The sequence below is a fragment of the Talpa occidentalis genome, unplaced genomic scaffold (assembly GCF_014898055.3).
Source record: "Talpa occidentalis isolate TD23 unplaced genomic scaffold, MPIMG_talOcc4v2.1 talOcc4.3, whole genome shotgun sequence".
NCBI classification, from domain to species: Eukaryota; Metazoa; Chordata; class Mammalia; order Eulipotyphla; family Talpidae; genus Talpa; species Talpa occidentalis.
The window spans coordinates 5,714,913-5,852,275 of NW_023603184.1; the positions used below are offsets into that span (position 1 = coordinate 5,714,913).

At 54.4% G+C, this 137,363-nt stretch overlaps 6 protein-coding genes and 1 long non-coding RNA gene across 9 annotated transcripts; 2 read left to right on the forward strand and 5 right to left on the reverse strand.

The window, feature by feature from the left end:
- Positions 1 to 837: 837 nt before the first annotated feature.
- On the reverse strand, positions 838 to 6,077 carry LARGE2 (LARGE xylosyl- and glucuronyltransferase 2). The gene is made up of 13 exons (XM_037522393.2): positions 5,796 to 6,077; positions 5,418 to 5,500; positions 5,043 to 5,166; positions 4,669 to 4,840; positions 4,439 to 4,543; positions 3,893 to 4,005; positions 3,697 to 3,822; positions 3,446 to 3,601; positions 3,167 to 3,327; positions 2,522 to 2,800; positions 2,049 to 2,198; positions 1,751 to 1,946; positions 838 to 1,513 (listed from the first exon to the last, which is right to left on the reverse strand). Exons 1-13 carry the CDS (start codon positions 6,075 to 6,077, stop codon positions 1,304 to 1,306), a joined length of 2,157 nt encoding a protein of 718 aa, XP_037378290.1. The 3' UTR covers positions 838 to 1,303.
- A 3,687-nt stretch (positions 6,078 to 9,764) lies between these two features.
- Positions 9,765 to 18,275, forward strand: PEX16 (peroxisomal biogenesis factor 16). Of its 2 annotated transcripts, XR_008553451.1 has the most exons (12): positions 9,765 to 10,418; positions 10,625 to 10,660; positions 11,597 to 11,673; positions 12,022 to 12,155; positions 12,288 to 12,388; positions 13,743 to 13,823; positions 13,945 to 14,097; positions 14,192 to 14,264; positions 14,347 to 14,466; positions 16,457 to 16,521; positions 16,970 to 17,407; positions 17,893 to 18,275. XR_008553451.1 is itself a non-coding variant. In XM_037522394.2 (11 exons), the coding sequence occupies exons 1-11, from the start codon at positions 10,307 to 10,309 to the stop codon at positions 17,026 to 17,028; spliced, it is 1,011 nt and encodes a 336-aa protein (XP_037378291.1). In that variant the 5' UTR covers positions 9,765 to 10,306; the 3' UTR covers positions 17,029 to 18,275. The 2 variants fall into 2 exon arrangements, 1 of the variants encoding a protein (XP_037378291.1); XM_037522394.2 differs by having other exon boundaries at positions 16,970 to 18,275.
- A 1,289-nt stretch (positions 18,276 to 19,564) lies between these two features.
- FREY1 (Frey regulator of sperm-oocyte fusion 1) lies at positions 19,565 to 20,706 on the forward strand. Its single transcript, XM_037522395.2, has 3 exons — positions 19,565 to 20,066; positions 20,263 to 20,336; positions 20,524 to 20,706. The coding sequence occupies exons 1-3, from the start codon at positions 19,963 to 19,965 to the stop codon at positions 20,643 to 20,645; spliced, it is 300 nt and encodes a 99-aa protein (XP_037378292.1). The 5' UTR covers positions 19,565 to 19,962; the 3' UTR covers positions 20,646 to 20,706.
- A 589-nt stretch (positions 20,707 to 21,295) lies between these two features.
- On the reverse strand, positions 21,296 to 37,724 carry MAPK8IP1 (mitogen-activated protein kinase 8 interacting protein 1). The gene is made up of 13 exons (XM_037522396.1): positions 37,624 to 37,724; positions 28,144 to 28,249; position 26,690; positions 26,112 to 26,413; positions 24,658 to 24,739; positions 23,563 to 24,375; positions 23,303 to 23,378; positions 22,636 to 22,808; positions 22,372 to 22,481; positions 22,158 to 22,274; positions 21,990 to 22,060; positions 21,761 to 21,859; positions 21,296 to 21,486 (listed from the first exon to the last, which is right to left on the reverse strand). Exons 1-13 carry the CDS (start codon positions 37,722 to 37,724, stop codon positions 21,414 to 21,416), a joined length of 2,124 nt encoding a protein of 707 aa, XP_037378293.1. The 3' UTR covers positions 21,296 to 21,413.
- A 2,637-nt stretch (positions 37,725 to 40,361) lies between these two features.
- On the reverse strand, positions 40,362 to 68,065 carry CRY2 (cryptochrome circadian regulator 2). Its single transcript, XM_037522397.1, has 12 exons — positions 67,793 to 68,065; positions 60,690 to 60,798; positions 58,257 to 58,399; positions 56,261 to 56,445; positions 55,400 to 55,488; positions 52,060 to 52,200; positions 50,651 to 50,962; positions 50,267 to 50,418; positions 49,941 to 50,143; positions 49,502 to 49,594; positions 48,277 to 48,418; positions 40,362 to 42,251 (listed from the first exon to the last, which is right to left on the reverse strand). The coding sequence occupies exons 1-11, from the start codon at positions 67,981 to 67,983 to the stop codon at positions 48,279 to 48,281; spliced, it is 1,758 nt and encodes a 585-aa protein (XP_037378294.1). The 5' UTR covers positions 67,984 to 68,065; the 3' UTR covers positions 40,362 to 42,251; positions 48,277 to 48,278.
- Positions 68,066 to 78,066: 10,001 nt separating this feature from the next.
- SLC35C1 (solute carrier family 35 member C1) lies at positions 78,067 to 86,866 on the reverse strand. 2 transcript variants are annotated; one of them, XM_037522398.2, is made up of 3 exons: positions 86,828 to 86,866; positions 84,919 to 85,445; positions 78,067 to 81,544 (listed from the first exon to the last, which is right to left on the reverse strand). In XM_037522398.2, exons 1-3 carry the CDS (start codon positions 86,857 to 86,859, stop codon positions 80,988 to 80,990), a joined length of 1,116 nt encoding a protein of 371 aa, XP_037378295.1. In that variant the 5' UTR covers positions 86,860 to 86,866; the 3' UTR covers positions 78,067 to 80,987. The 2 variants fall into 2 exon arrangements, with proteins under 2 accessions (XP_037378295.1, XP_037378296.1); XM_037522399.2 differs by lacking the exon at positions 86,828 to 86,866 and adding an exon at positions 86,601 to 86,617.
- A 44,695-nt stretch (positions 86,867 to 131,561) lies between these two features.
- LOC119254525 (uncharacterized) lies at positions 131,562 to 133,693 on the reverse strand. The gene is made up of 3 exons (XR_005127293.2): positions 133,545 to 133,693; positions 132,528 to 132,744; positions 131,562 to 131,961 (listed from the first exon to the last, which is right to left on the reverse strand). It is a non-coding gene; the product is annotated as an uncharacterized LOC119254525 (long non-coding RNA).
- Between the last annotated feature and the right edge of the window lie 3,670 nt (positions 133,694 to 137,363).

The window sequence follows — 137,363 nt, forward strand, 5'->3', positions numbered from 1 at the left end:
CCTCTTTTGGGGCCTTCGGGCCTCCTTGGGCCTTCATTCCCAGCTCAGACAATATGCTCTTAAGTGGGTTCTCCCCCTGACTACCTTTTAGTCTGTGGTCTTTCCTAGGTCTCCAAAGGGCTTCACTTAGGAACAAAAGCTCTTCAGGTAATAGGATGGACGGTAGCCCAAGGACACTTTCTAGGCCCTGGTTCTCCAGACTCCGCAGCTTCAGCTGATCGAGGCGTCTTTGCTCTGTGTGATGACTGGGCCTCACCTCTACCCCTCAGCTGGGCGCCCTTGGCAGGAAACAAGAAACCCCCTCCCACCCTGACGTACAGCCTGCCCTCAGTGTTAGCTCCTTTCCAAGAAAGGAGGGGATAGCCCCCGAGATTCCCCTGGCCCTCCGGCAGGAGTGAAGGGGGGTAGCTGGTGGTTACCCCCTCCGCAGAGCCAGGGCTGGAACTCTGAAAAACAGCCCTTGGAAGAAGAGGGCAGGACTCGCCAACTCCACTTCGCACCCCTCCCACGAGGCCCTTCCTCCCTGAGGACTCCAGTGTCCCCCATCGCAGCCTCTGGCCCCTGCACCTCTCCAGTGTCCCTGGGTGCTGAGGCCAGGGTAAGCTGCAGTCAGGCAGGACAGGACAGGCAGGCCAGAGGTCGGCGAGCTCCGAGCAGGAAAGAGCCAGCCAGCCCCCAGTCCTGTCTCTTGTCCACACCCTTTGTGATTTCAGTCTTGGTAGAACTTGTATTTGGAGTTTTGTGCTTCAAAAGTTTTGTTTTTGTTTGTTTGGTTTTTGTTTTAAGGGGGTGGGGGGGATACAGAGCAGCTGATCAATTTGTATTTATTTATTTTAACATTTTACTAAATAAAGCCAAATAAAGTCTCTCAGCCTCATGGTGTTGGGTTTGAGGCACGGGAGGGTGGGTGAGACACCCCAGTCCCACCTCCAGACGGACCTGCCTTCTTGCGACCCACCCCTGCCCCTGGGCTCACGGACACCCTCACACCCCAAGCCAGGAGGAACAGGAAAAGGAGTTTTTCAACCTTTAATTACGAAAAAGAGACACACAGTTGAGGATGGGTGAACCCGCCCCAACTCAGCTGTGGCAGAGGGAGGCTGAGCCCTAGCTACAGAAGAGCAGCCATGGGAGGTCCCCAGGTCCTCCCCAACCCCCCAGGATCCCCAGCGCAGCCCTTCCCACAGAAATCTTAAATAACTTAAATAGCTGGGTGAGGCTTGGTGGAGGCAGCAAAATTGCTCCAGTGTCTGCAAGGAGTGTGCAAGCCCAAGGTGCAGGCAGGGGAGAGCTGCCTGTGAGGTCAGGCGGGCCCTCGGGGCTGCTGCAGGGCAGTGAGGTATTTGAGGGCAGCAGCCCCATAGTGGCGGGACAAGTCCTGGTGGAATTCGTCCTTGAGGGCCTGGAGGCAGTCCCGATAGGTGGGGCTGGAGCGGAAGCGGGAGATGTCCAGGCTTGGGGTGTGCGGCAGGTGGATGGTGAAGGCCTCGGGCAGCACCAGGAGCTCGTATTCCTGCAGGCGCAGAGACGGAGGAATAGTCAGGCCAGGGAAGATGGAAGCTGGAGGCTGGTGGGAACAGGCAGGCTCGTTCGGCAGCCTCTAAGAGTCCAAGGGTGCATGCTTTCAGCTCCACCGAAGGGCAGAATTTCTAGTGGTGCCACCCAGGGTGCAGGGCCCGCCGGAGGCCTCCCGGGCTCCCTGGGCCTGGAGGTGTTTGAATCAAAGCTGAGGCAGCCAGGCACCCCTCACCTGTGCATCCAGCTCCACGATGTGGGCCACCTTGTTCCAGCCAAAGCCCACAAAACGGGGGTCATAGCGGGGACAGTCCCGTGGCACCACCACGTAGGGCTCGTAGTCGGCTGCCCACTGCACACGGTAGGGGGCCTGCGCCTCCCGCCAGCGGGCATAGTCGGTGGGTGCGTGGCCCCGGGGCCACTCGTGGTACCTGTGGAGCAGGACAAGCCGGGCAGTCAGTCTGCGTGTCGGCGCTGAGGTGGTGGGGGCTGGCGGAGAGATCAGAATGGGGTGGCGCAGTGGCCTCCCCTACCTGAAGGTGCAGAGCGCGCCAGCGTCCAGCAAGGCCAGCAGTTCAGCCTTGGAACTGGGGAAGCTGAAGCGGTAGTGCAAGGTCTCAAAGGCAGGCACCACCAGAGCGGCCTTCCGCCTGCTGCCCAACTCCAGCTGCTCAATGGAGGCCCTGCGGAGGGAGCACCCAGAGAAGGGAAGAGGGCAGGCTCCACCTGCAGCTCTGGAGGCCAGGATCCTCTTGTATTTACTGGTCATGGGGCCCGGCTCCCAAAGGCTAGCTCCCCCTGCCACCCCCCGGGAAGCAGGCCCAGTCTCCCTGATAGCCTAGAGCTGCCGGAAAAATGAAGCGCCCCTGCCCTAATACAATCCCATTTCACAGAGGATTCTGAGGCCCAGAAGGAAGCAGGGACACACCGGCTAAGAGCCCACAGGTGCCCCCCATCCTGTCCACATGCGCCAGCACACATTCCTCTCACGGCCCCACAGCCCCACCTGAGGTAGTCGTAGAGGGAGTAGGCGGGCAGGAAGTCGATGTCGCTGAGAAATACGTAAGGCGTGAGGGCCTGGGCCAAGGCCACGTTGCGAAGCTGGTTGACGGGGTACAGGGGACCCTCACGGTACACCACGTGGTAGGCCACATCCTTCCGGGCAGAGAGCACTGCCGAGGCTTCGACGAAACGCAGGAACTGCTGGGCCTCTGCGTCTGTCAGGTACAAGGCCAGGCTCATGGGGCCCGGCCAGTGCCTGCACAGAGCTTCCAGCATCTGCAGCCTGGGGTGAGGGGGGCGGTCAGCCAGCGGGGGGTGGGGAGGGCTGCAAAACCTCCCCAGCGGAGCTGCTGCAGACACCCCCTCAAGGGGCATTTTGAGCTGGCCTTATTTCCTCTTCACAGCTACCCCCCCAGTGGGCACGTTCTCATTTGCCAGAAGAGAATACGGGGATTAAGACGTGCCCGTGACCCCACACTATGGAGGGTCAGTGCCAGGCATCTCAGTCTCCAGCTTCTGGACTCGTCGGGGGAGGAGCATCAGGCAGCGAGCGCTCGTCTTTGCAGCCAATGAAACCCTCCTCTCGGAAGGTCCTAGTCCCAGCCCGTGCCCTGCTGGGGGTGGGGAGGGGTCCCCTTAGCACCCTCACCGGTCCATGGAGAGCTGGGCCACCAGCGTGACGTCGTGGGGCCCGGGGGGCGGGGGCGCGTGGGGCAGGAAGGTGACGTGCACGCGGTGCACGGTGAGCTGCTGCTGCCGGAACTCAGAGCAGGGGTCCTCCTCGGGGAGCTGCGCCAGGGCCCGCTGCAGCTGCGGGGCGGGAGGGAAGCAGGCGCTGGGGCCGGGGGACGTGTCCTGTCCCCTGGGGCCCCGCCAGAGCAGAGCCGGCGCGGAGCTGCCGTGGCAAGGGAGAGCGGCTCCCTCTCACCTGCTCGGCCCCGGGCGGGGGCGCGCTGGGGCACCCGAAGAGCTCCCTCCGCAGCAGGTTCCCATCATACTCCAGGAAGGTGAGGTGGAGGGTGCGGAAGAATTCCACGTGCTTGTTCTTCACGCGCAGCTTCTTCGGTGAGTTCCAGTGGATCACCTGGGCCCGCGAGGGTGTTGGCCGGGAGCAGGGGTGGGGGCCGGGAGCAGGAGACCCCCTCCTCGCCCCCTCCTCGCCCCCAACCCCTCGCTCACCTTGAGGTCCGAGGCCTCGGAGTAGCAGCGCTCAGCCAGCGTGTGGTCCGACAGCTGCACGTTCCAGACGCAGGGCAGGGGCCGCACCAGCCCCGGGTGCCCCTTGATGACAGCATTGAAGATGTCCTGGGCAGAGACAGCCGTCACCCCTCAGCCCGGGCCTGCGGCTCCCGCTCTCCGCAGGGCTCCCCCAGACCTGGTCGGCCAGCGAGGTGGCAGGCAGGGTGAGCAGCTCCCGGGCAGCCGTCCGCTTCCACATCTGCTCCCAGCCGGCCTGCCGGAGCCGCTCCAGCCACAGGAGGATCACACCTGTGGACGGGGAGCTGCTGCCACGCCCGCCTGGATGCCCAGCTCCCGGGCCCGGGGGTCACAAAGTGTCTTTTGAATGTCTGGGTGTTTCGGGATGTTCCTGACCAGAGCAGGGACTGCCCTTGTCAACAATCCATCCTCCCCGGGGGGCGGTGCCCCCCAGCCCCCCCAGAGTGCCTTCGCTGCTCTCTGCTGGCACTTCGAAGCCCCGGGGCAGGTAAAATCATCCCCATTTGATGGGTGAGGTTCAGTGAGACCCAGTGGTTACACAGCCGAAGCACAGCTGTTTTCTGGTTCTTCTCCCGGTGCTCCTTCCAGAGCCCTATTCTTCCTGGGGCGGGGTGGGGGTGCTGTCTAGTGTCTGTGCCCTGTCCACTCCCTGGGGCCCGAGGACCCGTGGCCACCCCTCCGCCTTCCCCACCCCTCTCCCCACCTGTGTTAAATCCTCGGCCTAGGGCAGGCCAGGGCCTGTGGTTCCTCCAGAGGTTGCCCAGGTACCAGTTGCTCTGATTCTCCACGAGACCGATCACCTGCTTGTCTGGGAGGGGAGGCCACGAGGGAGCTGCCTGAGGCTGCCCCGAACCTTGACTCAGGGCTAGCCCACAGGGGGCGTGGACGGGCCAGGGAGGGGAGCTGGCCGGGGTGGGGCCCCGGGCCTCTCACCAGAAAAGTGGGCAAAGAGCGCCCAGAGCTCTGCGATGTCGGAGGCGAAGGTGACATCTGTGTCCAGGACAATGACACGGGCCAGGTCAGCGGGCAGGACCCGGGGCAACACCAGCTTCATTAACCCGTAGAGGCCAGAGTAGTGCTTGTTGGGAATCCAGGAGACCTGGGGCTGTGGGTGGGAGGGACAGGGCATGAGGCTGGCAGAGAAGGCCCTGTGAGTGCCAGAACATACTCGGGGGGACCCAGGGAAGTAGAGGGGAGGGGTGTCGAGGGGGTTGAGGGATTTGAACTTGAGCAGGCGCGGTGGGACTCTAGGGTCCGGGAGGAAGGAGCGGGCTGGGCGCGGCCGGGGAGAGGCCCAGAGCTCCTGCCTTGAGCTCATCCGCGTCGTAGAAGCTGATCCCGAGCGCGGGCACCATCCACGTGTGGAAGAGCGTCTCCAGGATATTTCTGGCCACAGCATCAGTCACCAAGTGGAGGTGCAGCGGATTTTTCCTGGGCGAGGACAGGAGAGAAGGCGGGTAGGCCTTAGAAGGAGCCCCTGGGGATGAGCCCCACCCCAAGCGGCGCGGAGGCGGAGGCCCCAGCTTCTGCAGAGCTTCCAGGGCAGCCTATTCCTTCCAGCGCCTTCAGGGGAAGAAGGGGCCATGGCCAGAGCAGAAGACAGGTCAAGGCCACAGACAGGGAGGCTGGGCCCCGAGGCTGGGCGCCCCCGCCGGCCCTCCCTCTCTGCCACCTGGCTGTACCTGTAGAAGAGCATGGATTTCACCAGGGTAATGACATCGCGGCTGGAGTTGTGTCCCGCACACACCAGGGCCACATGCAAGAGCTGGGGGGGCGGGGGGGACACTGAGGTCGGCGGCAGCCCCCTCCATCCGCTCGACCTGAGGACCAGGGGCGGGCCGGCCTGGCCTCGGGCTCGGGAAGGGGAGGGGGCGCCGCGGAAGTCCAGCCCCCTCATTTCATGCCCCGGGAAACTGAGGCGGGAGCCAGGAAGTCGCACCCCCGAGGCGCCTCTGGCCGGCCGGCGCCCGAGCCACGCCAGGTGCCGCGCGTCCCACAGGTGCCCAGGTGGCAGGCGCCGCCCGGCCCCAGCAGCCGCCGCCAGGGGCCGCGCCACCTACCTCGCACTTGGGCGGCAGCGGCGGCGGCCGGGCGCAGTCGGGGCGGCTGTGCTCCCCGCGGGCCGCCGGCGGGTCTCCGTCGAGGGCGGCCGCCGCCCGCCACCGGCCGTCTGGGGGGACACGCGGCGTCAGCGGGCGGGGAAGGGCCGCGGCGCCCCCACCCTCGCCTCCCGGCCGGCCGCACTCACACTCCAGGTCCCCGCCGAGCAGGAAGAAGCCGATCAGGAGCAGCAGCAGCAGCGCGGCGGCCCCCAGGGCCCGGGGGCGCCCTCGGGGCAGCATGGCCGCCAAGGGGGGCGCTCAGGGCGGGGCGCGCCCCCGGGCTGCGGGCTCCATCGCGGACCCTGCGGGTCCCGGGCGAGGCGGGCGCGTGGGCCTTGGGCGGCGGGGCCCGACGGCTGCCCGGTCCCTTCCCCGCGCCGAGGGGCCGCCCCACCTGCTCCCGCGGCTCAGGGGCCCCGACCTCGCTCGTCGGGAGCCGGCGCGGGTTGCGGGCAGGGGCGGTGGAGGCCGGGCCGGCCGGGGCCCCGCGGGAGCCAGCCCCGCCCCCAACCTGGGCTCAGGTTTCACCTACGCTTGGCTGAGCTCGAGGGGGCGGGGAGACCCCCGGGAAGCCTGGCCCTGCAGCCGGCCTCGGCACCCGACGACCCGCCTCGCGCAGCCCGGGGGCCCCGGGGAGCCCCTGGAATGGCCGGAGGCGCAGGGCTCAGCCACCCGCGAAGGCCCGGTCTCCGGTACCTGCCCGGGACCCATCCCCCCGCTCCCTGCTTTGGGGCTCCACCTCCTCTTTTAACCTCCCCTTGGGGGAGGGGCCGTGACCCCGGGTCCGGGAGAAAAGGGGCGGCTGGCCTGGGGGACGGGGCTTGGCAGCCTCGCCGCGGGGTCCCAGACACCTGCTCCGGGGACGGGAGGCGGGGCCGGCCCGGACCTGCCCGGGGCCGCTCGGCACCTGGAGCCGCTGCCTCGTTCCGGCCCTCCCGTCCCCTGCACCCCGCGCCCAGGCGGCCCGGGCGGGCTTGGCGGAGGCCCTGACGAAACAGCCTCGTGAAGGCCGCCTCCTTGGCGGGAGCTGGCGAGGGCCCCTGGCCCGCCTGGGCACGATCCGGTGTCCCCACTCGGGCCCAGGTGGCGGAGATGGAGGAGATGCACCCGAGCCGTGCCCGCGCCCTTCCTCCGCACCCCCCTGGCCCCCCACGGCAGGCCCCGGCGCCGCCTGTCCCTGGAGGGAGTGGTGGGTTCTCGGGACGGTGAACGGGACAGCCAGGGTGGGCTGAGCGCATGAGCCCTGTGCTGAGGTTGGCCAGGCCCCATCTCCGTTAGCCCTCACGTCAGTCCTGGGACACCCAGATTCCGCGGCCCCCTGGCTGGACGCGACCTGATAGAACAGCCTCCAGTTCCTTCTCCAGCTTCTACCCCGGGGACAGAGCTTCCTGCCTACTCCTCCCTGAGGGTTTCCAGCCCAGGTCTTGACCCTGGTGTGCCTTCTGCCTGCAAAGCAAATTCTCGCAAGGCAGCTTCTCTCCTCCCACACCCCTCTTATTAGCTCCCGGCACTCCCGGAAGTTGACCTCAGTGACGTGGCCACAGCCTCTCTCCCTGCTAGGAGGCAGCTGCTCAGGTGACGGAGGCCTTGGTTCTCCTTTCCTGCCTTGGATCCCCAGTGCTCAAAATTGGGTGAGAATGACAATATGCGCCCCCATGACTCCCTCGGTGCCTTGAAGGCCTTTCTCTGGGAGAGATGGGGTCTTTCCCTGGTAGGTTGGGCTTTTGAGCCTTTGGAGGCGAGGGGCAGTGGTTGCCACGGAGACTGAGGGTGGTTCCCTGTGCATCAAGGAGTTGAGAGGAGAAGGGGCAATTCAGGGGCCACTCAAGGGTCTGGAGCTTTGAGTCTCCAAATCCCCTGACCCTCTTCTCTGGCGTAGTCTTGGGGTGGGGGTGGGCCATTTCCTTCCCCAACAAGCCCCCACAGACAATTAAGCCCCGCATTTAATCATGGGGTTAAATGTGAGGGTGCAGGTAGGGTACATGTTCAGGGCCTGGCCAGGGAGTTTATGAGCAGAGGCTGGGTCTGCAGGTCTCACATGTCACTGGCAAGGAAGGCTCCACCCTTCATCCTTTCCACTCAGGGGAAACTGAGGTCCTGCTGGGCATCCAAGGGGTTGTTGCTGGGCATGGAGGGGGAGAATGAGACAGGCATGGGCATAGGAAAGGGTGTTGGTCTGGGCCTGAAACTTAGTTTGGTCCAGCTCTGCCTAGGACTCTGCTGTGTGACCTCGGAGCAGTCTGACTCCCTCTCTGGGCTTCATTTGTGTCTGTTGGACATTCTAGCTCTCTCCTCCTGTACTTCAGAGCCGACTGAAGGGGGAAAGCCCAGATCCAACCTGCCCAGAGGCCCTTCCAGCCTAGCCAGGTGACCAAATCCAGGCAGGGGCCCAGCAGGGAGGAGCTGCTTCTGCACACGGCCATTATTTGTCTCTGACACCTAATCAGACCCAAGATCTGAAGAGGAAATTTAGGCACACCTGCTCTAGCCAACTTGGCTGGGTCCGTGCTTCCTACCCAGTCCTGAAGGCAGGGAGGGAGGAGGAAGAGGTTCCAGCCCCGGCACCCTTCATATGCTGTCTGCCCATCAAGGAGACTGCCTGTCTGTCCTCCACCCCTCTCTTTCCTCCTCAGAAGCTCAGGACCAACAGCCTTGGGGCAAAGAAGCCCCATATTCCTCCTCACTGTGGCCACAGCTGCAGAGGGAGGGTTGGAAAAGTGGCCCCTGGTGAGGTTTGGGGAGCAAGTATACTAAGGTGGGCGGGTGCAGGGAGGAACAGAGGCAGTCCCGTGCCCAATACCTAAAGCCCTGGTCCAAATCCAGTTGCTAACTTGACTCATGATAAATGGCCTCGATGTGCCACTGCCCTTGCTGGGCTGTGAGCACTGGAGGAAGGACATTGCCCTGGGAGACCTGCTTTGCAAGCAATTTGGCCAGCGCCTTGGCTCTTGACCTGCGAGCAGTCTTTCCTCCTCTGTGAGCCTCCTATTCCCTCATTTGTGATAATGTGCTCATGCCAATCTGTCTCTGAGCGCGCCTGGCACCCAGGGTGGTGAGGAACGCGGCTGCTGCGCCCACGGCCACCTCCTCCTTCACCAGGACTTTGCTTCTCCCGAGGCCCCTGGACACATATTCCTGGGTCTTCATTCCTTGGCCTGAGCAGGGAGGGCAGCACTAACTCCCCAGCTGACAGAAGAAAACTAAGCTGGGGTGCAGGGTGGGGGGCGGGAGCGCGAGGAGGGGCTGTGGCTTTCAGACGAAGTGCGTCGCTCAAAACGCCTAGACTCCGTGGTCAGACTAGGCCAGGATTCGAATCTTGACTGGACGTTCTTAGCCTGATCCTTTCCTCACCTGAAAAAAGTAACGTCTTGGTGAAATAACGCTTTGGTCTTCTCAGGACACCGCCAGGCCGCGGGCGGGTCCCCGGGCGCAGCCCCCCGCGCCCCGCCCCTGCCCCACAGCCAACCAGCGGCCGCTCCGGGCTCGGGGCCTCCGCCCCCGGCCGCGCCTCTCCCCGCCCCGCCCCGTGCAGGTGGCAGCCCCGTGGAGGGAGTCTCCATCTGGGGAGACTCAGCTGGGGCCCCACTGGGGACACAGAGGGGCATCCGAGGGCCGAAGAGCGCTTTGGGGTTGATCCCGAGGTCGAGGACCAAGTCCGCCCTCGGGCATTTTCACAGACGGGGAAGCCCGAGGTCCAGAGGAGGGACGCTCCCGACCAGGGTCACCCCGAGCAGGGAGCAGAAGCCCGAGCAAGGAAGGGGGTCCTCCGCGGAGGTGGGAGTACGGGTGCGTGTTCTTGGGGGGCCCAGTCCACGCGGGCGCTGGTGCCGACACCCGGGCACCAACGGTTCTGACAGCCTGGGGGGGCGGGCTCCTGCGTTGCCTCAGTTTTACAGCCTCTGGGGGGGTCGGGAGACGAGCAACGGACTAAACGCGCGCCGCCGAGACGCAGCCGGGCTCTCAGATGCTCCCTACGTCTTCCCAAATGTGATGGAGGCTCCTTTTCGCGCGCTGCCTCCCAGCCCTCTCAAAGTTGGTCCTCCCGTTCGAGCCTCTCGGCGTTCCATTGGAATGACTCCTGCCTCCCGGCCCCTTCTCCGGAATGGATTGCTCAGACTGCCGCCGGGGCTGTAACTGCGCAGGCGTGAGAGCAGCCAACCCGGAAGGCGGAAGAGCCGGGTCTGGACGCCATTGGGAGGGCCGGGGGCGGAGGCTGTGTTAACCAATGATCTGACGGGGAAGGGAGGGGCGGGATGAGGCCCGCAGTTGCTAAGCGCTACCGTAGTGGGAGGTGATTTAAGAGATGGGGTGAAGGGTGGTCCAGGGCCCTTACGTCACTGATTCGAGCCCGCGGAAGTTAAGCAGTGGGGAGGCGGGCCTGGGACAGGAAGCAGGAAGGAGGGCGCAGGAAGTGGGGCCCGCAGCCAGGCGTCCTGTCGGTCCGTGGGTCTGTCGGTCCCGAGGGCAGTATGGAGAAGCTGCGGCTCCTCAGTCTTCGCTACCAGGAGTACGTGACTCGTCACCCAGCCGCCACGGCCCAGCTGGAGACGGCAGTGCGGGGCCTCAGTTACCTCCTGGCAGGTGCCACCCTGACCTTTGACCCATTCCTTCGGATCTCTGACCTCTGAACTCATTAGCCCCCTTCCCTGCGGAGTCAGGTGGTGACCGCTGTGTCTCAGAAGTTCCTTCCAGCTTCCCATAGGGCGTAGGGAGGGGAGGTCCAGGGACCTGAAGCCGAAGGGCGAGGCAAACGCTCACCGACGCCTCCTTCTGTGCCTTCTCCCCAGGTCGCTTCGCGGAATCGCATGAGCTGTCAGAGTTGGGTGAGCCGCCCTGTGGGGTGGGTCGGGCCTGCTTGAACCCGGGAGAGCTTCCCCGAGGGCTGACTATCCTGTCTCACAGTCCTGGGCTTCCCGTTAGCTCACCCTCTGCCGAGATTGAGTGGGACAAAGTCCACCGTCCCTGTCCTGGGCCCGCCATGTCCTGATAATTTGGGGATCTTGACTGGCCAGGCGGCTGGGCTGGAGGCCTTTCCTACCTTTGCTCAGTTAATTCTCCCTACAGGTATATGAGGTGGGTACTGTTACTGTCCTAAGTGTCCAGTTAAGGGAGCAGAAGTTCAGTGAAGTTGGGGAACAGCCGCTGATGAGTTCCAGAACCAGAATTCAAATCCACATCTCCCAGGTTGCAGTATCCCCAGATTGTAACTGCTTCAGTAGTGCTTGTCCACTGAGAACAGAGGTGACAGTACTGGGAGGATAAGCTGGCAGAGTGTCAGGGAGTGGCTGCAGAGAGAACAAAAACCAGGATGTGGGACCACACATCTCTTGCTGTTTGGGCACTATGGGCTTCAGTAGTGCTTGTCCACTGAGAACAGAGGTGACAGTACTGGGAGGATAAGCTGGCAGAGTGTCAGGGAGTGGCTGCAGAGAGAACAAAAACCAGGATGTGGGACCACACATCTCTTGCTGTTTGGGCACTATGGGCTGATCTGGGCAGCTGGACAGTTGTACTCCCCAGGGAGGCGGTCGCTACTTTGTCACTGAGATCAAACCATTTTTTCTTGTTCCACCTGCTCACTGGAGCTGATATTCGGGAATGTGGAGCTGAGGGAAAGTGGGCGGGGAGTTGGGCTGGTTCCCACATAATCTGTGGGAGCCTGAGCGCAGAAGGTGACAGGTAATCCCTGCAGCTCTGGGGAGAAGGTGAGGGGTGGAAAATGCAGAGCCAGACTTTCAAGTCTACACTCTACCCTTCAGTGTACTCTGCCTCCAACCTGCTTGTGCTGCTCAATGACGGCATCCTAAGGAAGGAGCTGCGAAAAAAGCTGCCCGTGGTAAGAGTTCTGCCAGGAGCTGAGGGTGGGCGGCCCGGAGGCTGGGAATGAAATAGTAAGAGTCAGCCCACATGTGCAGCCCATGTTACGGCCTTGGAGGATGAAACAGGTCGCATCCACCTGCGCCTCAAGCCGTCTCATTAGGTGAAGTATTACAGTGTTTGTGTCCCCATCTCAGATTAGCTTCAGAGAGGTAGAGGAACCTGTCCCCAGTCACCTTCTTGTAGTGATGGAGTCTCCATTCTTAGCCTTTGAAAGTGGAAAGTCTGCATCTCATCAGAGGTTCCCCCTACGGAAAGGGCCTGAGTCTAGGGGAAACCCTGACCTCTTGGCCTGGGGTTCTTGCAGTCGCTGTCCCAGCAGAAGCTGCTGACATGGCTGAGTGTGCTGGAGTGTGTGGAGGTGTTCATGGAGATGGGGGCCGCCAAGGTGTGGGGCGAAGTGGGCCGTTGGCTCGTTATCGCCCTCATCCAGCTGGCCAAGTATGTGGGGATTGTGGAGGGCAGGCCCTGGGAGGGTTAACTGTGGGCAGCTGTGCTGATGGTATTCAGCAAGGCACTCGACCCACTGCCAGCTGGCCCCACCCCGTTCAGCCCTTCCATACCCCAACCCAGGGCTGTACTGCGGATGTTCCTGCTGATCTGGTTCAAGGCTGGCCTCCAGACCTCACCCCCCATCGTCCCGCTGGACAGGGAGGCCCAGGCACAGCCCCCGGGTAAGCTGCTTCCCTGCTTCAGTGGAGTGGGGCATGGGACTGATTTGTGGATTTCAGCTGACGTAAATATAGTTTGCTTGTTTGTGGAGCACAGCTTTCCTCAGCAACACATTTTGTTCCCATTACCCTATACTTTAATAGAAGAAAGATTAGGTTAGGAACAGGATCAGAATTTGGACTTAAGACTTTTTTTTTTAAAGATTTATTTATTTATGCATACAAGAGCTGGGGTGCAGGCCAGAGATGAGGGGAGGGGTGAGAGGATTCACCAGAGACAGAGTGGGGAGCAGAACAGGCAGACTGATGAAACACACTGCTGAGGGGAGCAACAGGCGAGACAGGAGAGGTCTGCTTCGCCTTGTGGGTTGCTCCCTGGCCGGCTGGGGATCAAATTCGTGCTGCAGGGGCTGCGGATTGCTTCATAGTATGGTGCTTAACCCCTTGTGCCACCAGGGAGGCCCTGGACTTAAGACTTTTGATGACAGAGTCCTGAGGACGAGGGGACAGAGCCGCAGCAGCTGCAGTTCTGCCATTCTCGACTGTGGGCCTGGTTCTGTGTCAGTAGCCAGAGCCTCAGGAGATGGGGCACCTCCAGTCCTTTGGTCTGCCCCTATAGGGCTTTATGCCCACCACCTGTTGGCCCCTGGGCTGCACTCATAGTGCTCTCCTGACCTTGATGGGGGCGGTTCTTTATTTTTCCTCCTAGTCATGTTGAAAGCAAATGACTGAGAAGATGCAGCATCCTCTGGGCTCTTGTCCCCATAAATGTTGCTGGGCTGGTCCCTCTCACCCTGCCTTGCTCCAGTCCCTGAGAAGTTGGAGTCTTTTTTTTTTTTTTAAGACTTATTTTATTTAGTTATGCATACAAGAGCTGGGGTGTAGGTCAGAGGTAAGGAGGGTGAGAGGATTCACCAGAGACAGAGTGGGGAGCAGAACAGGCAGATCTACTGAAATACACTGCTGAGGGAGCAGCGGGTGAGTCAGGAGAGGTCTGCTGTGCCATGTGGGTCACCTCCCTGGCCAGGGATGGAACTCGTGCTGCAGTGGCTGCTGATAGCTTCATAGTGCTGAGACTTAACCCCTTGCGCCACCAGGGAGGCCCAAAGGTGAAGTCTTGGCTGGCTTATCTGTTACAAGTGATGCTGACCTTTCCCTGGGATCAGGGAGGGTTACAGAATGCTCCCCATGGTGGGCAGGGGCTCCACAGACCCTGGCTGCAGTGTCCTTAGCTCAACTGCTACATTAGTACAAACCTATCCATTCACCCCTTAGCCTGTGAGCGTTCTAGGCACGTGTTCTTTGCAGGCTCTACTGGAAGTCTCTCCCTCTGACAGTGTGGCTTTTCCCCTGCTAGATGGTGACAACAGCTCTGGCAGCCAGGAGCAGTCGTATGTGGGAAAGCGGTCTAACCGAGTCCTGCGAACCCTCCAGAATAGTAAGTGTGGGTGTAACTGGGGTCAGTTCTGGGGTCAGCATGGACCTGAGGGTCTAGTTTTGGCCTCCTTCCTCCAATTGGGCCTGATCCTGGCTTGCTCATCTGCTCCCCTGTGTTCTAGCCCCATCCCTGCACTCAAGGCACTGGGGAGCCCCCCAGCAGCGGGAGGGATGGAAGCATCAGCACCAGGAGGAGCTGAGTGTCACCCCCACCCCACTGGGACTGCAGGAGACCATCGCTGAGTCCTTGCATATTGCCCGGCCCCTGCTGCACTGTATCCTTAGCGTGGGCCTGGCGCTACAGGCGGGATGATGGGAGCAGGCGGGTGGGCCACATGTTGGAGATATCCTTGACACCTGGGCCGTCAGTGCTTAGTCTGGGCCTATGGGGTCAGAGGTCGTGGGCACCCTGGCTCCTGTCTGGCGTCGTGGATGTGACCAGGTAAGCTGGGGCCTGCCTGGGGACTGCAGTCCCTCCGCGGCCGCTGTGCTGCTGGCCTGACCTCGTCTCCATCTCCCCCCAGCTTGAGTCTCCTGAGTGACAGGAAGAACCTGAATCGGAGGGAGCAGCTGGAGTTGCGGCGGCGGACCATCCAGCTGCTCTACTACCTGCTGCGCTCCCCGTTCTACGACCGCTTCTCTGAGTAAGGACTCTGCTGGCCCGACGAGTGGCGAGGCCCACCTTCATTGAGGCCAGGGGCAGGGGAAGCAGGGACTTCTTCCACAACCTCAGTTCGGGTCTTCTCTTCTTCACTCCCCCATCTGGGTTCATCAAGCACCCATGTGTGCATTCCTGGGGTGCAGTCACTCCCTCATTTATCAGATGCCAGCCCAGCCCTGCCCTGAGAACTCCTGAGCTGTCATCCTGTGTGGGCAGGAGCCAAAGTAGTTCTCGACAGGAGACGCACCAAGGACGGGGTCACGGGGACCGTGGTGGTGTGGGATTCCACCCAGCTTCCTGTGAAGTAGTTTGGATTATCTCCACCTCTCACAGGTGGCACAGGACAATCAAAGAAGCTGGGTGTTGTTTTTTTTTTTTTTAAGATTTATTTCTTTATGCATATAAGAGCTGGGGTACAGGCCAGAGATGCAGGGGTAGGAGGGTGAGAGGATCCCCCAGAGACAGAGTGGGGAACAGAATAGGCAGACTGAAATACACTGCTGAGGGGAGCAGCGGGTGAGACAGGAGAGGCCTGCTGTGCCATGTGGGTTGCTCCCTGGCCCACCGGGGATTGAAACTCAGGCTAAAGAGGCTGTGGATTGCTTCATAGTGTGGTGCTTAACCCCTCGAGCCACCGGGGAAGCTCCGAAGCCGGGTGGTTTAAACAAAGCCACATGGTGATCAGTGGCAGAGCCAGGTCCCACATGTGTTTGCTCTTGGCCTGTCCCTTCCCAGTCCCCACTATCACCTGTGGAGTCCAGGCTCCCAGCCTCTGCCAGACACAGAGACCTACTGGGGCAAGTGGGGGTGGGCTGGGGGCCATGCCTCCCAAAGGCCTGCCAGGGTGACTGCAGTGATTCTGAGATCTGAGGAGGGGTCCTGTCCAGCGAGTGGAGGTGCACACAGTTTCGAGGCTCCAAGGATCCTCTCTGTCTAGGCCTGAATAAGCACGCTGCCTAAAGACCGCAGTAGTCACTGGAATCACACTTGACACTAGGATCACTCTGCCAGGTGTTTTTTCGAGACGATAGGAAACAAGGTTATAGCATATTTTGCACCACCCTAGTAAAAATACCTTCACCTGGCAGTGCCTATTCCAGGTGCTTTAGAAAGCTCATAGGTACTAAAGCCAAGTCCTCTCCCATGCTCTAGAGCAGCCGTGCTGGAGACTCACGCACCGCGTGACCGCCTGAACGGATCACATGCACTTGGCTGCCAGCCTAGACTTTGGCTCTCCCTCCTGCTCACCTGCCTAGCACCCTCAGAGCCGTGGCCCTGGCTGAGAAGGGTCTAGAAGTCTGTCAGAGAAATTCCTTGTTTCCCCAATGAAAGGGAGTGGGGCTGCCAAGGGGCTCCTGGTGCAGTCTGGGGAGCGGGCAGTCTTTCCTGTTTTTATTGCCAGAACTAGTGGAGCTCCTGGGGCCAGACTGCTCTCAGTTGTGTGGCTTTGGGGCAGTCATTGAACCCCTGTGCGCTCCATGTGCTCATCTATAAAATAGGGACGTCAGAGTACCTACTGCGGGGTTGCTGCAGGCGCTGAATCACTCAGTGCATACAGTGGTGCCTACTATGTAGTAAACGCTTAATGCCCCATCTTCATATTTCCGTTATCATCACCTCAGCCCAGGTTCTGTGGGAAACCCCATTCTCTTAAAAAGCCAGGCCTTGGTCCTTGCCTCTTCCTCTGAGTCAAAAGTATTCTCAGACCGTCCCCTTCTGGGCCCTCAGCTGCTCTTAACATTGGTTATGGGGCTTCTGCCAGTCTGGGGGCTGAGCTCTCCTCCCCTCCGGGCCCTCCAGAAGCTCTCCAGAGCCTGGCCGGGAGCAGCAGGCCCAGGGTGTGCCAGCACGCGTGTCCTGCTGTGCCGTGTCTGTCCTCGCTCCAGTCCCTTTGGGTCTTCCGGGAGGCGCAGCCATTAGTCAGGTGGGCAGAGGAGCCCCACTCAGCCTGCTTCCTGTTTGTTACCTTGCAGAGCCAGAATCCTCTTCCTGCTCCAGCTGCTGGCCAACCACGTCCCGGGCATTGGCCTGGTTGCGAGTAAGCATGGGACTGGGTTATGCTGACCATGGTCTTGTATTTCCCGTGTGGCGACGCCACCTCCCTGTGTGTCTGCTTGCCATGGGGTTCTTGGCACCATGGGGAGGGGGGCTTGGAGGCGAAGCGGGGTGGGCGTGGGCCGAGCTGGCGGAGAGCTTCAGGGGTGGAGGGGTGTCAGCCTTTTTCCTGCCTCACTGGGCTGGGGCTGTCCACATCTGCATCTGGACACGCGTGTGGCTTCTCTGAGCCTGAGCGCCGTTGTCTGCAAATGGGGACAAAGACGGCCACCGCCGCTGCTGCCCCCCCCCCCCGGGCGGGGGCTCGAGAGGCAGCCGGCTCCGGGACCCGTGGTCTTCGGCCAGCAGTAGCCGAGCGGAGCCCTGGGTCGAGCAGAGCGAGCCCAGTCTGGCCCTCGGCCCTGAACTTGGTCCTTTCACTCTCTTTGCAGGACCGCTCATGGATTACTTGCCCACTTGGCAGAAAATTTATTTCTACAGTTGGGGTTGACCGTCGTCCCGGGGGTGGGGCACAGGGAGGGGCAAGGTGGCATGCTCCACTGTGGTGGGCAGGGCGTGTGTCGCCCCTTCAGTCCCCTGGGCCCCTCTCTCTTAATAAAACTGACTTTGGCAGTGTCCATGCCTATGACCTCTCCGTGCTCACGCCCAGGGTGCCGGGCGCTCCTCCCTTGCCAGGCCTGGTGCACAGCCCCGGTCACCAGAGCTCCCCTGACGCCTGCCAGCTGTGACGACACCCTCTGGTGATGGCGCCTCTGCAGCTGTGCCTCGTCACTGGAAGCTCCGCTAGGACTGGGACCCATCTTCCTCAGCACAGAAAGCCGGGGTTGGCCCTCGTGGAGCATGGGGTGCTCCTGCCGTGGCAACAGGGGGTAACTGCTGCTTCATCGGTCCCGTGACTGAACCCAGGCCCTGGGTAGCCGCTGCTCCTCAGCTGGTGACTTGCGGCCGCAGCTGTGCTCTGCTCCTTCTGCAGGGCCTGTTGCTTTGGCCCGGGACTGCCTGCCAGACTCTCTTGGGTAGAGCCTGGTGAATGGAGGGGGAGGTGGGGGTGCTGTGTGCCATGGTACCTCAAGCCCTAAACCTAAGAGTAAAGGCTTTTCTCCCATTGGGAAGGACTCCGGTATCAGCCACCGTGAGGCCAACACCCAGGGGGTGATGAAGGCTGTGGAGCCTGAGGGGCTCTGGGAGAAAACTGGTGCAGGTTTGGGGGGCATAAGGTGAGCTAGCCCCCTTATTCTCTGTGCCAGTTCCTCAGTGGCCAAGTCTGCCGAGAGCCAGGCAGGGGGGTGGGGCCTCACGAGGAGCTCAGACTGGCCACAGGCTGACCTTTCTCCCTGGTCTTCTCCCTCCTCAGCCCCTGCCCTGCACGCTCTGCTCTGAACAGGCCGCGCTCCTGCTGAGCTGCCAGCTTGGCGGCAGACCTAGTGAGTTGTGAGAAGGCACAGTCTACAGCAGCGCCCATTGGGCCTCTCGCCTCCCAGGCTCCCAAGGGCCTCCCTGGTACTGCTTCCCCAGCGTGTCTAAGAAGCCCACCCAGGGCCTTGGCTGGGTGGTGGAGGTTCCGAAAGTTGGGGCGGCCACAGCTTCCGGTGAGTCTAGCACATGCGGGGCACCTGCCCTGCTGCTGTGTTCCGGGTGTTCAGAAAGCGGGGCACCATTGCTTCCCCCAGGCTCTCACTGGTCAGTGGAGGTGTGTGAATCCATGCAGTGCACTGGGCCTGGGAAATAGGGAGTCGTAAGTGGGGGTGGGGGCTGGGCTGCGCTCACTGGCAGCTGGGGAAGGGCTCTATGGGGGGGGGCTTTCGTGCTTTTTTTACTGGGAAAACACCATGTTTCCAATGGGAGAGGGGGCTGTGTGCAAACAACAGCATGCGAGCGTCACGGTGTGACACCACTGCCAGGGCACCTTGTCGCTTGGGCAGAAGGGAGCTGACTCAGGGCAGAGGGAATGAGGTTGGAGGGGAAGGTCAGGGCCAAGACGAACAGGCCATCACACGCCAGCCAGGCAAGAACCCGGGCCTGCCTATGGGGGGGGGGGACCTGCTTCAAACCTCTCCCCCTACCCCCATCGCCTGGTGGAGGGTGTGCTGGTGGGCAGAGATGGAGAACGGGGGCAGCAATGTTGCCAAAGGAGATTGCAGTGGGAAGCAGAGGGGCAAGTAATGGGAATGCAGGGGGCCCAGGGAGGCTCGGGTGTAACCTGACCTGGCCAGGGGCATCTCAGAGGCAAGGAACTTGGAAGGATCAAGTTTGCAGTTTGAGGGGCCAGAACACCCACTCCCCTGCAGGGATGAACCTTGGTGGGGACGGGATGCTAAGGCAGGTTCGTGGGCGATGGGCATGTCTGGGAACTAGCAAGACGGGTGACAGGTGGAGCGTTAGTGTGTGGGCTTAGAGCTCAGCGGACCAGTCAGCCTCAGGTGAGTGGGACCAAGAGCCCAGGTTTGGAGATGAGGGCCATCCCTCTCCGGGCCTTGGGGGCCTGGAGGTAAAGGACAGTTAAAGGACTGGGTAAGGCCAGGTCTGCTGTCCTAGAACAGCCGTATTTCTGAAGGGCAGACTTGGCTGGCACACAAAGCAAGGCCCCTGCAGCTTGCCTCAGGCCTGTGAAGAGACTGTCCCCGGCATACTCTCACATTGCATTTATTCATTCAACAAACATTTCTCAGCACCCACCAGGTCCTCGGGGCTGGAGATCCTGCAGTGAACCAACCAGTCATGCCCTGGGAAGTGTACACTTAGGGCAGCAGGTCCCAGGCTTTGCCACCTCACTTGAAATTCCTCTTTCCATCTTGGGGGTGGCCGGGTCTGTGGAGCCCCTGGGCTAGGTAGGTTATTTTAAGTTTCAGGGAGCAAAATGGGGAAATCCCTGAGACACCGCCCTCCTAGTGGAATCTGAGTGGGCTGGGGCTGTGACTGATCGGGGCTCTTCAGCCAGCAGGTCCTTCCTGGGACTGCTGGAGGAGGGTAGAGGTGGTGGGGGGAGGGTGGAGGAGGCCGAGTGGGAACTGCTGGGGCTCTGGGGATTCGGTGACCAACACTCCTAGGGCTTACTGTGTGCCAGACCTTGTGCACATTATGTATGTACCTTATCGCACAGGTGAGGAAACTGAGGACAGCGTAAGGGACATGTCCGCCTAGCAAGAGTCCAGGTCAGTCAGCATTTCAGCTGAGCCCTGACTCCAGAGGTCTGTGCCCTTAACCCTTGGGTGACACTAAAGAGAGACGAGGTTGGGCACCTGTTGGCCGACTTGAGTAGAACAAACAAAAAACAAACCTCGGGGAGGTTTCTGGCCTAGCCAGGAGCAGGTGTGTGGCTGAGCCCTGGAACTATGCCCTTTGTGAGGTGGCCTGAGAGTTGGCATCAGGTTCCGGTGTTCTGTGAGGGGGAGGGGCAGACAGAAGTCAGGGACTTGAGCAGGAGATGGTTCTCACCATGCTGGGGGCTCTGTGCCCCAGGGCTAGGCTGAACCTCTTTGTTCTCTACATGGTTCTGGCGGCTGCAATCCTCCACCCCCAGCCGTTGAGGTGATTCCTAGGGGACAGAGGGCTGGGGATCCACAAGACTAGGGGGCCTGGAAAGTGGGAGGACTCTGCCGGGCCACCCCTTCTCTCTCCAGAGTAGAGGCTGGCCCTTTACCCTGGGTGTCGGGCCTGGTTCCTCCCTTCACAGGGAGATGGTAGTGGTGGGGCCCATGGCTCAGGACCCCAACATCTCCCACAGGGCTCAACGATCTGTTCCGGAGGAATTTTCAGCCCCCCTGGAACTCTCACAGCCACTTTCTGGCCTGGTGGATGGTAATATCTCCCCTCCCCTCCCCACTCCTGTCGGCCCTGGGCCCTCCCTGTGATGGAGACAGGCCCCAGGGGAGGGTACCCAGCTCCAGCCTCAGGCTTCTCACCCCAAACAGCATTTTCCCAGGGGTGTCTAACAAATTCCAAACCCGTTTCTCCTTCCCACCCACACTCTCTCCTTTCTCTTTAGATTATGGGGTCCGACCCAAGCACCCATGGCCACGAGGGCCTCGGCCCCTCCTCTCCCAGGCCCAGCAGCGCAAGCGGGACGGGCCGGACATGGCTGAGTATTACTACGACACGCAGCTGTGACGGGAACCCCTTATAAAGCTATTCTGTGCAGCAAAGGCCTAGGCTTTGTGGGGTGGGAGCGAGCGGGCGTGGGAGGGGCTCCAAGCAGAGACACCCACTGCGGTCCAGACAGGAAATGGCACTTTAATAGTTGTGGCCAAGGTGGGAGCAGCCCAGAGGCCCCAGCTGGCCCGGAAGATACCTTTTCCTGCCTGGGAGGGCCCCACAGCTCACTCCCCCTCCAGTGAGGCCCCCCATTTGCCAGGGGCCAGCATGCTGGTAAGGCAGGTGTGGAGGTCACCCAAATGACAGCTGAGAACAGGGACGGGGCCTTCACCTGCTGCGGCTCTCTTGCTGCCGAGTCCTCGGAGGTGGCTGGACTTAGCCTGAGCTCAGGACCCAGGGGTTGGGAGTCGGGGGCGAGGGGGTGGGGTGGGCATCCACAGGCGGCGTGGGCTTCAAGGCAGGAGCCGGTAGCCAGAGAGCCAGAGGCCCGGGATGGGGCAGACAACTGCTCCTAGGATGGGTAGCCTTCCCTGTCGGAGGCTCACACCCCACCAGCCCGCCCCTTCCCAATCCCCGGGCAGCCCGCTTTCTCCATAGATGAATCTAATCCCATATATTACAGTAAACTGCATGTGCCTCTCCCCGTAACCCCCACCCCCCCTCGGCCAGTGGCCCCCACTTCCCCATCCTCTGGCGGCGCGTGTCCTCCGCGAGCAGCGCCTCTCCTGTCAGCAGCCAGCTGTCCTGGCACCGGCCCGCGCCCAGGGGCGAAGGCGGCAGCCGCTACTCCAGGTAGATGTCTTCTGTGGGGCAGGTGTACTCCACGAACTGCTTGTAGAACTGCTGGAACGCTCTCCTAGGGGGCAGGTAGGCGCCGGTGACGGGGAGGAATGTGAGCTCCACCCGAGGTTTCCAAATTGGGGTTTGGGAGGGCGCCTGGGGGGGCTCCCAGTTCCCTCTGTCCAAGCTGCTGCTGCCAACTCGCAGCCTCTCTCCAGGGCCCTGCATGGTGGTGTGAGCGCCTTGGGGAGGCCTGGGGGAGACACTGAGCCCGAGGAGTGTGCTCTGAGCCTGAGGTCACTGGGGCTTGCTCGCGGGGGACGCTGGGCAGGATATACACATATACGTACCCCACAGATTCTGCCAGGGCTTTGGTGGATTCTTCAGACACAAAGACATGGCAGGCAAACCGGTGGTCAGCGGGGTGCTTGGTGATGAACCCAAAGTACCTGGGGAAGCCAGCAGCCTGTGAGTGGGACTGGCTCAGACCCTCCAGGCACACTTGAGGACCCACACCCTCCTATCATGGTGCCAGATGACCCCCCACCACCACCTTGACCTCTGTCCCGTCCCGCTTACTTGTTGTTCTTTGGATGGTATCCGCAGAAAGAGATGTTTTTCAACTGGAAAAAGTGGCTACATTTATTCCCCTAGAGGAGGGAGAAGAGAGAAAGAGGGTACCGTCAGCCTGCAGGAGGCGACCCGGGCGGGAGAGCTGGCGGGAGAGCCGGGGGCCAGGGCCGTCACCTTGGCCTCCTGGGAGTCTTCAGCCTTGACGCCTATCTTCACGCCCCGCACGCTGATCTCCAGCACACAGCTGGAGGGCGGGTTAAAGTGCACGGTGAGCCGGCGGGTGGTGGCAATCTGTAGTGAGGGACAGGAGCGTCAGGTGCTGGGAGTCCCTTTTCCGGAGAGACAGCAGGAGCTGGGCCCCGAGCCCAGGGGAGCAGGGAGCAGGTACCTTTTGCATAGCAGCACAGAGGACGTCATTGCCCTTGTGGTAGGGAACCTGGACTGAGCCCAGGAACTTCACCCGGAACTGGTCCACCCAATCACTGTTTTTGGTCAGGGCTGGAAAATAAGTGCGACGTGAGCAGTGGCAGGGCCGGCGGAAGGTGCCACATCTGCACACATCCCAGCCTCCCTCCCCATTCACCTGGCAGCAAGACAGGACGCGACAGAGGTGGGGGCCTGGTGGCACCAGGTAGGGGCAAGGGAGTCCTACCTGCCATGTGATCAGGCTCCTTGGTGACCTCGATGGCATAGTAGGCAGGAAAGATGCCCCGGACACCTGTGCGCATATTGTAGGCCTCATACCAGTAGTCCTCCGCCTGCAGCTCCACCAGCAGGGGATCATCCACTTCCAGCTCCAGTTCATCTTCGTGTCGAGGCACAAACCTGTCCCCGACAAAGAGCACATAAGAAATCCATCGCCAAGGCCGCTCAGCCAGGCCTCACCTGGCCCCCTGCTCTGGGGTCAGAGAGCTACGTCAGCATCACTAGTTGAATAAACATTTGCAAAGCATTCTGTGTGCCTGTTGCATGCTAGTTCCTGGGGGAAGCTGAGCTCGTTCCGACATGGATCTGCCACGAGGAATTCACAGGCCAAGAGAGGGTGATAGAACTGAGTGGTCACGGAAAGTGAGCCCTTGAACGTGGCTGGGGCGCGGGCTCTGTGCTGCTCAGGCAGCATCTGCTGGGAAGCCGCCTGGCTCCTGCAGCACAGCAAAGCCGCGCGGCATGGAAACCAGCCACTCCACCGGCCTCTGAGGTCTCGGAGGGTGGACACTGTCTCTCTGGGGCCGAGTAGATGCATGAACGCCCGAGGTTGGGGGGGCCAGTTTAGGCTGTGAGGCCCAGAGGCCAGGCCCGGCCCGGCCGGGTGTTCTTACCTGAATATGGCCCGGTGGGTCTGCTCCTGCTCCTCCCCATTGATGACACAGGAGAAGAGGCCGAAGGACTCTGCACCTGTAGGGGAGGGGGATGGGCTGGAGAAGGAGGGTCCCAGCTCTGGTTGAGGTTTGGGGGCGGGTGACAGCTCTCGTTCCTAATGCCTTGGGCCAGATGGGCCTGAGGCCACCCCCCCCGCAGAAACACCCTCATTTCGGCACTCCCCAGCCAGGTCTCCCCACGCTCCCTGCTCTGGACTCACTAGAGGAGCGAGAACGGCCACTCATGAAGACGTTCAGGAACTTCTTGGAGAAGTGGACGTCGGGTTCGTCAGGCGTAGAGTCCTCGGACAGGCAGGCGGAGGGCCGAGGTCGGGGGGCCTCCTCATATTCCTCCCCGATGGCCGACTCATAGGGCGAGGAGGCGGAGGCACAGTTGTCGTAGACAGTGGCCGAGTCACTCTCGTCGCTGTAGTCTCCGAAGCAGGGCCGCAGGCTCACCAGCTCCAGCTGTGCGTGCTCATCCACCACCAGCGTGTACTTGACCGAGTCGTAGGACAAGGCGCTGGTGTCCGAGCTCAGTGAAGCCCGTGGAGGTGGCGGCGGCTCCCCCAGGCTCCCCCGCCACCCTCCGCCTGGCGGCTCAACCCGCTCTGGGGACGACAAGCAGTCAAAGCCCTCGTCCTCTTCACTGATGGAGGGGTGGGGCCGCCCCGCCGTTGAGGGGTAGGCAGCAGGGTCTGGATCTGAGCTGACTGACATCCGGCTCTCAGCTGGCGGCAGGAAGGCGGAAGCGGGCTCTGCGGGGTCTGGGGGCCGCTGCACCGGCGTCAGGTAGATCTCCTCAGTGGCCTCTAGCCGCACGTCCGCCTGGTAGTGGATGCGGTCTCGATGCGGGTGACCCCGACCGCCGGGTGGGACAGCAGGGGGGCCGCTGGGAGGTGCCATCTGGGTGGCGGCACTGCGGCGGCAAGGGCTGTCGGTGGAGGTGCCTCGATCCTTGGTGGGGGCGGGGCTGCTCTGGGGTGGCAATTCATCGCTCAGGCAGATGTGTTCATGTGGCGGTGTCTGCTCCCCTGGAGAAGAGGCAGGTCAGTGGGGGAGGCAGGTGCCCTCCCCTGCCTCCCAGGCTACCCTCCACTTAGCATGGTCACATGGAAACTGAGACCAAGCACTCCTGCAGCAGGCCCTTGGAGGCCCTGGGGCCATCCTCTCATGCCACAGTTGCCCATTCATGGGCAGGTTCAAGGCCACAGGCACCTCTAATTGATAAGCTGCAGACTGCTGGGTTTGCTGTCGCAGTAAGGACTGAGTCAGGGCAAGTGGAGATCCAGGTGAGGAAAAGGGTCCTCACTCACCTGTCTTCAGGGGCGAGGACGATCGAGACACCCGATCCTGCCAACTGTGCTTCTTGCCCAGAGAGTTATTATTCAGTGTGTCCTGTGTAAGGAACAAAGGGCTCTTGTGACAAAGGCGGTCAGCAGTGCCCGGCACAGGGAGGTCCTGGCCCTGCCCCCATCAGGCCATCCCTAGGCCATTTGCTGCACCCACCCCACTTGCCAAGGGCCTCACCCCCAGGGCTACTCTGGTGTGGGCGGGGGCGGGGGGGCAGGTCACAGGACTCCCATCTGGGCGCACTGGCCAACTCTCAGGGAGATGCTCTTATCAACCTCAACAAAGGTGGTGGAGACCCGTGTGTGCGGGGGCGAGTGAGGGGAGCAGCAGGAGCTGTCTGGGGACAGACCAGACTCCTGGTCCCAGACACCGAGGGCTGACATGTAAGACGCTCCGTTCCAACCCCAGCCGCATGGAGCTTAGGAAGCTAGGGCCTAGGGAAGGGACAGGGACATTCTGGGAGAGCCTCAGAAGAGCGGAAGGGTCTTCCCAGCAACTGGCCTGGGGGACTGGGATGAATCATCCAAATGACAAATCCACACCGTGCCCCCCACCCCCCGCAGCACATGACTGAGGAATGACAGATGCAACTGTCAGCAGCCCTCCTTCCTGGGCTGCGCGCTCCCCAGTCAGCCCCCCGGACCCCCTCTATAATGCCTCCACACAAGGCTCCTCACGCACAATACAGTCCCCCTCCCCTGGGAACACCCTCACTCTCATGAGTTTGGCAGCCAAAACCCACTCCAGAGGATCCTGGGAAAGGGACCAAACCTTTCCCTGCAGCCCCTGCACCATCCGCCAACAGCCCCACCTCCCGGAGCTGCTCTTCACCTCTCCCGGCTGGGCTGGAAGCCAAAGGGCCCCAGCCGCCTCTCCCCACCCTATTCAACCCTCCTTGGCATCCAGCCACCCAGCCCAGGGGCCCTGAGCCCCCAACCCAGTCGGGCAGCTCCACCTCCCATTTCTGTCCCTGCCTTCTGGGAATTCCCAGCTGCCCGCATTTCCAACTGGCTGCTGCCCCTGAGCTCCCCATCACCACATCGCCACCATTTCCTAAGGCCTGCCCGCGCCGGGACACTTCGATGCTCTTGCACCAGAAACCCCACACCCCGAAGGGAAAGCTGCCAGACGCCCCGGGCGCCACAGCCTTCCGACGCCTTCCAGGGCCTCCGAGACCTCCCCATGCCCTGCTGCTCTCCGCACCCGATCCTGCCTCCGCGCTCCTGAGCCCCTCCCCGCCCCCGGCCCCTCCGCCCAGGCCCCGCTCCCCCGGGACCGACGCCGCCCGACCTCCAGGCCGCCTCCCGCGGGACGCCGCGCCCCCGCCGCACCCCTCCCGCGGGCCTCCGCCCGCGCCGCCCCCCGGCCCTGCCCGGGCGCCGCCCCTTCGGCCGCGCCCCCGCCGCTCGCGCCTCACCTGAGACCGCGGCACCTGCGGGAAGAGGTTGAGGGTGGTCGGCCGCTTGGGGCGGTACGTGTCCCCGCCGCCCTGGCCCTGGCCCTGGCCCTGGCCGCGGGGCGCCGACTCCTGGCGGGGCTCGGCCTCGGGCGGCACGGCTCCCGGCCGGCGCGCCGCGCGCTCCTCCTCGTCGTCCTCCTCGTCGTCCTCGGCGCCGGGAGTGTCCCCGGCCGCGTCGATCAGGTCCATCTGCAGCATCTCGGCCTGCAGCCGGCTGCCCGCGCCGCCGCCGCCCCCAGACAGCAGCCCGGCGCGCGGGGCTGCGCGGCGCAGACGGAGGCGCGTCAGGGGGCGGGGCCGCGCGGCGCGGGGCGGGGCCTCGCAGGGAGGGCGGGGCCTAGCCCGCCGGCACCGCCCCCCGCCCGGGCGAGTCCATTCCGCGGCCGCGTGCGGGGGAGAAGGGAGCGGTCGGGGGGCCGGCGAGACGGGGCCCGCGAGATGGGGCCCGCCCCCTCCCGCCCCCTGCGGGGCAGCGCGCGTCCGCCGCAGCGCTCGCCAGCGGGCGTCCGAGACAGTCCCCACCGCCCCCTGCTCGCGCTCCCCCCCTCTCGGGACTCTGTGTGCCCTCCCGTTCCCTCGGCAACGGGCGATGACCTCACTTGGGCTGTAAGCGGAGTACAGAGTGAGGTCACCGCTGTTGCCATGGGGACGCAGGGTCGCCCAGGAGTTCGGGTCCCACAGGGAGGGAGGCGGGGGCAGTATTTGATGGGAGCCAAGAGGAAAACTAGGAAAACAGCCTCGGCCAGGAGAGGGCTGCGACCTGCGGGAAGGCCGCGGGGCAGAAGACCGGGAAGAGGGGTGCTGGGGGGCGGGGGGGGGCACCTGCACAAGAAAGTGGCACCCCGCCCTCCCCGCCACAGACAGAAGTTCCTCCCTCTGGCCAGCCTCACCTTGACAGGTCCCGCTCTGCCACTAGGCCCTGGCCCCTGGGCAGGGCTGACCCTGTGGCGAAAGTCCCCCACAGCTGGTCTAAGGCCCCCCGCTGCCTCGCCCGGGCGGGAGCAGCGGCCCTAGGGCCTGCGTGCTGCGGGAGAGCGCAGTGTGGGAGCCAGGAACAGGTGTATGACCTTAGAGAAGCTGCGTCAGGATCCAGTCAGTGGCTCCTGGAGCCGACCCTCCCTGGCCTGGCTAGAGGGTGAGGGGTACGAGACATTGGGGGGTTATTTCGCCCCTTGGCGCCCCCTTGCCTGGCAGAGTTTATAGAATCTCCGTGGGGGGCGGGGCAGGGTGTCAACACAGACAGGCGACACCCCAACTCATGGTGCAGCTTTCCTTTGCGAACCCTTCTCCAGTCACCACATCTGCTTGGGCCGCCCACCCCCCTGGGGGAGGGAACTGGCCCCGTGGTTGCCTTCCACTTCCTGGCCAGGGTTTCCTCTCCTCCTGTTCTGAGAACACAAGGGGTGGGGGGACCCTCACCTAGCCCAGGCTTTCCAGATGCCAAGGGCCTCCTGGACGACTCAGAAATCTGGGGCTAGGAGAGTCCAAAGCAGCAGCAATGCTGGGTTAGCCCTTCGGGGCGGTCTTCAGGACTGCGGGCTCAAGGGCCGGGGAGGCTGCGTGGTTTGGTGCAATGGCGGGCGGGAGGCCTTGGCTTTTTCTCCTGCCCCAGAGCACTGCAGAGTCCACTAGACTCCACCCTGCTCTGCCTCAGGCCCTCTGCCAAGGCCGATCCCTCGGATTCAGGGTAGCCCTGAGTCTTCCCTTAACTCTAGCCCCTAATTGCTACTGCCCCAGATCTCAAGACCTCCTGCCCTCGCCCTTCCTGTGGCAGGCTGAAGGAGCTGCCTCCCACCCTAGGCCCTGGCCCAAAAATTTTTTTAATTCCTAATTGAGCACTGAAGATGTGCCAAGTATTATATTGGATGCTTCCTGTACGTTATCTTATTTAATCAGGCCCTGAAAGCCCTTTATAAATAGGAGGACGACCTCACTCTGACCCTACCCATCCTGCCACCCAAGTGGGGGCTCCAGGGGGCTCCCCCCTTACCCGTAAGGACAGGGTATCTTTGCATTGCAGGCTGATGCCACACTCATCGGTGATCTCTGAGAGGTCTTCATCCTCAAACTCCTCCAGGCTGATGTCGTGGGTGAGCCTGGTGGGACAGGAAGCCAAAGTTACAACCCAGGGGGATTGCTTGGCCCACTGATGTCACCTCTTCCAAAGGGCAGCCCCTTGAAGGCAGATCACAGTTCCTAGAGGATGAAACTTGGGGTCCACCAGTACCTACGCAAGGGATAACTAACAGGCAGGGAGAGAATTTTGGGTCCATGCCAAAGGACAGTCCTCCTAAGGTGACAGTGGAACAGGAGGCTCCAGGTTCCTCCAGTGCCACCAGCTGGGAGCTGTCCACCTTGCTGCCAACCAGGAGGCAGTGCCTAGAAGGCCAGCTGGTCAGAGCCTCAGCTCTGCCAGGGAAATGTCTCCCCTGGTCAAGGCAGGTGCCAAGGCTGCTTCACCCCTGGAGAATACAGAGTGGAGAAGAGACTCCAAGGGCTGCCTAGCTTGGGTGGGGTGAGGGGGCTGCCTGTGCAATTCCTGCAGCGAGGAGGAAGAAGGCTGGCAGCAGCCCCTCCCCGGCCTCCAGGGAGGGCTCCCAGTCCCCAAGTCCCACCCACCCAGAAATCCTCCTAAGTCCTGGAAGCAAGTGAAGAGAGAGCTGGTGTCCATGTGGGCAGTTTCAGCAGCTTCAAGCAGAGACTCGCCTCCCTCCCTTCCACGCTCTTGTCTCCTCTCTTCACCCGCAGAGCCTTGCCAGCATGTGCATCGGGGCAGGAGGCTGCACCTGGGGTCAGGGAAGGCCCCGGGCTGGGTGTGGAGGTGTCTGGAACTCTGGAGGGAGGCCAGCGCCTTTAGCGCAGAGCTCGGCGGGCTCTCCTGGAGCCCTGTCCCCCCAGGCCGGTCCTGGGCCCCAGCCCCGCATGCAGGGCTGTGCCAGTCACTGCGGTGCCTGACTGCCCCCTGCACCTGCTCGTCCCCAGCCCCGGGTGCTCGGCCGGGTTTGGTGTGGGTGGGCCATTTGGGAGAATTCTGTGGGAGAAGTTGGGGGGAATTCTGAGCCTTTCCCCAAATAAGACCAGGAGACTGAAGCCCAGAGTAAGACCCATTGGTTCAAGGTCACCCAGGAGAGGTGACCGCCCAGCCCCCAGGGAAACCAAGCAGGCCCACGCCCCTGGCTCGTCCCCTCCATCAGACCCAGCAGACACCCAAAGCTCAATGGCGCTGTCCCCTCCCAAGCTCCCCCCGGCCCCACCAGCCCCCACAGCCCTACCCACCAGCGCTCCCACTGATCCTCCAACCAGCTGTCATTGTCTGGGCTTGAATCCATCTTCAGCACCAGCTGCATGGAGAGCCCTGCCCGGCTGGGGGGCTGCTGGGCCCCAGGGCCGCCCTCTCATGCCCAGAAGAGTGGGGGGGCCAGGGCTCAGGGCAGGGCTGAGGCCTCTGGCCTGCACCTCCTGGGCCTGCCTTTCTGCGTCCTGCCCGCTGCAGGAGCCCGGGCAGCTCATTAAAAATAGATGGTCCAGGAATGGAGGCTGCGACTGCCGACCCAGGCCCCAGCCTCGGCTCCTGCCGGCCCAGCCCTGAGCTGCAGGCAGCTTCCTCCCCCAGCCCGCTCGGCTGCCGCTGCCGCTGTCAGTGCCGCCTCCCACGCGGAATCAGGTTACAGCAATCGATGCCTTGCTCCACCTGCCCTTCCAATGCCCCTGTCGGGGGCCAGGGTGGTCCCTCTCCCCGCCCAGGCTTGTAAACAGATGGCAGAAATCTGGGGTGTTTCCCCCCCCCAAAAGCCAGCCCCTGATCTGCTTTAAAGGGCCAGCAGCATACTCAGGGTGCCTGGTGGCAAGATGTGGGGGGCTTGGGAAATCCTCCACGAAAGGATGCCCCACCTGCACGGCTCCCAGCGGGACCCTGACCCTACATCAGGGGGCCTGGACGGCGCAGGCAGTGCTGCCTTGGTCAGTCTGGCCGCCCCTATCACCTGTCTGGGTGCAGGACAGGACCCTGCCCCTCCCTGGGCTCCATCCTTCAAGACTAGGAAGAGCCTGTGGGTGCAGGAGGTGGCACAGTCCAGCCAAGGGCAGTCCAGTGGGTGGACCCCTCGGGCAGGGCAGGAGGGACAGCCTGGGGGGTGCGAAGCTGCAGACCCCAGCGGGAACTGAAAGAGGGGTTCTGGCCAGGGCAAGGGGCAGGGGAATGAGGTGCTCCTTAGCAGCTCGAGAGGGAGGCGAGGTACCTTTAGGTTTCCAGGGCCGGCGGAGGGTGTAGTGCGGCAGTGGGGGTAGGCTGGGAGGAGGGCAGAGCCCTGATGCCAGAGCAGCCTGCCCAGTCTGGCTAATGTAAGTAGCATCTCCGGTGCTGAGACAACCCCGAGGCTGGCACAGGGTATATGGTCAAGGCACATGCTGCCTGGACAGTCACAGACCAGGCAGTCTGGAGACGCAGCCAGCACTGGGGAGGCCCAGAGGTGCCCGAAGACACCCCCTGCTCTGTTGGTGACCCCCGGGCACATCTGAGACTCCTCTTCCCCACTGCCCAGCCCTGATCCAGCTCCTGTGGTCCTACACCTCCCCCTGGCCTGCTCGCCTCGGTCTCCCCATGCCTGTGTCACTCTACCCACTACCATTACCAGGCAAAGCTGCCCAAAATACCACTATTCCTTTTGCCTCCCCACCTCAAATCCCCCCAAGTTTCTCTGCTAGCAGCCACCTCCTTGGCCTGGCATTCAAGTTCCCCAGTGCCATGTGTGACCCTCCCTCTGTACCTGCCTCCCCAGGCATGGAGGCTTCCCTTGGACGGAGCACTTGTCAGGCTCTCAACCCATGCTGACGCCCTCTCCTCCAGGAAGTCCTCCTGGCAACACCCACTGGTCCTGTCATCCCCTCGCTTGGGGTTGGTGTCACCATCTGTGCAGCTAGAAAGCGGTTCGCTAGGGCAGGCAGGCCCAGGCCTCTGTCAGACACCCCCAGGCTGCTCCAAAGGCGGGTGGAGCTTGCAGCCCCTAGCCGCTCCCAGTGAGTGATGGTTACAGACCCCTCCCTTCCAGGTGGTCTTGCAGCAGGGGCACTGCGTGCCGCATGCGAGATGCTACCCAAAGAGAGAAGCTTGAGCTTCCACCTACTCCCTGGAAAACAGCTGTTGGGGGCAGGCCTGGAGCATCTGGCTGGAGCTGTGCTGGGGGCACCTCAGCATCCCCTGATGTTCCCACTGGGTCAGCAGCTCCGGGGCACGGGTGGGCGAGGAACAGCTGTGTCACTCTTCACAGATGCAGAAACTGAGGTTCGCTGGGCAGTGGTGGAAAGAGCCTGGGCTGGGAGGGGGTCCGAGGCCTGCACTTGATCCCCAGCTCCAACCGGTGGGTTAAGGAATCTCCCTGTCTTACTTCACGGGTGTCTCGAAAGTGCGGCAGGACGGAGAACGGGCACCCGATGAGCCCAGAGGCAGCAGGCCTGAGAACAAATACCGACACCCTCGCCTGGGGAGTGGCCGCTCCCTCCCGAGCTGCTGGGCCCTGGCCACCGACTGCCTCACGTCTCCACGCATCTCCCCTAGTCCTCACCTCCACCCAGGGAGAGGGTTTCCTTTTGCCCCTTCTACAGATGGGGAACACTAAGGCTCGGAGACAAGGCACCGCAGGGCCTCGCATATTAAATGGGGCCACCCTTCCTTGCCCACCCTCCTCAAGGCTGCTGGCTGTGGACCGCGGTGCGGTGCGGAGGCCACCACCAAGGGCCAGTGGGATGGGCTGGCCACGGAGTCCCTCGGCGAGTCACTCCGGACCCTGCCTTGCTTCCTCCCTCCACACCCTGGCTCCTGGCCTCCCAGCCAAAGCCCAGGCCACCCGCCCTGGAGAGAGGCTAGATGGGCTCTGCGGGCCTCCAGGTTCAGGGAAGGGGCGTGAGGAAGGAGGCGGGAGGGAAGTGATGGCCGCAGGAGGGTGGAGAGGGAGGAAGGAAGCCGAGCGCCTGGAACCACCTCAAACTGAAAGGCAACCTGCCACAGCGGCACCCCTGGAGGCCTGGAGGCCGAGCAGCGCCCCTTCAGAAGCCAATCGGATGCACTCCCCAACGGTGAGGTGGCTCCTGAGGTCGCATCCACAGGTCGTTGGACACTCTGGCGTTTGGTCTCTCCAGAACCCCTGGCCTTTGGGGTGCGGAGATCTTTGGGGTCGGTCTATAGACGAGCTTCCTCTCCCTGCACTACCTCCTCTTCTTCAGGGGCCCAGTGGACTCCCCAGTGTCTCTGCAAGTGCCAACTTCCAGGCCCCCACCTGCCCTGGGCTCCTACAAAAACAAACATGCCTCTGGCCTCCTGATGTTTATCTCCGGGCCTTCCCCAGTCACAGCTCCCCATTTTCTCCTTCCCCCTCCAGCAATCCTTTCTCATTGGCTGCTTCGGCCCAGTGGTAGGAGGTTAGAAGTGCACGCAGCAGACTTCCCCAGTCTCGCCCGCTGCTCCCCTCAGCAGTGTATTTCAGGCCACCTGCCTGCTCTGCTTCCCACTCTGTCTCTGGTGAATCCTCTCACCCCCCCCCCGCCCCGCACCTCTGGCCTGCACCCCAGTTCTTGTATGCATAAAAAAAAATCTTAAAAAAAAGTGAATGCAGGGCCTCCCCGGTGGCGCAGCGGTTGAGCGCTGGGTTGCGAAGCTGCCCGCAGCCTCTGCGGTGCCGGTTCGATCCCCGGCTGCTCCCCGGCCACTGGAGGAGGGTCCCACATGGCACGCAGACCTCTCCTGCCGCCCGCTGCTCCCCTCAGCAGTGTACTTCGGTTCTTCTGCCTGCTCTGCTCCCCGCTCTGGCTCTGGTGAATTCTCTCACCCTCCCGCGCTTCTGACTGTACCCAGTGCATGTATAAATAAATAAATAAATCTTAAAAAAAAAAAAGTGAATGCAAAGGAAGGCTTAAATGGTGAAGCGTGGAGGTTTTAGCTGAGCAAGGCCAACTCTGCGCCAGGCGTATGCTGTCCCAGGGCCATTCTTGAATCTTTCCATTCCTGCCTGTGCTGAGGGAGGTTGGGATGCCAGCGGAGTGACCTTGGGTCCTGATCATGCTGCCCCCTGAGGCCCTCTGGCAACAGAGCACCTGTGGTTTCAGGGTCCAGCCTGTCTCTGCCACGCTCTGTGTGCCGAGCAAAGAGCTGGCTCCCTACTTCCGCTCTGGATCCCGCTACAAGCCATTTTCCACTGGGCAACCCAGACCAATGTTTGCGATGCAAATCTGATCTTTCCAGCTTCCACAGCTCAAAATCCATGAATAGCTTCCCCTGGCCCTCAGGGAAAGGAACCAACCCTCTCACCTGTGGCCTGCAGGCTCAGCAGGCCCTCCCCTTCTCCCCAGCCCCTGCTTCCTGCTCACTGCCTTCCCCAGCAGCAGTCTCACCTCTGCAAAGCCTTCACCCATCTCCCCAGCCAGGCCAAACACCCCAGCTATTGGCTCTCTTAGTCCTTCTGCTGGGTAGTTCCCAGATCACTGATTTTACCCTTGGTTCTGGGACCAGTGTGGGCTCCCCTCAGAGGCAGCTGGTCCACCAGGGTGGCATCAAGTCTTTCAACCAACATGTGGATGCTAACAGTAACTTAATAAACGGTACTGAACGAACGAACCACCAGTGTCCCCAGATATTTCTAGATTTCCCCTTGGAAATCTTGAAGTCAGTTCCCCTTTCAAGTCAACTTCCTGGCACCCATCTGTATCAGTCTGGGGTAGAGTGTGGAGGCCTCTGGGAAGGTGGTGCTGGCTGAAACGGGGGGGGGGGGGCGGGGGTGAAGCCCCAGCTTCATTCCTCAGAACCCTCTCTCTGGCCCACTCCCAGTTCCAGGTGGGACAGTTCCAGCCAGTCCCAGGACTAAGGTCAAGTTGGGTTTGTTCTTCTGGTCTGGAATTCTCTTCCCAGCCATGTCCACACTGGGGTGATCTCCAGGGAAAAACTATCCAACCCAAGAAGCAATTTCCCGGGGACCACCCTACCTGGGGTGATAATGTGTCTGAATTTTTTAATGCCTTGGTGCTAATCTGCAGCAAATGGACCTTGGGAGCCAGCGGTTGAGCTGCGGGAAACTCCCCAGAGGAAAGAGTTCCATGTGTGGGAAAACCTTTACACAAGGATGTGTGGGAAAAACCTTTACACACAAGCGTGTGTTCTACTCATAAAAGCAAACAACTCAAAGACAACCAAAGGGCCAGTCTCAGGGGGAGGGTTAGAATGCAGGTGTCCAGCGGCCGGGGTGGCCTGCAGTCTTGTGGGCGAGCACTGTGAAGCCTCAGTATTCATGTGGAAAACGACAACCCATATAATGAGCAAAAAGGCAGAACGCGTGAGCTCGTGGCGTCACACGGTGAATCCTGACATGGACTAGGTGTGGGAGGTGGTGGCATGGGGAGGGCCTTCTACCCTGCTCTCCAGGACAGATTTTGTATACCGGGTCATGAGCTCAGCCCCCTCACAGAGCTACTTCCTGAGGGTATGACTCTTTACACTTGTTCTAATCTATGCACAGATCCTGAATGTTGTTGGTGCTAAATAAAAGCCCATTAGAAGCACCGGCTGAAAGAGGCACTGGAAGCTCCCCGAGAGGACCACCGGCATCACCAGGGCCAGAACCAGTCCAGGGCTCTCCCTTTACAGGGGTGGCTCTGAAATTAGACTGGGTTTGAGCCCCAGCTCTGCCACTCCCCAAGCTCTTTCTGCCTCAGTTGCTTCATCTGCAATGCAGGGAGAACATGAGCCTCTCGCTATGGTTTGGGCGCACCGAGTGCTCCTGCGGGGAGTGCTCAGAGCAGCGCCTGCTTGTTTCCTCTGGCCATACTCACAGGGCTCTGTGACCCAGGAGGTCGGCACCCAACACCACCCTCCAATAACAAGCCAGTAAGGCATCAGAGAGCACCTACTTTGTGCGGGGCATCAGGGACAGCAAAATTTAGGTATTGACTCCTTGTGCCTTCTGGGAGCTGGCAGTGGTACTCCTCTGTTCCCCCAACATCACACCATCCTAACAACAATAAAACCAGCCCTGGGCCTCCCCGGTGGCACAGTGGGTTGAGCGCAGCGCTGTGAAGCTGTCCGCAGCCTCTGAAGCGCAGGTTCGATTCCCGGCAGGCCAGGGAGATTCCCACATGGCGCAGCAGACCTCTCCTGATGCGCCCGCTGCTCCCCTCAGCAGTGCTCTCAGTCCATCTGCCTATTCTGCTCCCCATTCTGTCTCTGGTGAATCTTCTCACCCTCCTGCGCCTCTGGCCTGTACCCCAGCTATTACAGAAATAAAAAATAAATCTTTAAAAATTAAAAACAAAACCAGCCCTGCATGAATGCAGCTCTTGACAGCCCTTGAAACACTCAACTGTATGGCCTCATTGGAGTCTCACGACAGCCCTAGACAGGGGGCACGCCAGCAGCGCGGGGCAGTGACAGGCTCTGGGAGCTAAGTGCGCAGTCTTGGGGCACACAGCTAAGAAGGCCCAGCCAGGATGCAAACCGAGGTCAGTTGGCCCCCCGAGAGCCACAAGAGAGCAGTAACCACCGGGGGTTAAACTGAGGCCGGACAAGGAAAGGGCAGCAGGCACTGCTGGGGTAGGAGGGGCAGTTCAGGCCATGTGGGGCCCAAGACACTGTCCCTCATTATTCCCAGAGTTGGCCTTGTCACCACATGGTGTCCTGGAGGGCCAGCCCACGCTTGGTGTACTGCCACGCTCGCCCACCTGGACGCACTCACTGGCTGGTGTCCACGTCTTAACTCCTCACTACAGCGCCCATGACATGCTGTGTGCCAAGGGGGTGAGTAGGACAGAGAACATGCTTCCTGGGACCAGGAAAGTGGGGGGCGGGGGGCGGGCGGAGGCGAAACTGACCTCTCGCCAGAGGCCCAGCCTGGAGGTAAAGGATTTAACACGACTGGGTTCCAGTCAAGCCTTGGTCTCTGACTTCCTTGGAGTCTTCAGGGGAGCCAACCTGCCTCCCTGAATCTCAGTCTCCTCACCCAGAAAATGGGCAGAGCAATACCCTCTCCCAGGGTGGTTATGAGGCCTGCACTGGGAAAACGCTCTGACCAGTAACCAGCTGCAAAAATGCCCACTCGCATGGAGGGCTGACACACTTGTTGCGTGCCACCTTGATGGGCATAATCTCATTTTCAGGCAGGAATCAATATTAATTAGTTCATTTAACAGACGCGACTCAGGACAAAAACCCAGCCAGGTGGTGCAGCTAGAAAGGGGTGGAGTCTAATTTGAACCCAGGTGTCTGGGGCAGGGGGCCTCATGGGAGGGAGGCTGCGCATGTCATGCCCAGTGAGGAGCTCGGTGTCCAGGTCCTGCAGGCGGTTGGAGGCGCTAATCACTAAGGCCCTGGGCTTCCAGCCTCAGGCTTGGCCTCCTCCAACTGGCCCCCTCCTCTGGTCCTCCTGGCTCAGAGCAGGGCCTCTGGGGAGGTTTCTGGTCCTTATGATGCCATTAGACATCCCCAGGGTCCCGGCCCACCTGAGGGCCAGGGAGCCAGCAACCCCTTGGCCAGAGGGGCTGGCGGCAGAGCCCAGCTGGGGCCTGCTGGGCCGGGGGCCCCGGGAGAGGGGAGGGCCCCGGCTCAAGGGAGGGAAACAATGGGGTATGCCCAGGCCTCCTTCTCTTGGGCTCAGGAGCAACCAACCCCTCCTCTTTCTTCTCCCCAACTGAGGAGAGGATTGTGGGGGAAGGAAATCCTTCTCCCACCCCAACCCCTCCAGCATCCACTGTCCATGTCTTTGAAACCCACTTGCCACCTGCCACCCACCAGACGGGGCAGGGCGCGGGGCGATGGGGGAGCTGGGCCAGGGTCCTGCGCCCCTGCCCTGGCAGGAGCACCCGCTGCCACCGTCCCTGGCGCCGGAACCTAAGCCCCCTCCCACCCCCAGGCCTAGGATTTCCCACTTGAGGCTGCACCTTCTGCACCAGCGCACACCTGACCAGGTCAGTGCTTGGCCAGGTCCTGGCCATGCCCGGTGCGCGAGGGGGTCGGAGCAGGGGGGAGGCGGAATCAGGCCGGGCCGAAGGAGGGGCTCGGACTCCCCGCCAGCTCCAGGCGGCGGCTGCCCCAAGGACTGGGCCCTTCAGGGCCCCCCAGCCTGTTCCCATCTCTACTCCGGCCTCGCGCTGGGCACTGGCAAAGCCCAGCCGCGGCCTCCTCCGGGGTCTCAGCCCAGGTCCCGGGCCCCACCACAGCCCCAAAGTGGGGGAGAAGGCGCTGGAGCCCCCCACCCCCCGCCCATCCCAGCTCAGGTTCCCCAGCCCGGGGCGCGGAATGGGGGGGCCGGCTGCACCCCGAGATGCCGCGGCTCCCGGAGCGGACTCGAGGCCGAGGGGCCCCGGGGACTCTGCGGGGAGAGCCCCCCAGCCCCGCCGCCTCTCGCGACCCCGCCAGGCGCGCGCGGAGCGCGGGGGGGGAGCCCGGGGGCCCCGTCCCGGCCGCAGGGTGGGGCGCTCGGCCGGGGAGTCTCACCTGAAATTGGGCGGCGACGCGATGTGCAGCCCCAGAAACGGGGAGGCGGCGGGCGGGGACGCGGCCCCCCCGCCCAGGCCGCCGCTCTCTCGCTCCGCCATTCCCGGGCGCAGCCCTGGCCATCCGGGCGGAGGCGGCGCGGGCGGCGGGAGGGGGCGGGGGCGCGGCGAGGGGCCGCGGCGGAGCGGGGCGCGGGCGGGCGGGGCGGCGCGGCGGGCGCACCTGCGCAGGGCCGGGCGCGCGGCGGGACTGGCGAGAGCGCCCCGCGCGCCCCCGGCCCGCTCGGGGTCCCGCGCGCCCCGCCCCGCCCCGCCCCGCCGGCCCCGCCCCGCCCCGCCGGCCCCGCCCCGCCCCGCCGGCCCCGCCCCGCCGGCCCCGCCCCGGCTCTCTCCGCGGTGCTGAAGCCGAGGCCCGGGTGGCGACCGGCCCCGCCCTACACCCCACAGGGCCGTCTCCGCCCCTCCCCCTCCGCTGTCCCCCCCCTCCTCACGCCCCCCCACGCCCCCCTCCCTGCCCGCGCGGGCGCGGCCCCGCCGAGGGGGCTCAGCGCGGGCCGTCAGCTCTCCGGTGGCGGGACCCCGGTCCCCAGGGCCCTGGTGGGCCCCCCACCCCGTCCCGGAGGACAAAGAAACAAGCAGACAGGAAAGAAGGTGCTGGAGGAAGGCGGGGGAGGCTGGAGGGTGGGGGAGCGGGTCCCGGGGCTGCCCCGTGGAGTCGGGTGTTGGGGAGGCACAGTCTGGCTCCACGAGCAAATAGGAGCTGTGGCCCTGCTCAGTGACCCCGCAGGCCTAAGGTTTGGGTTCCCAGGCTGAAGTGGGGGTGCTACGGCCTCTCTCCCGTGGCTGTGCAGATGAGTAGTCACTGGGAGCCAGGAACACGCGGCCTCCTGCTGGGAGGCCTCACCCGCCCAGTCCCCTAACCTTAAGGGGACCCGCCCAAGATTCCAGAGGGTCTCCTGGGGACTGACCCAGCCCCACCTCAGCCCCAGCTACTGAAGATGACCTGAGCTCTCCGCCTTGGTTTGTCTCTCAGGCCCTCCCTCGTGTCAGGACTTCCCGGGATTTCTTCCTTTCCTCCCTTTGGCACCGCAGTCAGACACCCCATGGCGGGCTTGGGGCTTATCTCTTGCTCCTGCAGTTGACTTCATGGGGTTCCCATACCCACCGCCAGTTGGGCCCTGGTTCCTTCCTGGCCTTCTGCCCCTCCGATGTTTTAAGCCTGGGCCTCCATGCCTGTAGAGCCCTGGTCCCCCCGGTTGAGTCCTTTCACAGTGTGGGGGGCTGGCCACGGCTAGGCGCCCAGTTTCAGTGGGTCCTAGAGCCTCGGGCCAAGCCTCAGTGACCTTCTCTGGCCACTTCAGAGAACTGCGGAGATTCTGGTCTTCACCTCTCTCTGAAGGAAAGGCAGAGAAGTTTCACGTGTGATGTCCTGTGTGCAGAGCCAGACGCCCACTCTCACGCTGCTCCCTTTTCCTTCACAGAGCGCCCAGCGAGCAGCTACAGGCCTGCCCTGCAGCAAGCAACCCCCCAGGCCCAGCCCAGTACTTAGAACACCCCAATACCTAGAGCCAAAGGCCTTGGTGGCCTCTCTCCTCCCTGCCCCTGGGCTCAGAGGCCAGGGGCCACTTGCCCTTCCGTTGCTGTCTTGGCTGGGGCTCCCTTCACTAGACCCCGTTGCCACCCGCCGCTCTGGGTCACTGTTCCCGCCTGGAAGGCCATCTTGCCGTGGTGGTTAACATTGTTCCTTAGAGTGTGTGCTTATCTCAGCTAGGCGCATCCTCAGGCCAGGAGTGTGTGTGTGTCAGTGTGTGTGTGTTTTCTAGCACCCTTTGCTTGAGAACAAAAGGCATTTCTGAGCCCCGTCACACCAGAGAGAAGTCAGAGGGAGAGAGGGGGAGGCCCGGCTCTTGCAGGGAAGAGGAGAGGAAGGCCAGGGTGTCTCTTCTCTTCCTCTGCAGGACGGCTCATTCCTGGGCCTGGCCTGAGCTCCTCACACAGGAGGTTGGGGTGGGTGTGGGCTAACAAGGCTTCCGTTGCCCAAGCCCACAACCCACCCCAGAAAAGTCCATGCACACTGCCGGGGTCGCCGCCCAAGACCCTGGGCTTGGTTGTGGGCAGATCTTGGCTGCCCACAGCACCCCCTTGGCATCCACACAGCTGCAGCTAAGGGGGTTCATTTGAGATCAAGGACGGACTGAGGGCATGGACAGGGTGCTGCCGCTGACCGATGGCGCCTGGGCTGAGAGGTGCTGGGGTGCCTTACCCTGGGCCGAGTGCTCGGTTATTCTGGCTGTACAAGCCCAGCAACCCCGCAGCTGCTCCAGTCACTCACCTGGGAGCTGCCCCCTTCCCCACCACCTCCAAAGATGAGTGAGCCAGAGGCTTCTGGTCCAGCCGAAGCCAAGAGTCAGGCCTAAGATTCTAACCCAGGCTCAGCTGTGTTGACACTGGGCCCCAGACCTCCCACAAAATGAGGCCAACACAGCTTTGCTCAGAAAGATCAGACATTTATGAGACAAGTGAGCACAAACGCGGTGGGGGAAACACACCTTCTCAGTAACAGAAAATCGCTCTATAAAGTGCATTTTGCCCACGACCATCTCTTCCCCATGCTGGGCCCTGGGCCAGGGCTTGGGCAAAGCTCTGCAGCAGCCCCCAGGACACCCGGGCCAGGAGACGGTGCACGAAACCACTGTGGAGCTCCAGGCCCCTGGTGTGCCCTCCTCACCCCCCCCCCACCCTTTCAGCAGGGACTGGGCCGGTATGTCACGGGTGGTGGAGAAGCTGGGGGAGATGCCGCCCAGGCTGCACCTCAGGGGAGAGCCCTCACCAACGGGCAGGGAGAGGGCACCAGCCCGGATTCGCAGGTGCTGCTGGCGACACATCGACTCTGGCCCTGTGCTCCAGGCTTCGCAGTTCCTCAGACCAGCTCTTCCAGGCTGGCTCCCCTTGTGTGCACAGCCCCGACGCGCCTCCCTGCTGATGGGGGTTAAAGGGGCTGGGAAGCCCTGCCCCGATGCCGCGAGCACACACCGTCACCTGTGCCCTATCATCCCCCCGCCCCCCCTCCCCCCGTGACCGAGGGCGTCTCCGGTGAGAGTCCATGTACACAGCTGGACTCGAACATTAGGCGGCTCCAGGCCGTGGGACCCCGCGGGCATCTCAGGAAGAAGCCTGTCCATGTGCTGGGCAGCCTAGGAGACGGGGTCTGCCCCGGGGCCCTGGTGCCAGGACAAAGGGCAGCTGGGACAGGGCTGGGGCGAAGGGAGTCAACAGCTGTGGGGCTAGGAGAGATCACAGGGGAGGTAGAGAGGAAGAGGCCCGAAGGCCAGCTCGTGGTACATGTGAGGACGCAATTCTAAGAGGAGTTAGTCTCTCAGCTACACGTGCACCTGTACACACACACACACACACACGCACGCACGCACACTTTGTGGCTCAAGTGCAGGCCACAGGGTGGAAGGAAGACTTGCCTGCTGATCACACAGCTCTTATGCTCGTTATGTCTTTCTCAACACAGGCCTTCGACTGTGGGCGGGAGAGGCGGGAGGCATAGGTCACGCCTGGAATGCAAGGCCTCCTGTGTTTGCATTCCTTGGCTTCTCTGGGGCAAACCTCCCACCTGCTGCTTCTGGAAACACTGGTGTGCTGGGACCTTCCCCAAGTGTCCCTGGCAGTGTCCATCTGAGTCCACTTGCCACTGGGAGAGTAACATGGCTTGCACTAAACAGTCCAGGGCTGGTCCTGGAAGCCTCCAGAACATGGACTAGAATGGTTCCCGTGGTTGGGTGTCAGCTGCCCTAGAGTGTGGCCAAGAGGGCCCGGGGTGAAACCACCAAGAACTTGCCCCCTCCGCACCCCCAGTCAGCTCTGATGCTGGCTCACAGCTTCTGGGGAAGGGAGAGTGGGGGCTGGGATTCTATTCCTGACCTTAGGTTTTCAGTCCCCAAAGGAGGACATGCCGCCTGGGCTGTCAGCTTAGCACCGTACACACAACATGCCAATAGGTACCTGGGTATTTTGTAGGGTGGTGGAAACCTTGTGCTCAGCCCCAGACACCCGAGGAAGGAGCTGGCGGAACCGGTGGCAGGGAACTTTAAGAAAGAAGCCAGGCCAGGTGACTGTGTCTGGACAGCGTCGTCCACTCCGGCCTGCCTAGTCTCAGGGTCGTAAGGGGGAACTCAGCAGGGCTCTGCCTGCCTCTAGAATCTCACGTTCCAGACGAGAGTCCAAAATGGCGCCTCCCTGCTCCTCAGTCTGATGTAAGGAGGGAAGGAAGAGATGTTGGGAGGGAGGGGAAGATGCCAGAACCCCAGGAGGATCCTACCATTCCTGAGGTGGCCAGGCAGCTGGCTTGCAGGGACAGGTGGAGCTGGAAGGCACCGCCATAACCTCCAGTCTGGTGTCTGGAGGAGGAGGGGAAGGTGCTGCAGGCGCTCCTCCAGCCCTGGTGGCGTCCGGAGTCACAGTGTAAACAGAAGCACGCACACGAGGTCAGGCCCTGCACTCCCGCACACGCGCACACAGGTCTGCTTGCTCTGTCAGGATCAGCTTTTCGGCAGGTTGCACTCTGCGGCATGGCTGCTGCTTGGGTGTGCCAGCTTTGCTCACGGAGCCATGGTGCTGCAGCTGGAAGAGAAAAACAAGGGAGATGAGGAACATTCAGGAAGGATGCCGATGCCCAGGACGCCAGCTGTGAGTTCAAGACCCTCAGGGTTTAAGATCGGTCTTCTGGGACGTGCAGGTCTTCTAAGACAAATGTCAAATCCAAAGATTTTATCTGGATGATGCCACTGGGTAAATTAAAGATCAAACCTAGGCACAGGTGCCTGTGTGGGCCGGCAATGAACACCTGTACTTTAAAACGTGTTCTTTTCAGTGATTTTTCCTGTTAGGCCTGTATCATCAAAACCTAGCTTTTTTTTTTCCTCTCACTACAAATAATCTGTCTCTAAAGTATATGTATGTTTTACTGAAACACACTGACTGTGATATATGTATTTTAGACACAGGTGGTTCTCTCGACCCAATTGTTACGCCAAAGAGATGACTTCTCCTCCGAAAGCAAAGCTCAAGCTTGGAGAGCATCCCCGAGAGGTCCTCTCACCCGATCCCGCTGTTGTTTCCTTTCTCCGCTTCTCAGGGATGGGAAGGGACAGAGGGCTTGCAAATGCCTTAGGACCGGGCTCTTAATCCAGGTCCTAGACATGGGCCAAGCATGGGCTTAAGGAGCTGTTCACGCACACCCTGAGTTTCTGTGCACACCTGTGTGTGTTTGAACAGATACAGTGTTCTGGGGAGAGGCTCTGCCCTTTATCAGACTCTCCAAAGTATGGGTCACCCAAGGAGGGCCAAAGGGTCAAGAAGACAAGGGGGTGAGGCCCAGGCTATACAATCCAGACCCGTGTTGATTTGGGCACAATTCAGCTGAGGGACAGGCTCATGATGGGAGGTGGCAGCTAAGCCTCAGCTAAGCCCCAGTGACCCGAGTCCTATGATGGGGACACATTCCCCCCCACCCACCCAAGGTTTGGCAGAACCAGTCTGTGCTTCTCTACAGATGCAGCCAAAGGCCCATTCGCTGAGTTACTCAAGCTGCTGACCAGCAGATAGTGGGATGGTCTTGTTCTCGAGCTAGGGCGTCAGTCTGCAGAAAAAGGGGCCCGGGGAGATCAAATGAGGTTGTGCAGGAAAACAATGACAGCAGCATGAAAGGAAAGGGAGGCACAGCCAGGGGAGCAGCACCAAGGGGAAAATCAAGTCATAAAACATGCACCGACAGATCAGTCTCTCGGTTGTCTAACTCCTTCAACCTGTCACTAATACCAGGAACACAGAAGCAGCTGAAACAAAAAGTAAGTTCATGGCTGTTGCCCGCGGTGTGCCCAGTGTTAGGATGGCCTCCCGGGTACCTGTCTTCACACCCCTGCCTATCAATTAGCGGCTGACAAGACACCCAGGTCGTGAGTCCACGCCCTCCCGACGCTGCCCCGGGGGAGAACGGGTAATGTGCACATGTGAGCTGTGTCAACACAAGGTACCCGGCGCTGAAGGTCTGAGGGACTCTGGAGCTGTAACCAACCAAGTCTCAGATGTGCCCTCTTTCCGCCACAGTGCCCCAGAGCCTGAGAGGGGCACCAGGCTCCAGGTTGGCAGCAGTGCAGCTGGGTCTGCTGAGCTCTGAGCTCGGCCTCATGCCTACCCCTCCTGCATCCAACAAATCAACAGCTACTCAGCAAGTGCCAGGGAAAGTGCGAGGGGACAGAGTCCCAACTTCTCCTTTTCAGGCCAGGAAGAACCAGAGAGGTGAGGCAACTGGGGTCTCAGTCTCCCAGCAGCGAGGGGCAGGCCTGGGATACAGACACTGGCATGAGTGTGACGCTGGCTCTTCCTCTGAACCCCACACGCCCCGCACAGCATCCAACAGACTGCCGTGCCTCGTGTGCGCTCAGCCTCACGCAAGGTGGGCACTACACAAGGGTCAAGAAGACAAAGGGGCTGCAGAGAAGTGGATTTTCCACGTGAGGCCCTGTGGCTCACGGAGCTCTGGTGAACTGCAGGCGGGGGAAGGAGGGGTCCTTGGCCGCGAACCTTTGTATTCACTGGCCCGTCTCTCAAAGATCCCTGAGCACCGACAGAAGGGAATGGAACAGGGAAGCTGTCTCCCCAATGGTAAAATAATTGGACCAATGAGAAAATTCTGTATATGGCTCAAGGCTAGCGGAACCCAGAGCAGTCAGCAGCTTTGGGGATTATGGAGAAGCAGGTGAAACAATAGTTTTTTGGGGGTAGCTTGTTTTTCAGTTTAGGGAACACTGTACAATAAAACCAAGGACAGAACAGACACTGCTTTAGGTTGAAGCAAGCATGGAACCTTCTGGCATGAGGGAGTGCTTCCGCACAAGAGCAGTTTAAACTGTAAATGATCACCTGCCCCGGCAGCGCCACAGACCTGGCACTAGAAATAACAGAACTACAAACTACAGCGCTCACAGGTAAAGGGGGGGCCTCAGAAGGTCCAGGATGGAGCCTTCCGGCTGGCAAAGATTCACGCTTAGGGGGCCTCCCCGGTGGCGCAGTGGTTGAGCGCTGGGTTGCAAAGATGCCCGTAGCCTCTGCAGCGCCGGTTCGATCCCCGGCTGCCGGGCGAGGGTCCCACATGGCGCCAGACCTCTCCTGCCGCCCGCTGCTCCCCTCAGCAGTATATTTCATCAGTCTGGCTTTTCTGTACCCTGCTCTGGCTCTGGTGAATTCTCTCACCCTCCCGCGCTTCTGACTGTACCCAGTGCTTGTATTAAAAAAAAAAAAAAAAAAAAAAAAGATTCACGCTTAGGGCTGAAGCGTCTCAGGAAGGTTACGTGCCCCGCCCCATGTCACACCACTAAAATCAGCGGAGGGGAGGGCCAGGGGCACGGCCCCACCCTGTGGTCCTTTGAGCCCAGGGTACTGGTTTCAACTCACCATTAGTGTGATTTTATCTGCCTGGGTCATTTTACTTAGTCAGGCTTTTCACGCATGGTTTGTCGTTTTCTTTCCCTGGCATGTACACTGGGCGGGTCGGGCAGGTGGCGAGTCGCAGTCCCCGCTGTTTCACAGATGAGGCGGCTGAAAGCGCCCAGGTGGCACCACCAGTGCAGTGAGCCAAGTGGCTCTTCTGTCTCAGGGCCTCTACCAAGCACAGGGTGGGGGAGAGGGGTGGGGGCTGTTCCCCACCTTGCCTCAGGAGGTCTCACCCACCTAAGCCCTATGGCCGCCCATGCAGGCAGGCGGCCAGAGTGAGCTGCCCATTCGGTGAGACTAAGGGCAGAGGAAGCCCTGAAGAGCAGTCCTCATGATCCCAACAGGCAGCCACACTCTCCTGCCTGCAAGATAAGAGACAGGTGCTGCCCTTGGGGCCCCTTCTGTCTTCACCTGGAACCACTGCTCCAGCCTATCAGCTAGGTCCCCCACACCCCCCCTTTTCCTTGGCTGGTCCCAGCCTAATGCCTGGTCAATCTTCCAGAAATGCCGGGGTGATCATTTCACATTCCCATTCAAAATGCTTTCAACCCTTGGGGTACACCAGGGGGTACACTTCTCTGCCTCACATTTAAGACCTGCCAGACAGGGTCAGACCCAGCCGTAATAGTCTTCAAAACAATGACGATAACAACGCCCGTAATGATAATTAGAGCTGCCATTTCTTGGGTACCATGAACTCATAAGCCAGCACCGGGCTAATAAGCGCTTTGCATATTACACAGCCCCTGTGAGCCAGACACCAGCAGCCATGCTTCCTGCTAAGAGAATCTAGATTTTGTTAAGAGAGTCATGGGCCTGGTCCAGACAATGGATCACAACTGGTCTGAGTCAGTGATTCTCCAAGTATCTTCTTCTAGGTGATTCTATTGCTCATTCAAGTTGGAAAACCAACAGTCTACAACAACGCTGTCATCAGGATGCCTACTTCCCACCTGGGGGTGGCTTTGAGACTCAGTTTCAGCTCACAGGACCAACATTAAAAGCAGGGGGAGGGGACAGCTTCTATTTCTTCATAAAAGGAGAGTGGCAACCCCTAACAGCCTGAATAGTATAAAACTGCAACCCCCCTACTGTGTCCCAACTTTTACTTTCTATCCTCTACCCAACCTCTATTATCTTTTCTTTGTATACTTAAGGCCTCATGACATATATTTGTTTACTGCCTCCTCCCACAAACACGTACTGAAGGGGGAAGGGACTGTCAGTCTTGTTCACAAGCACATCACAATGCCTAGAATAGTGTGTGGCAAATCTGAGCACTTGATGTTTATGGAAACCCACAAGCAGCTAGCTGTCTCTCTCATGCCTTCTCTTTCCTACTCTGAATGAGGAACTGGTGGCTGGCAGCCATCTTGAGATCACGAAGCAAGAGAATGTCAGACCAACTGGCTCTGATGTTGCTGAGCCACTGACCCAAGACCAGCCACGCCCAGTTCTGGGTCCTTAATTTTAGCCTCAGTCGTCAGGTTTTCTCCTGCCAGGAGCTCTATACACGTATTCATTTAAGTTTTACAACAAGCAGGAGATGGAGTCTGGTTAATAAATTTATGCAAGATCGCGTCACCATTAAGCTGTTTTCTTGTCCAAAATGCTCTCCCTGCTGTCCAAAGCCAACTCATCTCTCAAGCCCCCCACGTGTAAACGTCTGTGTTGTACTTCCCGATCCCTCAGCCCATTAATAACTGTCTCGTGAGAAGCATGTAGTCTGTGTCACATGTCTAGGAATTATAGGTATTTGCTTTTTTCTTTTTTTTTAAATGATTTATTTTTATTTATGCATACAAGAACTGCGGTATAGGCCAGAGGTGCGGGTGGTGAGAAGAGTCACCACAGACAGAGAGGGGAGCAGAACAGGCAGATCTACTGAAACACACTGCTGAGGGGAGCAGCGGGTGAGACAGGAGACTGAACTCCTGCAGTGACTGGCAGAGCGTGACAGCACTGAGACTGTAACCCCTGTGCCACCAGGGGGGCCCTGCTTTCTACTTTCTAAGCAGACTGTTAACTCCCGGTGGACGGGCATCAGATCACATTTTCCATGACTCGTGTCCCCTTCCTTGCCTACCTGCTGGCAACAATTTCATACTAAAGTGATTGCCTTTAGCTTACTGGGCAACCCTGACCCAGACACCTAACCTCTCTAGTCTGGTCTTCTCACCTGGAAAATCAGAGCATCAGCCTGGCAAGCTCCCGACTTGTAAGTCAGAATGAAATTTGCTTAGCGCCACAGAGCTAAGTCACGAAGAGAACAGAATCTAAGGTTGCCGGGGCGCCTAGAGCAAGACCGCCCACGTGTCCCTCAGCGGTGACTGAGACAGAGCCCAGGAAAGGGTGTGAGCAGCAAGCACTGGCCAACTCCCCAGCTGACCCTCACACGACTTGGCCCCACCTGCCCTGAAGTGGAAGGGTTTGGAAAAGGGAATCAAGGAGCTCCACTGAGGAAATCACCCCTCACCCCCGCCCATCTAAAGACACGATGCACAGAAAGAACAGACGGAGACGACTCAAAAAGGACCAGAATTTACATTTTCCCACAAAAGACAGAAAAGGCCTCGCCTGCTTTGGGGAAGGAGGAGCTAGTTTTGTTTCACTGCATCCAGGGGCCTCCTAGAAAGATGAGCGCCGACTGGCAAGCTCAGAGTCAAGGCCGGGAGAAAGGCGGAATGCAAGAGTGGCCAGAAGGCGCAGACAGGATGGGGAGCTGGGGCCTGGGGGGAGGAGGCCTCGGGTGGGGCTGGGCTGAGAGCACTAGCCGACCCGAGGTGAGTGCTGTCCCCCACTGGCCGCCAGCCCACAGCCTGTCTGGGAGCAGGCCCCGGGCACCCTCAGACCCCGGCACAGGGCACTTTCTCTCACAGCTTTACGCAGGCCTCTGCTTTGTTTTTGTTGGGCTTGGCTCACTAGCATAGGTAGAGAAAGGCAAAAAGAAAATTTATTTCCTTAGCTGTCAAAGACAAATTTTAGAACGTGTGGAAGTCAAAGTGGGAGAATTTTTGAGCTGAAATCCTTAAAAGCCATGCGGTCCCGCCCAGGTTTTGTTCGAGCTGACCGGGCCTTCATCGGGCAGGGCAGTGTTTCCCAACCCACTCCCATGCCTCCCGCACCCCTTCTGGAAGCTGGATCTGTGACTCACTCTCAGACGTCCTTGCTAGGCGCCTCTGGGGTGGGCAACCCCGCCACCCTGGCCCGTTTGCTGAGTTCTTCACCAGGGGGCTCCTCAGCTGCTTCCAGCTTGCGCTTGGGGGACGCTGCGCCGCTGGGGAGTGGCCGCGGGCCTGCAGGGAAGCATGTGCAATGGTCACGGTGTGTGTGGCCAAGGCGACCCCGGACCATGCGGGGGAGGCTCTCAAGGCAGAAAGCCTGCTCATTAAGGCAGTGCCGGCATCGTGCTCCTCAGACCTGCCCTTGACCCTCCCCCTGCAGCAGTGACCTTGTCTGGAAATGTCCAAGGGGACCCTACCTAGGCTGTGGGCAGCAGTGCTTGTTTTGGACCCTAAATCCCACAGGCTTCAGGCCAGAGGTTGGTTTGTCTTCTCTGCTATCCTGGGTCTGAGGGTGAGGCATTTATTGCCTCTGAGACCCTGGGTCAGCCCCTGAAAGAGGGTGAGCAGTGCCCTGACCCATGGAGCCAACCTGGCTGGGAAAATTAGAAACCTCTGGAGTGCTTGCCAGCCTGTCACTGATTTTTATCCCAGAAAAGTGGCAGGTCTGTCAGTTTCTCCCTTTCCTGTCACCACCCGCGGTGCTGCTGCTATCTCCTCCCAGACAGCTGCAGTCACCTCCTCTCCAGCCTCCCTGGGGCTCACTCCTGCCCACATTCTCCCCTCCACACAGCAGGCAGAGCGAGCGTCTTAAATCATAAACCACATCCTGACCTGCTGCCACTGTCAGTGCCTTCCCCACGCTCTGGCAACAGAACCCTGCCCCCCGCAATGATGCAATGCCTGCCGTGTCTTGTCCTCGTCCCGGCTCCTCGCTTGGGATGCGCCAATCCTTGGGCCCAGTGGGCTGAGCTCATGCCATCTCTGGGCCTTTTCCAGCTATGCCCTTTGCCTGAGTGCTCTTCCCCTGCTACATGGAAAGGATCCTCCTCACTTTTCAGGTCCCAGCAGAGGCATTTCCTGGCTACTCCGGTGGAAACCCCATCCCCAGTCTCTCTCTTACCAGGTCACTGACTGTATTTCCCCTAGCGCTCTTGTTATCTGCAACAACCCTGCATGGTTTTCTTAGAGTCTCTCTCCCCCAGGTGGGGCATAAGCCCATTTTGGCCTGTGTTCTCAGCCTCGGGGCTGGAGTGGGGGTGGCTGCACAGTGCCCTTGGGATGGGCACTGGACTGGAGAAGCCAGATGCTACCCACCTGCATTGCCTGCGCTCCCAGCCTGGCTCGAGCTGGGCTCTGCCACCGGGTTGCTGAGGTCTTCAACACAGGCGGGGACAGATGCCAGGAGACCTGGGAGGGAGGCAGGGAGTAATCAGAGTACAATCTCCCGGACTGTGGAGGGTAGAGCAGCAGGAGAAAACGAGGCAGGGGCCTGCAGGACCATGACACTGAGGTCCCGTCTTTTCCCAATGGCCACCACTACTCAGAGAGGCCTGATCCAGCCCAGCCTGCAGTGTCCTGTGCCCTGGGAAGTCCAGGCCACATAAAAGCCTGGAAGACAGCACTTGGCCTCCCTTGACAAGTGTCTGGCAATGCCCAGCTATGCCTCTGAGCCCTCAGGTGATGTCCTTCTTCCCTTCAGTGAGCCAGGGGGAGCCGGTGGGCGGGGGGCTGGAGGTGGGTAGTGGCTCCTTACACAGTCCCCGGTAGCGGGACAGCTGCTGGTAAATCTGCTTCATTCGCTCAATGTTGAGCCGGCTGGTCTCAGCATGGTTGACGATGGGCCGTGGGTAGTCCACGCCGATGATGCACTTGGCTGCCTTCTGAATTGACTCTGGGGCATTCCAGGGCTCATAGATGTACCGAGAGGGGAACCCTTTCAATTTGGGCAGGTACCTCCTGAAACACACACACCCAACAGCCTGTCACACACTGGGCCCCTCCTTAAAAGCGCCAAGGGCACCTCTTCTTAGGAGCAGGACACAGTGGTCAGAAGTCAGACAGTCTGGTCTGCACCCTCACCTGACGTAGTCTCCACTGGGGTCCGTGCGGCGGCCGAAGCCCACAGGGCAGTAGCAGTGGAAGAACTGCTGGAAGAAGGCGCTGCAGGACAGCCACATCCAGCTGCCCGCATTCACACTGAAATCTGCGTCCAGGAGCAGCTCATCGAATACCTGCATGGAGGAGGCAGGACAGTCGGCCTCCTTGAGGACCTACTGCCATGGCTCTTCCCAAGTTCACAGTTCCCCTGGAAGGAGAGCCAAGCCTGCTGCCGAGGGCCAGCCAAGGAACGTTTGGAGGGATTCATTCACCCCATCCCCCAGCCCTGAAGGAGGCTGCCCAAGCCTAGAGGGCGGGCCTGACTTGAAAAAATACAGGCCAGCCTCCCGCTGAGCGAGCACTCACCCGGACCCCGCTCTCCCAGCTGACCCAGAGGTCCCCGCGGGTGAGGAAGCAGGCCACAGCGTGCCGAGCCAGGTGGTGGATCCAGCCCTCCTGCCTCAGCTGGGTCATGATGGCGTCAATCCAAGGGAAGCCTGTCTTGCCCTCGGCCCACTTGGCCAGGGCCTCGGGGTTGCGGTCCCAGGGGATCTGGATACAGATGGGGTTCCCCTCCATGCGATCAAACCTGGGGTTGTTGGTAGCTGCCGTGTAGAAAAACTCTCGCCACAGAAGTTGCCCAAACAGGGAGAGGGGGGGCGTGCTGTTCCGCTTCACCTGGGGGTGGGAGCAGCACATGGAATCATACCTGCCCAGCTCTCAGCACCATCTCATCTGCAAACGTGGTGGCTCCAAACCCACACATGTACAGAGGACTATCAGTCCCCAGGAGAAGAGGTGCCCTACACCTGCAGCCTGACGGCCCAGGCCCTGTCGTGCAGTACTGCGGCCTGAGGTGGGCTGTGCAGTCGGGTGGCAGGAGGTTGTCTGCAGGAGGATGCCACACTGCCAACTATACCCCAAAGCCTGGCTCCTGAGCCCTGCCCCCAAGGGTTCCTGTTTGGCTCCAATGGCTAGAGCACCAAAGGGATGTCCCTACCTGCACACATAAATGCCCAGTCTAGGTTCTGGTTCAGTGAATCACATACAGCAGGCTAGATGGGGAGCCCGGAGAAAATGGAGACATCAGACCTCTAAGTAAATAATGATGTTCTTAAAAGTCACAAAATGACCCAACAAACTGGCAAAGCCACCCCATGCCACAAAATCCTGGTACTCGCCAGGCTGGGGAGATGTGACATAACCAGGATGACCTGATGAAACTGGAGGGTTGGGGGTGTGACAGGGGAGGGCAAATTCACACAGGATGGGGGCCTGCTCTATGTCAGGCGGGACCCTGCGTGTAGCCCTCAAGTCATTTGCTTGTCGCCAAGGTGACAGGCCTTGGAGCTCTTTCAGCTGCTCTGGCCCAGCCCCACACAGGGCAGCTGGCTCTCCAGCCAAGGACTGGCTCCACCTCATCCACCTTGCACTCCCCACCCTCCCAGCTGAGTGCTTGCCCAGTCCAGTCTGCCTGCTGCCAAAGGCACTGTCACCTCCCGGGTCATGTCCTGAGGTGGCTTTTCCTCCTGTCCTGCTCTGCTGTGATGTGGATCTTACCCCCCCCCCCCCCCCACCCCGAGCAGTTCACACCATGCTCGGGATCTACCAGCCTGTGGATATGGACTCTGCCCCCACCTTTTCTGGACTATACTCACATTTTGACACCCCCAGGGTCAACAACCCCGTTGGTCCCCAGCCCCTTTTCAGGGTCACTGACTGGCCTAGAACACCCTGTTCTACTTGGCCGCCGTGGGGTGGGTGTGCCCCCTCACCTTTTTGTACAGGTCCCACAGGCGGTAGTAGAAGAGGCGGCAGGAGAGGCAACCGAAGCGCAGGTAGGGGCTGAGGCCTGTGGGGCTGGCCAGCAGGGAGTTGGCATTCATTCGTGGTCTCTCATAGTTGGCAACCCAGGCCTGCAGTGCAAAGAGTAAGTGCAGAGAGGAAAGGCTGGATGTTACAGGGGAAACTCAGGGGCTAGGTGGTAAGGAATTCACTTAAGGTCACAGAAGAGCCCAGGAGCCAGGACTCGGGGGTTGCTCTTGGAGGTTCCACTCTGCACGCCAGCGGTTTTCAATGGAACCACCACCAAGCCAAACAATGTGGCCCACATTCTTTTTTATTTCTTAATGATTTTAAAGAAAGATTTATTTATTTATGCATAAACTAACTGGGGTGCAAGCCACAGGTGCAGGGGGGCGGGGGTGAGAGGATTCACCAGAGACAGAGTGGGGGAGCAGAACAGGTGGATCCACTGAAATATACTGCGAGGGGGAGCAGTGTGTGGCCCACATTCTTGTCCTAATTCTGCTATATAATTTGTGGTAACAATGTAGCTCAAGTACCCTTTATCCACTTACACTCAGGAGTCACTTGGGTTGTTGCAAATGGCAAGTTTTCATTCTTTTTTATGGCTGTGTAATATTCCACAGTACACACACACAGAGAGATATGTGTTGCTTAACAGTGGGAACAGATTCTGAAAAATGCATCATTAGGTGATTTTGTCATTGTGTGAACTTACACAAACCTAGATGGTGTAGCCTACTACACACCTAGGCTGTAGAGAGAGACCACTGTGTATAATGGTTCATTATTGACAGAATGTTATGAAGTACAGGACTATATCCCACGGCTTCTTTATCCATCCATCAATGGACACTTAGATTGTTTCCTTGGTTAATTCTGACTCTTGCTTCAAGTCAACCTAAAGGTAACCTTCTCAGCAGGTAATCTGTGCAGTATTAGGTTAAAGTACCGCTAATGGACACAAAATTTATTTGCCTCCTTACATCTGCGCCCATCTCACTTTGAAAATATTTTTTTAAAGATTTATTTATTTATACATACAAGAACTGGGGTACAGGGCCAGAGCTGTGGGGGGTGAGAGGATTCACCAGAGACAGTGGGGAACAGAACAGGCAGTTTGACTGAAATACACTGCTGAGGGGAGCAGCAGGTAAGTCAGGAGAGGTCTGCTGTGCCATGTGGGGAGCTCCCTGGCCAGGGATGGAACTCACACTGCAGTGGCCGCGCGAGCTTCATAGGTTGTGTCTTAACCCCTTGCGCCACCAGGGAGGTCGACTTTGAAAATATTTTTAAGTGAAACCGATACATAAGTCACAGAGACTGTGGCTTAATGAACTATTCTAAGGTAAACATCAAGGTAGCCCTAAAAAAGCTCAAGAATCAGCACTTTACCAGCTACCCCAGAAGCCCACCCCATGCTCATCCCTGTCAGTCCCCTCTCTGCCCCACAAATAACCACTAACCAGCTTTTACAATCATCATGTCCTTGCATTATAAATGTTTACTTTTTTCTATTTTTGCAAAGCACATCTGGAAGGCATATTTCACAGTTTTTCCTTGCATTTTTAAGTGTCTGTTTTTTTCCCCCATCCAGATGTGCATCCCTAGGTACTATAGATGAGTCTTGGCCATTTAAAAACTTGGGTATGTCATTCGAGTTTCTTTTACTCTAAACATTTCCTGTCATTACTGTCTTTTATGTTTAAAAATGCGGGCCATTTGACTTGACCTAGTCCCCAGAGTCCAGATTTCACCATAGGCACTCCTGGGGCAGTACAATGTGTCACTCCGTCCTGTGACTGCCTGCAAATTGGTGGCTGCAACCAGAGACTGGATTGGATTCAGGCCTGACCTCCCTGACAGCCTGCAGTGGGGTGTAATAACTGTCTTTCTTTATGGGTTAAGAAGCCATTAATGCATTGTACAGCATCAGTGGCAGTACAAAATGATGATATTCAAATTCCTTTGTCACTTAAGAACAGGGATACCTTTATAGAGAATTACTTATCCTCATTAACTATGGGGTCACCTGGTGGTAAAGATGAGAACAGATAGAAAAGGCCCTCCAGGGGTAGGTGGAAAAGATGCTCCCTGCTCCGTGATCTCAGGCCATTCCTCTACAAAAAGCTTTTAAGACATTAACAATCCATGGGCCAGGGCAAGCTCTTTGCATTTTTAAGTCTTATTCTTCTGCTGCCATCACATGTCACTTCTGCCATTCTGGCCCAGTCTCATCTAGAAACTGTGCTCCAAACTCTCTGGGTAAAACTCTTGACATGGACAGTGAGAGCTGGTCCCCGCCTATCCCTTAGACAACAGTTTGCATCCTCTTATGACATGGGGCTTGCTTTTAGCCCAGGCTGATGGTAACACCCAGAGGGCACATCCAGGCACTAGGCCTCAGGAGGATGGGCCTGTGGCATGCCTTCCCTCCTGCAGGGGCACCTCTAGGGAAGGGACAGTGTTCTGCCCTGTCATAGCCTCCTTGTGCCAGTTACCACCTAGATGCTGGGCCCAACGGGTAACAGAAATAGAAAAAGTTGAGGTCTCAGGGGCCCAGTCTCTAAGCCAAGTGCATGGGACAGGAAGCTAGGAGCCGACTGTCCTCAGCCATGAGAACCTTCTCTGCTCCTTTATCCCTGGGGCGTGGGGAACACGTGACACAGTTGAGACATGCCTCTGGGGCCTTGTCCTCTTTCCTTCCCCTGGCCAATTCCCACTTCACTGGGAAGTGAGCCATTTGTGCTCTGTGTCCAAGCAATGGAAATCAATGACTTGGAGGAGATCTGGCAAAAGATGAGGGGGACACATAAGCACAAAACAATTAATTTTCTGGGCTTTACTGATGACCAAATATCCTTTCCATAAGGGAACCTGCCTCTGATTAAAGAAATGCCATCTAGTGTAAGTTTTAGAATCTCACAAAACAAGATTTCATTCTACCCCTTACTAACTGTGTGATCTCAGGCAAGTTACTTAACCTCTCTAATTTCCTAATCTGTAAAATGGAGCGTTTAACACTTACCTTGTAGAGCTATTGGAAAGATGAAAGAAAATTATGGAAAACAATGGAAGCAGGTGCTTATTAACCCAGGGGTGCTCAGCCCAGTGACCAGCAACACATGGAGAGCACTCACTCACTAAACCCATCAGCAGCATTTTCCTCTTTTTTTGCCCTATTTAAGCTAGAGGCACGAAGGGACACAAGCCTAGTCTGGTTCCACCCCAGCTTCCCCCACCCGCCGCCACCACCTGCTGGGAGAGTGTCAGCTATGAAGTTCTGCTTCTCAGAAACAGGGTCCATACCTTCCGTTCCAAGTGTTTATCCAGGCGGGCCAGCGCTTCTGTTTCTCCTCCCTGCCAAACAGCTGGGCCCAGTCCCTCCGTGGGGAACCCTACACGAAAGAGGAGAAACAGGTCACGGGGCTGGAGGTCAGGCCACACCAGTGAGTGCTCAGCAAGTCTTGACACACTGGTCTAATCTTTGAGCTTTGTGGGGACTGAATGGCAGCCAGTCTTTTTTTTTTTTTTTTGAACTCCAATGTTCTGGGGCTGAGATAATCCCTAACTTTTTAGGGTTTTCTAGGTCATCCTTGTTCTCTTCCTTCCTTGTTCTCCTGCTTCCCCGTTCCAGCTACTCATCATTCAGGCATCTGAGCACAACCTTGGCCTTCCCCCTCTCAGGTGAGCTGGCCATGGTTGTGGTTCTCAGATGCGAAAGGCTAATTTTATTTAGATTTTTAAAATGGGGGTGGGGAGAGAAGGGGAGAAGGGGGAAAGGGGGTCCTCGGTGAACTTGAGAGGCTGACAGAGCTTTCCACGGAAGCGATACTAGAAACACTGGCACGCAGAGGCCAGGTGACCAGACTGTGCTTATATATTCAGAGGGGGGAATACAAACATAAAGGCATGGACTGGAAACAGAAAATTCCAGCTCAGAGTATAAACAGAGAAAACAAAACAAAACTGGAAGAACATACTCCAAAGCCAACAGTGATTCCCTCTGGGCGGTGGGGTGATAGTGATTTTTCATGTCCATATTCATTTCTCTGGATTTTTAAACTGCCTACAGTAACATGCATTACTTTGACAAAAAAGAGGACAACAGCAGCGATTTTACAAAGAAGTTGGTGCGGGCCGAAGCAGCTTGGGGCGGGAAGCACACACCCAGCTCCTCCAGGGAGGGCACGCCGTAGGTCTCGTCGTGGTTCTCCTGGATCTCGGCCCTACAGCCCTCCATCTGCTGGCTGGTCACAGAGCCCACGGGCTTCTTGGGCAGCTCCATGCGGCTGATGATGGCCTGGAAGCGCTTATAGGTGAGGGGCGGCTTCTGCCCATTCAGCTCGATGATCCTGGGAATCCCACAGTACAGCTAACGTCATCCATAAGGCCTTTGTTCCGGGTCCCTGCCCACCCAGAAAAGCACCCAGATTCTGAAGGCTTACAAGGTGGCATTCCTCATCCACTCATGGGCCCCACCCTTAAGTGGCAAGGAGGGGCTGAGGGAGCTACATTTCCATTTCATCAGGAGGGAAAAGGAAGTCCAGAGAGCTGGAGCAGGTAATGTAGCGAAGCAGGGCCAAAGCTGGGACTCAATTCCAGGTTCCCTGGTATCCACGTGGCGCTGCCTAGAGACACACTGACCGTCTCTCTTAATCACAGAAAACCCCCCACTACCATGTTGGTACTCAGCCTCTCTGCTGAAGCCAGAGTCCCGTGGACCATCCTTGATCCCAGGTAAGCCTGGAGAAAGTTCCTTGATCAGAACTTCTGCAAACAGGTTCCTGTCTGGGTCTGCAACATGGTTCCTTCATGGTCTCTACTTACTAGAACAGGGAGGAGGAGAACAGCTGATCCTCCCTAAATCAGAGACCAGAGCTGCAGTTAAAGGCAGCAACTAATATTTAAAGGATGCTCAACTTAATTCAGAAAAGTTATAGGAGAGACAGAGGAGTGGAAAGGGGGAATTGAGGCTATTTATTTTTTTAAAAGATTTATTTATTTATGCATACAAGAGCTGGGGTACAGGCCAGAGATGTCGGGGGTAAGAGGATTCACCAGAGACAGAGTGGGGAACAGAACAGGCAGATTTACTGAAATACACTGCTGAGGGGAGCAGCGGGTGAGACAGGAGAGGTCTACTGCGCCATGTGGTTTCTCCCTGGCTGGCTGGGGATCGAACTCGGGCTGCAGAGGCTGTGGATTGCTTCATAGTGCGGTGCTTAACCCCTTGCGCCACCAGGGAGGCCTTGAGGCTGTTTATACAAGACAAATTGGGATAGTCTGGAGCCAGATTCCCAGGGCTCTCAATGACCAAGAAGTAGTTCTTGCAAGGCCAAGTGGAGCGGGCGGGTGAGTTCATTCCTCAGTGGTCTAGTATGCTCCCTCTCTTCCATTAGCATTAGTGCAGATGTCAGGTCCCCTCCCACTGCCGTGTGGCAAGTGGCTGGAGGAGGAGCTCCACACCCAGGATCTCCTCCTGCAACTCCAGCTCACATGTGAGCTGGCCTCCTGTCACGGGAGGAGGAACAGGAGGGAAGTGGTGGCTGCTGACTGGGCAGGGCAGCAGCAGCAGGAGAGTGCCAGCTCTGACTGGGAAGGGAAGGAGTGGGTTTTCTCTAAGACTCTGACAACACAGGGGTCCGTCCTCAGGGAAGGAGGCTACTCTATTTATCTGCTCCTTCCAGGATCTCTAGGACCTCCTAGGCAACATCTAATGTATGGCCTGGAGATCCATATGTCAGGGGAGGCCACAGAACTAGTCCTAGTACAGAAACCGGGTCTGTGAGAACAGAGGTTTCTTGGGAGGGGAAACACACAGGGTCCACTGAGGCCAGAGGAGGCCTTTGAGGTGGGTAGTCTTTGAGGATGGAATTGGGGAGTCAGGGCCTGGAGCAAATGAGGAGTAAATCTCTGGCACCCTGAGTAGGGTTCCTCATTGTTCCAAGCTCTGGGGCCTAATAAGCTTCTTTGCAACCAAAGTGGGTAAGCTCTTTGTGACCTGATTTACAGAGTGGGGACTCTGGTCTACTCTTGTTTCTAGAAAATGCCATCCCTCATCTGCAGGTGGCACTACTGCTGAACCTCCCAGGATTCTGTTCAGCAGGGGCCCAAATCCCCAGTGCCCACAATTAGCAGCTCGACCCCTGGATGCCTCTCTTACCTGTCCAGGTCATAGAGAGTGTGCGAGTTCTCAGTCACCACCTCCACACCAGCCTCCTTGGCCATCTTCATGATGGCTGTATCCCGTTCCTTCCCAAAGGGTTCAGAATCATATTCAAAGGTCAAGCGGGTCACCCCCCATTCCTGTGGGAACAGAATTTGTTATGGTCTGTTCTGTGTCTGGGAAGGAGGGAGAAGCTGGGCATTCGGCTCCTTCCTAGGAGGGATCAGGTTAAGTCCAGAAACGTGTCAGAATGGGCTGCAGAACCAAGCAGGGATGGAGCTCGGACCTAGAAAGCAGGCAGTTCACAGGGTTCGAGGCGGACAGGCCACAGGGCAGCAGGGCCAGGGAGCAGCAGGGTGACAGAGCCTGGCCAGTGGTGTCTCTGTCAGGAGGGAGCTGGGTAGCCCAGTGCACTTGCTGTATCCTTGAGGCAGGAGAATGCAGCAGGAGGCTATAAATACAAAGATCTCAGGGGAGCCCCCATGCTCAGAACGAGGCACTGACTCACTGGTGAGACTGCGGGGACAGGACTGCCACCTCCTGCCCGTTCAGCAAGCCTTTCCCAGATTTCTCACAGCCCTGCAAATTTCTGCCCTAGTTTTCTTGGCAGACTTGTGCTATGTGAAGTGTCCTCATGGTTTCCCTGGCAACACTCCTGAGGCCAGTAGCAAGCAGAGCTCATAGGCTCCAGTTCTCAGAGCTTGGGAAGGAAAAACAGTCCTTAGTCCAGAAGTCAGAGGAATCAGATGAGAGGGGCATGTGTTGGAAAAAGAAGGGAGTTCTTTTCCAAGGCTTTAGTCATTTCCAACAGAAATTTCCATATTTCTTAGGAATGCTGGCCCAGTGAAAGGTTGTACACAGCCTACGGACAGCCCGAGAGCATGCAACCAGCAAGCAGAAAACATTCTAACCAAAGACTGGTCATAGTTCCTTAGAACTCTGAACCCCACGGGCAAATGGCCGTGCCTGGGCTGATCTTGCTCAGCGCTGCCTGGGGTCCTGGGCAGGCCTGGTTATTCCTTGGCACTAAACATTCATGGAACTCTGACTCAGAGTCAAGTACCATGCTTAGCTGTTCATAGAAATTACACTGGTAAATACTCATAGCCTTGAAAGTAGTTAAAAAAAAAAAAAAAAACCATTAAATGATTCCTCCAAGAAGCCTTCCTTGATCTTCTTCAGTATGATTCTCCTGCACCTTGCTTTTCCATCACACCACTGATCATATGCAGTGAAGTCGCCCACTGCTTGCCTATTTGCTCCATCCGAGTGTAACTCTCAGAGCAGAAACCAAGCCGTGTCATGCAGCATTACCCCAGTACCTAGTGTGGGGCCTGGTACACAGTGGAGGCTTGGTAAATACATACTGAGTGACTGAATGGCTGATCTAGCTGCATCTCTGGGCTACTACTGGGTTGGCCTCTGATGGGGGTGTGGGAGACACTGCAGGGGGAGGCAAGCATATGTAAAGGCCTGGTGACAAGAACCCAACCCTGCGGTCGGAGAGCCTGTGCCTGAACCCTGGCCCGTCACTTCCTAGCTTCATGACCTAGGCAAGCGACCACTTCCTCATCTGGGGACCAGGGACAGCAGTACCCATCCCTCCAGTCTACAGACACCAAGGGCCACACTAGGGCCAGGCCTCTAGGGCTGCTGTGAGGAATATGCACGCTCAGGTGCATGTTGCACTGGGCCCTCAACGAACACCACATCATGAGGTTTTCACTCTGGGTATGTGGTGGGGAAGGGGGGCGGATGATGGAAGTATTTAGTAGCTGCTTGCCTCAAGTGGGACCCACCTCCTATTTTGCCCCCAAGGAAGAGTACGGGAAGAAGCTGCAGGGGAGGGACATACAAATAGTTGTGTGCTGGTGAGGATGAGCGGAGGCTGTCTAGAGCTCTCTGTCTGTGAATACTTTTGCCACTGCATGAGCCCTAAAACAGAGGGTTGGGGGGGAGAGGGACTGGCTCTGATATAACAAAGGGAGGCCTATGTAGTGTTCAAATGAAGACTTTATAAATCATTATCTCAGGGGGAAGCAGGGAAGCTCACTCAGAAAGGCTGACTTTTTTCTCAATAAGTAGAGCAAGGCAAGACAGGAAACCTCACCCTCAAACTCCTGGCAGAGAGAAGCCGTAAACCATGCTGACCTGAGCCAAGAAAACATCTAAGGAAGCCAGTGGCATCAGGGTGGAATAACTTGCCATGGCGAGACCGAGCTGGGAACCTTCCAGCAAGACACGGTTTCACAGAAGTCTTTCCTCCCACTGGCAAGCTGACTGGCTGAGTGTGCTCCCAGCTTTTCTAGCAGCGGGGGACAGATCGGCCCTGACCATTTTCATTTTCTCAGTCAGAATCTCTCATTCAATAGGCAGGGGAGCCCTGGGGAGCAGAATCTCACCATCTCCTCGGGGTCTCTGCTCGCTCACCTTGAACAGCCTGGGGAACACATCGGCCGGCTGTCCCCGGACGACAAATAGGCGCGAGTTCAGTTTTCTTAAACTTGTGTCCAAATCTTCCAGAGACTGAAGCAGAAACCTGCAGAGTCCACAAGGGCTTTGTTAGTGGTAACTTCACAGTCACTTTCCTCTTTCTTAATAACGCAGGGAGATGCTGGTCACTGCTTATGCCAAACAGCAGGCTCATTTGTCAAGCAGCCTGGGCTCTAGCCCGGCTATGAAGAGGTGATGTGCCAGGTCCCTCCCAGGAAACCCTGGCTTTGCCGTTCACAGGCAATGTGACTTTAGGCAGTTTTTTACCCCCTTCAGCTCCTTATCTCCCCGCCCAAGTTTGCACTGTGGAGTTGCTGTTAGATCCAGCTCGTCGAGTTACTAAGAAAAGCACATCAAATAATGGGTGGAAAGCGCGTAGGACACTCAGTACCTGGCACACAGAGAAGCTGCGTAAACGTGAGCTGCTTCTCACACTGTTGCTTCTCTGTGATCAGAGGCCAAGTCACTTAACCCCATCAGCCTCAGGCCCTGTGTGTAAACATCTGCCCATCACGAAGTCTTGGGAGAATGCGGAGGGAGAACAGAAGAGAGCGCTATCTGAGAAACGAGCGTGGTGCTGTGATACAGGAGCCTGAGGGCCCACCGACGGGGAAAAACTCGGCAAAGCCCTGGACGCTGGACACCCTACCGACGCCAGCCCGCCACACACAGCTGTACACGTCTACTGCGCGGCCCGGGCCCCAGTGCTCCGTTTTCTTTGTAGGTGGCTCACTTTCCAGGCTCTCCAGGCCTGTGGCCACCAGGTCCTCAGCTCCAAAGGGAGGAGATGGCCTTAGAGGGTGCTTCTCTGCGGGCTGTCTCACATGCTTTCTAGAGCGGGGGATGGGGGAAGCTGGTGGCGGGGTGTGGAGCACTCAAGATTCTCCAGACACCTAGTTCAAGGGCTGGGTCACCATGGGAAAAGAAACTGATCTTTGCAATGCCTTTTTTTTTTTTTTAAATTAAATAATAGATTCATGTGGTTCAAAATTTAAATTATAAAAAAGCACACCATAAAGTCGCCCGCTCAATGAATCTGACTCCCCTCTCCAGAGGCATGTTATTATGGATCTGATAGGCTTTTTGATATTTTCTTTTTATTTCTCTGAACACATTTTGAAGGGAAATATGCTCATTTTACAGATGAGGAAAACGAAGCACAGAGGATAATGAATCTGCAGTTACTCAGTGACAAAGTGGGAGAGGAAGCGATTCCGAAGCCATGTTGTCTTCCCTGTGCCCCAATTTTGAGCCTTTTCGTGGCTCGTGAGGTGCTCTGGGCTGAGACCCCACGTGGCCTCATGTTCTTGGACTCGTCTCTCTGCCCCTCCCAAACCTGACTGCGGCTACTTGGCCTCCATCTCCCCTCCTTCCTCAGGAGCCAAGCCCTGCAGAGCAGTGGGTCCCTGGGCACCTCCTGCTTGCACCCTTTGGCTGTCCCGCCCTTCCTGTTCACACCCAGAGCTGTTGCTTTTACCTCGAGCACAGTGAAGCCCGCGCTGCCTCTGCAGCACATTCCCCGAGTCTTGGGGGCTTAGAGCAGCAGCCACGGTTCCCGAGCTGCCCACTAGAACAGCCCTGGAGCCTCTGACGTCCACAACAGACACCCGTATAGCGGCAAAAGCCACAGGCCCATGTTCCATGGGACCCACAAAGCACTGTGCCAGCTGAAGAGCAGTGGGCTCTGCAAGGGGGCACAGGGGGCGCTGACAGGCTGAACACCTCTTCTGCAAACCCACAGCTCCGCCTCTGTGAATTTCTGTCTTTGAAAAAGACTGATGTGCTCAGCTGGGAAAGCTGGAAAGAGAGACGCTGGCCTCCTCCCAGGCCTCAACACGCCTCCTGGGGGGAAAGGAGAGAAACCCATCTAAATATTCTCGAGCCAGCCGAAACCCACCCTGCCAGGTAAATGCCTTGAGGTTCATGGTGGTGACTTCAAGGTCACCAGCACAGAGGTCCTCGGCCTGGGGCTCTCAGGAATGTCCTTGCCACACACTCGGGGGCTTCTTCCTTCACAGTGCACCAGGCTGTGCGGGACTCAGATTTGAAGCTGTAAATAAGACTGACATGCACCTGAGCCCTGGGTGCCAGCTGCCATCTACAGAACTTTTTTTCCTAGACCTTATTTATTTACAGCATCTCTGAAGTGGAGGTAACCCCATGAGAGCCCCTTCTTCTTTGAGAAGGGAAGCTACAGCTGAGGCAGGGAGCAGGCGCCACTTTGAATTCAGCACCTAAATGATAATAACAGCTAACATTTAATGAGCAACTAAGTCCACTAAACCAGGCCCTGTTCTCCTTGATTCACATACCTCATTTAATTTTCAAACAGTCCTATGAAGTACATACATTAACTATTCCCATTTATAGATGAGGAAACTAAGGCACAGAGAGATTAAGCAATTTGCCCAACGTCAAACACCTACTGAGCGGCCAGCTGAAACCCAGGCTCCGTGGCTCACTATCTGTATTCTTAATCACCAGGAACCGCAGCCTCCGGGCCAGGCCTCACTGCCAATGTCCAGGCCAGCACCTTTCTGCCAGACCCTCCTGCTCTGTGTGTGGTCTGAGGATGGACAACACTGGCTGTGAATCACCCAGAAACTTGCTGAAAGGCAGCATATCAGGCTCTACCCAGACCCCCAGAATCAGAAACTGCATTTTAGTGAGCTCCCCTGGTGATTCCTTCACACACTGAAATTTTGGTGCACTTCAAAGTTTTGGAAGCACTGTTCCAGAGACCTGAACTTCCAGCTTCTGTCTCCAAGTTGCCTTTCTTTACTTCCAATTTGTTTCTATGAAACTGTTTCTCTCTGAGATTTCAGCCTCTTCTTTGGCCTGCAGAAATGCTCTGCTATTTCCAATGTCCCTCCTAGCCGAGCCCTGCAGGGCTCCTCCAGAAGGGAGGGTGCAGGACGGCCACACAGTAGCCAGTGCCTCCAGAGTGAGAAGCCACTGCGAGGGCAGACCCATGGAAGCCGGCTGGGTGACAGCTCTGCACAGGAAGGAACTGGAGCAGCAGTGCTCCCTGGTGTCTGTGCACTCCTTCATGAGGTGCTCCCTCAGAGCTCCCCTCTCCACATGGCCAGTTTCTCTCTACTCCACTGAGGGGGGACTCTGAAGAAAGCTGGCCTGGCCACTGGAGGCAGCAGGTCATTCTCGGGCACTCCCAGGCACATTCACATGGCCAAACACTAGAGCACACGGCCCCTGTGAGGGGTCACAGCTCACCCTTTGTACTAGAACCACGCGTGCAGCTGGACCATATTACGTAAGTGCTCTGGAGCCCGAGGCAGAGAACTGGAGAAAATCAAATTGGGATTTCCAAAAAAACAGGAAACGGGTGCTGTCATTCAGGGATCCCACGGGGCCAGCCGAGTACAGTAAGATAGTCAGATCCTCTGGTTAAGCACTTACATTTAGTTGTGGGGAAGCCTTCTCTAGAGACGGCAGACTCTGTGTTGAGGACTATTTTATCTGTTGTTAATAGAAGGAAAGCGCATGGTAGTGAACTCTTTCCTGGGTCCAGATAGCCCTTGACTAAGTTTTTCTGCTTCGACCCAAGATAAGTAACTATAATGGTGAGATCATAGACGGGGCCAGATGGTCACATAGGATATTAATAGAAATTAATTTCCCCTAAGTAATGAAATCCCAGAGGAAAAGATAACATAAATCTACAATCCATGGCGGGGACTAATCTCTTAATTATCAATCAGATAAAAATATACTTATTCTTTCCTAATTTTAAAGATAAAGGTGATGATTTTCTTCCCTTCGGGGCAAACGGAAACATTTTCATAGCAGCAGACAGTAAAGAGAGCTGCTTGGGGACCAGCAGGAACAGTATGAATTACTCTGCCAGGAGACAAAGGTTTCAGTCCTCTTCTGGTTGACCAAGTTCCAGGGCAGAACCACCCACGTGGACAGTCTAACAGTATTGAGCTCCCAGAATTTGGGAAGAGAGAAACGCTTGTTCTCTCCAGGCATCCCGAGGAGTTCCCCGTTCGCTTCATTTATTGATTCTGTGTAATATGGGCTGAGAGAGAACCTCTCTTATTCTGCCAACTCCCTCTGTCTCGAAAGCTCCTGAAGGCAGGTGCAGGACAGGGCAAAGGCCAAAGTGGTTGAAATAAAGGGTGAAGGGAACTGTTGCCAATATCTAAGTCGTAGTAGGGAGTGAAAAACCACAGGAGCCTATTTTGAGTTCCCATTTTTAAAATCTAAAAGCTGCTCACATCCTCCTTTCTCCCCCTTTCCTTCCTTCTTTCTTTCTTTTTTTTTTTTTAAATGCTGGATAAGGGCGAAGAGCTTAGCCGACTAGTGCTTGATGAAAAAAGTCCTGAGGCTCATACAGCTCACGAACTTCCCACGACCACCACTGCAAGAAGTGTGCCGGCCCTTCCTCAATGCTAATAAATACACAGACTTCTCAGCTGCCTTTCTCCATCTTCTTTTACTCTTGCAAATTGCCATGCATGGTTATTTTAATCTGAGCCTTCTGCCAAAAACACTGTGTGGGAGTCTGTAGGAAGTACAGGATAACAGAGATCACAGATTTCGATTCCCCCCTCCTGCAGATGGCATAGGGCCCACCCTTCTGAGGGAGGCTTCTCCGAGACGGCAAAGGATGTATTTGCAGAACTAGGACGTGTGCTACAACACGACTCTCCCAGATCCAGAAACAGGCATGGGTTTTACAGACTGTAGTCATGAGGGGTACAAACGGCTCAGTCACTCTCCCAGACCCCAGCCAAGTGCACAAAACAGCCTGAAGCTCTGCCCTCTTGCAGTATGGGGGCAAAGAGTATGGTGGAAGGAGTGACTGTTTCCAGGCCTAAGAGCAGTTGTCAAATTCGATTTGTTTTGTGGTATTTCACTTCTTTCTTCTGAAGCCAAAACTAATTAGACTCCCTGCCGATGCACTTCAACACAGTTTCCCTGTTGTCCAGGTCAGATGTGCAGTTCTCCAGTGCAGTGCTGCTCAGGCTTTGCTGAGTTTTCAAACCCGAAATTTCCAGGCCATAATCCAGAACAAATAAATCACAATTAGGGTAGGAAGGGGCCCATACATCTTGGGAAGATCCTTCAGTGAGACCCAAATTCATCAAGATTGGGCTCCCCTACACCCCATCCCCCTATTTTTTTTTTTCCCATGGCATTTAGTTCTACTAAATTATGGTCACTTATGTATCTCCCTACACTAAAATACAGGCTCTGGGGCTCTGCACAAGACATTTGCTGGGTTACTGCCTTAACCTAGCAGCACCTAAAGCAGTGCCTGGCAGATATTAGGCGCTCATTAAAATAACTGCTCCAACAATGAACACTTGAAGCTTATATAATGCTTCAATGCAATGACTTCAATAAAAAAATAAATAATTGCTTAATTAATAGCTGCTTTTCTACCCGGCCTCTGACTTCAGGGTTTGACTGAGGCACCTGAGCGGCCACATTCCTTTTCTCCTTTACTTGCTCGAAAGCACAACGGCAAAAGGGTGACCCACTAAAATCCAAAAACACCTAGTTCCCAGCAAATCTGAATTTAAAAAGCAAAAGAATTTTTTTGTTGTTGATTTTTAATCTCTAACACAAAGGACTAGCACTTTCTATGCAATGTCCCCCCAAAATCCTAAAAGAAGAAACTGCTTTGTGACAATGTAACAAGCAGGCCCTCAGATTCTATTTACTCTGCCCTGATTGGCACACTGCCACAGGAGACTGGCAAAGAGAGGCTTGATTTAAATGTCCATTCTGGGGATGGTCATTTGAGAATGTTTGTCAAACCAACCTCCTATCTATAGAAACTGGAGCAGAGGCAGAGCCATAGGTGGCCTGAACACTGCGTGGCAGACTCTCCACAGGGCTATCTTCAGTCGTTTCATACAAATGGAGCGGGAGGGGGCATTTAATTGGCCCACTGCTAAGAGCAGGGCACACACCTTGGAGAAGAAAGAATGCCATACTGAGTACCACGGTTTCCTGAAAATAACCCTGTACAAGGTCACAGGCAAACATCCTCCAGAACGGTGCAAACAAGCCCTGCCGGCTGTTTTAGAAAAGACGGGCACATGATAACCAGACTTGAGGTTTCAATCACTGGCTACGCAGAAAATACATCCACGACCTATTTGTTAGTCCTTTCCCATGATTCTGTCAGCTCCATCTCCTAGCAGTCATCAAACAGGGGCCCTTGATGCAGCTCTCCTTCTCACTACCCTCAGTACCTCAGTTGATAAAAGGCAAATCGACAGGGGTCCAACCGGTGTCCTTTACAATAAATCTCATGAGGACGAGATTCACCCCCACCCCAGCAAGCTCATAGTTGATGAGGGAACTTCCAAAATGAGTTAAGCCATGTTGTCCAGTTCGGGACACTGAGTGCCTCTAACTAAACATGCTCTTGGGATCTTTATTTAAAAAAAAAAAAAAAAAAGGATGAATGTGTCTTACCTAAGGCTAACACAGGGTCCCTAGACATCTTCCGAGGTAGGATGGTCTCCGGGAGGTAAGCCAGGCTGGGTGAAAGGACAAATTTAACAAACCCAAGGCTCAGCGATGACCTTCCGGAGGCCACGGACGGGCCCCTCTCCTGAAGAAGGCAGCATCAGAGGGCGGCGGGTTGCAGAGTTTGCCCCCGCGCCCACGCCACGACCCGCTCCCCTGCCCTCCCCGGCGCACCCCTAAGGGACCCAGATCGGGGGTCTGTTCTGCCTCTCGCTGACCGCAGTCCCTGGCAGGTCTCTGCGTCTCTAGGGCCCGGGAGTTTCCGCTGCACACTGGGGGCGCGATCTCCGTCCCCAAGGAGCGTCCGCGGCCCAGGGCGCTCACCCCGCGGGAAGCGCGCGGGACCCCCGGCCGCGAGGACCCCGAGCTGCGCCCGGGCCCCGGCTTCTCCCCTCCCGAGACCCAGCTCCGCCTCCGTGGCCCGGCGCTCAGGGGCCGGGTCTGCCGGCCCGGGCACGGGCCGGGCCCGCTCCTCCGCGTGGGGAGCGCCCGGCGTCCCGCGGTCAGGCCGCGTCCCCGCGCCCCGGCCTCACCTCCAGCGGTTGATGCCGACCGAGGACGAGGCCGCGAACCAGGGGTCGAGGATGTAAACGCAGCGCACGCAGCGCGCCCCGCGCACGGCCGCCAGCAGCGCGGGGTTGTCGTGGAGCCGCAGCCCCTTGCGGAACCAGTGCACCGAGGACGCGCCGTCCGCCGGGACCACCGTGCCCGCCGCCGTCGCCATCGCAGCCTCGACTCCGGGGCCGTCGCCGCTCCGCCCCGTCAGCGCCGCGGGCCCCGCCCTAGCCCGCCCTGTGACCTATGACACCGCCGCTCCTTCCTCCGGACCCGCCCCCCGAGTCCCGGAGCGCGCCTGCCATTGGCTGAGCTCCTGCCGCCGCGCGATTGGACGGCGACGCCGCGTCCGGCCCCGCCTCCTCACGTTCCTGCCATGTGTCGGCGGGCCGAGGGGGACTTCCGGGCCGCGGAGTGACGCGGGCGGCCGCGCCGGCCCGAGGGTTGGGCGGGGGCTGCAACCCGGGAGCTGGGGTCCCACGCGCGTCCTGCTCAGGGCGGCCGCTGGAGGAAGCTGCCTGGGTGGCGGGTCGCGGTGACCCGGCCAGAGACTTCCAGGACTGACGGCCGGTGTTCCCACGGCAACACCGTCAGCTACCGCGCTGTTTGATCACGCACATCATTCTACCACTGCTGTCATTTTTTCTCTTTTTCGTGTCCTTTACTGATCTTTAATTGTCTCCATAGTTTGGCTGTTGGAAGGCATGCTACAAGGAACACAGGAGGGCATATATCCCTTCTAATTGTGATTTTGCATTCTTTGGGTACTTATCAAGGGTGGATCCTATGTTAGCTCTATTTTTAATATTTTTTGAAATCTCCATATTGTTTTCCATAGGGTCAAGGTCACTGTACTTTCCCATCAACAGTGTATTAGACTTCCCTATTCCCTACACCCTCGCCAACAATTATTGTTTCTGGTCTTTGTCTTTTTGATATGGGCCATTCTCCCCGGGGTGAGGTGGTGTCTCATTGTGGTTTGATACTGCTGTCATTTTTGAGTGCATTTTATATGCCAGGCAGCGTGATCATTTCCTTTATGTAAACGGTCTGATTTACTACTCTGAACTTAGCCCAATGACATTCATTCAACAAACCCCAGTGAAGAAGTTAATCTCATTTTATAGTCGAATTGCTGCAGGTTGAGTGACTTGCTCAATATCCTAAAACTAATAAAATGATTCCTCCCAGATTATTGTGAATCCGGAGCTTCTTCTTTTATCCACAAAGCTATGCTTTTATCTGTACTGAGTTCTTTGCATTTGCAAGTGGCTGTCTAAGGAACAGTAGAGAGGTTGGGAGTAGGGACTGGGGATGTGGAAGATGTGGGTTGAGATAGTAATTATGCTGTCAGATGAACTGTTAGTTCTTTGTAGATCTATGGAGCCTCTGTTCATGAAACATTGCACTGGGTTCATCGTGGGGGTTAGAGATGTAGATGATGCTGTCCCCAACTTCTCCCTACCCTCAATCCTTAACCCCCCCCCCCAAAAAAAAAGACTTAGGTTGGAACTCTGGATTATCAAGTGGAGAACAGGTTATTTCAATTTGGAAGTTGGGTTAGGAACACTTCCTGCTCAGTACCCTTCCTGAACTTGGCAATGAGCAATGAAAGAATTTAGCAATTTATTGGCATCAGTCTATAAACCAGAGCATCATTTACAATATTAGGCTTTCTTTCATTTCCAGTGAGAAACTACTCAAGTTGTTCCTTGGATCTCACTCCTGACTCCATCAGCTTTCTAACTGCCCTTTGTCCTGTGCCACTATTTAGAACAGATGCACTTTCTTGCAGTCTGGTGCCAGCTTGCATCGTGCCCCATCTCCATCTGTGCTGCTTATTTCTGGCCTTAGTATATGTAATGGAATTTCTTAATTGTCTGCCCCATTAGATGGTAAACTCCTGGAGGGCAGGGACGATGCCTTAGTTACAGTTGTATTTCCAAAGTTTAGTACAGTACCTGACACTGTAAGTGAAAGTTGAACAAGGATTCAAGTTGGCAGGGACTTTGAAGTTGCATCAGTCCACATCCTGTTCTTATTTTTGAATCCCCTCTCCAATGCTTGCTGAATGACCAGATGCCACCTCTGACTACTTTTCCTTTGAGATTTTGTGTTCTCCCCTCTTCTAATCTCCACTTTTCTGCGCAAGACCGATGCTCTGCTAGGGATAAAACAGAATATAAGCAGAAGGTTCTTTCCTATAGCTCAGAGATGGGTACTCTTTTCTTCTTCTCCTCTGAATTCCCAAGATGTTTTCTCTATAAACTCTGATCTCCACAAGGACAGGGACCATGGTTATCTTGCTCATCAGTGTATCCACAGCACCTAGTTTGGTACTGGACAAACAGTAGGTGCTCAATAAATATTTACTGAGTGATTGAGTATCATCCCTTTCTATCTTATTATCTTTTTTAAAAAAATTGTTTTATTTATGCATTCAGGAGCTGGGGTACAGTCCAGAGGTGCGGGGGGTGAGAAGATTCACCAGAGACAGAGTGGGGAACAGAACAGGCAGATGGACCGAAGTACACTGCTGAGGGGAGCAGCAGGCAAGTCAGGAGAGGTCTGCTGTGCCATGTGGGCTCCTCCTGGCCTGCCAGGGATCAAACTCGTGCTGCAGAGGCTGCGGTCAGCTTCATAGCTTGCGTCTTAACCCCTTGCGCCACCAGGGAGGCCCTTATTCATTATCTTGAGAGGCAGTGTGGTATAATGGTTAGACCCAATGGTTAGCACATTTGGAATAACTGTGCTCAAATTCTAGTTCAGTTTTTTTACTCTGTGTGACCTTGGGTACTTTCTTAACTTGTTTACAATAGAAATGGTAAAAGTGGCTAAGCTACAGTAAACATTTAATAAGCATCAACTACTATTATTCTGAACAGCAGGATCTGTGTGTGTTTTTGTCTTCCTTGTGATACCGCACCCTGGGTCTTCTACATAATGACTTCCATAAATTGATGCGTGAATAACAGATTTTACTTAGTTTTTTTAAGTCCTCAAAATTATACTAACATAAAAGACACAGAGAAGTAATTACTATAAATCCCTAAAACCAAACAAATCATTATTTTTATCTTCATGTTGCCTTCCAGACTTTGTCCATAAACACCTTTTTGCAGCTCTAACCAAAGCAGAACTGAAATGTTGCACATATTCTGAAACAAAATATCAAGTGTGTTATTGCCACGTCATTGTCTTTGTGTTTGCCTTTTTAATGACTATAATCCTTCCTGAAGTTTGTAAAGGTGATTTATTTTATTGAATGATTTTATATTGTCTATTCAGAGGGTAACATTTAAGAACCAGGAAGTAAACCTGCCACTGGAGAGAACAGCGGTGTGCAAAGTCCATTTTAGGATTTTACACTTTAAATTGACACAGAGAAATGGGAGTGAGATCAACGAAACCTGTAAATTGCTAAAGAGGTGCAATGTAATCGGGCACTATTATCTCTGAGAGAAATGGGACCAAGATTTGACCTCATAGTGTAACAGGGTGGTCTCCAGGAAAGGGGGAGTTTCCCTGCCCCACCCAAGGGAGGGTGGAGCTGAGCAGGAAGAGAAGAAGCTGCAGAGGAGACTGAGGAAGGAAGCAGGATGGAGCCAGGAGACCTGGAGGAGGCGCATGGAGCCTAGAGACACGTGAAGAAACTGCGCTTGCCTTTTGGTCGTGGACTGGGTGACACAGATGTGGGTGAGACCCGTGGGGAGGTGACAATGGCAGCTTTTATCTTGATGTTGATTTTGCTCTTTTCCTTCCGGGCTTGTCTGGTTGTTTCTGACCCTTTGCTGTGGGTCCCCACTGGAAGATGCTTTAGACTTGTGGCAGGCTTTGGGGCCTTGTTCTGGGCCGATCCCATATGGATGGACTTTTACCCACGAGGGGATGGGTAACTTTGGGTGCTTGATTTAGAAACTAGACTCTTTGCCTTTCCTGTATTGTTTCCTAATTGTATTAAAGTTCCTTCCCATTAAAGTCTCATATGTTTTGTGTTGATGCGGCGGATGGCAGAACCCATTTAGAATAGGCAGGTTTGCGGGGTTTGGGCTGCCCCCTCCCTGCCCTATAACAATAGCTATACACCTCATTATTGACAAACATTTCTGGAGGGTTTGCCATGAAAACGCTAAACAATTGCTCCTTGTTTCCTCGAGGTAAGGCTAGAACAAAAGAATCTAGCATATGCCAGGAAGCCTATGAGATTTAAGGAAGGACTTGGCATAAGGGAGTTCAGGCATAAGACTAAAACAGCTAGGCTAGGCAGTGGGACATTTCTTTCTTCGCTGAAAATATTTGAGAAGTTATCGGTCCTGTTTTGTATTTTTATTCTGGTTTTGCGAGGAGATTAGATTAAGCAGCCTTTTACACTCCCTTTGTGCCATATACTTCTGGTAAATGTCCATAACTGGCTGAAGTGCCACGGGGGCGGGCGGGAGCGACGTCCCTGGCGCGCTGAAGTTTCCCGCGCCCTCTAGTGGTGGGACTGGGAAGCAGACTATTTGGACAGAGCCCTCAGCTGGGGCTCCAACCCGGGTTCCCCCTTTAGTTCCTGGACCCTTGCGGTGAGCAGGAGGCTTTCCTGTTTCCAAAATTTCACTGATTTTTAGTTCATTTTAGTTCACTGATTTTTAGTAGCTGATTTTTAGTTCGTTTCCCCCGTGCACTAGTGTCCTTATAGTGCATATGTGTGGGAAATCATCCAATATTTGTCTTTCTCTTTCTCTTTGCTTTGCATGGTCCGTTCTGGTTCTGGGGTCCCATTTCTTGGCCTGGGCAATACTCACACAGACATCTGAGGAGCCGTATACTTTCATGATTCACCCTCTTGTTTGTATGTATGTTACACTTCATTTTAGAAGTTTAGGAACACAAGGTGTGGGCACCCTTTGGGTGTGGTGAGCCTGGAGGCCCCCACCCCATATTTGTCCCTGTCCTCTCTGGCTGTGTTGTTCCCAGAGACTTTGCTTCTAAGGGTGTCCCCTGAAACGCCCAGGGTTCTGTGGAGTAGGGGGTCTTCCTTGACACCAGCGCCTATAAAAAATGGTGGTTTTCTGAGGGTTGCCTAGGAACCTTTCCAGACTGTTCTGTGGGTCAAAGTTGAAGAAGCTGAGTGCTCACAGACACACCCGAGTTTTTCCCGGAGGTGGGAAGTAACCAGCCTTATCTTTTTGGTTAAGTCCTATTGGATCTTGCACCCTTAGTCAAATAGCAAGGGGCGGTGACACGGTGGGCTTGGGCCTAACCATCTCCTGGGCCACCTCTGAGATGGGCGAGCAAAGAGCCAAAGGAATGGGCAAGCAAGTCTTTGCTTTCTCTTTGCCAATGTTGAGCACACAGACATTCCCTCCCAGATGTGGTCTGGTCAGCAGACCACTTGCCCCATTGGTGGGGGTGGGCAGGCGCCATGCTCAGGGCCCTAGAACTGAGACCCAGTCACCGCCATTGCTCAGAAAAGCTGAGCTTACCTCTCCCTTGGGAGGAAGGTAACTGCTGGTCCGCGGCAGCCTAGTCTCTGCTGTGACATGGAGCAAGACCAGGAGGAGGGGACGTCCCAGAGAATGGGGCAGGTAGTCTTAATGAATTCCAAAACTGAAGTTTCCTAGGTTTTTGTTTAGGAGAATAGCAAATACTCTTTCAGCCCAAGGCAGGGAAGTGTGGTGTGGGCGTTTTCAGTGCTGTGGGTGGCAGGTGCTAGCTGCTGAGAGGGACAAAGAAAACAGGGACATAGGCCTCTCAGTCACCAGAAAAAAGGCCACATTGTTGAGTCTTCACTGCTGATCCATCTCCAGGGCCATGGGAGAGATGTGTCTGAGTGACAGGATGATAAGGGACTTGGCTTGGCCTGTCTCACTGACAAGCCTAATTTGGAGGAGTGGTGCCCCCAATTGGGCTTCTAATATAATTGGCCGCTAAGACAGTCGCCTAGTCTTTTCTGAAATATTAGCATTCCATTCTAGTAAATAGATAAATTATTTCATGAGAATGAAGTGCTAGAGCTGGAACCTTCTTTCTCAAGGACCCTGAAGGGTGGCTTTCTTTTGGGAAAACTGCATCTAGGGCCTGTCTGCCTCCTGCGGTAGAATATGCTTTCCAAAGGGGTTGGGGTGCAGGGAGTGGAAGGAGCAAATAGCTGCTACCCCTGTGCCCCAAACCCCTCAGGTTCATGAGGCAAGCTGGGAAACTGTGTGTTTGACCTTGGTCAAGGTCCTTCAGGCATCAAGTACCTAACTACCCTTACTTTGGCTAATGTATCAGTTATCTGTTGCTGTGTAGTAAGTTGCCCCATTATTTAGATGCTTAAAACACCAATCTCCTGTTTTTTTTACAGTCTGAGTTGGCTGGTAGCTTTGCTGCTGGTCTTTCCCGGAATCATCAATGCCTGCATTCATCTGATGGATGGTGGAGGCTGTTGGCTGGAGCCCCTTGCCAGGAATGTATTCTGTGTCCTTCTGTGTTCTGTTCATCAGAGCAAGTCACAAGGTCAGCCCAGACTCAACTCCTCCTCTTGATGGAAGATGCGAGCCGTGCATATGAGGATGGGGGTAGTGGAGAGTGGCTGGATGATAGATCAGCCATTAAGACAGAAACAACCAGTTTTGGTTGATTTCTCAGTAGTGGCTAAAAGAAATCTCACTAATATATCTTAGTGTTGTAGAGCAACCCCGATACAAAACGGGGTGCCTGACTGTGGGTCCTCACCCGCGCGCTTAAAAGGACTTATCAATGCTCTACTGCAGGCACACGTGAAAGGTTAATAAAAGGTTTATTTACAAGGGAAGGGGAAATGAGGAAATGTGCAGCTCTGGGAGAAAAGTGGGAGACAAAGTTTTAAATGAGTCCTACCCGATCCGCCGATCAGGAATCCCAAAATGGCGCTCTCAGAGTTGGCCGCCAGCCAGGAGCGGTGAAGCCAGGAGGCGAGCGATCGCGAGCCAGAGAGACCCCAAGGCCCACGTGTTTGGTTTTTATATCCAACCTGGCTGCCCAACTCCACCCTCAGGTCCCAGCCACACTCCCCTTGGTGGTGATGGGATTTGTCTTTCCCAATGTCCTGATGGCTTTAGTCTGGAGTGGGGGTGGGGTCCACAAAGCCTGTATGGGATTAACTCAGGACATCCTTTCCCCCTAACATTAGGACTGACAAACTCCCACCTACCACGCTGTAATTGCATGATTTCATTTCTCACCATCTCTCAGCCATGTTGGCCTTACCTGTCCTCACTCACACCCACCTCACACCCACCTTAGGACCTTTGCACCTGCTGATCCCTCTGCTGGCACATTCAGACCCAGCCCTTCTCCTGACTGCTCCTTTACCATGTTAGATCTTTTCTTTTTTCTTTTTAAAGATTTATTTATTTATGTAGACAAGAGCTGTGGTACAGGCCAGAGGTGCTGGGGGTGGGGGGAGGTGAGAGGGTTCACCAGAGAGAGAGTGGGGAGCAGAACAGGCAGATCAACTGAAATACACTGCTGAGGGAAGCAGAGGGTGAGACAGGAGAGGTCTGCTGAGCCATGTGGGCTGCTCCCTGGCAAGTTGGGGATCGGACTCCTGCTGCAGTGGCTGGCAACAGCTTGGGAGTGCTGTCTTTAACCCCTGCATCACCAGGGAGGCCCCACCATGTCAGATCTTTACTAGGTTTTCTCTGGTGCTTGGACCGAACCTCACAGCCCTGACACTGTGAGTTGTATAATCAGGCCTTATCTTCTGTGGCACATATTTTTAATTTTAATTTCTTTTTTTGGTCTACTGCCATTCTTTTCTTACCAGGCTCCAAGAATGCAGGGACTGTGGTCTGTCCACATCTCTGCTGTGTGCCCAGTGCCCAGTGCCCGTAGGGACTCAATAAATATTAACTGAAAGAAAGAATGAATATCAATGCTTTGGGGATTTTACAACATTAATATTCAAAGAGTTGTGGTTAGGGGCAGCTTAAATGGTATCATCCATAGTCTGTGAAGCAAGGCAGGGAGCTCATTTCTAGGCTGGATAAGCTCCATGATCTTGATCCTCTGTAGTCTGGCTAGTCATGACTATAAATGAGGAAGTGTTCTGAAAATCCACAGGCACAATGCAAGCACCTAGCTATGACTACAGAGAAGACAGCTTGGGAGTTCTGTGAAGGAAGGGTGGGGCTGGAGCACTTGCTGGCCTCTGGGAGGCGTGCCTCACTGGCTACTGGGTATGAACCCAGACTCCTGCCGTTGTGTTTGCTCATGAATTAAGGGGCCACTCTCATTGGTGGGGGTCATAAAAAGAGCTGAGGGTGCCCTCCCCAGTGGCCGCAGCGGGTTGAGCGCCACATTGTGAAGCTGTCCGCAGCCTCTGCAGCGTATCGTGGGTTCGATTCCTGGCCAGCCAGGGAGAAACCCACATGGCGCAGCAGACCTCTCCTGCCTCGCCTGCTGCCTGTTCTGTTCCTTGCTCTGTCTCTGGTGAGTCATCTCACCCTCCCATGCCTCTGATCTGTACCACAGTTCTTGTATAAATAAATAAATCTTGACGAAAAAAAAAAGGGCTGAGAGGCCTCAGGGTTCTTTGCCTCTCTTCCCATGAAAGTTGAAGACTGTCTTCTACCCTTGATTCTGGATGGGCTTGTAATGACTTGAATCCAATAGAGAAAGTCAGAAATTGCACTGTGTGACTTCCAGGGCTGGTCAGGAAAGGCTTCCACCTACTCCTCTTGGTATATACTCTCTGAGGCTCACCCTGAGACCATCAAGCTGGAGGGGCCCCGGCAGATGCTGCAGACAACAGCCCCAGCGAAGCTCTCTCAGGCGCAGCCAGACTACAGTCAGCCACGTGAGCGAGCGAGGGAGCGGCCAGATGGTCCTGGACCCGCAGCCCAGTCAAGACTTCAGATACCGGGGGCCCCAGCGAGCATCTGAGGCCACTGCCTGCAAGGCTCCAAGTCAGAATCCCTCAGCTGCACCTTTCTCAACCCACAAGATCACAAACAAAAGAAAATGGTTATTTTCTGCTGCCAAGTTTTGGGATACTATGTGGGGCATCAGTGATAAGCAGAACAAGCTGTTTCTTTAGTGCTTTCTCCCTCTGCAGGCCTAACATCCTAGGGTGATGTCTAGTCCCGACGCACTGACATCGCAGCTTAATAGGTCCAAAAATAAACTCTCGCTTCCAAGCCCACCTCTGCTCCCTTTGTCCTCGCTGTCCAATCCAGGCACCTCCTTTACCAGTTTTATAAGAGTCTGGGCATTGTTCTTGAATTCCTTTTTTCTCTCTCTCTTTTTTTTAGAAGTAGGGTACAGGCCAGAGTCGTGGGGGGTAAGAAGAGTCACCAGAGAGAGCGGGCAGCAGAACAGGCAGATGAACTGAAACACACTGCTGAGGGGAGCAGCAGGCGAGGCAGGAGAGGTCTGCCGTGCCATGTGGGTTGCTCGCCGGCGGAACTCACACCGCAAAGTTCGCGGACAGCTTCACAGCGCAGCGCACAATCCCCTGTGCCACCAGGGAGGCCCCCTTCTTTCTCTTCACCATACATCCAACCCCTCTGAAAAGTCTTTGGGCTTTGCCTCCCTGTGCCTGTCAGATTCATCCTCCCGCCAGGCTGCCATCCGGCCATGACCCTTTTCCCCCTGCAGCCTCCTGACTGGCCACGCTCCTTGTGGCTCTTGTTGTTGGCCTCAATTCATTCTCTTCACAACTGCTAGAGGGATCTTCTTAAGATATAAACCAAGTCATGGGCCCCCCCCAGGGCTCCCACAAGGCACCAAGAATAAAGTGAACCCACTCACTGAGGTCGCCATGGTGTTCCCAGGCTGGACCTTGGCCTCTGACTGGAGCCACACCAGCCACTTTTCCAAGGAATATCAGAAAGTTGCCAAAACTGTTCTTACCTCATTAACTGTCTCCGGGGCTTTGTCCTGTGGGAGGAGAAACCCCACTGGGAATAGCAGATAGGTCCCCCGACTCTGCTCTTGTCACATTTGCCTTCACTGTGGTGTTTGACCAACTCTTTTTCCTCCCCAGGGCCTCTGCATGGGCTGTAGTCCTGTCACCGCCGCCCTTTCTCCAGCTCTTCCCGTGGCAGGCTCCCTTCCATCCTTTGGGTCTGAGATTAAAGGTTCACATTTAAGAAGAGGTCTTGGAGCCTCCCTGTTGGCCTAGGGGTTAAGTCTCAGCGCTCTCACTGTGATGGCTTGAGTTCGATCCCCGGCCGGGGAGGTGACCCACATGGCGCAGCAGACCTCTCCTGTCTCCCTGCTGCTCCCCTCAGCAGTGTATTTCAGTCAGTCTGCCTGTTCTGCTCCCCACTCTGTCTCTGGTGAATCCTCTCACCCCTTGCACCCTTGGCCTACACCTCAGTTCTTCTATGCAAAAAAAAAAAAAAAAAAGAAAGTCGTCTTCCATCTAGAGATGGTTCTCTTCTGAGTCTCTATTTTGGTTTTTGGTTTGTTTCCTCCAAATCAAAGTGTGTCCCACTGCACTTACTTGGCTCTTGCTTTTAGTGTCTGGTCACGACACTTTTCTCTGTGGTAAGAACAGCGGCCCACTGTGTTCCTGGAGCTGAGTGGAGCCGAGCTTTCGCTCACAGCCAATTTCTGTAGCAGGAAGGTCAGGATTATCCCAACTCTCAGACAGGCAGAGTGAAGCCTGGCAAGGTTAGGGATCTTGCCGAAGGCATCTAGCTTCTAAGAAGTAGAGCCCAGCTTGCTGGAGTCCTAGTCAAGGGCTCTTCAAAGGCCGAAGTGAAGAGACAGGCTCTCTGAAGGAGAGGGAGGTGGTAGCCCCTCTAATGTCTAAATTCTCCATCCTCACCTACCAGGTTTTAACTGGGGAGCCCCACTTCCACACCCCTGCCTTCAGGGAGAGACAAGAGCCTGGGCTCGGGGAATGGGGTGGGAGGAGGGACACTACTTCTGCCTTCTTGCAGGGGAACCTTCCTGAAAGTGCTCTTGGCCCCTTTAAATACCATAGAGATGAGCTGGGCACGAGGCGAGGCGCCTTTGTGGGAGCTGCTGGGCAGCTGGAAGAGGGGGCTGGGCTCTAGGTCTTGTGCATCAGAACCGAGGCCTGCAGCAGCCCGTGGCTTCAAACCCATCTGCAGACACTGTGTGTCTGCGTGGGTGGATGTTACCTAGTGGGTGGGTTTTTCTGTCCTAAGTGTTGGGTTTCCCTTGAATTTTTTAAAAATGTATGAATTAGTTTAACATTTGATTTGAAGCTTTAAGTCAAGATTCTTCTTTAAAACATTTTTGGTAAATAGTTAACATTGTCTCGGAAAGTGCAAGTAGTGTTCAGAAATGTCTCAATGTTCTCTGATTGTGCAAAGGGTGGTCACATCTCTTCAGCGACCCGGAGATGGCTTGACATTGAGAATCCCGCTCAGGATGACCACACAGTCAAGGTCCTTCCCACCCAACCTCCCTCCCTGTCGGATCTCTTCGCTAACCCTCAAGTCCCTGCACCCCATCTCTCACTACTCCCCGAACATGCCTTTTCTCCAGCCTAAACTGGCTGGGTGCCCTCTCCCTGGAGCCTCCTACAGACCCAGTTAAGTCCCAGTTCTGATGTCCGGGCCCTCTGTGAAGATGGCTTCTCCATCCCCAGACTTCCGCACAGGAAGTTACTGTGAGTGGCTGCACCTGCTACAAGGCCTTGGCTCCTGTTGACATGTGAGCCCCTTGAAATACACCTGGGTCTTCACATGAACACCTTCCTAGGGCCTGGCATACAGTAGGTGCCCCCAAATGCTAGGTACAGTTAGGGAGTCTGAAGGCAGAGGCCTCTGCTGGACTCGTTCTGCCTCCTCCTTCCCATGTCCTCTGAGTCCTCGTGAGCTTGCCGTGCCCATGGGGGTGGTCGGGGGTGGTACCACCTCAGAGCTGTGGGCGCTTGGTGAGGGCAGGGAGGAGTGTTTCTGCCCTTTACAGAACCCCGCTTCTCCAGAAGGCCTGCTCCTAAATCCTGTCCTGGCCCCGCCTCTTTTCCACTCACTCACTCCACACACACACACACACACACACACACACACACACACACGCACGCACAGGGTGTCTTACTCCAATTTTTAATAAAATCACACAATTTAGGGGATCAGGCCCCACCCATTTCATTAGAACCTCCCGAGGTGGGGACTCAGTACTTTCTATAAGGGCTAACACCACCAGGAATGACCTCTGAGATGGCTGAACAGAATGTGCAACAGAAGGGAGGGGCTGTGAAAGTTGCCCTGAGGCTGCAGGGTGGAAGAGGATCCCCCATGCTTCTTCCCTTGCTAGGAGAGAGGCTCCCACCAGTGAGGACACCCACCCTGCAGGGAGGTGGGAGGTTCAGCATAGCTGAGCTGTGGACTTGCTCCCACAGTGCTGCCAGGGGATGGAACTTTGGGGGAGGCAGAACTGGGGGAATTGAGGAGCAGTGCCCTGGCTCTACTTCCAGGAGGCTGTTCCCTGCCCCAGGCAGCTGTGCCAGGTGCTCGGAGACCCAGAGACCGGAGGGGCAATGGTCCCTGGGGACAGAGGATTGAGACAGGTGACCAGTTTCAGGCTCTGGGGGAGAGTTTAGTGATCCTGCTTAACCTGGAAAACACTCATGGTTCCCGCGTGTTCAAAAGCTGGAAGTACAGGGTGAGACAGTAGGGAAAGGGTGCTTTCCCATGGTGTACCCCATCCCCAGGCTACTTCCCAGCAGTCCCTAGGGGTGTCAGGGCCAAGCAGGGGTATACTAGACCCTCTGCCCTCTTCCATGGGGCCTGCTGGTCTCAGGGAAGGCTGGTTTGGGGTGAGGGGTCAGAGCTACGCTGCCTGCCCCAGCACACAGAGAGGTGAGGTTTCCCAAATCCCTCCAGAGGCCTGGGGTGGGATCACACTCCCATCTGCCCTGAGTAGAAGACTTAATGGCTTTGCCAATACTGTCCCTTAGAGGCTGCGGCCCATCCCCAAACCCAGAGGTCTCATGGAGGTAGAAGGCCCTGGAAAGGGGGGAGACGGGGTGCTGCCTCCCTTCCTACTATCCGAGAGCCTGTGTTCATCCAGAGAAGCAACTGGCCACTCCCCTGGGGGACCCTCTACCTGAGGGGAGGACAGCACCCCAGAAATAGGAAAGAGGTAGAACCAGCTGAAAACACTGGCCCCCTTTCAACCACCGAATTCCCATCAGGTCTGTAAACAATATCCCTCGGGGCCACCCTCTCCTCCCTGAGGTGCTCACACCCCCAAGCTGCTCTTCTCCTCCTTGGGGCTGGGCTCCTCCTGAATCTTCTTCATCTCCCAGCCCCTGACCCAGGTATAGGCAAAGGAGCCGCCCAGCACCATCATGTTGCTTGTCCACCAGAGGAAGCTCTTGGTCTCCTCATAGTAGAGCACGGCCAGCACCGTCTGGGCGCAGGCCTTGGCCGTGCCCGACACGTTGTGGGTCAGGGGGCTGGTGAACTTGATCTGCAGTCCCGTGACGTAGCCGATGGCGAAGCCAAACAGGCCGCCCAGAGTCATCATGCCCCAAAAGTGGGCGCTGCCCAGCTGGGGGAAGTCGCGGAGGGCCTGGAGCTCCCCCAGCAGCAGCAGCAGGGGCAGGAAGAGCACGCAGGCGTTGACGTTGTTGTAGAAGGTCAGGCGCCAGATGCTGCCGTCCACCGCCGGAAGCACCTTCTTGGTGTAGATGGCGTTCAGCGAGACGCAGAGGCTGGCTAGTACGCCGAAGAGGGTGCCCACCCAAGACAGGGTGCCCTCTGCCCCTTCCTGGTCTACACCGAGCCAGAAGCCACCTGCGAGGGCAGAGCGGGAGGAGGAGTGTGAGGATGGGGAGGAAGGACAGTTCTGGCACCCGAGGTCATAGACTGTCTTGCTGCCTTGGGGCCCACACTCCCTGCCTGCCTGGTACAGACCGCCCCCCCCCCCCAAGTCTCTACCACATGCCAAGCACACACAAGGGCTGGGAAGTGGCCCGTGACTGGAACACTTCTTCCCAGAGCTTTCACTCCAGTGGAGGAGAAAGACATTGAAATGATTCATTTCCCAATTATTTCTTTAATTACAACTGTAAAATAAATAAGGCCATAAAATAGTACCGGGAGCTGTGAGAAGCCATAATTGGTCACCTGCGTTGGCATGGGGCATCTAGAAAGCAGCATCTGTCTGAAGGGTGAGTACTCGGCATTAGGGTGACCCTAGACAAGTGACTGAAGGGCTGTAAAGTGGGAATCCACTGCCCCCCAACACATCTTCACTCCTCAGCCTGCCCCCTGGGCCTCCTGCGCCATTGTCAGCCCCATCTCAGTCCCAGACCACCCAGCCGGCCCCCTCATCTCCCAGCTTTTCACGCAGGGACTCAGGGTCCTTGCTGTCTCCTCTGCAGGAACACCATCCTCTCTGCAGTCTTCAAGGTTAAGGCCCACCGCTCTGGCGGGGAGTTTTTCCTGATGCCCACGCACCCAGGCCTCTTCCCCGCCTCTTCCTGCCTGAGCTCCCCCGCAAGATCCCTCCCTTGCCTGCACAATCTCTAGTGAGACTCCATCTCCCCAGAAGGCGGGCACTGAATCACGCACAGTCACTCTCCACAGGCATCGCCTGTGGTAAGATGATGTAGTAGGAAAAATTTTGGTGTCAGAGACTTTTGGTCTCCAGCTGGGTCCTGCCATTTCCGAGGCTGAGTGGCCTGTGGAAAGTTTACTTCCCTGTGCTCCCATTTCTGTGAGATGTAGAAATCTGGGTCACTTTCTTGACCCTCTCTCAAACCAATCTTCTCGTCACTTTGCAACCAGAGCAGTCTTCCAGATCTACGCAGGTCCCGTCCTGGGTTAAAGTCCCCGTGTGGCTCCCCACTGCCCTCGGGAAAACTTCCAGACTCACTGCACTTGGGCAGCCTCGGGTCTGGTGAGTCTCGCCCTGGCCCAGCTGTGCAGGAGCACATGCGCTTTCTTTTGCCCAGAACATCCTCTCTTCACTCTTTCCTCTACTTCCACACAGCGCCTCCTCCAGGAGGCCTGCTTAGATGGCCCCCTCCCTGCCCCATCAACCCGCATTGCCTTCCAGGTCCCCTTCACACAGGTACTCAGTACTAGCCTCAGGCTATCACCTCGCCTTCTAGGAGTCTAGGGAACTTTTCCAAACTCAGACCCCCAAAGTCTGGCACAGGCTTGGTTGTTAATGTTTGCTGAACAGAGGGAGGAATGGATGGAGGCTGTTCTGGAGGTGCTTGGAGTACCAGCGGGGACAGGGCACCCACTAAGCACAGGCACTCCCTCATAGTATTTTTCTTCTTGGAGCTTTTTTGTCTGGGTACCCACAGACCTGAATGGGTACTCAAGGGGTACAGGGGAAGCTTAACCAGAGCACCCCTAGCTTCTTGCTGGTTACCTTTCAAGTTCGGAGGGGACAGCCACTCAAAGTTCCAGACCCCAGACCCCAAGGTTCCAGACTCCTGGACAGGAGATCTGAAAGGTACTATGTCACTTGGGGGCAAGGGAGGAAGAGGAGACTGGAGTAGTGGCCTGAGACTCATCTTCCCCTCGGGAGGAAGGAGAGAAGGGGAAAGATTGCAGAGAGGAGGCCAGGACCTGGTCTCCAGGTCTAGCCAGTGTCATTGAGCACCAGACACCAGGTGCCACCTGTGCCACCAGCTGGCCATGCTGCACCTTCTCAAGCTATCTCACCATCGGCTACTCGGGTTATTTTTTGCACTTGGGCCCATGTTCTCTCTCAAGTTGGCCTTATGCATGCAAATTCTCCCACCAAGAGCCTCCCCCACCTCCCTGCTCTGGCAGGACTGAGGTGGAGATCTCTGGGACTACCTACCAGCTGCCCCAGAGCAGGAAGCAGCTAAGAGATCTGCCCCTTTGCCCAGGGCCCTCGCAGCTCCTCCCACTCTAAGCCCCACTGGCTCCTTACTCCCATCTTGGGCCCAGGCAGAGCAGCCCTAGATCCAGATGTGTCCAATAAAGGGAATGTTTTCTAGGACAGGTGGCATGGGTGGGTCCCTCCTCTGAGACACCAGCAAAGAGTATGTAGGTCAACCTAGATAAACTTCACAGCACCAGGAAGAACCTGAGCAAGTTCAAATAAAGATCACATTCCTGGATGGCAGAGGCCCACAAGGACTTGGAGGGAGGGGAATGCTGAGGCAGGCTTACCCAGCATGCTGCGCAATAAGACATTCTGCGCCAATGGAAATGTTCTGTAATCTGTGCTGTCAATACAGAGGCCACTAAGCACTTGAAATGTGACTACAGGATCACGTTACAACACCTGTAACTGAGGAACTGAATTTTAAAAATTTCATTCAATTTAAATGGGACTAGACACAATGTGGTCAGCGACTACCGTACTGGATATGCAGCTCTAACCAGAGAGGTGTGGCTAGACGCGCAGGGGGCTGGCCAACCCCGTTTGCATCCTGCCTGGTTACTTCTTAGCTGTGTGGCACCTAGCAAGTAACTTAACTTCTGAGCCTCAGTTTCCTTGCTTGCATGGAGATGATCATGGTGATGCCGTTGTGAGGGGAGGCATCACCTGGGGGATGCCCCCATTGCGGGGGATCCTCTGGGGAACAAAGGAGATGGTAGATATGAATAATTTCCACAGTGCTCCCATCAATAATGATTATTTTCTGAGGGTCAAATCAGGGAACACGGCTAAGGCTTCTGAAAGCATATCTCTTGCCACTGTCTCAGGCATTATTGTGAACCTGCAAAGTCAGAAGGTGATGGTGTGTTATTAAAAGGTGCATTGTCCTCTAGAAAGAGCACTGGATGGGGAGGCAAGACATCGGAGCAGCAGGAGCATAGTGGCCCAGCCTGTGAAGCCTGAGTGCTTCACAGGCCTGAGTGCTTCACAGGCCTGAGATCAGACCCCAAGCTGGATGATCTTGGAGAAATGACTTAACTTCTCTGCGCCTTGGTTTTCCCTCTGTGAAATGTCAATTGTAACCCCACCTTGTAGGAGGCACCCTAGCTGGATCTTAACTTGCTGGGCAGACTCCAGCAAGTCATTTGCTCTCTCTGGGCCCCAGGTTCCTCCTCATCTGACTGTTGCAGCAAGGGAACCGGACCAGATAAAACCCAAAGAGGCCTGAAGGGTTGCCCTTTAAGGTTTTGGGCCCTCATGCCCTCCCCAGTCCCCCTGGCCCTGGCTGGCCACTCACCGATGATGATGCTGCAGGAGAGCAAGGCATAGAAGGAGGTGGTCTGCTTGAGCAGCAGGTAGGAGAGCAGCACATTGAAGACAGTGGTGAGGGAGCGGCCCACGTTGTAGAAGGCCACACCCACGTACTTGAGGCAGAGGTTGTTGAAGGTGATCATGCTGATGAAGACCAGTGACAGGGGCAGGACGCTGCGGGCCACTCTGGGGTCCAGGCGCAGGGTGGGGAAGTCCACGGCGCCAGGGCAGCAGGTGGCCAGGGTGCTGAGGCCTTTGCACAGCAGCGCGGTGACCAGGCACTGGTAGAAGGTGACGAAGATGGGGGTGTCCAGCCGCAGGGAGGGGCTGTCCAGCAGGTACTTGTTAAGGAACACCATGGAGATGGAGGTGACCCAGTAGAGCGAGACCACCAGTGCAATCTGGAAGGCCCGCAGCAGGAAGGGCTTCTCCTCCTCTGCCTCCGCATCTCCCGAGGCCTCGGAGGCTCCCATCAGTGCCATGTGCAGGATCCTGGACCGCTTCAGGGGGGCCCTGTTCATGGCGGCAGGGGAGCTCGGTCACCGGGAGTAGGGGTGAGCGCACTGCTGCTTTCTGCAACCTGCACCCCTCGACTGTCACATGGCAGCTGCCTACAGGCTTCCCTCCCTCCTCTCGGGTGGGGCGCTCTGGGGTGAGCTCCGCAATAGGCTCTCACCCCGAGGGGGCTCTCGAGACCAGACACAGGAAAGGGGCGACGGCCAGGCTGCGGCCGGGCGAGCCGGCGGGAGGGGGCCGGGGCCGGCGGGGTCGCGGGCGGGCAGAAGGGCGGGGGAGGACGGCCCGGCGGGGGCAGGGTGCCGGCCAGGGCGCGGGAAAGGGCGGCGGGGAAGACGGGCGGAGGCGGAGGGAGGCTGGAAAGGGGGTGCAGCGCGGGGCAGAGGCGCTCGGAGCGGCGGTCCCGGCGGGAGCCCCCGGACGTCCGCGCCGCAGCCCGGCGGGGCGGGCCCAGCCCGTTTCCTGACCCGCCCCAGCCCGTTTCCTGACCCGCCCCAGCCCGTTTCCTGACCCGCCCCAGCCCGTTTCCTGACCCGCCCCAGCCGCGCCTTAAAGAGCCCGCGGCCCGCGTCAGCCTTAAAGCCGCCGCCGCAGGATCGGGGTCGGGGTCGGGGTCGCGTCCCCCCCAGCCGCGCCCGCCCCCGCCCCCGCCGGTCCCCGCCGCGCGGAGGGTGACGGAAAACCCTCCCGCCTGCAGCCCCGCCCCCCTCGTCCCCCGTCCCCCTCGCCCCCCACCCCCCACCCGGCTCCGTCTCCTCCACGGCGCCACCCCCGGCTCGGCTCAGCCTCAGGCCCGTCCTTTCCTCCTCCCGCACCCCCTTTCCAGGCCGAGCCGCGCCCCCAGAGCCGCGGCTCCTCTCCAAGCCCTCAGAGCCGGGAGCCCCGGCCTGCCCGGCGCTGCCCCCCGCCCGCGCGCGCCCTCCAGGGCCCCCCGCCCCCCCGCCCGGGCTCGGCGCGTCCTCCCCCCGCGCTGCAGCCCCGGACGCGCTGGGGGCGCCCCTCGCGGGTTCCCTCCCGCCCGCTCCCCGCGACTGCGGCTGGTCCGAGCTCCCGAGCCTCAGCGCAGCACCCCCGCCGGGAGACACCCCCATGCCGGGCCCGGCGGCCGGCCGCGGCCCCCAGCCCCGCGCGGCGAGGCCGCCCCGCGCTCACCTCCGCTCCCGGCCCGCGGCGTCTGCGGCTCCCGGCGCCGCCCGCAGGGCCCGGCCCCTCCCCGCCCGGGCGTGGGCGCCGCGGCCGCCCCGCGGGCTCCCCACTAGGGCCGCGGACGGCCCGGGCCACAGCCGGACCTTGGCCCTGCACCCTCCCAGGCTGGAGCCCCACTTTGGCCGGGGCCACTCAGCCCCGCCCCCCGCCCCCCGGAGTCTCAGCTTAGTTACCGCCGCAGGCACGTCCGGGGGCCCCGCGGCATCTCCGGCCACGGCGCGGCCGGGCCGCGAGCGCTCGCAGAAGTGCGCGCCGGGGGCGCCGGGGGACTCCTGCGGAGAGGGGAGGGTCCCCCACCCTCCCACCCTCCCCCGGACGGGCCGTGAAGTCACGCCCCAGCCCGGCCCGACGCTGCGGGAGGGAGGCCGACTTCCCCGGGCTGCGCGGGGTGGGCAGGGCCTGCGACTCTCCTCCTCTCTGTACTGTGAAGTGGGGGCGGTAGGACATCAGGGGGCTCGACCGCCCTCGGAACCCTGACTGTCTGGGCTGGAAGTAGGGACTGCCACGTATTTATAATATTCAAACACCATTTATTTATTTATTTATTTATTTATACATGCACTGGGTATAGTCAGAAGCGCGGGAGGGTGAGAGAATTCACCAGAGCCAGAGCGGGGAGCAGAGCAGGCAGAAGGACCGAAGTACACTGCTGAGGGGAGCAGCGGGCGGCAGGAGAGGTCTGCGCGCCATGTGGGACACTCCTCCGGTGGCCGGGGAGCAGCCGGGGATCGAACCGGCGCTGCAGAGGCTGCGGGCAGCTTCGCAACCCAGCGCTCAACCGCTGCGCCACCGGGGAGGCCCTCAAACACCATTTAAATAGTACCTTTTTTTAAATTGACAAGATGGTATGTCTGAGCTTTACTTTTAAACACTCAGAGGACTCCCCCCAAAAGAGAAAGAGAGTTGACAGATTCAACAAGATAGGCAACATATTGCGAACTGTCGAAGCTGAGCATAGGTACAGGGGATTCTCCTTACTTGTGTGGATGTTTGAAAAATTACATAATAAAAAGGTAAAACCCTTGGAGTACATTTCAAGTTTCACTTCTTAACTGCATAGACCCTTGCCTGAGTGTAACCCAGCCCTTGGTGGGCTACTGGAACTGGACACCTTTCCAGCTCTGTCCAGCTCCCAGGGCAGGTGAGAACTCTCTCACAGAGCTCTGCCCCAGGCCCTAGTCTCCTCCACCAGGACTTCTGCCCTTGCTCTGCCCCACCTGCGTTCCCTCTTCCTCCAGAGAGGGACTTCCTGCTTCCTGGTTGTGGCCCTGTCTCCGGGTGGAGGAGGGCACCTGGTCACCTAGTCCCCACTGGGGTCAATTACCTCTTTGGGGAAGGAAAGCCCTAAAAGGACTGAACTGGTCATCTGCACCCTACTTGCAGAGTCCTCTTCTGGGGCCAAATCTTGAAGGTTGTGAGTTTCAGAATCACTTGTCTCCTAGACCTGATACTTCACCATGACAAATAATTTAATGACAAACAGGACAAGCTTGTCTCTGAGTGTCCCTGTTCCTGGAAGGGCCCTTTTCCTTGACACATTAACTGGAATTAATTTATCAGATAAATTTGCTGCCACCTTGAGCCTCTAGGGAGGAGACATGTGCTCCCTCAGAGGCAGCAGGTGCTGGAATGTGGACTCCCCACGGGAGACCAAAGTGTGTCCCAGGCTCCAGTGCCCACCTCATGTCAAACCTGAAATTCCACTATCAGCACATTAGCGATACTCCTTTGTAATAAGGTTGAAAAGGGCCAGTCGGACAAGTGTCCCAGATTCCAATTCTTTTCTGTTCCTTATGAGGGAAAAGGAGGTGGGATTTTTTTTAGGGTCAAAGGCCTTAGGAGTGGTATACTTTGCACAAACTGTCTGCTTTTGAATTTTCCACAAGGAATATTAATTGTTTAAACAATGTACAAAGGTTTAGGTTTTGTCAAGAGGAATTATCCTGTGTGAACTTGGTTTGGGGTGGAACATGAGGTTATTAATGTGACAGGTGGAAATTGTACTAAGCGAGGGAGTAGGTTCCTTTATGGGTGTACTTTCTTGCCTTGGCTGGAAGCTAATGATGATGTCAGTAGAAGGCAATTTCTAACAGATAAGTGAGCAGAACCAGCCTCCCAGGTATAGGGGTCAGTGGGTTTGTACCAACAGGGGCTGAGAGCTCTCAGGAATACACAGATGTCAACTATACCCCCACTCCTCTGCCCCCCACCCAGCCAAGTTCAATAAGGACTCAAATTTATTCTGTGTGGTGGACAGTACTAATTGTCTACCAGAACTCCCTCTCCTGTTCATCCAAAATAATGGAGTGGTAGCTTGTCACTTGCCTCCCTATCTGTCTGTCCATCCATCCATCCATCCATCCATCCATCCATCCATGCACCCACCTATCCTGTCTTTGTCCATAGGTAGAATAAATACCCATCTTACCTGCCACAGTAGATTCTCAGCATCCCTATTTGTGGAATGAACGTAAGTCAGAGCACCATAGGTGCCTGCGAATTAAAGTCGATTTAAGACTTTCATTGGCCTTATGTCCTGAAAAACTGATAAAGCTCCTCATTCATCCTATAGGTAGTTCAAAATATAAATGAATACTAAAAATTAATATTAGACTGTAAAATAAACATAAGCAGAGCAAAAAAGTTCTGATTTTTTTCTCCTGAAGATTGGGATGTTATTTTGAAAATAATATATTATTTCCAGAAAAAAAAAAAGTCTTTCATTTGTTGGTACTTGGAGCATATCCCTCGTTATCTACCCCAGGAGTTGGCAAACTTTTTCTGTAAAGAAGCAGACAGTAAATACTTACAAGTGGACAGAATATTTTCACTTCTCTCACCACTATTCCACACTGCTGCAGTAGTGTAATGGATAATTGGGGGCAGTTGTGTTTCAATAAAACTTTGTATATAAAGATAGGGATGGGCAGAATTTGCTTCACTAGTTGTGATTTACTGACCTTGGTTTACCCTATATTAGGTTTACCCTATATTAATGTGTCCTTCTCCCTCACTGTTGTTACCCCATATTTTGTTTGTATGTTACTATGTTCATCTGAAAATAGGACTCCCCTGGCTCCCTTGCAGCCAGACATGACCACACTTTTGGCCAATGAGTCAAACTGCTTTTGCTTTCTTGATGTAAGCACAGTCTTTGCTGGCCACTGGGGCTAGGGCAGCAGGAATGGGGGTCTGACTGTCAGGGAGTGCACCCAGGTTGGAGATGGAGTGGAGACCCCAAACCTGGCCAGAGCAGGATTGGGGTGGTGGGAGAGCAGACACCAGAATGGACAAATCCCAAATCATGAAATGCACCACCAAGGGAGAGGGCCTGCTAACGAAAGAAGTTGTGCCGTGGAGGAGGGGTTCTTTAGGCCAGAGCAGGAAAGCCAGGGGATTAGCAAAGAGCTGGCACCTCTTTAACAATAATATTTACCAGAGACACCACCTTTATTTCCTGGTCTGGCTTTGGGGGAGCACCTAGCTTTGGCTGATGCAAGCCTTTTTGTTGTAGGTTTACAATAGCCAGAAGCATGAGGCCCCAAAGCTCCTGTAACACACACCTGGAAATCTGAGCAGGAACATTGTTTACCCCTATTAACAACTAACCATGGGAAGAATGTTAGAGGGTCAGTTCTGCTGGGGGAGAGGGGGGAAAGGGTGTTTTACTAACAGCTAACGCTTACTGGGGAGCAGCTAGCTTCATGCCAGATATTTTATCTACAACATGTCAGCCCTCCCAAGGCCATAGTGACATTATAATGCCTATTTCATTATAATGCCTATTTTACAGATGAAGAAATTGAGATCCTGGAGATGTGTTGCTACCCTTTGCCCTGTTATTGAGGGGCAGATGTGTGCCTGGTACTCGGCTGCCCAAGCCCCAGGGGACCCCTCACGTTGGGGCAGGAGATTCCTCCAGCTGATCCACTATCTGATCTTTCTTTCTAGTTTTTTCACTCGTTCTTATTTTTTGCTCCCTCCTAAGTGCTAAGCTCCCTGGTGGCAGAGCATGTGGTAGCTAACAGTCATTGGGCACTTGCTGGGCACTGTGCCCTGGTCACTAATTGCAGGAATTGAATTGACTCTAATACTTGAGATGGCGCCATGAGATGGGCACTCTTTGTTTTTTTTTTTTTTTTAAGATTTATTTACTTATGCTTACAAGAGCTGGGGTGCAGGCCAGAGATGAGGGAGTGGGGAGGGGTGAGAGGATTCACTCGAGACAGAGTGGGGAGCAGAACAGGCAGATCCATTGAAACACACTGCTGAGGGGAGCAGCGGGCGAGACAGGAGAGGTCTGCTGAGCCATGTGGGTAGCTCCCTGGCCATGGATCGAACTCATGTTGCAGAGGCTACAGATAGCTTCACAGTGCTGAGTCTTAACCTCTTGTGCCACCAGGGAGGCCCAAGATGGGCACACTTATGACCTCATTGTATGGAAGAGGAAATCTGGAGAGAAGATAAACCCAGAGAAATAAATGTCACAGGGCCTGTACGTGGCTGGGCTGGGATTTGAAAGTCAGGGAAGCCTGACTTTCTCAGTTATTACTGTTATACTGTGCTTAGCACTTTGTGGTAGACAGAGTATTTTCAGTTCTCAGATCACCGAGCTTAAAGGTAACTTAGAGATTGTCTACTCTAATCCGTTACATTACAGAGAAGGACATGGGGTGGGTGCGGGATCTGCCCCAGGCCTCACAGTTTTGAGAAGGGCCTTGAGCTCCACTCTCCGAACTGCTTACAGCCCTCCTTGTACCTGAGCTTCTCCAGCCCAGGGGCTGTGCCATCAGCATCTTTGCTTCTTTGGCTTCTGGCCCAGTGCCTTCCATGTTGTAGGTGCTCAGGAAATGCATGTAAAATGAGCGTGAGTTTGGTGCTTGTGTTAATATTCAGCACAGCACTTCATTCCACTGTCTCTGGTGTCACTCAGGGCAGGTAGCATGTGGCCTGGCACGTCCGTCCTAAGTGTACGTCAGTAGTGTCCTCCCTCAAATTCATCCCCAGAACCTCAGAATGTGACTGGATATGGAAATAGGGCTTTTGCAGATGAAGTCAAGTTAAAATGAGCTCATGCTGGTTGAAGGGAGACCCGAACTCCCCTGACTGGAATTCTTATGGGAGGGAGACGTGGAGACAGGGACCCAGTGGGACCCAAGCCCTGTGAGGACAGAGGCAGCGATGGCTGCAGCTTCAGGTCTGGAGACTCCAAGCATTGCTGGAAAGCATCAGAAGCTAGGAGACAGGCAGCATGCAGATTCTCCTGGAGAGTCTGTAGAAGGAAGGTACTCCATACCCTTTGATTTCAGACTCTGGACCTCTTGAACTGTGAAAGAATTGATTTTTGTTGTTTTGAGCTACTAAGTTTGTAGTTGCTTGTTTAATATCTCTAGAAAGCAAATACAGTGATGTGTGCAGAAAACAAAACCAAAAATTGTTGGGCCTCCCCTGGTGGCGCAGCGGTTGAGCGCTGGGCTGCGAAGCTGCCCGCAGCCTCTGCAGTGCTGGTTCGATCCCTGGCCACTGGCGAGGATCCCACATGGCGCGCAGACCTCTCCTGCCGCCCGCTGCTCCCCTCAGCGGTGTACTTCGGTCCTTCTGCCTGCTCTGCTCCCTGCTCTGGCTCTGGTGAATTCTCTCACCCTCCCGCGCTTCTGACTGTACCCAGTGCTTGTATAAATAAATAAATAAATCTTTTTTAAAAAAAAAAAAACAACCCAAAAATTGTTGTTTGACTGATCTGTGGTCCTAGAAATCGTGACAGCAGCTGCTCTTCCTCAGTGTTGGCTGTGGGTGAGGGGACAGAGAGTTCCAGCAGCACAGTTAACACTTGACCCTCTTCAGCTGCTGGTAGTGGTCCTCCTGGAGAGACCACGAGGCATCAAGTGGAAAGCTCCCCCGACTCTGGTCCTTGCCCTGGTGACTGCCATCCTGAGACTTTGCTAATCTCTCCATCTTTCTGGACTTTAATTTTCCCACAGTAAAAGGAGAGTGGGGGTCAGACTTGATGATCTCTAAGGTAAAGGGCTCTGCTTCTGATCTTGCATGGTAAGTGGGGTGACATGGAAGAGTCTGTTGAAGCAGTATGGAATTTACTGGTTCCCGCTACTGAAAAGTTCAAGAAGTCTGGCTTCCAGTGCAGCTGGACCCAGCAGCTCAGGGATGTCAGCAGTAGATGCTGCCTGAGCACCTCTCTAACTGTTGGCTTCCTTCTCAGGCATGGTGTGATGGCAAAGTGGCTTCAAGCATTGCAGCCACACAGCACTCTGGAGTAGTTGTTTTTAAAAATAAACTCTTTTTTTGGAGCATTTTTTGGTTCGCGGCAGAATTGAGCAAAAGGTAGAGATTTTCCATAGACCTCCTTGCCCCCCTTCCATGTATAACCTTCCCGACATCCACATCCTTTGGCCCTAACATACTTAGAATTGATGATCTATATGGACACACCAATGTCATCTAGAGTCTAAAGCTTAGTTTGTAAACTTGGTCCATCTTGGCATTGCATGTTCTGTGCGTTTGGACAAATGCAGACTGACGTGTATCCACCACTATAGCATCGCACTGTCATTTCACTGCCGTAAAACACTGTTCAGGGTTAAGTTTGGTGGGAAAAATCAGTTTCTCAGAAGTTGTGAGCGTCACTCTAAATTGGTCTGGCTCAGATTATAGGACCACCCTGGACCAATCACAGTGGCCAGGAGGATAAACCTAATCTCTGTCTGAGGATTTGCATTTATTTATTTATTTATTTATTTATTTATTTATTTATTTATTTATTTGTTTATTTATAAAGATTGATTGATTGATTGATTTATACATACATGCATACAAGCACTGAAGCGCGGGAGGGTGAGAGAATTCACCGAGCCAGAGCGGGGAGCAGAGCAGGCAGAAGGACCGAAGTACACTGCTGAGGGGAGCAGCGGGCGGCAGGAGAGGTCTGCGCGCCATGTGGGACCCTCCTCCGGTGGCCGGGGAGCAGCCGGGGATTGAACCGGCGCTGCAGAGGCTGCGGGCAGCTTTGCAACACAGCGCCCAACCGCTGCGCCGCCTGGGAGGCCCGCATATTAAAAAAAAACTAGCAACAACAAATGTTGGCGAGGGTGTGGAGAAAAAGGAACTCTCCTGCACTGTTGGTGGGAGTGCAAACTGGTCCAACCACTATGGAGAGCTGTGTGGAGATTTCTGGACCTACTAAACATAGAGCTTCCATAGGATCCAGCAATTCCACTCCTAGGTATTTACCCAAAGGACACAGAAACATCAATTCCAAAGAACACCTGCACCCCTCTGTTTATAGCAGCACTGTTTACAATAGCTAAGCTTTGGAAACAACCCAAATGCCCAAAAATAGATGACTGGATCAAGAAGATGTGGTACATATACACCATGGAATATTACTCAGCCTTCAAAAAGATAAACACATGCAATTTGCAGCAACATGGATGGCGCTGGAAGGGATCATGCTCAGCGAAATAAGCCAGAAAGAAAAAGAAAAATACCGGATGGTCTCACTCATAGCAGGAATCTAGAAAACTTAAATAAGGGACCAGGAAAATGAGTAACTATAAGAAAGTGAAAATCAAAATCAACAAAAAACTATGAACCAGAGACACTTTTTGGGGGGTGGGGGGCGGGGAGGGGAGGGATTGGGGTCAGAATGGGGGGTTGCAATTGTATGGGGAATATAAAAATAAAATTTATTATTTAAAAAAATAAATTATCAACTGAAAAAAGAAAATAAACTCCACCCTAAGACCAGACAAAGTGGTTTGAGATGGGTAAGGGGTGGTTTTAAACACGAAATGCAGGTGGTATTTCCAGAAGAAGGGGTTAGATGCTGGGTGGGTTGCCACCAGTGCCTGCGGAGAGGGCTCTTTGTTAGAGGGGAGGGGTCTGGAGGGCTGCACATGCCCCCTTTGCTCATGTGACTCCTACTTTGTTCCGTGCTCTCCCACATTCACCCCTAAACCTGGCTAACCGCCGTCCTTCAGGACTCAGTGCAGACATCATTTCCTCGGGGAGACCCTCCATTGGATTGGGGCTCGCTGATGCACACGCTGACAGCTTCCCTTGGCCCATGAACTGCGATGAAAGAACATGCAGGGGGCAGCTCTTTCCTTTTTGGGTGAGAATGTCTCCCTCTCCCATTGAGAGCGCCCTGCTCTGGCTGCTGCAGCTTCAGGGACTATCAATTCAGGAGCTTGATTTCCTCCAGGCAAAGCTGCGGGTCCATGCCGCAGGTGGTGGCCCTGAGCCCATGGCTTCCTGCTCTCTCGGACATGGAATATAAAGCATCGCTGCCACCATCACCCGCATCCTTATCAGCAACAACAGATCCTAAAAGCAGTTTGAACTGATTCACGGAGGCAGCCACGCCCAGAAAGCCCTCGCACCACTTTCCTTGCCCAGAACTACCCTCTTTGCTAGTTCTTCCCATCTTTGTTCTTCAGTTTGCACCTACCGCCTCCTGCCCCAATTCTGGGAGTAACCCCGGGCTCTTCTAGTGACCTCCATTTTGTTTTTATGCAAAAGCTGGGTGAAGTCTGTATCTGTTGCTTGCAACCCGAGCACCCTACATGCTGCAGTGGAGTTTCCTCTGGCCACGGAGAGGGGTGGGGGCAGGAGCCAGTCAGCTCCGGGGAGGCCGTCCAGCCAGTGCAGCCTCACTTCCTCCCCAAGGGCTGAGGTTGAGGAAGAGCGCGTGGGAGAAAGGGTGGGGAGCCAGAAGCGTAGACCAGGATGTGTAAACACTGCGTTTGCAGAAGGGCTGCCAGCAGGCAGGTGGAGGTCAAAGTTGATGTCTTTTCTGGGTCTTTGCTGCACACCTGGCAGGTGCGACGAGGTGGTGGTGAGGAGGGTGGTGTGGATGTCTGGGGATTTAGAATTGGTTTAATTTAACAAGCACCTTCTGAGTGCTCCTTGTGCTTAACGTCCCTTCCTGTCCCCCCCTTCTGGCCTCCTTGTCCAGTCAGATGATTTGTGGGACCCTTGCCCTGGCACACTGGTAGCATTTTTGTCCTTTAGTGGGTTTTGAGTGGTCTGAAATGAACATAATGAATCCAAGTTTAGGGGCCTCCCTGGTGGTGCAATGGGTTAAGACGCAACCTATGAAACTTCTGCAGCCACTGCAGCACAAGTTTGATCCCCGGCCGGCCAGGGAGCTACCCACATGGCTCAGCAGACCTCTCCTGTCTCACCCACTGCTCCCCTCAGCAGTGTATTTCAGTCAGTCTGTCTGTTCTGCTCCCCACTCTGTCTCTGGTGAATCCTCTCACCGCCTGCACCTCTGGCTTGTACCCCAGCTCTTGTATGCATAAATAAATAAATATTTAAAAAAAAAGAACACAAGTTTAATATTCAGATTATATGAACAAATGACTGAATACAAAAGTGAAGTGAATTAATTCCAGCTCTGGAGCCACAGAATCCATAGTAACAATCCTCTTGCTGGCTTCTCGCTTTTTCCTCCTGTCCCTTACAGGACAGCATAGCATTTAAAACCTTACCCTCCAGAGTCGGATAGGCCTAGGTTCGAGTCCTGGGCCCACCACTTACTTCATAAGTTGTGGGGTCGTAGTCAGTTACTTAACCTCTTGGAGACATAAAAGCCTAATCTGTCACACAGTTACCTGGATTAATGTTATCTGGGGGCTCCCTCCCACCCCCCTATCCCCCTGTCTTTTGTATTCTGGGGACCGTCTTCATCACTGCATGACACTCTGCTGGTTAGCTATTGCTGTGCAACACAATGCTCCAAAATTTAGTTCATGAACCTGTGGGTCAGTTGGGCAGGCCCAGTGATGGAGGCTGGGCTTTTCCCCCCGATTGGGGGCCTGCTGGCGCTCGGTGGCTTAGGCTGATGCAGCTGAGATGACTAGGCTCTCGTCCGTGGGGTGTCTCATCCTTCAGTGGTCTAGCCTGGGCTTGTTCTTATGGTGGCCAGAGATCTGAAAGGCCTGGGAGACGCAAGCTCAGAATAGGCATGATATCACTTGCGCCTAATTTATTCTATCGGTCCAAACAAGTCACTAGGCTATTCCAGGGCGGGAGGGGACTACAAAATTACAGGGATACAGGTATCATTGGGTCGTTAACACGACCAAATCTTTCTTGCACAGGATAGTATAACTGAGCACTGTTCTCTCTCCAACCAGACTCCACCTTGTTCACCACAGCAGCCCTGGTGCCTGGCGCACAGCTTGGCATGTAGTAGGTAGTAGGTATTAATAAAGGTTTGTTGACTGAGTGAGTTCCTCAGGCCGTGGCGCTGTCGCTGGCACCCCGGAGAGCTCAGTGTCCTTTTCACTTACTGTAAGAGACATCCCAGCCCAGAGGAGGACCAGTATCAGCCAGTGCGGTCTGGTTTCATCTGTCCAATGCCTTCAGCCCTCGGAAGGTCTAAGAGCTGAATGCCTCTCAGTCTTATTCCCGACATTCCTGAAGTTGTGTGAGATCAATGATGCACACAGGTACTTGCTATTTACCCAATATAATTATTGGAAACACAAACGAGGCAGGCCCTTGGGACTTATTAATATCTGAACATTTTCAAACATAGGTAAGCATTTTAGAACTAAGTCAAACTGAAAAAAAATCTCCTTTTGTGTTTTATGTATTGAAATGATTCCATCAGTTAGTGAATACACATGTATTTCTTATTCTCGGGTAGAATGGCACAATAGTGAATGATAATTGAAAGCTATTAATTTTATGTACAAAAGTAATTGCTAAGTTTCAAATATTTAAATAAACCAGAAAATAGCCTGCTAGTTCATATGAATATTAAGAGAGAGTCTGTTCGTTAGCTAACTTGAAGAAGAACATTTTATTCTTTGGGAACCAACAAATGTTTATACAAATTTAAATAAAGAGTAATAGGCAGAATAACAGAAATCCAATTATCTTTTATAATTCCAGTTTTGATAGACTTGTGTGGCAGAATAGCATTTTTAGCATTAAACAAAATAACTTTTAACAACTGTATTTAACTTGCAGTTATTAAATCCATTTAGTCCATTAATCTTTCAAGAATGTGTCTCCGTGGGAATTAGTCATATCTTGTGGGATCCAGCAAAAGCTAATGTGCGTTTTGCCACCTCAAAGTTTTATTAGGAAGGAAAATTCTGATCTCGAGAACAGCAAACTCCATGATGAGTGGACTCCCATGCAGACATGCTGAAGAACAGAGAAGATATCAAGGAGAAAGGGCAGTGCATACAAATAAGAATGTGTTTATAAGTACAAATATGTTGCTCTTCCACTCATCTCAGTTGGAAATGAAAGGCGTCTTAGTGGGGCAGACTTGCAGGATATGACTGGGAAAACAATGTACCTGCTGATGATATAGAGAATGTAGGATTCCTGCACATAATGTCAAATTTCTATAAAGTTTATTAAGGTATTCGTCACACACAGAAACGTTGATCAATTATAGGTGTGCAATGGTCTTGGTGCAAAAATGCATGGTCTTGGGTGACCACCACAAAAATCAAGTTAGAGTACAGTTGTCTCTCCCTGGAAAGTCCCTCTAGCCATGAGTGCACTGATTTCTGTTCCTATATGCTTTGGCTTTTCCAGAATGTCCTATAAACAGAATCGCAGGCTGTGCAGACTTTGGTGTCTGATCTTTCATTTACCATGAAGCTTTTAAGATTCATCCTGTTGCAGTCAGTTCACTCCTTTTATCACAGGCTACAATTTGCTTATCCAATCACCACTTGATGGGCTTCTGGGTTGTTTTTGGTTTGGGTGACTGATCTTGGGTAAATACTTAGGAGTGGGGTTGTAGGTCTTATGGCAAATGTGTTTTTTAAGAGACTCTCTTTAAAGAGAGTATTTTTAAGAAATGGTTCATCTGTTTTCCAAAATGACTGTAAGTACCAGTATAGGAGAAATTCTGTTGTTTTGTTCTCCATCCTTGCCAGCGCTTACTCCTTGTGCAACTGGTACCCAACAAGAAACCCTTATATCTCTCCACAGTGACTTATTTCCCCAAGCCCCTCAGCCCTAGGCAAACAATAATCTCTCCTCCACCTCAAAGATTGGCCTATTGTGGACATTTCCTGTGAATGGATTCGTACAACACTTGGTCTTTTGTGATTGGTTTCTTTTCCTGAACAACAGAAGGTAGACGCATGGCAGGAAAATTGTTATGGTTCATTCATTTATGGGGGCTGAGGAGCCCTGTGATCTGCCAACTGAATCTGGAGACCCAGGGGAGCGGGTAGTGGGATTCACCTTAGTCCACAGGCTGAGAATCAGAGGAGCTTATGGGGTTAAGGATAGGAGAAGATGAGATGTCTCAGCCCAAGCTGTGAGGCAGGAAAAAATAAAGGAGGTGGGAAGGACACAAATTCCTGCTTCTCCCCTTCTGTTCTATTCAGGCCCCCAGCAGATTGGATGACACCCACCTACACTGAGGAGCGATGCTTACTTTACTGAGTCCACCAGTTCAAATGCTTATTCCATCTGGAAATGCCCTCGTAGACACATTCACCATCACTAGAAAGAATGGTTCATTGTTCAAGGCTGAGTAATATTCCAGTGTCTGGATAGATCACATTCACCGCTGCGCCACCAGGGCAAACCCTAGATTACATATTATGTATCCATTTACCAGTTAATGGATGTTGTGTTGTTTACACTTTCTGAATATTATGATGAAGCTGTTGTGAACATTCATTTTTTAAAAAAGATTTATTTATGCATACAAGAGCTGGGGTACAGGCCAGAGGTGTGGGGGTGAGAGGATTCACCAGAGACAGACGGGGAACAGAACAAGCAGACTGACTGAAATTCACTGCTGAGGGGAGCAGTGGGTGAGACAGGAGAGGTCTGCTGTGCCATGTGGGTAGCTCCCCGGCCCAAAATTGAACTCGTGCAGCAGTGGCTGTGGATAGCTTCACAGGTTGTGTCTTAACCCCTTGCACTACCAGGGAGGACCCTGAACATTCATGCTCATGTCCTGTATAGATATATGTTTCAGTTCCTCCAGTTGTTGGAGGAGTGTCCTCTGTAAGTCAGTTAGATCTAGTTGGCATCGAGTGCTGCTTACATCATTTCTTTCCTTATTGGCCTTCTGTCTAGCTGCTCTATCTATTATTGATAGTATATTGACATCGCCAACTATTTACCCATATTACTGTGGGACTGACCTTATGGACTGAATGTTTGACTGCCCCCTAAGTCCATATGTTAAAGTCTTATCTCCCCAGAGTGACTGTATTTGGAGGTAGGCCCTCTAAGGAAGTAATTAAGTTAACCTTAATCATATGGGTGGGGTCCTGGATGGTATAGGATTAGGGCACTTATGAAAGGAGACAGGGGGCTTCTCTCTGTGCACACAAAGAATATGATTTCTGTTCCTTCCTTTCTCCTTCTCCCTGGGGACTCCCATTATGCATATGTTGGTTTGCTTGATGGAGTCTGACAGGTCAGGGACTATTCATTTTTCTTCATTCTTTTCTCTTTCCACTCCTTAGGCTGGATAATTTCAATTGACCTATCTTCAAGCTCATTGATTCTTTCTTCTGCCTTCTGAGTTCTACTGTTGAATGTCTCCAGTGAATTCATCATTTTACTTATTGTACTTTTCAGCTCCACGGTTTCTATTTGGTTCTTTTTGTAATTTCTGTCTCATTCCTGGTACTCTCCATTCTGTGATACACCATTTGGTTTCCCTTTGTTCCTTGCCTGTGGTTTCCATTAGGTGTCTGAATGTTTAAGACAATTGATAGTAAAGCATTTAATCATGTGAAAGAAGACAGGCACAAAAGAGTGTGTCCATTTATATGAAATTCTAGAACAGACAAGCATACGCTCTGGTTATAGGAAGCAGATCGTGGGTTGATGGAGGTGGCAAACTGACTACAAAGAGGCCCTAAGGAACTTCCCGAAGCGATGAAAATGTTCAGAAACTGATTAATGCCAATATCAACTGATATCTTGATTGTATCATAGTCATACAGGTAGATATATTTGTCAGATCTTAAAAATCTGTGCATTTTATTGTATGCAGTTATACTTAATAAAGCTGATACTAAAAATGTTGGTCAAAACAGTATGTCTGGCCCATTTCTTTTTTTCCAAATATTGTTTTGTGTGTGTGTGTGTGTGTGTGTGTAAGGGGGTGGCCCTGAAACCTCTAAAGTGTAGTTTAGCTTTCATTGGCCTCTCTTTATTCTCCAGCCCCAACTCTAAACTTTTGAGCTTTTAATTTCTAAATAATTTTCCAGCAATTTATGTGTTTGCCTAACAAAGTGATAACAAAATTTAAAGTTTTTTTTTTTTTTTCTAGCTTCCAAGTGAATCAACTGAAAGGAATTTGGTTGGAAATGAATGTTTACAGCCATTAGTTCATGTCTTGATAAGGTCTTTGCACCCTGGGGAGATTTGCAATTTTCATATGCATTTCGAAAGCAATTTTGTCTGCTTTTGAGGTTATTTCATTTTAAAAATTCATTTGCAGTCATCCATGTCCACTTTACCTATTTAGCTCTGTTTTCACAAATTCCACAGACTATTTCTACTTTTTTAGAGAGGAAGACAGAATTGACAATTCACAGAAACATTGCCAAACAAACGGAGCAGGCATAATGGGCTGAAAATGGATTAGAATATGAAATTAAAAAACAAAAATCCAAAGTCCGAAAGGGACTATAGAAATGCAAAAATATTGCAACATAAATGCATAAAGAATGATTTCAGGGCATTCCCAAAAGCTGTGACTAGCTTGCTATGTGACCTTGGGCAAGTTTAACCTCCTTCAGCCTCATTTCCTGAACTGAAAGGTGGGGGCTGATAATAGAAAGTACCCCATGGATTATCATAGGGTTACATGAGATAATTAATATGAAAACCTAGAGCCCATTGCCAGGCATAGAACAGGCAATTAATAAATATTTGCAATTATTTCATTATTATTATTACCTCCATGGTGTATAATTCCACTGGGTAAGGGGAATGGACTCATCCTCCGTCCTTTTGGTCACTTCACACAGGGCCAACCTGAGAGTGTGACTGGTTGGCTTAGGAGGTGATTTTGTTACGGGGCTGGTGCAAGATAAGGAAGGGCATTTACAGAGCTGAGAATGCTCAGAGGGTGAGAGAGCTTTAGATCTCGGTGTCTTCAAGTTCTGAATATCCTCATTTAGTCACTCAACAAACACACTGGTTCCTCAGTGTCCCATGATTGTCGGTCAGGGGTCTTGCTCTCAGACTAGGGAGGAGATAACACCTGGGTTGTGGGAGCTGAAGTGCCTCTAAGTTTGCATCTACTGCTCAGTTGGAAGAGGAAGCCCAGAGGCTGAAAGTGACTTGACAGGCAATTGGGCTGAACAAGAGCTGGGGCTGCTGCTGGCCCCAAGGCAGAGCAATTCCTCTTGGCTTGTGATCATAGGAGGCCAGGTAGAAAGTCCTTGGGGCTGCCTTATTAGGAGAGCAGTACAGTTCACTGGGGAAGTATGAAGGAGTGAACTTGGCATTGACACAGGGGGGCTTTTGGACACTTAAGGAGGAAAGGCTCTCCAGGTGGAAGCCAAGAGATGTGTCTGGGAAGAATTCAGTATGGTTTCTGATATCCTGAGACTTTCCCTCCTAGTCCAGAAGGAGAAATCTGGAGCTTTTCAAGACTCAATAATGAAAGTGAGTCTTTAGAAATGTAACTCAAGGTGGGAAGGACACAGACCCTCGTGGAGTATCATTGGATATGAAAATACAGGTGCATTCCCCCTGAGAGAAAGTGCTGAATGATTACTTAGATGCTCTAGAAGCTCTGCCCAGAGACAGAAAAGTTGAGACTCCTGTCATCTCTTCCTTACCCTCAGGCTCCAAAGTCCTGCTACCGCCCTACCTCCCCATTCCAAAGCAAGTCAGAAGGAGATGGAGATGATTGTGTCTCTCCTGGAGGAGACTGGACATAGGGGAAGTAGTCTTAGGGTAGTACATGGGAAGGAGGTTAGGAGAGATGGGGCATCCTTTCTGTCCAGAATGCAGAGAAATTGACATGGGGGGAGAGTTGGGATTAGCCCATCTGGGTGGCATCTCGCATCTGTGGATGCCGCATCCAGAACCCCTGTGTGAGAACGAGGTGGGTGCTGACAGGGATCCCTGAAGCCCACATCTGCCATTGCTGGGTGCGGCGGTGCAGCTGCACGCTTCTGGGGTTAAGGGCAGCAAGGGAGATCTTCCAGGGTGAGGTCACAGTTTACGAGAACTTCAACTACGTGGTTTTGGGAAGATGCACCATAAAAATGCTAATGTTTAGTGTATGCAGTAGATTGGAAATAATGCAAAGTCCTCAGTTAAAAAAATTGTCAAGAATTGCAGTTTCCGAGAGTAGGAGGAGTTAAGTGAGTTGTTAATGGGCTCTGTAAACCTGCCTCATGGCAACGTGCCTTTGCTTGTTAACTAGAAATCCCTGCCCTCCACATATGTGTGCCGCTGTTGGCATGCACCGGATTCCTAATTTCTGTGGGTGATTCTGGACACAAAGTTTCCATTTTCTCAACCTTCACAGTAATTATAACTTTAAATCTTTTGTCTGTATCCGGTAACAATGTCAGCCCAATGTTCTTTAAGTGGTGGTGGTGAAAAATGCACCTGAAAATCAATAGCATTGGAAAGGAAGCGAGATGTGATAAAATGTTATGAAGAAGGCCAAGCCACCGGCAGGAAATGCTGTGCTGTTAATTTAGAAGAGAGTGCGCTGTGAAATATTAGAGAGAGTGCTGGGAAAAATAAAAAGCAGCATTAAAGCAAAGATACGCCACAATAGGGGCAGATTTATGCAATGCATCCTTTCTGCTTTGCATTCATTTCTATGGCAAAATTAGTGTGGAATTATGCATGTTTTGAATTATGCAAGATCTTCAGGAACGCCTGCTTTGCATAAAACAGGACTGCCCAGTGCGTTTCAGTGGGTGTTGGGTTGGGTGGCGGTTACTCTAGGGTTCTCTTAGGCCAGGCAAATGTACCCTTCTGTTCTGGCTTTGAATTCAGTGACTTCATTTGTAAAATGGGACCGTCAGGCTGGCTTACTTCTCTTTCTCTGCTAGACTTCGTACAGACGGGAATCATGTTTCTGCTCTGAAGGACGGAAAGCCCAGCATACACTAAGTCCATCTTTACTAAATGAGACTGTGAGGCTGGCTGTTCACATGCTAGGTACAGAGAAGGCCCTTCACCCAGCTGAGTCCAGGTGGATGAACTCTGGAGACACGTTTCCTCTACCTCCACCCGAGTCCCACCCGGATGTGGCCTGGGGCTGGTGACAGGGGAGACTCCGAGGCCCGGGGCCATGGGGACTTATGGCCACCAGAGGGCAGCACGAGTACACAGCTGAGGCTGCCTTCCCGCGCTGCGCGGAGGGGAAGGTTTCATGACGTTTTAGGGTGCACACCTTCCCGGGCACCCGACACCAGTCTGGATACCAGCGATCCCAGGGTACCCCAAGACCCAGTTCTTATGAGATTTACTTATCCTGGAGGAGGCAAACAGGTGAGCAATTAATAAATGAGATGGCTTCAAGTAGTAATCAGCAGCAATAACATAACACAAATTAAATAGACAGGGCGGGGACCCCCAGGGCCTCGAGGTAACAGCAGGAAACCAAATGGGAAGGCAGAACAGAGATCAGAAGGTCCGCGCATGTGGATACTGGGAGGGTCTCTCTAGGGGTCCCCAGAGAAACCGGGGAAGCCCAGCAAGGGACATCTGCTTCCTGGCAGATGAGAAAGCGGAGCTACAGCGAAGTTAAGGCACCTGCTCAGGGTCCCGGCAAGTTAGGGACAGTGTCTGACACAAGCTGAAGGTGAGGAAGATGTACCTTCCACATGCCTAATTCCCCTAACCCGCCTCTCCAAACGGTAGGGACGGTGACAGGTTCTCTCCCTCCTTCCCTCCCCGTTCCTGACCGCAAGCCAAGCAGGCCGACCGGCCAGGTGAGCCCGAACAAGCCCCCTTCCTCTCTAGGTCTCAGTTTTTGTCGGTTGTAAAATGCCGGGTGGGTTCCTGTGACCGAGAGCTCCGGGTGGGGTCGGCTTGCAGGCGGGCCTGGCCCTCGCTCCCGCGCGCCCTCTTGTGGACGGCGTTGGAATCACATGTTGAGCTGGAAAAGAATTGTGAAGGGTCGTCGCCCATTTCCAAGAGGCCGGTGGGTTCTAAGACATCCCAGAGTGAGGGCACATGTGTCCGTGTCTGTCTCTCGGTGTGTTTTATTTGCACACACATCACATCTCTGTGCTTGTTTGTGGGTGCAAACTGCAAGGACCTGTGTATGTTTGCGTGCGTGTGCTTATTTCTGGGTGCATGCGTGCACAGGTGCATGGGTGTCTGTGCAAGCGTGTGTGTGTGTGTGTGTGTGTGTGTGCCTGCATCTTCTTGTCTTTCTGGGTGTCTGTCTGTACGTGTGCGAGAGCACATGTCTACGTGGGACATTTAGGGAGGCTCGGACAAGCCGGGTCGTCCTCCCAAAGGCCTAACTGCTCTCCCGGCGGCGGCCAATCCTTGCTCCCCCTGCTCTGGCCGCCCCCGCACCCGAGGTCTCCCCTGGGATCTCGCCTCCTCTCTCACTTCTCACCTGCACTATTTCTAACAACCTTCTTTGACTATTTTTTCTCTTTTGTGTCACTCGAGGCTCATTTGAATGTTGCAGATTATGGTTCAGGAAAATGACTCCCCTGCTCTCCCCACCCAGCCGTTGGGTTTGCACCTCTTGAGTGGGTTGACCCCCAACTGCCCTCCTGGGAGGGGGAGGCCCTGGGGCTCCTAAACAGGTATGCCCTGGAAGACGGGGCAGCCTCCAGGCCTACGGCAGTGAAGACACTAGGGTGTGTTGGCCAAATGCCCGGCCTCTGGGTGTGGACGTGTGTCTGCTCACTTGCTGTGCCTGAAGGTCCAGCAAGCCCCATTTTTCAGACCAGGACATTGAGGCCCAGACAGACAGAGAGAATAGTAGGCCTGCGGGAAGGATCGAAGCTACATGCAATCTCTCTTAGCCAGTTTTCCTAACGCCCTGGAGGGAGCTATGCAGTCCCCTCTTCAACAGACCAGGAGATGGAAGCTTTCAAACTTTAGGCACGAGCCAGCTGCGGTGCAACTGATGGGTTACTGGCAGGAGCTGGACCCTCGAGGAGGTGGACCCTTGCAAACCAATACCACCTCTCTCGGTGGCAGGTGCGAGGGCTCTCCTGCCGTCCCTGGCTCAGGCTGCGCCTCACCATGTCTCTGGGGTTCATTTTCTCAGGACAATCTCCTCCCCAAGGGTGAGCAGCTCCTGCTAGGTCCCCAGTTTCTCTCACAGAGGTGGGGGGGGTGGTGAGTCCTGTTGCACAAGCCACTTTCCAGAAGCTGCTGGAAGGGGGCTGAGCATTAATTATGCAATAGCCTCGCTGTGGTGTGCCTAATTGCCTGATAGCCATAATTGAATTTATGGATTACACCAACATTATTGCAGGGAGCAGTTTGAGGCCGAATGGGAAGCTGGCTGGCGTTGCTGTACTTACTTCCTGACTCCCCAGCGGCCTGATGGGGAGCCCTTTCCCGGGGCTGAACCAGGCATGGGGTGGGAGGGGTGGTGCAACAGCACAGACACCACATGGCCTTATTCTGGGAGGTGAGAACAGTTCTCATGGCAGGTGGAACTGTCATTCTTTAAAGGAAAATGGGGCATAGGAAAGTCTAGAGGCTCTCCAGTTTCTTTCTCTGTCCTTGCTGGTCCTCACCAGCACCCCCTGGGGCCTTGTGGAAATGCAGGAGCTCAGGCCCCACCCCAGACCTCCTGAATCCAAAGCTGCTCGCTGTAAGAGCCCGGGTGGTGCACAAGCCTGTTGGTGTTGGAGAGGGACTGAGGGCTGGTTTAGATGATTTGGGGGCCTTATGAAGGGTCCATTACACTGATTGAATAACCTCGATTCTCCTTTGGGAACAGGCCCATTCCCCAGCGTGTGAGGTTTGCTGGGATGCACAGCACACCCCTGCTTTCAGGCCCCTCAGACCACAGCAGCTGCTTCAGGGACCCCAATCCAGGTAGGCCAGGCAGCCCCTGCTCCTGGAGGTGTGACTGAGGAAGGCACATTTGATCAAATAATCGGGGATGATCTTCTGTCCCTCCCTTGCCTGGCCACGACATGCTGGGGGTAAGTGGGCGTCCTCACCTGGCTGCGGGGGGCTTTGGCCATCGACTCGCACTGGCCAGTGGAGTTAGGAGGAAGTGGCGCTGCACAGGCCCCGGCTAGGCCTGAAGGGCTGGCTCCTGTTCCCATCTCTCCTCTCGAGCTCCTGAACCGCACAAGAGAAAGGCCTGCCCAAGTGGCCGTGGTGCTTTCCTCTGGACTCCCGGAGTGAGGATGTGGAGCAAGTGGACCCCAACCTACAGACCTGTGTCCGGCCTAACCCAGATGATATTAGCCAACCCCCAGCTCACGGAGAGAGCGTGAAGTGAATGGTTGCTGCTGTAAGTGACTGACATTTTGTGGGGTTGCTTGTTATAGAGCATGGTGGCAGCCGACACCTGATTGACATAAAAGAGATGCTTTTTCCCACAGAGGTCGTTAAGCCGAATTTGGACCAGAGCATGCCCAAGGGTGAAATGAACACGGAGGAAAGCAGAGCTAAGCTGTGATGAGACTCCTAATCCTGAAGACGGTTTTGTTCCCATGGATTTGGCCTTACTTGAGTTGATCCAGACTTTTGACTCCAATGGTATACCAGAAGGCAAATTAGTGACTCACATAACCCCAAGTCCAGAGATGAATCAGGTTTCAGGTGAGGCTTGATCCAGTAGCCCATGGATGGACTGGTGTCTTTGTCCCTCCTGTTTTGCTCTTTTCATCTGTTTCCCTTGTCATATAGGGTGATTCCTCTCATTCAGGGGAGAGAGTTTCTTCTGGAAGTTTCTTTCCTAGGGGCTATTTCCTCAAGTCTCATTGCCTCAAACTGGGTCACACACCTTTCCCTGAACCAAACTTAGAGGCTGGGGAGAGGGAATGTGCTGACTGGCTTAAGCCAACTGGGTGGGAACAAGTCAGCTTCATTGAACCACATGGATCTTCAAGGGAAAACCAGGGCAGGGATTCTGTGTGTGTGTTGGGGGTGGAGATGCTGACTAGGAAGGCCCATCCATTTCCTAATAATTACCACAAACCTGGGGACTTTTAAACAACAGATTTCTCCTTTCACTGTTTTGGGTCTCGAAGTCCAAAATTCAGCCATTGGCAGGTTGGTTCCTTCTGGAATTTCCGAGGAAGAATCTGTTCCAGGCCTCGCTCCAGGGTCCTGGTTGTGGCTGGGGACACACACCACCCTCCACTCTCTGCCTCCATCCTCACAAGTGTTCTCCCTGAGTGTCTGCATGTGTCTCCCCCGCCCCACCCAGTGGGATTCCAGCACACTTAGTTACAGCTGCCACGGACCTGCATGCAAAGTCCAGAGACCCTCTTCTGAGGTTCCCATGGGCATGAATTTTGGGAGAACCCCATTCAACCAGGTACAGAAGACAAGCAGCAAGTGCTTGCAGACTGTAATTCTTTTACACAAAAATAGGCTATGGGAGCTGTTCTGTTTAACGTTTTTTAAAGTTTGAGATAATTTTAGAAGCACACAGAAGTTGCCAAAAGAGTACAGAGTACCCTACCCAGCCTTCACTGAGCCTTCCCGAATGTCCCCATCTTGCATTCCCCTGATGTGACGACCAGAACTCGGACATTAACATCGGCCCCAAACTCTTAACTACTTTATTCAGATTTCCCTGGATTTTTTTTTTTTTTTGTAAGATTTATTTCTTTGGTCATACAAAAGCTGGGGCACAGGCCAGAGATGCGGTGGGTGAGAGGGTTCACCAGAGACAGAGTGGGGAACAGAACAGGCAGACTGACCAACTTCATAGTGCTGTGTTTAACCCCTTGCGCCACCAGGGAGGCCCCAGGTTTCACTGGATTTTCGGCTGGTAACCTTTTCCGGTTCCAGCACAACCCAGGGTTCACACATTTCGAGGTCAGGTCTCGTCATCCCCATGAGCAGGGACAGGGTCTCAGCTCTTCTGAGTCTTTCATAGCTGTCACACTTGGGAAAGTATGGGGAGGTCACTTATTTTCTAGAATGTTCCTCCATCATCATTCAACTGAGATTGTGCTCTTTAGGCAAGAGCACTCTAGAAGTCCCGAGTCCTTTTCAGAGAGGGCAGGAAGCCCTTCTGTCTGTCCCTAGGATTAGGTGACATCTGCAGTTTCTCTCCTGTGAACCTACTGTCCTTCCCTTTGTTGTTAGTAAATACTTGGAGGGGGCGATCCTCTAAGACTCTCTAGTTAATTAGTTGGAGTCCTCCTGTCATGAAAATGTCTCTTTTCTCTTCCATCCATGCTGTTTTTACAACCCCCTGCCACTTAATACTACTTAGATGCATACTTATTAATACTTACTAATACCTAGATTTGCCCAGTTTCCATTTTCGACTATATCCTGATTATTACTTAATCAGTTCTCAATTGCTAGACATTATTGACTCATTTTCTCCCAATTATAAACAACCTTGCAATGAATGTACATGTATTTATTGCTACCTCCTCATTTTGAGGGCTGTAAATAGTAAGTCTGAGGTCAGAGTTGTGGGGGGGTCTGAGCATTTTCAGTTTTGAATGGCTGTTGCCAAACTGCCTGCCAATGTGATTGTACAGGCAACAGTGCCATTCAAGTGTGTGAACATCGTTCATTCATTCACTCACTCACTTGTTCAAATAGCTTACTGTTGGTCTGACCGCACCGAGGGCCAACAGTGGGGGCGCGAAGCCCCTCTGCAACTCCCCAGGCCCTTTCTGATCTTTCCTTGTCCCTTTGTTTTCCCTCCTGTCTCTTCTTCTCTTGGCTGGGAACTGACAACTGAAAAACCACTGCTTAAGAGTCAGCAAATCTCTCTGCATCCTGTTCATTTTCTCCTCCAGGAAAATGGGAGAAGCAGGCAATGTTGGGTCTGGTTTTTTTTTTTTTTTTTTTTAAGATTTATTTATTTATGCACATATGAGCTGGGGTACAGGCCAGAGGTACGGGGGTGAGAGGACTCACTAGAGACAGAGCAGGGAGCAGAACAGGCAGGTTGACAGAAATACATTGCTAAGGGGAGCAACGGGTGAGACAGGAGAGGTCTGCTGCGCCATGTGGGTCACCTCCCTGGCCGGGGATTGAACTCATGCTGCAGTGGCTGCAGATAGCTTCATAGTGCTATGCTTAACCCCTTGTACCACCAGGGAGGCCCAGTTTTGGGTCTGTTTTACAGATGGGGAAACTGAGGCTCAGAGAGGCGAAGTGTGTGCAGTGACACGACCAGTCTGAGGAGAGGATATGGGACAAGAGTGCTGCAGCCCTGGATTTCAGGAGCTCACACTCCAGTGAGCACATTTGTGAGGCAACAGGGACTAGCTTTTTATATTTGCTGACATTGGCCAGTGGGCTGGAGCCAAGAGACAGGGGTGCTTTGTTTGTCTGAATGGTGTTTGCTCATTTTCTTAAATGCTGAGCCAACATACAAATAGGGAAATTTTACATAATTCTTTGTTTCTGGCATTTTTGGAAAAGTCAGACTGTCCGATGATCCTGGACTCGGGTGGCTGCATGACAAGATGGGTTGGGGTTGAATGGGGCCTGCTGGTGCTCAGTTCACCACAGTCCTCACCACTCCCTATTGTCTCTCACCAACACATTTACATGCTTCCTTGCTGCTGTGGGCAGTGAGAATGTGGTCTCTGGATTCTGTGGTGCCCAAAGACCTTCCCTGCCCTGGCTCTGAGAGAGTAGATTTTTCCAGCTACTCTTGACCCATCTTTGGATACCCCTGGGCTTTCCCTCTGTCAGCTTCTCTAGGCACCCTATTAGTTCCCTTTCCTTTGGTTACTTGAAGACATAACCTTGGTGATGTGGAAAGACCACATTCGGGGAGTTTCAACGCTCAGCTATCATTTCCTTAAGGATTGACCTTGGGCAAGTTAACCTACCACTCTGTTAAGTGCAGCTTTTACACCTGAAAAATAGGGGGGATGCTTCTTACCCACTCCTGGTGTCACCTCCCATGTAGAGGGCGCACTGATTAGAGTAATATTCTTTGTTCCCCCACGCCCGCCAGCCCAGCCTTCCCCAAGGAGGAGGGATGATTTATAGATAGGGGAGCTGGGGATGAGGCTGCTGTGTAGGTAGCCCAGGCCCTTGTTCTCATTTTCTTTGGGAGTCTGCCCACACCCCACTTTTTACTGGGGCACCTCTGTCATACCAGGTGATGGTGCCCCCAGCAGTGTGGGAATGATGCAGTTATCTAATCCTGGGGTTCAGAGTTAGGAAACCACAGACCTTAGACAGTGAGAGGATATTTGAGATTCGCTGCTGGTGCCCTGGGTCAGAGTCTCTGTTGGTTGCAGCAGGGGCTGGGAAGAGGGGTTCTCTCGACTGGGTCCCTTAGGCCGCCTCAAGTGGCAGCTCCTTTGGAGGTTATTGTTGGGGCAGTGCCTGGCACAGAGCAGGTGTTCAATAAGTGACCATCTAATGAAAAATGATCCTATTTCTCCAGTTTAGTGGCGCACTCAGAAATAGGACAGAAAGACCCATGACTGGGGCTGGGGTAGGGTGAGGTGTGTGTCAAAGGCCCAGGAAGAAATAGAGAGATGAGGGGAAAGCAGCCTTGATAAGACTTCACTTAAAAATTGCCTCCCAAGTCCTTATAAGTATATGCAAATCACATGCAAACCACACACATATTTATTAGCAGCCCTCCTCAGGAAGTCTGACTGGATGTGGCCCTGGGGAAAAATCGGGTGGAGGTCACCGAATTCCAGGGAGCTTTCTTTCAGAACTAGGGGGAACAGTTGCCTGGGAACAGAGTGTGCAAGGAAGGCAGAAGTGGGGGCAGTGGTGGGCAGAAAGGTCGTGGTGGGGAGGGGGCTGGGGCCTCTGGGTGGGTGGGAGAGGAAGCCAGTCAGGAGGGAGGCGGGATCCTATGGGTGGAGGGGGCCTGCGTGAAACTGCCAGTGGTAAGGAGGGCTTAGGATGCTGCATCCTGTGGCTACACCCCTGAACTCGCACCCTCCACTCACCAGAGTTGCAATTACCCTGAGACCCCAGGTGGACTTCTTAGCCGGTCCTGACGCTTAGAAAGACAGTGTGGTGCTGGGGCTCAGACAGACTGGTTCACGTCCAGCTGTATGACTTGGGGCCCCTACTGAGCCCCAGTTTCCTCTTATGTAAAATGGATCTACAACACTCACTCCTAGAACTCTGCCGAGGGTGGGAGATGAGGCATGGAGGCTCTAACTGAAGGTGCACAGCTGGCGTGATTGTTCTAGCGGCTCCATCCTTCACAGAGCCAGCTTTGCACGGGGCTCCACGGCGAGTGCAATTGCTAGAGCTGAGGGTCTCAGGACCAGGCAACCTATCCCGTTTGTAAATGGAATGAAGCCCAGAGAGGTTGGGCAACTTGCCCGAGGTCACACAGCCAGTTAGAGGCAGAGCTGGAGTCCCCTCATCTCCTGGCTGTGGGTCATGCAGTCTTTCCTGAACGTCACAAAAGCCTCCGCCCCCCCAGGCATCCCAACCTGTCCACCCTGGGGGCTCCGGTTCCCCTTCCCTAAGCAAGAGAGAACTGGGGCCCATCTTGTGGTGCTGGCTCAGGATTGGGTGCTGAGTGTCTCTGGGGCAGCGGTCTTGTTTCCTAGGGAGGCTGGGCGGTCCTACTGGCCCAGCCAAGGATCCGATGGGGTTCTGCCTGCTGGGGCCTTTTGGGGGTTTCCTCTTCCAGCTCACTTCCTCTTCTCCCGACTCCATTACTCCACCTCTGCTCATCGTCTGTCCCTTCCCCTTTCCCAGCCCCGAGGCTGTCAGTGTTTGGGGAGATTATGCAGTGTTGACATTGGAATATGAATGAGGCAAGAGCAGCAGCCAAATATTGGAATTAGGAAAAGCGGGCGCCCAGGCTGGGGGCCAAGAGTGGCTAGAACATCTGTGTCTTGCCTGTTCCAGATGCCTGACCCTGCCGCCCGCCAGAAAACGGCTGGTCCGCGTGCCACAGACAGGCTCCGCCGCAGCCAAGGTTTGGGCCTCCGCTGCCAGCTGGGCCCCGGCGAGGAGTCCTGCAGGCCTCGGGCCCAGCAGCGCTGTTCCAAGGCCCGGGGAGGCAAGCGCTTCCCTTGCATCTGAGCCATGGAGGAAAGAAGGCCCAGGCTGCGTCCTTCATCGAGGTGTTGGAAGTCCCATCGCTTGTTTCCTGTTTCTGTTGGTCCGATCAAGGTGTTTCACGAAACCTCAGTCCTGAAGACTGTCAGCACGTTTCCCTAAGAGTCAGTTTTCCGTTCTCTGTTTCACAGTCACGCCTGGCAAACGTTGCTTTGGGACTTTTCAGTCTTTGATCAGGGAAAGGCGTGGTGATTCTTCCAAAGGGGAGGAATTGGATGGCTTATTGGATGGAAAACCCTTTCCTGGTGCAGAAAGTTCTGGACCAGTTGTCGCAGGTAAGGGGCGGGGCCATTTCTCCCACTCCCGCTCCCACTTACATGCTCCCACTTGGAAGAAGATAAACTCTCAATGGTTTCAAAGTAAAAGTGAAACTTCCCTCCTCTTTGATCCTATTGGCCTCGCCCCTATTCCTGGGTCCAACAGGCTCTCCTCTGCCACCCTCACCCACGTGCAGAGTCAACATGTATGGGTGTGACTCAGTCTATTTCACTGGCCTGCGTTGTGGGCACTTGAGCTGCTCCCCTTCTTTCCTGAGTGCACTTCGAAGCTAAACGGATGAACCGTCTGCAGGAAGGCTGAGCTGTCTGCCCCTCTCACTATAGTCTTGCGCTGATGTCCTGTCTGTCTCCTTCGCTTGAGAACAAGGCCGGGTTAGAGTGTCTCAGGCACATAGTAGGCTCACGAGGGGCTTCTTGAGTGGAGTGATGGGTGGCCAAACACTGGCTCTCTTCCCAAAGAAAAGTGGAAGCTCTTCAGTTCCTAAAAGTCTGTGAGGTCAGCTACATGGTTGGCAGACCTGACCCCTTGCATCCGGCTCTCTGGACAGCAAAGAATCCTGAGAGTCCCAGGCACTTCTTTGCATGTGGGGAGTGCGAGGTTTTTGTCTTCGAAGCTGGCCTCAAGGATCTGGGTTGCCATGGCAACTCTGGAGCAGGGCTGCCTTTTCGCTTTCCTCCATCTTGGGAGCTTTGGTTGCCATGGCAACCACTGGTCCACTCCTCTTCCCCCTGACCCTGCCTCAGTGCCTCCCAGTTCCCTATCTGGGTGCCACTGTCGTCAGGTTTGGGGTGACCCTGATGTCACTTGACTCACGCAACTTGGGATTTTCTTGAGGGGTGATCTGAGTCACCCCAGGGCCCACTCCTGGGGAGGGTGCAGCATGGCTACAGTGAGGAAGAGACGGCTCAGAGGAAGGATGAGTGAGGGCCTTGCTCCTTTCAAACCCAGTGGGGTCACTGCTGCCTGGTGATCAGAGGGTGGAGCTCACAGGTGGCTGTGTGTGAGCACCCCTCCCCCACACTCCTGTTTAAGTGCGGAGCAGATGGGGTGAATGCAGCACTGGCCTGGACCCTGGCGTCCTCAGCCGTGGAGGAGGCAAGACAGCTAGACCTTAGAGGCCACTTACAGGTCCTGCCAAGAGCATGCTGGGGTTCGTTGCAGGCTTCTTTAGAATTCAGTGAAGGGGTCTGAGGCAGTGACACAGTATGCATTTATCAACCCCAAGGAGGACTCCATGGCCAAGCTAAAGGAGGACGTTGGGGATTCTGTTGACACTTGGAAAATACTGCTAAGAGAGAACAGCAGCCAAACTGCTGTGTGAGTGCTGACTGCAACTGTGTAAGACCAGTGTGGGCTTCTCAGAGACTGGAATTTGGAGGAATGTAATATAAATGCAAATATAGTTTCCCCCATTGGTTCTCCTCCAGCATTTCCCCATTTCTGTTAACATCCTGGCCACCTGCACCATTGCCCAAACCAGAAACTTGGCATTCAAACTAGATTCTTCCCTCTGCCCTCATGCCCCATTCCTATCAGTCACAAATCCTGTTCATTCTACCTCTGAATAGTTTTCATGTTTATTTCCCCCTCGCCTGTCTATGGCCCTCGTCACTTCTCAGTGGAAACCACTGTCTATCCCAGGAGGGAGTCTCTCCCCTCCCAGGTGTCTGGTGTGTCCCAGGTCTACTCCCCCAGCACACCTGCCAAGCTGTTCCCAGGGAGGCAATCTGGCCATGTGACTCCTCTCCTTCTGCTCGCCATTTGCTCCAGGAGCAAGGACAAACTTGTTGACACTCAAGACCCTTCATGATCCATTTCCTCTCTTCCCTTGAACCTTGCTTCTTGCTATGCCAACCTGCAGGCAGTTCTCTTCCATTCCTCTTGCCTGAGAACACACTGTTCCCCTCACCAGGATGTACCTTTCCCTGCCCCATCTGCCTGGTCAAATCCTACATGCCCTTGACACTTAGCTTAGGACTTTCCAAGATGGTGGAATGAAGACACTTCCCTGCCATTCTCCTTGTAACATCCCCAAACAGAAACCAGCAGGAGGACAGGGACAGAACTTGAATTCTGTCTCTACTAGAACTTGGGTATTTCTAATCTCTCAAATATCAATTTGTGGAAGGGGATAGCTGCGAGAGGAGGAGTAAATGACTCCTCTGGACCCTGGGTGGGGGAGGTACTGGTGAGAAGCAAACAGATTCCTCCAAAGCGACCCGGGAGCGAGGTCAGCGACCTGGAGGCAGCAGGTGTCACAGGAAGTGGAAGGAGATAGGAATTGACAAGTCTGCATAAGGAGTGGTAGATAAGGGAAGGGTGAGGAGTCCTGTTAAAATCAAGGGATCAAGTCCAGCTAGACTGACAGACGCCCAGGCCCCTTCTCCCGCCCAAACCCAGAATGCCAGAATCAGGCTGTATCTGCACCTACAAGTCTACTTACTTTGGATGAAATAAACAATCCCCAGGAAATGAACACTAGGTACTTACATTTAGGTTTCTGTAGCAGGTGAGCTGGCCAGAACAACTGATCTTCCTAGAGTGAAATTCATTCAATCATCATGTCAAACCCAGGCACTTAAAACCTCTGACTGGACTTTGGGTGGCTACTCTAGAATGTGAACACACTGCCAGGGAGTACTGGCAGCTGTGGGAAGCCTTCCCTCATTTTGGGAAATGTGAGCCAAGAGGAAATAGAGATTACGCCGTGAGCAGGATATACTGTAAGAAACCCCATACTCCATATCCTTAGAGAGGTAAACGAACATGTTGCAGTTGTAAAATAAAAAAAGAGAATGGAATAAAAAAGAAATAACCAGAGACGGAAGAACTATTGGAAGTAAAGCTCTGACAATAGACATTAAAAGAAATATCAGGGGCCTCCCCGGTGGCGCAGCGGTTGAGCGCTGGGTTGCGAAGCTAACCGGCCTCTGCAGCGCCAGTTCGATCCCCGGCTGCTCCCCGGCCACTGGAGGAGGGTCCCACATGGCGCGCAGACCTCTCCTGCCGCCCGCTGCTCCCCTCAGCAGTGTACTTCAGTCCTTCTGCCTGCTCTGCTCCCCGCTCTGGCTCTGGTGAATTCTCTCACCCTCCCGCGCTTCTGACTGTACCCAGTGCATGTATAAACAAAACAAACAAACAAACAAATAAATAAATAACATGCCTCTATAAAAAAAAAAAAAAAAAAAGAAATATCAAGTGACGGAAGATGATGCCGAGGAACTTTGTCAACTTTCTCTGGAAATACAAAGAGAGAACAGAGAGAAGAGCTCGAGGAGAAGCAGGAGAGAAAGCAAAAGAAATTAGGGCATCCAAAAACAGATGATGGATCAAGAAGATGTGGTATATATCCGCAGTGGAATACTACTCAGTGATGAAAAAAGATAAACTCATGCCATTTGCAGCAACATGGATGGAGCTGGAAGGGATCATGCTCAGTGAAATAAGCCAGAAAGAAAAAGAAAAATACCGGATGCTTTCACTTATAAGAGGAATCTAGGGGAACCAAACAAGGGATCAGTGAAAAAACAAAAACAAAAACAAAACTACCAGATAAACGATAAATTGGAGATATTCAGCTGGGGAAGAGGAAGGAGAGGGATCAAAACAGGGGCGGGAAGAGCACAAGAGACTATGATGACAGTTCATGCGTGACTTGGTGGTGGGAATTTTATGGGGACAACACCTGAGTGGAGAAATCAAACATTGTACAAAAATGAACAATGATGTAAATATATCTGTACGGACCCAATATCTGTAGACAATTCTGATTGAAAATGTTTTCCACCAGCATTTCATACCAATCTAGACTATTCGTTAAATGTGAGCATGAAAGACATTTCTAGATGTACACTGTCTTTGGATAATTTGTCTTCCCATGGGCCTTTTCTCAGGAAACTACTGATTCAAAATCAGACTAATTCAAATGTGGAAGCCAGAAGAAGATAGGGGTCTGGGAACAGGGATCCCGACATACTGAGAAGGGAGGAGGATTCCTTTGGAAATGGCTAAGGGAAAACCAGGAGGGCTGCCCAGCTGGAGCCACAGCACAACTCCAGCTGATCAGCGGGAAGTCAGAACATTCCAGGGGCTGGGGAAGTTTGTCCCCAGGAAACAAATGAGAATGACAAGTTATCCGACAGGTCTGGTCATGTGGAAAATTATATTAAGGGGATAGGGAGATTTAGTCAATTGTTTTAAAAGAAACAAATGTACATTGATGAAAAATGAGGTAATTATTAACAGGAAAAACAAATAAACAAACAAAAAGGAAACGGGATCGTAGTCGGCTACTTGGCCAGGACTAGAATCCAGGGACATGGTCAAAATAGCGAAGATGTAGAATAAGAATTTAGAAAAATGGAGATGTACATGTTTTGGAGACTGGAAGAGAAACTTGTTGGGGACTACACAGAGACATGACGGCTGTTTGGAACTCAGCGGACTGAAGGATGCGTGTGCTGTTTAGAAGCAGGGAGGTAACAGAAGAAAGAGCTTTGGGAGAACAAGGCGAGGAAGGTGAGGTGGGGGAATGAGGAACCAAAGGCTGCCGTTTTCAACAGAACCTTCTAGCACTATTTGACTTTTCAAAAGATATGCAAGTAATACTTGAAAACACTTTTGATAGATTTGGCCATGTCCTACGTACTGTCTGGCTCTTCCCCAACTACCCCAGGGTTCCCACACCTCCCCTCTGAGTCCCCTACACTGGCAGCTACCAGGGGCTCAGGAAGGGTTTTGGACAATAAGTGAATAGAATCTTTGAAACAAAACTTTTCTTTGTTAATTTCAGAAGAATTAAAAGCAACGTTCGAAGAGATTGAATTGGGAAAGCTAAGCTCACATCCAGGCCATCTGTCTTTGCTTGGCTGCCATGAGGGGGTAATGGTACTTTTTTGGGGGTGAGGTGGGGTTGATTAAGATCATAGTTCTGGTGGAGACAGGTAGGGCTTTAGGGCCAGATACACCTGGTGCCCACACTGTCTCCACTACTCTCTAGCTCAGAGCTCCAGACAAGTCCCTTCACCCCATCAGAATAATAGAGAAAAAAAGCTGTTTTTTTTAAAATTAATTTTTATTTATTTATTTATACAAGCACTGGGCACAGTCAGAAGCGCGGGAGGGCGAGAGAATTCACCAGAGCCAGAGCGGGGAACAGAACAGGCAGAAGGACCGAAGTACACTGCTGAGGGGAGCAGCTGGCATAGCAGGAGAGGTCTGCGCGCCATGTGGGACCCTCGCCGGTGACCGGGGATGGAACTGGCGCTGCAGAGGCTGCAGGCAGCTTCGCAGCCCAGTGCTCAACCATTGCGCCACCAGGGGAGGCCCGAGAAAAAATGCTTTGTAGGCTTGTTAAGGCCTAGGAAATAGAGGTTCAGTGCCTAGCAGACAAGTTGCTGGTCTTATCCAGCTGAAAGATGTTCTAGGACAGCAGCTCTTCCCTGTACCCCACTTTCTGAATTCCTCTCCCTACAGAACCTCTGAAGTGTTGGCCTCTGCGGGGCTTCGGGTGCTGGGCTCCTCCTGGGCCAGTGGGGTGTGCCGCGGGGCAGAACATGCACATTACCCGGAACTTTGAGTTATTCCACTTTGGGAACTGTGCTGAGATGGCTTCAGTGGCTTTGCCTGGTTTCTAAACAACAATTATTTAGGTGGGAACAGAGTCAATTCAAGGTTTCCATGATTTTCACACGACCTTTCAATAGCCCAGATTTGCAGCTTCCTTCTTTCTCAAATGAAAATCTGGATCATCTTGGAGAAAAGAAACTTAATTAGAGGCTGCTACCCCGCAAATGTCTCAGCTCCCCTCCCTCCATTGGCTCCACGGGCCTCTGGCCTGGGTCCTTGCTCCACCCCTCCCCAGGCGCAGGCGGGTTCCGTGGGAACTGCTCCCTGGAAATCTCCAAGCACCTCCCAGTTGCTGCGCCCAGAGACCTGGCACAAGTTCCTTCTCCGGGCTGCTGCTGAGCCACCGGCTTGTAACGTTTCCCTCCCAGGGCTTCCAGACACAAAAGGAGCCTTCTTTATTATTATTATGATTTCTAATGATGTCTCTACTGCGGTCACATTGGTTTACAGCACTGCACGCTTCTTAGGGGTCTAGGTTCACACACAAATAGATGCTATCTTATTATTTTTAAGCTTCTTTGTCTTCACTCTTAATTCTGTGATGGTGCCCTGAGGTCCAGTCTGTTATCTCCTGCTTTATGTGCCTTTGTTCTTGGGGATTTTCATCATCACCTCTGTGAAGATGGTTCCCTCTCTCTCTCCCCATTTCATTCCAGCCTCTCCCTGGAGTTCCAGACTTGAGTTTCCGGTGGACTCCTGGATGCTTTCCCTGAGATGTCCTGAAGTTACCTCACCTCAGAGGCCCGGCCGACTGTCCCCTGCCTCCATCTCTCGCGTCTCTGTCTTGGTCAGAACTTCTTGAAATCCTGGAGTCATTCTTTGCTTCTTGTTTCCTCTGTTCCTCCCCCACTTGCCCCCAGATTCACAACTTGAGTCACCTCTGATCTAATCTTTGTGGCCTCTGAGTTGTCCCCAGACACGTGATCACTCCCCTGCTGTGCTGCTGCATTTGTGAGGACACTCTGTCATGGACACGTTTTTCTGGAAGAGCTTTAGTGCTGGCCTATTACCTACTTGCCGAGAGTCCAAGGATGATGCAAAACACCTTTGTCCCAAATGTCTACCACTGTCCCAACAAGGCCCCTGCAAGGAGTAGGGGTGAAGGCCAATTCCTGACACCGAGCCCAGGCAGTGTGTGGCCCCATCTCTGTGCAGAGGACGTGTCCTGAGCGATGGGTGGTGTCCTCTTGGCGCCAGTGTGACTAGAGACGTGTGCAGCGTGGTTCTGTGAGGCTCCTAGTCAGCTCCTTCCCCAGGGCCCTGGCTCCACCCTGCAGGGAGCTGTTAGACCCTTAAGAATTAAAATTCTCCAAATTCTTAGAACATGTCTAAGACAAATCAGTTATTCTCTCATTTCTTTCATGCATCATTATGCTAACAAAGTCTTGTCTTCTTACTTAATCTTGCCAAGGAGGCTCTCCCCTTGAGGCGGGGAGGGGATGAACATTCCACCCTGCCATGGCTCACCCTCATCCCCTGGTATCTTGTTTACCTTGTCTTTTTTGTGGCATATTTATTTCTCTCCTGTCTATGCAGTCATAATCTACCTATTCTTCAGAATAAATAGGAGTCTTAGCTACTTTTGTGCCATGGATCCCTTTGGTGACCTGATGAAACCTATAGACCCCTTTTCAAAATTATGATTATAATCCATAAAAAAAGGACATAGGATTATTAAGGAAATTGATTGTAATATGGTTGTCAAAAGAGAAAATGAGACCCAAATAGTGATTATGGTCATACTATGTTTTTTTATTAACTCACTAAATAACTACTATCATTTCAAAGTAGTGATGTTCGTAAGAGATACTTGGAGACACGAAGATATGTTCACCTTCTTCTGTGGTTTGCAGCCTGCATTTATACTGGAAGGGAATGCCAAATTTCAGTTAGAGTTTAGTGAACACAAAGATGTGATTTTTTCCCTCATCCAAGTTCACAGGGCCCTGGTATTATGTTCATGGAAATCTAGGAGTTCTTGCTGGGGGACCCAGTTGAGAACCTTGGCTTCTGCTTCCCACATGAAGCCCTCCATGACAACCACACTTCTATTTAAGGTTTTGCCATGATGAATTCTTACAACATTCATTCCTTCATTTATTTAACAAACATTGATCAAGACTGTTCATTTTCAAGCAAGCCACTGTGCCTGATATTGGAGGTCCATGTAACAAGATAAACCAAGTTTTAGGATCAGTAGGAGAAATGGACATATCATCATCCAACTGTTACCTCAAAGGTGACATGAAAAGCGTCACAGGGAGCTTTAAACAAAGGTCTGAAAAATTCCAGAGATGGCAGAAGTCAGTGATTCAACTTGGTGAGGAAATAGGGGAAGGAAATGTTTCCAGAGGAAGGTGACATTTGAGCATGGTCTTGTAGAGAGAGTAAGATGTAAAAATTTTCCACTACTTTAAGTAAACCTTGTTGGTTTTTCCCTTTGTCTGTCCTGCTCCAACTAAATATAAAGCTCTGAGCAAGCAGAGATCGTGTTTTATATAGTTTTTTTTTTTTTTTGCATTTTCTAGAACCTAGAACAGGACTGAACATGGGTACTCAATATAAGCTCATTGCTTAATGGATAATGAACTTTTAGAATATTTATCTCTGTATCTGTTAGTTACTGGTGTGTAACAAACTACTCTAAAGCCCAGTGACTTTAAACAATAATCTGCTCATTCCCATGGCTCTTCCTGCTGATCTGGGTCAGGGCTGGCTGTTCTCAGCTGGCTTCTGTGGTTCCTGGCAAACTGGCCAGAGACTGGCTGGTCTAGAAGTCCTTGCCTAGATGACCTGGCCTATATGACCTGGCTTTCTTTGGCATGTGTTTTCAAGTTGGGCATGCATGAAGTTTGCTATTGTTCCATTGGCCAAGGCAAGTCATAGGCCAGACCAGGAGTCAGGGAGGAGGAGTTTACCTAAGGGCAAGGGTCTAGGAATGCATAATTGGGCCATTAAAGTCATCAATCTACCATAGTATTCACAATAAAATAATCAGCCTCAAATCCTTTGTGAAACTGGGAATCATCTAAATCAATAGATTAAACGCATGAACAAAATAGTTCAACTGCAGAGTGGCAATTTATAAATTCAACTGGTGGTGTGGCTTCTTGTGACTATCTCCTGAAGACCGTTATCCACAGGGGCTGACTGGGCCAGCTTTCATTATTATTTTTTTAACTGGGAGGCAAACCCATTGAATTGTCTTTTCATGTTTGATATTCCGTCAGTTAAGCATCCAACACAATTTTTCACAGAAATGTTTTCTTTCCCCCTGAGGACGTCTGCAACAATCCAGAACACACTTTCCTTGGTACTTGACTCTAAGTTGCTATAAATATCAGACATGCTGGCAGCAGCTCAGGGTCACAGCTCAGGTCCCTTGAACCAATATCATTCTCACTCTGCCTTGAGTTGTGTCTGGAAGAGCCAGTAGTCCGGGAGGCAGAGTGAAGTGGGATAATACACAGGTCAGGAAACATGTTCTATGAATAACTAAAGTAAAAGCATTGTGTGTGTGTGTACAGATTCTACCCAGACAATTGTTTTTAACTCCCTAGACTTTAGTGTAGGGGATGGTCCAATGTGAAACCATATCATCCATGTAATGGCAGTGTAGAGGTTGGCGGGTGGGGTCACACAGACCTGAGTGTGGGTCACAGCTCACCGTTTATAGGTTATGTAACCTCTGGCAGGTAGCTGAAACCTCTGAGCTCCAATTTTCCCTTCCCTGTAAAATGGAGACATTCACAGCCCACCTCAGTGTGGTGAGCATTAAGTGAGCCGCCATGCGTGGGCAATGAACGTCCCATGTCCTTTCTACAGACTTAATGCACTTACCGAGAGCAGGAATGTTGTTCTCTCTTTGGGAAAGTTCTTCCTTGTCATCCGAGACTTGCCACTAACTAGAGGACCATTTAAGCCTCAGTTTCCCCATCAAACACAGTGATGAGTGTTGTCCTGCCCTGAATCCTCAGTTTGTTTTGACAATCAAATGACATATTGCAAACTAAGCTCTTTTACAAAAATAGTTTGACATCCCCATGAATACATTTTACATTTGAAGTAATGTTGCAGTCACTGGTCCCTCCCACATAAATTTTAGGGAGCGCCTACTTGGTGCTCAGCACCCAGGGCTGCCCCTGCTGTTACTGATGCTGCTGAGGAGACATTAAAATTACCAGCGTGTTTCCTTCCAGATGTTGTTGCTACAGGCTCAAGGTGCTCTTCTAACTGGGACATGAGGATTTCTTGAAATAGACAAGAATTCTAGAAACATGACATTGTGCCTGATTCATCGCTGCTACTTGCCACTGACTCATTCTCTCCTTGAGAGTTTCTTCAACAGTAACTTTAATTACATCATTTACTTATTGTTTGTTTTCCTCGCTTGATTTATTCTCTTCCTACAATTTTTGTTTATCATCCCAGTGATTGGGCCATCTCACCTCTGCGACTCTAAACCTTCTGGACTCTACAAATAGGAACTGAGGTTTTCATGTGCCTGTGCTCATAGGTACACGCTCCCCAGGCTGGTAGACTGGAGATGCATCAGCAGAAGGGAGAATTTTGCCTTTGCCAGTGTTTCACGGAGCTTATATTACTGAGCGCTCTTAGCTACCCTGCAGAGCAGATGTGATTTGGTTATAAAAGTTCAGGAGCAGGGGCCTGCCTGGTGGCGCAAGGGGTTAATGCAGCACTATGAAGCAATCCGCAGCCACTGCAGCATGAGTTCAATACCCAGCCAGTCAGGGAGGTGACCCACATGGCACAGCAGACCTCTCCTGACTCGGCCACTGCTCCCCTCAGCAGTGTATTTCAGTCCATCTGCCTGCTCTGCTCCCCACTCTGTCTCTGGTGAATCCTCTCACTCCCCACACCTCTGGCTGTACCCCAGTTCTTGTATGCATAAATAAATAAACCTTTAAAAAAAAAAGTTTAGGAGTTGAAGCTCCCAGGGGAGTCATGACTTGCCCAAGATCAGAGTGATAGATAGAAAAAAAGTGGTCCCCAGCCTTGGTGCTTCCCTGCACCTTTGGGCATGTCATCTGCCACGTGCTCCTTTTCTGACTCTGGGCTTGGCAACATAACTTGTTCTGGCCGGTGGAATCATGGCAAAGGTGATGCAAGGAAAACCCTGGAAAGCACTTATGCAACCAGGGCTGGTCACCCCTCTCATCCCTCCACCACGAGGACATGACTGGGTCGGCCTGATGGAGGATGAAAGGCATGAGGAGTAGAGCTGCGTCACCCCAGGTGTCCTTGCTGAGGTCAGCCATGATCACTCAGTGGCCAAGCAGACCCTGTCAGCGAGCCTGGCCATGACAAGCAGCCCCACAAAGCCAGCCACCCCAGATGTGCCAGCCACAGCTGCTTTTTACCGTGTGCCACTGAGGCTGTGGTTACTAGTTTCGTGGCACTGCTATGGCAATAGATGATTGGCGGACTTGGTGCCCGGGGGAGAGCGGGTCTTGGCAGTGGGCAGCCTGGCTTTGGATTTCAGCTCTGCTGCTTGGAGCGTGATTCTTTTTGAGACTCAATTTCCTTATCCTTACTGTGAGGTAATAGTATTTTCCTCATTTCCTCATAGGGTTGCTGGCAGGTGAAACCAAAGCAAAATAAAGCTGCTGGGACAGTGGGGACCCTAGATGATGTGCAAAGATGTGGCTTCTCAGTGCGCTGCTCCAGAGAACCTGCAGGGGCGCCAGGCCCGGGTCCAGGGGGGCCGGTGCCTTTCACATCAGCTCAGAGTAAACACAGAGGCCAGAATGGGCTGGTTCTACCCTGTGAACTGCTGCTTCCCTAATTCTCTGGCCCAGTATTATTAAGCAGAATGGGGAGCCCCTTGAAAAAAAATGAATTCATGCTGCTTAAATCGAGAGACTGAAAAAAGGCAAAGCCAAGAGTGTCCTCTGGGCCTGTGGCTTCGCCAGGCGGATGGCGTGAACTAGGGGAGAGCTTTGCTGTTGCCTGGGGACGGGTCTGGTTCAGATCAAGGTCCGCAGGGCGCTGCGCGGTGGCTGGCCAGGCGGCGTGTGCGCGGACTCCGCTGGCCGCCTGCCTTGCGCCTGTCCTTTTGATGACAGATCATTCAGGAAACGCGACTTTTTCCCTAGGAGGCTTTGCTTTGTCACTTGGCCTTCTTTTCTGGGTCCTTTCCCTGCTTTTGAAGCCATTGTCTTCTCGACATGACAAATGTACTCAGGTAAGCTTCTGGCTAATTGTCTCAAGGGAGGAGGAGAAATAGTCAACCCAAAGCTGAAATTCAGAGCAATTAACTCTATATATTCTGAGAAGCTAGGAGATGCTCTTTGCAAATTTCTATTCATTTAGGGAAGGGTTTTCTTTCCCAGCGGAATGAACTTTGTTTTCTACAAACTCCAGTTCCCTTCCTCCCTCCTCCTCTGCTCCTGCCCCAGATAGCTCATTTCTTTTTATCTTCTCTGATGGTAGCAGGGGGGTGACAGCAGTGAAATGCACCAGATTCTGCGCTCCCTCATTGCATGACCTTTGCGAAACCACGTGGCTTTTCTGATCTTCAATTTCTCACCAGTGCATGACATTTCTATACGATTTTTTTACACATTTTTTAGGAATGAAAAACAATAACTCATTATTATCTCAAACAGCCCCATGGATGGCTGGGGCCCCGCTGGGAGGTCTTTTCTTGGGCATCAAATAGTGGCTGGGGAGAGAGGGCTCCACCGGCTGGCGGGGCTGGCGCTCTCACTCCAGGTCCTGGAAGCTCAGAGTCAGTGCAGCCCCCGGCCTTGGCTTCTCCATGAGGCCGGCTTCTCTCAGCCTGGTGTCTGGATTTTGAGAGCGAGCATTTCAGGACAGGATATTCCAAGACACCTGGGTGGAAGCTGCCAGGCTTCTAATGACTTAGACCTGGAGGTACCGGCGCATCACTTTTGCTACAATATTAGGTTTCTTTTGATGCTAAAATTTTATGATTTCAAGACCTCAATCTTCTGTTTTCTGCAACTGAATCAGATATGAGTTTATGAAGCTGAGCAGAGAGCCAGCTGGGACTGGGTTCAGAGGGGACCTTGTCTCATGCTAGAAACTCCAACATATAAGAGCTGCATCATCCTAATTGTCTGGGGAGGGAGCCGGGGTAGCATGTCATCTAGCGGTGCCTGAATGTTCTTTCGGTGCCCACCCCGGCTTCTGAATCTCTCTGCCCCTCTCTCCACCCTGCCGCTCTCCCCCGCAATGCAATTATGATGTTACGCTTGTGTTAGTCATGTGAGGGTGAGAAAGAGAAAATACAGTTCCTGCTTTTTTATCTAGATGAGAAGACAAGCTATGGGGAGAGAAAAAGATCGCTAGGCACAACAGTGAGTGTTAAATGCCAACCGGGTGTCACAACCGGAGAGTGCTAAGCAGCGTCAGAGGCAGAGGGGAGGGCGGGGGTACTCATCCTAGAGGAGGTGACCTGAGTCTTGAGGGGCCAGTAGGAACTCACGTAGGGAAGGCATGGCAAAACATGAGGGACAACATCAAGGAGCAGCAAACTACCCCAGGATGTGGCAGGAGATGTCGGCAGAGTCAGGCAGGGCCTTGGGGGACAGACAACGACGTCCCAATTTGCCTGGACCAGGACACAGAAGCCCAGGCAGATAAAGGGACTTGACTGAGGTCATCGAGCTTGTAAGTCAGGACTTACAAGTGACCAAGTGACCAAGTCAGGGTTTGAACCCGGGTCTGTCTGATTTCTCAGTCGCATCTGTAGCCACCTGCCACCTGACTTCATTTGCTGTCATTGCGTTTCCCAGCACCCTCCTTTGATTCTCCAAGATTCCTGGCAGATGAAGGGTGTAGCTTTTCTGCACCATTTATTGTAATGACTTCAATTAAACCATCTTGTGCTGGATCAGTGAGCAGCTCTAGGGAATCGATGAACAGGGCCGGCTACCAGGGAGGCAGAGTCTCCTCCTCTTGTCCCTCCAATCCCTGGGCTGAGCTCCTGTCCCCGAGCCTGGGGAGGACTCAAGAGCAGGAAATGGGGGCTGGGGGTAGGCGTCAGGTCACAAAGAGACAAGGAAGCAGATGTCTATTACCTTCCAGATGTGGAGGGTGTGTGGTCAGCTCTGTGTGCTCATCCTCCCTGGCGCTGCCCACGGCTGCCCTTGCCCTGCTGCCTCCCTGAGAAACTTGGATTTTCAGCTGCAGGACCAGGATGCAGAGCCACCCCCACTTGGCTACCCTCAGTGCAGGCACAGTATGCAGTGGACTTTGACCCCAAGGAGAGGAGCCGACGACGGGCCTGTCCTAATTTGCTGCCTGATCTTGGGCAAGTGGCTTCCACCCAGGCTTCTTCTGGGAAAAGCAACAGGGTAGAAACTAGTTCCACTAGGCTGTTACTCTCTGTGCCCTCTAATGTAGGGTCCCCCTTCTTTGTCCTGCTCTGTTCTGTGTCTCAGGAGGCTGACCCCTGTGTAATGAATCAGTGGGTGCCAGGTGCCAGTGGCTCCAGTTTGGTTTGGTTACTAGAGCCATTGGCAGGAGGCTGGTTGGCAGGAGGACAGAGGTTGGAGTGTTTCTTCCTCTTTGCTTTATTGCAGGGGTTGTGGGAGTCTGCTTGGCCACAGCTGATGATGTCAAGCAACCCTGTCTGCCCCAGCCCTCCCTGGGCTTCAGTAACACTGCTTTCCCCTTGGCCCTTTAGGCCTGGGGGTGGTTTCCATTTGTTCTTAGTCTAGGGGCTTTTCAACACCCCTTCTTGGTGCCTTTAATCCGCCCCGTCCCTTTGTAAATCGCCCCTCCACTTTACTGTCTCTTTGGTGGATCTTGCTGGTATATTTTCTGCCTGTCTTGCCACAAAGCTCCAAGAAGGCAGGAACCATGTTTTATACTTTTTTCTGCTGTATTATATATTGTATTGTCAGGGGTTCCAGAATCTATGACAGTGACATGAACACTTAATATATCCTTGTTGATTGACAATTAAAAAAAAAAATGTAAGTCTGCACCAGATATTGCTGTGTAACAAAGTACCCCCATACCCAGTGCTGTTTCTGGGTGGGATACTTCTAACTCCCAAATCTTAGGAGTTTATGAAGGGGAAGATGCAAGGAGGTGGCTGACTCATAGGGTGTCCAGGCCAGGGGCTCCCAACTCCTCAGCAGCTTTTTTTTCTTCCTTTATAATCAACTCCCACAATTTTGCTTGTTTGTTTTTTTGTTCTAGTCCAACCACATGGAGGTATAACTTTCTAATGGAAAACCACATCTGTTCAAAGCACCATGAGGTGAGGGCCCTCCTTTCTGTCAGCTCTGTTCTGACAATTTTCTAATTGGCCTCCAGCGTCTGTTCTCATCCCTGCAGATCCACAATCTCTCACATCAGTTGATGTCACTCTCGTGCTCAAAATCCTTGACTGGCACACCTTTGCCTCAAAGTCAGAGCCCACACTCCTTGGAGTAACAAATGAGACCTTCATGAGCTGGAATGGAATGCTCCAGGCTCAGCCGCTCATGCTGGCCCATTCTCCAGCCACAAAGAACTCTTTACTTGAGCCCTCCCCTCCAAGCTCCCCACCCTGTGTTCCCAGGCCCAAGTACCCCCTGTGCCCTTATGTCATTGACCTTCAGCATCCCTCTGTGCTCACACATTCCCCTTGGCCATAAGCATCAAGCTGAAGGCCCCTGGGGGTAGGGGTGGGGCTCTTCCCTGATGGTGCTCACTTCTAGCAGGGTGCCTTCTCTCTGCTCATGTGGGTATTTCTGCTATTGTGCTTATCCTGGACCACAAATGCCACCCTAGCTCAGTCACCCCCTGTCTCTCCCCACCCGTGTTCCTGTGGCTGAGACCTAGGCCTTAGGTAGGTGAAGACTCAGGCCGGAGGGGCCTCATAGATGGTGATGGGGACCACTGGAGTTTGGGGCTTATCCTAAACAGGCAGTGGGGATGATCTGGGTGGAAGGCAAGGGTCTCTTTTTGTAAGTAGAGGTGGGAGTAAGAGAAAAATATTTCTGTATGCTTCAGTCAATAGGTCTTTGCTTTATGAAAACAATCCTGCCTCCTGTGAATAATATAATCTGGCAGGGAGGGAGGGGGAGGGAGGAAATGGCAGGTGGGTCCCGGGAATGCTACTGAGGTGAGTTCAGCTGTTAGCATTTCGCCACAGCTTGGAAAAGGGGACAGAAGACTCTGGATTGAAGCTGAGAGATAATTTCATACTCAGGAGCTGAGGTGCACGAGCTTTCGGAGACCTCGCCCAGGACCTCAGACACCCCCATATCTTTTTTTTTTTTTGTGGGACCCTCACCGGTGGCCGGGGATCGAACTGGCGCTGCAGAGGCTGTGGGCAGCCTCGCAACCCAGCGCTCAACCGCTGCGCCACCAGGGGAGGCCCACCCCCATATCTTCTAAATTAGCACGGCGCTCTACTTGTCTCTTCTGCCTCAGTTTACTCCTCTTACTGATTGGCCAGGTTCTTCCACCCAGTTAACCCCTGTTCCTACTGGGTTGGCCGTTGGCTCACCAGCCGCAGTATCACATGGGATTGGCTGGCTTCTGGAAGGCCCAGCAGGCTTGCCTGATGCCACCATTAGATTCTTCCTCATTAAACAAATGAATCACAATCCTAATTAATTTGAGCAACAGAATTTATGTAACTACTCCCAGCAGGGTGTCTGCTCTCAGTCAGTAGCGAGATTAATTCCTCTCTCTGGGAAATTCCAGCAGTGCTGGTCAATAAACCTTAATGATGACTGAAATCTCCCATCTGTCTCTGCTCAGGGCAGCTAACCCCTGCTAACCAGATGCCCAATTGGCTTGACATGGTGCCCCAGACACCGAGAGGACAAGCACAAGATTCGCCCAGCCTGGGCCACGGAGAGCACACAGTAGGTGTTCAATTACGTCCAGGCACGGCCCATTCTAGGGTCATTCTGAATCACTTTAACTCCACAGGAGGTGTTCAATTTCTATTTATGGAATGAATAAAAGAGACTGTGCTGGGATATTTATAAAACGGTCTCAAGTTCCTGAATTGCAACCAAGCCCCTCCCTCTCAGTTCACCCTTTACTCCTTCTCCTTCCCACGACCATACCCGATTCAGTCTTTTTATTGTTTTCAACTTTCTGGACTTGGTTCTTAATGTTCCCTGCCCTTGAACTGTCCCAGCCTCTCTCCAAAACAGCCCCACGCTGGCTGCATGGGAGGCAAGGGTAGCGAAGTGGAAAAGTATTCCAGAATTAGCTCTAATTCCAGCTCTGCCACTTACTCATTGTGCTTCACCTCTCTGTTCTTAACCTTTTCCTCATATGTGAACCACCTGAGGTTCTGAGAAAGATTAAATAAGAAAACCTGGTGAAAATGTATTGCATGGCACCGGATTCATTTAATTAGTGACAGGCGGGGTTTTAGGCAACAGGGAGGAAGCAGTGCTCAAAACAAGCATTCTGTTCCCACAGAATTTCATTTCTAGGAGACAATAAGCAATAGAGCAAATATGAAAGATAATTAGAAGTCAGTGCTCAAAGGAAAAAAAAATGTTGTGGAATGTGTCTAAAGGCTGCAACTCAGATTTGTTTGAGTTGAGACCCAAATGACAAAGCAAAAACCCCACAAAGATCTGGGGCACAGTATCATGGATGGACAGCAAAGCAGTGCAAAAGGCCTGAGGTGTGAGTGAGCTTCACCTTGTCAAAGGGCTAATTTTCTGCAGGATTGAATAATTTGCCCAGTGGTGCCCACCTCAGAGTTGCTGTGTGAACCTAGGTCTTAAACCAGGCAGCTTAAAAGAGAAATTTTGGCATCATCCCCACAGGTTAGGGGAAAACAAGCCAGCAGGAGGACAGCAACTTAGCCCCCCTCCATTCCCCACCCCGCCCCCTACAGCCCCAAATCCCTATATGTTCTTTCCCCTTGTAGAGTTCTCCGCTGTACCCCGTCCTCTGACGCTGCCCTTATATGCTCCACCTCCAGGCTCAGGTGTGCTCACTTACATGCCCACCTCACACTCCAGGTGACCACCATCACGCACGCGCACCCTGAGCCCATGCTCGCAAGCGCCTCCTGCATTCAAGGCCGCAGGTGTTAGCCACAGAGGCCAACAGCGAAAAAGCCTGAGCAATCTTGACTTACCCTACAGACCACCACCCCTACCGCTCCCCCCGTGGCTCAGCTCCAGTTCCCTTTTCATTTGCAGCAGGGAAGAACCGACCACTTTCACAATTTGTTGTGTGTCTGATTGTATGGATCATTGCTTAAAATAAAACATTGTATAACAAAATAAAAATCAGTGATAATTCCAACCTCTTCTGGAATTTTTGGTGTTTTTCTTGAGACGATGAACATCCTGCACTACAATTTTGGAAGAGGCTTTTTCCCTCCTGTCATGCCAAAAAGTTTTCAAATGCGTTTTTAACAGTTGCATAGTAGTTAACTACTGGGCTAGCCCAGGTGTGACTACCGTAAGGCTTTCATTACTAGAAATAACACAGGGAACCTTCTTACCTGGGAACCTTCTTACCTGTTACATAATGTCCCCACTGAGTACAGCAACATGCCCCCACTTTTCCAGCCCCTGCATCTGTGTCTTATGTATCAGGGAACCCCTTTTCTTTGCTGGTAGGGAGCAGGGATATTTATGCCCCCCAAAAACCTGCCCGGGAGTGTGCAGCGGAGTTCATGTTCGCTCTGGGACAAGGATGCTGTCATACTTTCCCACCTGTACCTTCATTCCCAGCCTCTCCTGATCGTTTTTTGGTCCCAGCAAGGATACAAAAGGGAAAGGAGGAGGAAGAAGGAGGAAGGCAATTTAGTGTTACATTTGGAAACAATGAACACTCCAATCTTACTTCAGGCACATGAATATGATTTAATATTTTAGTACACAGACTGGCAGGAAGGTGAGGGGCCTCAGTATGCCAGAGTCTAAGGTGACTGTGTTTTGCTTCTGTAGAGGCCTGCCACGGGAAGCATGGGAGGCAGGTGTCAGTGGTTCTAACGTCTGGGGGTGATGGGTTAGAGTGGGGTGCACCCATCTGTAGCAGGCCTGGAGAACAAACCCGGTACCAAAGTGGTGGTTGAAAGGGCATTTGAGGATAGGCGGCGGCAACGTCTGCTCCTGCTAGGGTAGACGAAAAGGGGTCTAGCTCTTATGGTGGATGCTCAGGTTCGGGGGTGCTCCTCTGGATGACCTCCATGTCACAACTTCCCCGGCTCCTGTTTGGCCTCAGAAAACAAAAGCGAAAGAAAAGAAAATCAGGCCAGAGAGAAAGACATGACAGATGGAACAGAGTGAAAATCAAGAAAAAAGAGACAGAGTGGGCAAAGTGGGGAAGGTGGTTTGAGAAGTACAATCTTTTACGGTAGAAACCGAAGTCGCAAGAGGTGCTCTGGGTCTAGACAACTGAATTCTACCTGTGCAGCTGACAACCTGTAATCCATGGGGTACAGTGTCAAGTGCTCGGATGCCCCATAGGTCAGAGAAGTAGCTTTGTCAACAGTACTTTACAGACCATCCCTCTAAACTGATTTGGTGTCCTCTGGCTGAAAAGCAATTTTTCAAACTTTCAGGAAACTGATTACTTCTCAGTGGAGCAGCAAGAGAGAGCCTGGGCCAGGAAGCCCTTCCTGAATTTCTGGCAAAGAAGTGAAAAATGGAAATTGGAGTGGACCGGGCTAGCCAGACAGTGGGAGAAGGGAAGCCTTGGGAAGAAGGATTTTGGGGAAAGTAAAGGAGGGAGGAGGGGGGGCTGGCTAGAGGAGACAGAGCTCTACTTCTCTCCCCCACTCACCTCTTGCTGCCCAACAATTACTCTGCATTCCCGCCTGGCTGTAGAAAATGACATTCTAGTATCCACTGGAAAAGCCCCACAGTCATTGTCAGCTGTTGCAGGTGGTGCTGCTGGAGAAAATGGAGATGGCAGCAAAGCAGGGCCACCTCCTCTGTGGCAACAGATCCTTGCTCAACTTGATGAGAATGAACTCTTCAAAAGGACCTTTTATAGCAAACTACAAGAAAGAGACAAAACAACCCATAAATGGGGCTGGAGGTGACTCTTCAGTCTCCACAGCTGCCCCTCACCTCAAACTTGTTTGCCCAGACAGCAGACCACAATGCTTCCTTTGTCTTTTGAGCCCAAATTCAGAGGCCCTCCTAGTAAGCAAGTGCCTCCTGGTTGGCCCTAGGCTTCTCCCTCAGGCTGGAAGTCACCCCTCCTTATCCTGGAGAGCAGCCCCTGCTCTGGCTCTGGGAAGTGCTTCTCCACCGCCCACCTGTTGTCTCCCTGATGCTCACAACCGAGGTTAAGCTGGCTTCTCCCTTTCTTGGGGCACAGTGTCTTCCAAGATATGAAAAATAAAAGGGGTCAGAGCGATCATGGGGTACCAAGCACTTCTTAAGAATCAGCAAGTGAGGTCGAGTATGTGAGGGAGACTAACCAAGAGCAGCCTTAACACTATTCCCATTATTATATTTTTTAAGATTTATTTATGCATACAAGAGCTGGGGTACAGGCCAGAGGTGTGTGTGTGTGTGTGGGGGGGGTGTGAGAGGATTCTCCAGAGACAGAGTGGGGAACAGAACAGGTAGATCTATTGAAACACACTGCTGAGGGGAGCAGCGGGCGAGTCAGGAGAGGTCTGCTGCGCCATGTGGGTTGCTCCCTGACTGGCCGGGTATCGAACTCGTGCTGCAGAGGCTGCGTCTTAACCCCTTGAGCCACCAGGGAGGCCCAACACTACCCCCATTATTAAACCCCAGCGCTGAGATGGTTCTAGGCCCTTTCCCCAGAGTCTCCAAAGATCCCAACCTGTGTGTGGGTCTAGGCTGACTCGACCTTCTCCACGCTCCTCCCCAGGTCCCCCTGCGCATGATGTACCGGCCCCAGCGCGCAGAGCATAAGGTGGGGCGAGCCCCACAACCCCCGGGCTCAGAGAACCGTTAACATGGCCTCCAAGCCGCGTTTCCTGTCAGGGGTCTGCTCATTGGCCCAGCATAAGTGATTGACAGGTGAGCAGTCCAATGAGCGATGAGTCTGGGAAGCCCGCGGCCGTTACCGGTCGCCCTGGTTGCCCCAGCACGCGCCCTGGAGTAACGGCTCTGGCCCTCGGCTTCCGGCCGTTCATGCTCAGGGGCCTGTGGCCGCTTGGGGAAGGGTGAAAGGCGATTTCTCTCTCAAAGAAAGAGCACATGAGGGCATCTAAAAGTACAAAACGAATCCCCCAAAAGAATATAGGGCCGTTATACGGAACAAGCCACTAAACAGAGGGGGTTTGATGCTAAAAAGTGTCGGTGGACAGTGAGCGGGCGGGAGAAGGAACGGCCGCTGGGGATGCTCAGAGGACCTGGTAGTGCCCAGAGGGCAGGCGTTTAAGGGGTCTGTTGCAGCTTCTGCAGGCTGTATGAAACACTGGGGCTATTCCTACAGCTTGGATGGGTTCTGGGACCTGGGTGAAATGATGGGGTCCCTGCTAAGGGCTCTAAAAGCCCTGGGGTTGGAGACCCGGCTAGTGGGTTGTGGTTGTGGTGTTCTGGCCAATGGAAATGGTCTCTCTGCAAAGGCCTCTAAGTAAGAGTGGCTTGGGTGGTGAAAGGGGAGGCCTCGTCTGTGAGATGATTCCTTCAAGTATGTAGGATGGCTGGAGCACAGGAATGGAGTGATCTATCTTTTAAGGGTACAGCTGCAGATAATGTGGCCTCTGGAACAATGGCTGGACACCCTCAGGAAGCTTTTAGAAGACAGAGTCAGAGATGGCAAGAGATGAGACAGGAAGTTAAAGAGATGACAAAGGAAAGAGGGGATTGCAGGGACTTAGACTAGACTCCCCAGCACACACGTGCTTGGTACATAGTTGACACTCAGTAAGTGTTAGCTATCACCATTATTATTCTTGCTCCTCTTACGGAGGAACTGAGTGAAGAAGTAAAAGGGAGAGCCAGGAAAACAAGCCATTTGGTTGATTTCTCTGTCTTCACCTGTGGTCATGAGAATCGCGGGGGCCATCCCACCACTGGGGGATGAGAAGGGAGGATTGAACTGAAGAGTAAGAGTGTTGGTGTGTGCTCAAGCTGGGAGTACAAAGGATGGGAAGTAGGAATTTAGGGGAGATTGTCCTTCTCGAGTCTATCTTAAATGGGGCCTGTTACAAGTGAGGCAAGAGAGGGAGGTGCAGGTGAGGACAAGAATGGGAGGTGGTGTGGGCAGCACTGGATGAGCTGTGTCACCTCATGCATAACAGCTGTGGTCATGGCTAAGGTGGGGCCGGGGGGAGGAGCCCACCTAGTTGTCTCCTGTGAAAAGGAAATGGTAAGATTCAAGGCTTGACTGGAAATTCCCATCAGTCATTGTCACAATTGTCAACTTACTCAAGGGTCACAACTGGGGGTGAAAGGGAAGAACTCTCCTTGGTGGCTCTGAGACCAGGAAAACCTATTTGTCATATTCTAGTTGACAGGGAGGGTGTCTATAAATGAAGTTTCCTGAATACTCTGGAGAGTACGTAATACTTACAGCTCATAAAGTTTTGAACAGAAAAAAGGAAACTTCCTGCATCACACCCATTTCCCTGGGCCCTGTCCTATCCTGGCTGGCTTCTGTGTTCCCTTTATCAAGTCATTGCATCAGTGAGCTTTACTGAGCTTGCAGAGTGGGCAGTGTTGAGGTAGCTAAGAGAAGGTGATGTTGAAGGAGGAGTGAAGAAATGCTTTTGAGTCCCGGAATCACCCTTACTTAGGGGTCTGTTGAGGGCTGGGGAACCACAGGCCCACAATTGAAGTACAAAGTCAACTGGATTAGCTACTCAGGCTAAGGGGCTCTGGCCCATAGTTCTGGGCGGGGGTGGGGTGGGTGGGTGGAGGAAATGTAGAGGGAGCTACAGTAGGCCAGGTATGAGAGGGGGGAGAAACGGGGAGAAAAAGACAAGGGTGAGAAGGACTGAGGCAAGATGGAGACCCGTGACAATAATTAGGCGCAGAGCTTGGACTGAGAGAGCTGAAAGAGCCCTGAAATGAGCTAAATTATAACTTGACTTGCTAAGTCTTCAAAGTCTTTTTTTTCCCACTAAATATGGTTCTTCTAATTTACAAAGAAAATTTTATAGAGCTGTCAGAGTCTTCCAAGATTCCAGCATTTACTCACTTACACCCATTTTCTATTCTTTACACCCTCAGAATCTTACTGATGCCCAAGGCAATTCCTGATGATCTTATCATGGGGTTCAGATCTGGATGGGGAGATGAGATGGACAATGAGGAGCTTGTCAGAGTCAGACCCAAAAAATCAACTTCTGCAAGATGCTCTCCCCTCCATAGATCAAGGATGAAACAGGTGGAGAGGAGGGAATGAGCTACTGGGGAGCAGCCGTGTCCATCATGCCTGGATGTGGCGAGGCTGGGGCATCACGGTTGTGTCACTGAGGCAGTGGCGGTAGCATCACGAGAGGCATGGAGGGAGCCCATGTTGGCGGGCGAGTAGTAGACTGGTCCTTGATGAAGGCTAATTTCTAATGATCTTGGATGTTTTTCCCACAGTCAGGGGCTGGGGATGTTTCTGGTCAACAACTTGAGTTGGATCCCAGGCAGGAGACCAGTGGGGATGGACAACCTGGACCAGAAGGACACAGTTACTGAGCAGGGACCTGAATCCAACTCTTCCCACCCCTCAGAGGGAAAGCAGATAGGCCAGTGAAGGTCATGGTTGAGTCAGGCGTGGAGACAAAGAAATAAGTACGTGGAGGTGAAAGAGGCCAAAAAAAAAAAAAATCCCAGAGCACACAGAGAGGTGGACTCCCATCAAGCAGATTCTTCAAGTCCTCTCAGAGGTCTCTTTCTCTTCTTCCTCCTGAGATGGTCCTCGAACATCGTGGCTCTTCAGAATGGGCCCACGGCTTTCTGGGGCTTCAGAAAATGGCCGTCATTCTTTACGGGGCTCCCTTGAGCACAACCCTCTCAGTGTGGGGGAAGCACAGTCTTCACAGAAACTGGGTTTTCAGCGAGGGAGGGTTGCCTGCGTGGTGGGTTGTCTTGTGGGAAATTGGCCAGGAGGATGATTGACCAGCCAGGAGCTAATTACCCCCTGATCTCACCCATCTTACCCCCAGCTTCCCTCCACCAGCAAGAAGTAGTGATGTGGACAGGTGGCCACTAGGAGAGTTTGGGGAGCTGGCAGGGGGCTGGGGGCAGTCAGCTAGGCAGAGAGGACTTATTCTGAAGGGAGAAACACAGTATGGCTAGAGGGGAGGTGGGTGTGTGGATCCGTAGCTTCTTCGGTCCTTCTCAGCCCTTGTCCGGACTGAGCTGTCTGGGACACTTGGCTTCCCATCCTGTTCATTCCTAGGTTTGTCCTCCGTCTTGTGTCTTAGAACGAAATAAGGAACAGGGAGCGAGGGAGGGGGGGAAGAACAGGGGAGGCCGAAGAACAGGCCGAAGAACAGGGGCCGAAGAACAGGCCTCGGGTGGAGCGCGCATACAGAGGTGGGAAGACAGACAGGCGGAGACAGGGGCACGTAACAGCAGTGTGGCACGTAACAGCAGTGTGCTGCTAACATCGCCGTGAGTCCGCTCACCCCCACGGGCTCTCTTCCTCCTCCTTCAAGAGCCTGGAGTCCCGCGCTCCAGCCAGAACACCTCC

Coding starts and splice junctions, on each gene's coding strand:
- PEX16 (XM_037522394.2), top strand. CDS start 10,307: ATGGAGAAGCTGCGGCTCCTCAGTCTTCGCTACCAGGAGTACGTGACT. Junction 10,419..10,624: donor CCTCAGTTACCTCCTGGCAG/GTGCCACCCTGA, acceptor CCTTCTCCCCAG/GTCGCTTCGCGGAATCGCAT. Junction 13,824..13,944: donor CCTGCGAACCCTCCAGAATA/GTAAGTGTGGGT, acceptor CCTGTGTTCTAG/CCCCATCCCTGCACTCAAGG.
- LARGE2 (XM_037522393.2), bottom strand. CDS start 6,077: ATGCTGCCCCGAGGGCGCCCCCGGGCCCTGGGGGCCGCCGCGCTGCTG. Junction 4,006..4,438: donor AGGCCGAGGATTTAACACAG/GTGGGGAGAGGG, acceptor CCCCGTCCACAG/GTGTGATCCTCCTGTGGCTG. Junction 2,199..2,521: donor TCCCTCTACGACTACCTCAG/GTGGGGCTGTGG, acceptor CTCCCTCCGCAG/GGCCTCCATTGAGCAGCTGG.
- MAPK8IP1 (XM_037522396.1), bottom strand. CDS start 37,724: ATGGCGGAGCGAGAGAGCGGCGGCCTGGGCGGGGGGGCCGCGTCCCCG. Junction 24,376..24,657: donor GTCCTCGCCCCTGAAGACAG/GTGAGTGAGGAC, acceptor CCTCTTCTCCAG/GGGAGCAGACACCGCCACAT. Junction 22,809..23,302: donor ACCCACCGGGCCATATTCAG/GTAAGAACACCC, acceptor TGTCGGGGACAG/GTTTGTGCCTCGACACGAAG.
- CRY2 (XM_037522397.1), bottom strand. CDS start 67,983: ATGGCGACGGCGGCGGGCACGGTGGTCCCGGCGGACGGCGCGTCCTCG. Junction 56,446..58,256: donor ACTCTCTATGACCTGGACAG/GTAAGAGAGGCA, acceptor TGGGATTCCCAG/GATCATCGAGCTGAATGGGC. Junction 48,419..49,501: donor TGGGAGCGCAGGCAATGCAG/GTGGGTAGCATC, acceptor GCTTCCCTGCAG/GCCCGCGGCCACTCCCCAGC.
- SLC35C1 (XM_037522398.2), bottom strand. CDS start 86,859: ATGCCGCGGGGCCCCCGGACGTGCCTGCGGCG. Junction 85,446..86,827: donor CCCCGGACGTGCCTGCGGCG/GTAACTAAGCTG, acceptor CGCCATGAACAG/GGCCCCCCTGAAGCGGTCCA. Junction 81,545..84,918: donor CTCCTGCAGCATCATCATCG/GTGAGTGGCCAG, acceptor CTGCCCTCGCAG/GTGGCTTCTGGCTCGGTGTA.
- FREY1 (XM_037522395.2), top strand. CDS start 19,963: ATGGTTCTCACCATGCTGGGGGCTCTGTGCCCCAGGGCTAGGCTGAAC. Junction 20,067..20,262: donor CTCCACCCCCAGCCGTTGAG/GTGATTCCTAGG, acceptor CATCTCCCACAG/GGCTCAACGATCTGTTCCGG. Junction 20,337..20,523: donor ACTTTCTGGCCTGGTGGATG/GTAATATCTCCC, acceptor CTTTCTCTTTAG/ATTATGGGGTCCGACCCAAG.